This window comes from Lobosporangium transversale (assembly GCF_002105155.1).
Source record: "Lobosporangium transversale strain NRRL 3116 chromosome Unknown BCR41scaffold_41, whole genome shotgun sequence".
Lineage (NCBI taxonomy): Eukaryota > Fungi > Mortierellomycota > Mortierellomycetes > Mortierellales > Mortierellaceae > Lobosporangium > Lobosporangium transversale.
The window spans coordinates 216,851-355,680 of NW_019029019.1; the positions used below are offsets into that span (position 1 = coordinate 216,851).

General features: G+C 43.5%; 29 protein-coding genes across 29 annotated transcripts; 24 read left to right on the forward strand and 5 right to left on the reverse strand.

Moving 5' to 3' along the window:
- Positions 1-798: 798 nt before the first annotated feature.
- BCR41DRAFT_326454 (CrcB-like protein-domain-containing protein) lies at positions 799-2,736 on the reverse strand. Its single transcript, XM_022021618.1, has 3 exons — positions 1,970-2,736; positions 1,331-1,838; positions 799-1,243 (listed from the first exon to the last, which is right to left on the reverse strand). Exons 1-3 carry the CDS (start codon positions 2,552-2,554, stop codon positions 1,050-1,052), a joined length of 1,287 nt encoding a protein of 428 aa, XP_021878028.1. The 5' UTR covers positions 2,555-2,736; the 3' UTR covers positions 799-1,049.
- On the forward strand, positions 2,687-4,312 carry BCR41DRAFT_424781 (RmlC-like cupin domain-containing protein). Its single transcript, XM_022030487.1, has 2 exons — positions 2,687-2,753; positions 2,862-4,312. The coding sequence occupies exons 1-2, from the start codon at positions 2,703-2,705 to the stop codon at positions 4,263-4,265; spliced, it is 1,455 nt and encodes a 484-aa protein (XP_021878029.1). The 5' UTR covers positions 2,687-2,702; the 3' UTR covers positions 4,266-4,312.
- Positions 4,313-4,787: 475 nt separating this feature from the next.
- On the forward strand, positions 4,788-5,505 carry BCR41DRAFT_424782 (hypothetical protein; the record flags this gene model as incomplete). Its single annotated transcript, XM_022030488.1, has 2 exons — positions 4,788-4,856; positions 4,968-5,505. 2 exons carry the CDS (start codon positions 4,788-4,790, stop codon positions 5,358-5,360), a joined length of 462 nt encoding a protein of 153 aa, XP_021878030.1. The 3' UTR covers positions 5,361-5,505.
- Positions 5,506-7,816: 2,311 nt separating this feature from the next.
- On the forward strand, positions 7,817-8,446 carry BCR41DRAFT_360137 (hypothetical protein). The gene has a single exon (XM_022025311.1). It carries the CDS (start codon positions 7,882-7,884, stop codon positions 8,326-8,328), a length of 447 nt encoding a protein of 148 aa, XP_021878031.1. The 5' UTR covers positions 7,817-7,881; the 3' UTR covers positions 8,329-8,446.
- Positions 8,447-9,148: 702 nt separating this feature from the next.
- BCR41DRAFT_159975 (ubiquitin-conjugating enzyme/RWD-like protein) lies at positions 9,149-10,426 on the forward strand. Its single transcript, XM_022019647.1, has 3 exons — positions 9,149-9,326; positions 9,671-10,137; positions 10,267-10,426. The coding sequence occupies exons 1-3, from the start codon at positions 9,302-9,304 to the stop codon at positions 10,354-10,356; spliced, it is 582 nt and encodes a 193-aa protein (XP_021878032.1). The 5' UTR covers positions 9,149-9,301; the 3' UTR covers positions 10,357-10,426.
- An 830-nt stretch (positions 10,427-11,256) lies between these two features.
- Positions 11,257-11,696, reverse strand: BCR41DRAFT_360139 (hypothetical protein). Its single transcript, XM_022025312.1, has one exon. It carries the CDS (start codon positions 11,652-11,654, stop codon positions 11,313-11,315), a length of 342 nt encoding a protein of 113 aa, XP_021878033.1. The 5' UTR covers positions 11,655-11,696; the 3' UTR covers positions 11,257-11,312.
- A 1,319-nt stretch (positions 11,697-13,015) lies between these two features.
- On the reverse strand, positions 13,016-14,338 carry BCR41DRAFT_399671 (hypothetical protein; the record flags this gene model as incomplete). The annotated part of the gene is made up of 1 exon (XM_022029082.1): positions 13,016-14,338. One exon carries the CDS (start codon positions 14,336-14,338, stop codon positions 13,016-13,018), a length of 1,323 nt encoding a protein of 440 aa, XP_021878034.1.
- Positions 14,339-18,759: 4,421 nt separating this feature from the next.
- On the forward strand, positions 18,760-20,153 carry BCR41DRAFT_360141 (Thi4 family-domain-containing protein). The gene is made up of 3 exons (XM_022025313.1): positions 18,760-19,069; positions 19,216-19,776; positions 19,894-20,153. The coding sequence occupies exons 1-3, from the start codon at positions 18,845-18,847 to the stop codon at positions 19,945-19,947; spliced, it is 840 nt and encodes a 279-aa protein (XP_021878035.1). The 5' UTR covers positions 18,760-18,844; the 3' UTR covers positions 19,948-20,153.
- Positions 20,154-20,827: 674 nt separating this feature from the next.
- Positions 20,828-21,783, reverse strand: BCR41DRAFT_310837 (ubiquitin-conjugating enzyme E2; the record flags this gene model as incomplete). The annotated part of the gene is made up of 5 exons (XM_022021004.1): positions 20,828-20,902; positions 21,037-21,215; positions 21,318-21,436; positions 21,562-21,607; positions 21,732-21,783. 5 exons carry the CDS (start codon positions 21,781-21,783, stop codon positions 20,828-20,830), a joined length of 471 nt encoding a protein of 156 aa, XP_021878036.1.
- Positions 21,784-22,606: 823 nt separating this feature from the next.
- On the forward strand, positions 22,607-23,985 carry BCR41DRAFT_381848 (Alpha/Beta hydrolase protein; the record flags this gene model as incomplete). Its single annotated transcript, XM_022027328.1, has 3 exons — positions 22,607-23,057; positions 23,218-23,342; positions 23,507-23,985. Exons 1-3 carry the CDS (start codon positions 22,702-22,704, stop codon positions 23,983-23,985), a joined length of 960 nt encoding a protein of 319 aa, XP_021878037.1. The 5' UTR covers positions 22,607-22,701.
- A 4,670-nt stretch (positions 23,986-28,655) lies between these two features.
- BCR41DRAFT_424789 (hypothetical protein) lies at positions 28,656-29,472 on the forward strand (the record flags this gene model as incomplete). The annotated part of the gene is made up of 2 exons (XM_022030489.1): positions 28,656-29,012; positions 29,146-29,472. The coding sequence occupies exons 1-2, from the start codon at positions 28,698-28,700 to the stop codon at positions 29,470-29,472; spliced, it is 642 nt and encodes a 213-aa protein (XP_021878038.1). The 5' UTR covers positions 28,656-28,697.
- Positions 29,473-30,640: 1,168 nt separating this feature from the next.
- Positions 30,641-31,764, forward strand: BCR41DRAFT_424790 (hypothetical protein). Its single transcript, XM_022030490.1, has 2 exons — positions 30,641-30,812; positions 30,922-31,764. Exon 2 carries the CDS (start codon positions 30,922-30,924, stop codon positions 31,738-31,740), a length of 819 nt encoding a protein of 272 aa, XP_021878039.1. The 5' UTR covers positions 30,641-30,812; the 3' UTR covers positions 31,741-31,764.
- Positions 31,765-34,135: 2,371 nt separating this feature from the next.
- On the forward strand, positions 34,136-40,266 carry BCR41DRAFT_160047 (P-loop containing nucleoside triphosphate hydrolase protein). The gene is made up of 2 exons (XM_022019648.1): positions 34,136-34,229; positions 34,499-40,266. Exon 2 carries the CDS (start codon positions 34,533-34,535, stop codon positions 40,161-40,163), a length of 5,631 nt encoding a protein of 1,876 aa, XP_021878040.1. The 5' UTR covers positions 34,136-34,229; positions 34,499-34,532; the 3' UTR covers positions 40,164-40,266.
- Positions 40,267-49,477: 9,211 nt separating this feature from the next.
- Positions 49,478-50,559, forward strand: BCR41DRAFT_360161 (hypothetical protein; the record flags this gene model as incomplete). Its single annotated transcript, XM_022025314.1, has 3 exons — positions 49,478-49,606; positions 49,723-50,031; positions 50,065-50,559. Coding segments are annotated over 3 exons (933 nt in total), but the record flags the coding sequence as incomplete, so codon positions are not given.
- An 893-nt stretch (positions 50,560-51,452) lies between these two features.
- BCR41DRAFT_160103 (hypothetical protein) lies at positions 51,453-52,431 on the reverse strand. Its single transcript, XM_022019649.1, has 4 exons — positions 52,143-52,431; positions 51,957-52,049; positions 51,756-51,851; positions 51,453-51,627 (listed from the first exon to the last, which is right to left on the reverse strand). The coding sequence occupies exons 1-4, from the start codon at positions 52,277-52,279 to the stop codon at positions 51,570-51,572; spliced, it is 384 nt and encodes a 127-aa protein (XP_021878042.1). The 5' UTR covers positions 52,280-52,431; the 3' UTR covers positions 51,453-51,569.
- A 2,109-nt stretch (positions 52,432-54,540) lies between these two features.
- BCR41DRAFT_373622 (P-loop containing nucleoside triphosphate hydrolase protein) lies at positions 54,541-60,371 on the forward strand (the record flags this gene model as incomplete). Its single annotated transcript, XM_022026800.1, has 2 exons — positions 54,541-59,869; positions 60,214-60,371. 2 exons carry the CDS (start codon positions 54,541-54,543, stop codon positions 60,369-60,371), a joined length of 5,487 nt encoding a protein of 1,828 aa, XP_021878043.1.
- A 1,753-nt stretch (positions 60,372-62,124) lies between these two features.
- BCR41DRAFT_399686 (hypothetical protein) lies at positions 62,125-62,682 on the forward strand (the record flags this gene model as incomplete). The annotated part of the gene is made up of 2 exons (XM_022029083.1): positions 62,125-62,238; positions 62,356-62,682. The coding sequence occupies 2 exons, from the start codon at positions 62,125-62,127 to the stop codon at positions 62,680-62,682; spliced, it is 441 nt and encodes a 146-aa protein (XP_021878044.1).
- Positions 62,683-63,566: 884 nt separating this feature from the next.
- Positions 63,567-69,782, forward strand: BCR41DRAFT_360164 (P-loop containing nucleoside triphosphate hydrolase protein). The gene is made up of 2 exons (XM_022025315.1): positions 63,567-63,743; positions 64,013-69,782. Exon 2 carries the CDS (start codon positions 64,047-64,049, stop codon positions 69,678-69,680), a length of 5,634 nt encoding a protein of 1,877 aa, XP_021878045.1. The 5' UTR covers positions 63,567-63,743; positions 64,013-64,046; the 3' UTR covers positions 69,681-69,782.
- Positions 69,783-74,785: 5,003 nt separating this feature from the next.
- Positions 74,786-76,050, forward strand: BCR41DRAFT_360166 (hypothetical protein; the record flags this gene model as incomplete). The annotated part of the gene is made up of 4 exons (XM_022025316.1): positions 74,786-75,052; positions 75,116-75,356; positions 75,424-75,801; positions 75,834-76,050. The coding sequence occupies exons 1-4, from the start codon at positions 74,797-74,799 to the stop codon at positions 76,048-76,050; spliced, it is 1,092 nt and encodes a 363-aa protein (XP_021878046.1). The 5' UTR covers positions 74,786-74,796.
- An 8,266-nt stretch (positions 76,051-84,316) lies between these two features.
- BCR41DRAFT_160182 (P-loop containing nucleoside triphosphate hydrolase protein) lies at positions 84,317-87,502 on the forward strand. The gene has a single exon (XM_022019650.1). The coding sequence runs from the start codon at positions 84,356-84,358 to the stop codon at positions 87,410-87,412; it is 3,057 nt and encodes a 1,018-aa protein (XP_021878047.1). The 5' UTR covers positions 84,317-84,355; the 3' UTR covers positions 87,413-87,502.
- A 1,773-nt stretch (positions 87,503-89,275) lies between these two features.
- BCR41DRAFT_388899 (P-loop containing nucleoside triphosphate hydrolase protein) lies at positions 89,276-95,761 on the forward strand (the record flags this gene model as incomplete). Its single annotated transcript, XM_022028057.1, has 2 exons — positions 89,276-89,293; positions 90,041-95,761. The coding sequence occupies 2 exons, from the start codon at positions 89,276-89,278 to the stop codon at positions 95,759-95,761; spliced, it is 5,739 nt and encodes a 1,912-aa protein (XP_021878048.1).
- A 3,005-nt stretch (positions 95,762-98,766) lies between these two features.
- Positions 98,767-104,270, forward strand: BCR41DRAFT_388900 (P-loop containing nucleoside triphosphate hydrolase protein; the record flags this gene model as incomplete). The annotated part of the gene is made up of 2 exons (XM_022028058.1): positions 98,767-103,864; positions 104,134-104,270. 2 exons carry the CDS (start codon positions 98,767-98,769, stop codon positions 104,268-104,270), a joined length of 5,235 nt encoding a protein of 1,744 aa, XP_021878049.1.
- Positions 104,271-106,825: 2,555 nt separating this feature from the next.
- BCR41DRAFT_412315 (P-loop containing nucleoside triphosphate hydrolase protein) lies at positions 106,826-113,061 on the forward strand (the record flags this gene model as incomplete). Its single annotated transcript, XM_022029470.1, has 3 exons — positions 106,826-106,876; positions 107,133-112,677; positions 113,012-113,061. The coding sequence occupies exons 2-3, from the start codon at positions 107,133-107,135 to the stop codon at positions 113,059-113,061; spliced, it is 5,595 nt and encodes a 1,864-aa protein (XP_021878050.1). The 5' UTR covers positions 106,826-106,876.
- Positions 113,062-118,721: 5,660 nt separating this feature from the next.
- BCR41DRAFT_399696 (hypothetical protein) lies at positions 118,722-120,309 on the forward strand (the record flags this gene model as incomplete). The annotated part of the gene is made up of 4 exons (XM_022029084.1): positions 118,722-119,016; positions 119,452-119,671; positions 119,774-119,867; positions 119,956-120,309. The coding sequence occupies 4 exons, from the start codon at positions 118,722-118,724 to the stop codon at positions 120,307-120,309; spliced, it is 963 nt and encodes a 320-aa protein (XP_021878051.1).
- Positions 120,310-121,824: 1,515 nt separating this feature from the next.
- BCR41DRAFT_388902 (P-loop containing nucleoside triphosphate hydrolase protein) lies at positions 121,825-127,614 on the forward strand (the record flags this gene model as incomplete). The annotated part of the gene is made up of 2 exons (XM_022028059.1): positions 121,825-127,276; positions 127,589-127,614. The coding sequence occupies 2 exons, from the start codon at positions 121,825-121,827 to the stop codon at positions 127,612-127,614; spliced, it is 5,478 nt and encodes a 1,825-aa protein (XP_021878052.1).
- Positions 127,615-128,881: 1,267 nt separating this feature from the next.
- BCR41DRAFT_326469 (hypothetical protein) lies at positions 128,882-129,199 on the forward strand (the record flags this gene model as incomplete). The annotated part of the gene is made up of 1 exon (XM_022021619.1): positions 128,882-129,199. A coding segment is annotated over one exon (318 nt), but the record flags the coding sequence as incomplete, so codon positions are not given.
- Positions 129,200-131,174: 1,975 nt separating this feature from the next.
- BCR41DRAFT_360177 (hypothetical protein) lies at positions 131,175-132,630 on the forward strand. Its single transcript, XM_022025317.1, has one exon. The coding sequence runs from the start codon at positions 131,233-131,235 to the stop codon at positions 132,571-132,573; it is 1,341 nt and encodes a 446-aa protein (XP_021878054.1). The 5' UTR covers positions 131,175-131,232; the 3' UTR covers positions 132,574-132,630.
- Positions 132,631-134,165: 1,535 nt separating this feature from the next.
- On the forward strand, positions 134,166-134,480 carry BCR41DRAFT_283549 (zinc-binding domain-containing protein; the record flags this gene model as incomplete). The annotated part of the gene is made up of 1 exon (XM_022020256.1): positions 134,166-134,480. A coding segment is annotated over one exon (315 nt), but the record flags the coding sequence as incomplete, so codon positions are not given.
- Positions 134,481-135,758: 1,278 nt separating this feature from the next.
- Positions 135,759-137,514, forward strand: BCR41DRAFT_160254 (zinc-binding domain-domain-containing protein). The gene is made up of 2 exons (XM_022019651.1): positions 135,759-136,030; positions 136,137-137,514. Exon 2 carries the CDS (start codon positions 136,137-136,139, stop codon positions 137,445-137,447), a length of 1,311 nt encoding a protein of 436 aa, XP_021878056.1. The 5' UTR covers positions 135,759-136,030; the 3' UTR covers positions 137,448-137,514.
- Positions 137,515-138,830: the final 1,316 nt, after the last annotated feature.

Consider the following 138,830-nt stretch of genomic DNA (forward strand, 5'->3'; position numbering starts at 1 on the left):
GGATGCAATAGGCGCAAAAGATCCTTGTGAAGGAGTGGGCGAGTGAGGTGAGCTGAGGGATGTCATCAAGGACGAAGAGGATTGTAACGATTCTACAACGCCCTCTTTAGGACCTTCTAAGCTATCTCCTGTTGCATTATTACCGCTATTGTCGCTGCTAGAGGCAGTGGGAGTATCAGCAGCTCCAGAGGTGGTTGTTGTTAGACCTTTTTCCTGTAAGGTTGTGAGACCTGTGTTCAATCTCTCTTTAAAAGAAGAGAACATGATGGGCAATAGTGGTGAAAGGAGATCTTTCTAGTTGTATATCCTCAACACATAAGTAAAAACAAACAGATGAAAGCGACGCAGCAAAGAGGAGGAGAAAGTGAAAAGCAGGGCCACAACAAAGCCCGCCTTATTCTTTTTAGTACAAAAAGCTTTCGATGACTAACGCGTCCGGTGTATGTTAAGTGCTTTGGTGAAAGGAACTGAGTAGGAAGGCAGAGATATGTATGAGTGATAGAAATATGTAAAAGGATGCTTGCAGCGTTCTTTTCCTCTTGTGTCCGTTCCGTGTGTGAGTACAAGTGTGGAGAAGAATGTTGTGCTATTTTAAGACGAGTGCTCTGTGAAAGAAAAGAAAAGAAAAAAGCTGTTATACTACTATAGGTATATACAAGATGATGAAGAGACAAAAAAAAAAAAAAAAAAAAGATTTAAAAAGATGAAGAGAAATGAGATGAGCACATGAGAGTGGAGGATGCACATGGAAGGAATATCCATCTATATCCATGTTCATGAATAAGCAATGAATTTCAGGGGCTCTTCATTTCTGTATTGTGCTTACTCCCCCATTTTTGCTTACTGTCAACCACACCAATTGCACTTGTCTTATTATGATAGTATCAGCTGTCAATTGGGGACACATTCTAATTTTACATTGTCAAATTATCAGATTAACATCCTGGTTGGATGGATAAAGATGGAGCTCATTTTGGTCAAGACAAAATTGAGCTCTTGAGTATTGAACAATTGTTCAAGTTCTGTGTTACAAACTGTCTTTCCACTTCTCACATCGAACAAAGGCTGCGCGCATACACATGATCATCCATGTTCGTCGACGAGCGTGTCCATACAAAAGACCCTAGAACTATCAGCATCGCCAACTGTGCAGCCACGACGGATGATACTCCATAGATATAACTTGCTCGTCGTGACAATATCTTCAGCTCCAGTGCAAATGTCGAGATTGTCGTCAAGCAACCTAGAGGAAGGGAAAAAATGGAGGTTATAATCGATTTTCATTCTTAAAAAAAAAAAAAAAAAAAAAGGGTCCAATATTTTTACTTACCACAGAACCCATCCTGAAGTCCACTTAATACCTGACAAATCAGAGTACTCTTTCCTCCAACCCCAGATGAATGCTGCAAGCACACAAGAGCAGCTAATATGAGGGATCCAATGACGTTGGCTGCGAATGTGCCTACAGGAAACTGTTTCGTTCGAATGTTGAATCGTGAGAGGTACCATCGAAGGATCGCTCCGGGGGGCGCAAAGCAAATAGCAAAAACTACATGGCGCCATGAAGTCCACGATCCCTGAGGCATCAAGATAGTTACCAAGACCATGCCAATCCAGAGCAAAACACATGATCCAATGATGATAAAATCGAGTATAGTCCAGTGCAAAGGCGACTCTACAGGTTTTAATGGTTCTGGTTTATTCTGCATGCGGCTGCTATTATCACTGTTGTCAGTGGTGTCCTTTTGAAGGATAGCCTCCCCAAGATGCATACCCGACTGCAATCCAACCATGGAGAACGCCAATGTTACAACCAATTCCGTTAAAGCTGAAAGAACCTAATGTAACACACAATATCGTGTTTGCATTATCAGCAAAAGACATATACTATTGAAAAAAAAAAAAAAAAAAAAAAAAAAAAAAAGGAAGCATAGCCCTGCATGTTCTTTAAATCCAGGGCACTACTAACGTTCTGTAGCGGATGACGCTTGATCTTGGTCGGGTTAATCATTTCTACAAAGATCCCCAAACTCCATGAAGAGAACGTGGTAATGGACCCACAAAGTCCCGACGAGAGCCCCACATAGATAAATGGTCCTATCCAACGAGCCTTGTGAGTAATCCTTTTCGTGGCAAGGCCCTGATTGATCCATTCTCTTGTTGATACAAACAAGCCCATGAACATGCATCCGATAAACTGAGGCCATGCTAACGCGAACACTTGTTGTCCTGGAAAAGTCTCAATTGATACCAAACCCAGACGAATTAGAAGACCCAAGATGGAGAAAGGAATGATCAATGCAGGGGTCAAAATGGATATCCGCGGCGGTCGAAGTGTTAGTGGAGATGCGCCTGCAGCTGGTCTGTCTTCAATTGAAGCTGCTTCTATAACTGCTTCTTCACCCTCTATTGGTGAAGGTAACTCAGCGACTTCTTCAACCTCAAGAGATATAGAGCCTGCATCCGAGGCATGGATTGTTGATGCTGTTGTTATTGTTGTTGTTACGCCTAATTCATTCAGATGTGAATGGGATTGAGAATGCAACTCTGTCATATTTGTTAACAAAAAAAAACTTTTAATCCTAAATTGTTCGCATGGACAAAAACTTCCAAGAGCAGGCAGTTGTTAAGGGCTAATAAAACCCATTCACATGAATAGATCATTCCTGTTCATAATCCTCATCTTTCTTTATTTTGATGAAATGGCTGACCATGCACATGCACGAGGAATCAATCGAATTGTCCCAGCAAGAGTAATAAATCTTTTTTTTTTTATTAGCCCAATCTATGAGACATGCGAGCAATGCTCTAGGACTCAGTTAGCTCATCATGTCTATTTCGTATTCTTTGTACTAAAAAAGGGTGTTGCAGAGGGGGTGAACACAATGGTACAACGTTCCATAGGCGGCGAAGATTTACCAATACTAGATCCGTTCTTGACCTTGGACGAGTTTCGAATGTCTGACCCATCTACAACCAAAGGCAAGGGCAATAGAAATACTAGTTCAAAATTAGGAACCGAGACAGGCTTTCCAGACCATCCACATCGCGGTTTCGAAACAGTTACTTTGATGCTGAAGGGCCACTTCCAGCATGAGGACTTTGCAGGTCATAAAGGAAGAATTGGACCTGGCGATGTACAATGGATGACAGCAGGTCGTGGTATCGTCCATGCGGAAATGCCGTTGTTCTTGGACCAGGACGACATTGACATCGGCATCGGCATGCAAGTACAAGAGCAAGAGCTTACCAAAAAGACTAGAGCTAAGAAAGACTCTCGAGATATTTGGGGACTACAGCTTTGGGTAAATCTGCCAAAGGAACACAAACTATGTAAACCCCAGTATCAGGAACTCAAAGACGCATGGATACCACGTTGGTCTGGCCCAAGTGATACCAGGGATGGACGAGATGATGGTGTTGCCCATCAAAGTGTAGAGGTCCTCAAAGGAGATACCAATGATTCTTCATTTGACAGCAACCTGCCCACTAGAAGTTCCAAAACAGGTGTTAATTCTGTAAGCACTGATATTGAGGTCAAGGTTATTGCAGGAGAGTCACATGGCGTGAAGAGTAAGGTGTATACAAGAACACCCACACAGTACTTTGAAATCAAAATGAAGAGCAACCAAGAACTCATTGAGTGGATACCAGAGACACATGAAGGTTTTATTTATATTTTGCAGGGGCGAGGTTACTTTGGGATGGATATGGTTGAGGGACAGGCACAACAACTGCTCATACTATCCTCTGTAGATAGATCAAATGAGACAAGCCATAGGCCTAAGAAGGAAGAGAATTTGGTACACACACAGGACAATCTTCCTCTATCCTCTACCCTTGTCTCTAAGTTTGGCCACGATATATCAAAGGAGACGATATCCGTGCCCGACTCACAGCAACAGAGCGAACAATTCAATACCACAGCAACCGCATCCATAGTAAATCCCCAGCGGTCTTTCATCCAAATAACCACTAGGGATCAATCTCTACACATGGTATTGATTACAGGAGAACCTTGTCGTGAGCCTGTATTTCGACAGGGACCTTTTGTGATGACCTCACAAGAAGAGCTTGATAGAACGTTTAGAGATTATGAAGAAAAGAAACGAGGATTCGAAAGAGCCAAGGGGTGGGTCTCCAGTATCAGCCAGGGTACATTGGTGTCGGACTTTCCTAATGGATCTACTGCTGAGAATAAAGAGGGGCACCTAAAGAGCAAGAACAAGCAAGCAAGCAACAAAAAAAAGTTGCGACAAACATAGAAAACATTAACAATCTAGAAACGGCTACAACTAGTATGAATAATAACAACTCTATATGAATTCAGCGGAATAACTTTGATAGCAATTCTCGTCCATCATGGATGCAGTAACGTCTGGTTTAGCATCTTGTCGACGCCTTTTAACTCCGCGTAACTCTTTTTAGCATTTAAAAGAGTGCCTGAGTGCATTTTATAAAGATCAAGGCATAGGTAAGTTTGACAAAACGCCATTGCTGCCATCCAATGTTTTAAAGAAGCAAAGTGCGCTCAATTTACCGACAACATGGAGCATGCAGTGTCTCGTTCCGGATTTCCCTTTTTGACAGTTGTTGTATTCAATTGTCCAAAACACTGCATACATTTCGATAAAAGAGAGTCACGCAATACCTGGTTGAAAATACATAAAGGGCGTATTTCAGTTTGAAACCTCTAGGATAGGATGCTTTGCATCTCTAGGACAGGCGTTTATCTGTCTTTAAAAAAATTCCTGGGCTTGGATACTATTAGCAGTTTAGGCTCACTCATGGCTTGTTCATGGCTTTCACCAGACGGGCGGCATTTCAATTTCTTGACGCGTGGAGGAAATCATAGAGTCCGCTATTCTATCCATATATTTGACAATGATCTGAGACTTTCATAGTTGCTGTCAGTTCTATATAAATACCCTCCTACCTCTTGTATTTTTTTTCTCTCATCACCACAGCAATCGCTACAGTTACAGCTCCCGTCACTACAACCAACAACAACAACAACAATCATGCGTTTTTCTACCCTTGCTCTTGGTCTCGTCGCCTTCGTCGCCACTGCCCAGGCCGCTTGCAGCAACGCAAGTGCCAAACCTGATAGCGGAGATATCGCTCTGTACAACGGCAAAGACTGCAGTGGAACTTATACCAACGTGGGCGCCATGAATACTTGCAAGACCGGACTTGATTTTAAAGCCTGCTCTGCCATCACCAGGAAAGGTGTGACATGCGACATTTATAAGGCCAACAAGTGCTCTGGGGCTGCTATTACGATTGACTCTGCTGGATACCGCGGCTTCTGTGGTACTTTCAAGGATACCATTAATAGCGTCAGATGCCGTAGTGCATAAAAAAACAAAAAATATAGTATGTCTGCCCTACGCTACGAAGTGTAGTGACATTTAATAAAATATTGCCTACCATCACTGTGATACATCCAACATCAACGATACCACACGGCCAAAGACCTGTATGAATAGTGGACTCTCGGTTATCTTGGTACATCTTTGTTCCTTTTTTTTTTTTTTTTTTTTTTTTTTTTTTCGATAATAAAGTATACCATTTGGTAGTATTCATGGGTCAAAAAAGCTTGACGTTCACTAATAATGGATATGCAATCTATGACAGCCAGGATCATATGCAGTCGACTCTGCGTATATGAAGCCTCCACATGAGAAATAGTTCTTTATAAAAAGTAGTTTATCGGTCCCGAATTCGGGACTTGATGATAAAAGAAAATATTCTTTAAGAAAAACAATCCAAGGTAGACTGAAATCTGTTTCTGTATGTCTGATCCTGAAGTTGCCAGGGAAATGATATCATTCACTCCATCACATTTATAGCTTATGAGATATTGAAATCAGAGCGCAAAATAGCCTCATGATAAACTCTATTATTTATTAAGATATACAACGTTAAGGCTGACTTAGGTTTAATTTTTGCACAGCTTTAAACGTTATCTGTCATGGTGATTCGTGCGGGTCCAGAGGAAGCTACGCAGACAACGCTACGTTCACACCCAAACTTTGGAGTGCACCTCGAAGAGACTCCTAGTTTTATTCATAAAGTTAGGATATTGTACGACAAAATGACAGGGCCTTAATAAAAAAGACCCCCTGTGTGTAATGATTTAAGCTGGATACTATTTTTGGTTAAACTAAATCAATTATAGGTCTTTTACTTAACAAACAGCTGTAATTGACAACAGTCTATCAAAAAAAAGAATGGCAATGGGTTTCTTGATCTTCTTCACTCTTGTCTCAGAAAACATCTCAGACACCAGCATGTTGGGGATCAAAGAAGTTTACATGGGACTCCGCACGTGTTGGAAGGAGTCCTAATAATGAAACAGAGCGGATCTGATGCTAAAACAGTAAAAAACCTACTCTATTGCTGAAGCAGTGTTTTTCATATAGACCTTTAAAACCAAAAATCCGTGAAGCTTCATGAGGTACATGCGAGAAAAAGATGGAAGTGTGCTTTCATCATCAGGCGTACGCTGCTTCGGGATCAAGTCCATGCCCTTTCAGTACCGGCCTTCCATCTAGCCTATACTGGAAGCGAGAAAAAAAAAAAAAAAAAAAAAAAAAAGCGCGGTCCTTTATTTAGGCTCAGATCGCTGTGTCAAACACCACCGCGGACTCAATTGTTATTAGACTTGTACAATACATATGAGACATACGCCGCCCTAATACTCAATCCCCGCATCCAAGTTAGCTACCACAAATTATATAATCATACTCGTATTGAGTGAATCTGCGTGTTGACCGGCATGACTAGAATGAAAAGAAAGCAGGCTATGATAAAATAATGCGGCTCTTCAGAACGCTTCAAAACATGTTTTCAAACGATAGTTCCTAAGAAAGGGTAAGGTTGAGCTAATTCTGCAATCATTCAGTCCCTATCGGAGGCTTTGAATATTTCAGCACTCCAAATAAATATAAAAAAAATAAACACCAAGGGTATTATGGCTCGGGACCCTTCTACTGCTTAGCAGCCAAGGAGATTTTTATTGTAACATCTCTAAGAACAGATAGCTGGCCAGCTTCCGCCCACCTACTAGGAAGTATTGGATCATCCCACCTATATCTTATTTAAGCATCCTCATTGGTTTCTTCTCTTCTTCTCTTCATGACAGTTATAAAAAAAAAAAAAAGGAGGGCAAAACAATGAGAATAGGAAGATTTCAACTACGAATGCATGTGTAGATGAAGCAATTTTTTTTTGATCGCCTCCTACGTTCTCCACTGCCTGCCATGTTCAGTAGTAAACATGACAGGTAAATTACTATGAGACGGTGTTCACGAGATAGACTGTGCTGAGAGGAGGCGCGGATGTGGTTGCACAGACTTCACCCAGCCAGTTGTTTGTGCGTGTTTAATGGATTTGCTTTTTTAAAGGAATCCCACAACCTTTGAAAATTTCTTAAAATTGTGATCTCAATCAACCCCAGCCAATAGAGCCTCCCCCTTTCCTACGCCTCTCGTATCCCCTGAAGGAAAGTGAAACGTCTTTGGAATGGACACTCTCGCCTTCTACCCTTCAAAAGCCTAGGCCCAGCCAATTCAAGAACGGATCAAGCGTTAACCGGTTCTCTCTTTATATCTTTTCCTACATATATGACGGATAATTGTTATTATTGGGCGAAGCACTCAGTAATTGGTCCTTTGCTGCACAACTATCCGTGCCTGGAAAATAGTAACAAATACGCGAAAGGGAGAGAAAAAGGGACATATGGAAGGGTAAATGAAAAAAAAAGGTATAAAATGGCCAAGAATCTCTTCATCTGGAGTAGCATCAACTCTAACATCATCTACTTGCCGGCTCCTACAACAGCAATAACATCAATAAAAACCTTCAAATTTCTTCACTATGTACCGCATCCAAGTTTTAATCCTCGCCCTACTTGGCCTCGCTGTCTCTGTTCAAGCCTACTGCAAGAGAGCAGTCGGTATCCGTGTCATGACCAACAACAATTGCCGTGTTGCCTACTGTGGTCCAAGGACCTGCTACTACCAACCTTGTCATTACATTTGGATCTACCATGATGATGGATCTTACACCGGTGGCTTCCAGATCGCTGCTGCTGCCAACTTTAATGAGGGCAAGCAAGATCAGGTTTACGAATGGGCATTCTATGGAACCAAAGACGGCAAGGGTATGAGTGTCTTTGCTAATGGTTGCGGTGGCAATGGAGGTAACGGTGGTTTAGGAGGAATGGGTTGTGAAGGAAAGGCTGTCAGGAGAACCAACATTAGCCTCCCCGGAGTCAGCAAGGTCTACTATGATTGTGGACGGCTTCCTCCAGTCCCCAAGTAGAGGAACTAAGCGTCAAATCGAAGATGCTTTCCGATTGAATTGTGTAACATAATCTGAAGAAATGCGATGCAATGCAAATTCGAGGTTTATGTAATACCCTCTAACTTTTTCTAGTAAGAACAAATAAAAACCATTTTTTACTGAATAAGAAGATGATGGAGTGAAAGAGCTACAAGAAGAGGAGATGAAGTATACTATACTTCCAGGATGAAGTGTAAGGGAAATGAAGATGTATAAGTGGTGGCGGTTTGTCCTAACAATGAAATCCGTCAAACATCCAAAGGACGTTAGCTTGGAGAGACACGTGCTTAGTGTCTCACACAAAGCTTTATAGTTTTCTAAAAAAAAAAAAAAAAAAAAAAAAGGTACCTTTCCTGTTCATCATCCCACGCTCTTTCTCTCTGACTCATCAATCTTCTTCTCTCTCACTCTTTTCCACTCTTTTTCATCCTGCTCTTAATATATACCCAACACACCCTCTTCCATTGCATACCCGTAACATTTTCCGCCTCTAACAATGAGTCTCTTTCAAACGCGATCAAGGAACAACAGCTTTGCAACATCTCCTTCACATCAGCAACTGCAACCCATGACATTCTCGCAAAGCAATAACAATAATAGTAGTAATAGTCCTTCAGGATCATCATCACACCCCTCATTACTCCACGATGCTTCATCAGACCAACATCATAATCAACATGATTCGCACCCACCACAACAACATTTAAACACGACCTCAGGAACTAGACCAGCTACAGTCGCTCGCCCACAACTTTTTTCTGATTTTTTCCGTCGATACGAGCTAATGATTGAATTGTATGTGTAGCATACGCTTAATGATAGTAATGAGATAAAAATGATAAAAAAAAAAGGATTCTGGACTGACTCGCTCTGTTGCCAATTGCTTTTGCTTATTGACTGATTTAGCACTAACCTGAAGAACCCACACCATTGCCCATCTGGTCTTTATGTCATGCCTGCAGCTGATAACATGAATCGTATGTGTCCTCAGGTTTTTATAATCCTGTATCTTTTTTTTTTTTTTTTTTTTTTTTTTTTTTTTTTCGATTATTTGACCGAGGCACAGTTATACTATAGTTTACTCGGCTGACTGTTAGATTTGATCACGAAAGGAGGGAATTTCAATTGGATGTGATTTGCTGACCTCATTTATTCTTTTCTTTTGACGCTTGATTCTTTCCATCAATGCCCACGGGATTTTGGGACCGATTCAACATCTTGGAAAAACCCAACGCTTCAATATCGCTTTTTTTTTTTTTTTTTTTTTTTTTTTGAATATCATGGACATATAATTTCAACCGCATGATTTCTCTTCTGTCAGAATGGTTTGGCACGCTGTTCATTCATAAGGGCTACTATCGCAATGCAGTCTTCAAATTTCAGATGGTCATCCCTGCCGATTATCCCAACCGTCGACCAGTTGTACAATTCTTGAGTGACATGTGGCATCCACTGGTTGATCAGCAGGGATTTCTTGCACTACAATACCAGTTTCCTCAGTGGCGACCACACCGAGACTATTTGTTTCACGTCCTCCATTTCGTGAAGGCCATCTTCAAGAAATGCTTCCTCGATACGATTCAGGAGAAACAGGCGCTCAACAAAGAGGCATTCCGCATATATCGACAGGAAAACAAAATCTTTGGGAAGCTTGCACAACAGCGGGCGCAACTCTCGATCACAGACTCTAGTTTATACGACAACTTTCCTGCAAACAACCCCATCAAATTTACTTCACTCAGTGAGGAAGAGTTTAGTGATCTCAAACAAAAGATGATGAACAGTGTAGTAAGTCTTTTTTTTTTTCTTTTTTTTTTTTTTTTCGTAATACTGTTTTAATGATCATGATGCTCTGAGATGGCTTCTATGACCAGCAAATGCTAACTTTTTTTTCTAACCTAAAAACCATGACCCTAGTCTTCTATTGGAATTCCCTCGTCGTCATCGCTTGTAGCAGAGAACCACTCAATGCTGCTTGAATCACTTAAGACACGTGTAACTGACTGAATAAAGCAGTAAATGCCTTGTCGAATAAACATAAAACAAGGTTAAAAATTTTTTTTTTTTTTTTAAAAAAAAAAATCACAAACATCTTTATTTACCTTTGTTGTGGAAATATGCTTTCAAGAAAGACAGTGGACTATTAAAACTCTACTCTATTTCATCTAGCTCATAATATGCGAATACAGTGAAAACTCCATTGATTATTCCAACTTTTCAATGGGAACAAGCTGAAAAGCCTTAAAACAGATTAAAAAAAGAGAATTAAGATCTTGAAAGGGACATGACGTCGAAAAATGTTTGAACATTAATGCAGTGAGTGTCAACTGTTTTCTTGTAAAGCCAAGAAGACAAGACGAAGTGGATTTTACCAAGCAGACGAGAGTCTAAGGAACACTTGGTGAGCAAGCTATTCTTGATGATTGTGAATATCTAGGCCATACTCGACTAAGCTGAGTCATGTTGTGGTTCACTTCTTACAAGTGCCTCTTATGCTAAGCTATGTTTTTCCTCTGGAACCTAGGAGCTCTGCTTCTGTTTATATAGGTGTCTTCTACCAATAATCTATCTATGTCTTACTTTCCGTAAGTTTGCTTTAGCTCCAAGCTTGTGTATCATATATCCGCATATATAACTGGGTTCCTAGACTTTTGCCAACTCTTGACTCTTGATATTATACTGTTGCACATACATATATGGTGCCACTTACTCAAATGATAACATTAAGGATTAAAGCGATCAAATGAATACACACATACACAGAAGGTAAAAAAAAAAAAAAAAAAAAAAAAAAGAGGAGTGACTCCGTTTCTCTTTACAATCAAGATCAAGATCAAGCATGTTGAAATAGTGCATTTGCAATCGATTAGTCTTTAAGACTCCTACACGTCGTCACTGCCCTATTTTGTTTATTAACTATATGGGAATTATGCGCTCGTTCGTTTTCTTTCCTTTATTTCCTTTTAGGCTGCACGGCATCGAACACTTTGAATCGTTTCCGGACCTAGGCCGCAGAATTGGCGGTACCCGGAAGAGTCGATTGTAGTAACATAATCCCCACTGCATCCATCAGACTTGTAGATGTCGCAGGTCACACCTTTCCTGGTAATGGCAGAGCAGGCGTCAAATTCAGGCCAATCCTGGCAAGTGTCCATGGCGGCAACGTTAAGGTACCTTCCAACGCAGTTTCTACCACGGTACAGAGAAATATCACCGGTATCTGGAGGGGCACTTGGATGATGGCAATCGGCTTTGCCACTGGAAATAAAGGCAACGAGACCAAGAGCAAAGATAGAGTAACGCATGGCTGTTGATGTTGTTTGTAGCGATGGGGCTTTTGTAATAGTGATTGTTATCGTGATGAGAAGGGGATGCAGAGGGATTGGAAGGTATTTATACAGAAGCGACAGCAGCTATCAAGGGCACAGATCATTGACAAGTAGATAGAATCTCGGGCGTTATGACCGTCTTTCTCGCATTTAAAAATTGATCTGCTGCCTATTCAGCAATAGCTGTGACTGACTATGAATAACCTTGAACGCCCATGGTAAATAATGGATATGCTCGTAGAACTATGCGCAGCTATTGGCTCAGTAGCAGCCAACAGCAGCTAATGTCTGATGAAAACAATAGCCATGATTATGTAGCCTATATTCATTAAGGTTGGCCATGTTTTCTCAAGCCCATCATCTGGTTACTTCTCTTTGTATTGGCAGCATATCTTTGAGATGATGACCGGTCAAACTATCTCCTCTTGATGCACTGACTGCACGCCGTTCAGATAGAGTGCTTGTTGCCTTGCATCAAGACATCGATCTTTCCTCCTTATTATATCATCTCAATCCTTTTCGCCGCCTCCCTTTTTAAAGCAGTAATAAATGACACACCATTGCTGGTCTAATTGATATATTTCGTCAAATTCAAATTCAAATTCAAAAAAAAAAAAAAAAAAAAAAAAAAAAAACCACACCTAGGTCAGCGCCCTTATTCTTGATATGGATTTATGTGTGTTGGATTCATCTTTTTGCTTTACTTTTTTTTTTTTTTTTTTTTTTTTTTTTCAGGTCAAGGTGGGTTGAGTTTTTGCCTGGTGAATCATTTATACTGTAGTGGCAGCAAGCTTTATCCTCATCTATTTTACTTGTCTATTTATGCTGCTTGCTTGTTAGCGTGAGCTTGGTCTTATGTGTTGTATTGCCAGTCTTGACTTTTAAAACGCCACACTTTTTTATTTTTTTTAAACTACATCAATGAACAACTCACGCACTAGTAAGCCGACTCCCTTGATAACGGCCTTGCTTCTGAAAAGTATTTTTTTATTGAAATCATACAGTTGATAGGCTTGGGAGAGAGGAAGAGGAGGATATGAGAGCTCGTATATGACTGTTCTACGTGCCGCGCCATGAAGGAAATCGAACCAAAGGAATCTCGCCCTTTCCTTTCTCATTTCCCCTCTATGTCTCTTCCAAATGTACATTCTTGTATCCTTATCCTAGCAGAGTGGCACACAAAATGGGCTTTGCTTCGTGCGCAAGGCAGTTGATTGGTAAAAAAAAAAAAAAAAAAAAAAAAAAAAAATCACCAGTCGCGCTCAACAAAAACAATCTTTATTTGTGAGAAGATGAAGAAGAAAGGTCGAGTTTTGGTGAAGCCGCTTGGGAAGAACTCAGGAACGATGTGTTCTGTTCATCTCAGCTTTAAGCTTGGCAAAAACCTCGCGCTTCAGGGTGAGATAACTATGTCCGTTGGGAAACGAATGAGACAGATGCTTTTTCGCCTTGTCATAGTACCTTAAAGTCTTGTACATACAGAGATTGGATTTATAGGTAATATACTTGGGCTTTGTGTCCAAGAGGATGGAGTTACAGAAATGTACATTCTCTTTTGAAGCGACAAGCCTTTGGTACTTGAATACGTCCTTTGGATCGTAATCTTCCGGGCTCTTCACGGACTTTTTGAAGTAGACAGTTTCTGGAAAGAGGCGGAGCTCATCCCCAAACCACGATTCTCGGATGGTCATGTCCTTCATCGTGTTGCCCCACATGTACATGCGATTCGTGAGAACGACGGCGTATTTCGGAGACACAACATAGAAGTGCTGGAAAATGAGGCCGTTATCACCTTCGAACGTACCAAAGCAATTATTTGATAGGATGAATTCAGATCCTTCCTCCGCCTGCCATACGCATACGTAACTGTAAATCGTGTGAAAATAGTCTAAAAGCTCTAGGACATGAATAGGTCCTTTGTAAGACGATGAAATCCCGTAAGGGTTTCCTTGATCATGGGTTTTGTGGTATTCTTCAATAAATTCTTCATGAGAAGTCTTGATGATCCATTTGAGATTTTCGAACCACACGTCTTGAACCCTGTCAATGTTGTTATGGAGCATGTGTTTCCGAAGGGATAGTAGCGTCCTAGCATCGAATTTACACTCGTAATATTGATCCCTCCGGTGCTCGACCCTGTACGTCATGATGGCCAAGAACTTCTTGAACTCTGTCAGTTGTGTCCGTGTTAGGGTCAATTCTTCGCCTGACCGAATCTTATGAACAAATTGTGCAGAGGTAGACTCCAACTTGCCGAGAAGCTTTTCAAACTTCATACTATCTTCTTCTGCAATGTCCTTGTACATGTTCTGGATGCCGTATATTCTGCTAATGTCATTCAGTGTGATTGTTTCCTCCAATGTTCGATACACATTAATCGGAAAATCCTTGTCGGAAGCCTGCTTCTCGATCTCTTGGCCATCTTCTCTGTCACCCTTTCCGCCGTTTCTTATGTTACTCCCTATGCTTTTCTTCCTTCTGGTTTTCTTGTTGCCTCTCTTGTTAGTTCCTCCGACTGGGCCGTTTGTGGGAAAGGGCTCTTGTACAAAGCTGCCTGAAGCATTGGGTGAGAAAATGTAAGAAGGTCTTAACTGGAAATTATCTGAGAAGTTCTTTAAAATAAAGCGAGGTATATAGTGATGGAACTGGTTTTGAGACATAATGATTGCTTGAGTGTAGCCAAAAAAAAAAAAAAAAAAAAAAAAAAAAAGGTGTGAATAGTTGGAGGTTGCTATCTGGCCGTTGTTTGAATAGTAACAGATACGTTGGTGAGTAGGGGAGTGGTAGCCTTTGAGACTAATATAGAGTAGAGGGCGAAAAGGGAGAAGAAGAAGAGAGACAGCCAAGAAAGACGATATTATAGAAACATGCTTAAATGTGAACAATAGATGGCAACTCCACTCCATCAACGTGGGAAGACTGATGGCTATACTTCAGCACCTGTCGACGATGTTCTTACTCGTGATCATGTCTCTCCTAAGAGATTGCTCTGATATCCAGAGATCTACATTCATAATGTTATAAACGTTTATTTTTTTTTTTTTTGTGTTTTGCGAAGTAATTTTTGAGCATCGTTGAATAGGTACAGAGAGGATAGATGCTTACGCAAAAAAAAAGATTGTTTACTCTTGTTCCACACATTCGTATACTGAATAGATTTAGGGTGTTTTGAGTTACAGTATTGTGTCTATCATGGCGAAGCAAAAAAAAAAAAAAAAAAAAAAAAAAAAAGAATAAACAAATGCCTTCACTATCTTTCGCTTTTTTGTTCTGACCCTGAAAAAAAACTTATTGTTATTTTGCTTGGCAGAAACCTGATTCAGCTTATTGTTTCTTTGCTTGGCAGATTTGTTCCATTCAATTTATCATTTACGCACGAAACCATTTTTCAAATGTGGTCATATCTCTCTTTTTTTTTCTTTTTTTTTATTTTATTTTATTTTATTTTATTTTTTTTTATTTTTCAGATCTGGGCTATAACAAGAAGGCCTTGGAAGGCATATATTGAACCTCTTATTATTATTATTATTATTATTATTATTTTTTTTTTTTTTTTTTTTTTGCCGAGTCAGTCGGGAATCCATCGCGTGTCCGGCGGCTTTATTGAAGTAATTTTGGCCTTTGATTGGTTCACTTCTATGTTTTTTTTGGCACAGCAGTTGGAAAAAAACACGTCACCCCTGAAAATTGTGGAAATGGTTTCTATCGGGGTGCGTCGAAAAGGGCGAACTAAAAAGAAAGAACAAAAGAAAGTTAGGGGCAAAGACTGCAGATTATGCGTATGTGAAAAGTAAAGGATACAGAAAGGAAAGATAAAGAGTCAAGGGAAAACGGATGCCTTTACTATAAGCTCGGCTGAACGACCTGTGTTGCCGCGGTAAAAAAAAAGACTATGAACATTCTCATGCCCCTATCATGCTTTACTTGTACATTTACATGTATAAAACTCGTCAAGGCTTTTTTCTTTTCTCTTTTCTTCCTTTCATCACTGTCCATCTTTCATATCATCCAAAATACCATCATCCAACACCAAAATCCCAAAATTCCTACGACAGCGCTGAGTATTGACTTTTGATCCCCACTCGCCATAGACCTTGAGGTCTTTTTTTTTTTTTTTTTTGATACATCCATCTCATAACATATTATAAAATAACTTAACAACACATGTTCAAAACTATTTAACTGAGTATACAGTAAGTACCAGATGATCTAGAGGGATCCTTATTCTAAACTGGACTCAACAACTCCTATTTCCATCATTTTTCTGATTCTCTATATATTCGTTTTTATAAAACTCAGCGATATCCCATAGGATCAAGCCTTACACTGTAGTTTTCAAGGTGCCCATTACTTATAATACCAGTTTCTGTTGGACGACAAGAAAAGAACCTTGGTCTTTGTAAACAATACTTCTGTCTGCTGCGGCTTCATTTGATTATTCTTCGTGCACCGGTTTCAATTGATTACTCTTCCTGCGCCGACCTCAATTGATTACTCTTCCTGCGCCGACCTCAATTGATTACTCTTCCTGCGTCGGCCTCAATTGATTACTCTTCGTGTGCTGGTTTCAATTGATTACTCTTGCCGCTCTGGCTTCAATCGGTTATTCTTCGTGCGCTGACCTCAATTGATTACTCTTCCCGCGCCAGCCTCAATTGATTACTCTTCGTGTGCTGGTTTCAATTGATTACTCTTCCTGTGTCAGCCTCAATTGATTACTCTTCCTGTGCCGGCCTCAATTGATTACTCTTCCTGTGTTGGCCTCAATTGATTACTCTTCCTGTGTTGGCCTCAATTGATTACTCTTCGTGCGCCAGCTGAGCTGATAGAAAGCCACTGGCCGCTGGCCCAAGTGGTTGTGAATATGTTGGGAGGGAACGCAGTTGATTATGACAGGTGCAACAGACAAAAACAAGAGTATAGTGTTGAGACACTTCACAAGATACGCATCCGAGAATGGTATGCACCCTATCCTTATGGACTCAACGGGGGGTGGCAACGAGTAATACATGGGAGACATACTGGCTATCGACACTTCATGATGGTTAAGACATATAGCGATGATGAGCTCCTCGAATGTGAGGCTGCTCACCTTGCGCTAACGATAAAGCAAGAAATAGACTGGGGACTTCAGTCATGCTTTGAGGTTGATGAAAGTTCATGGACCTCTTTGCGCCAACTGAGGGGCAACGGGGCTGATATGCAAGGTCTAATGGGTCGGGGCGTGCCTATCGAGGCATAAACAGTGATTTACTCTAACGCTTTTTAGACAGCTGAACCCTGTATACGGGTATGCGACTGAGCAGCAGAAAGCTGTAAACGTCAGACTGGGCCTCCAGCGGCGTTGAAGCTGAGTTAGATATGCCAATCTATACTAGAAATATGGCATTTTTAATGGAGCTGTTGGCACAGTCGATAGTACTGTCGCAGGAGGAATGACCTAAGGAGGCATTCATGCGGTTTCGATTCAAGAAAGCGCTGGCAGTAAATGCATTCGTAAAGGCCTGTTTCCCGATAAGGCAAGTCTATGGCCAAAAATACAAATGGCTATAGCGCCTACCAAAGTATCAGCCATCCGCGGATGGCAGGTGCTTTCACCGAACCGCGTGGACGTGTTGTATGGAGTCCGTAGTGGATCCGTATAGCGCTTTTAAAAGGTGGTTTTTGATTCAAGGAAAAATTGTAGGGTGAGCTAGAGTAACTGTACCTAATGGAAGTTACTCTATTCTAAAACTAGTAGTAGAAGTCATACTGAGTCTTCCGGTGACTTTGAAGTTTTATAGAACTACCGACTTCTTAATAACCCGGAGATGATAAAATAAATATACAAGTAGAGTTTACCATTGCACAAAACAAGCTTTAATTGAATTTAAATCAAACTATGCTCTTCGGAAAAAAATAAAGTATGATGAATGTACGCGTACAAGGGTGGACTATGTCAAGCGCTATCCTTGTGTATCGTTCGGTCATTCTGAGGAATGATGGGTAGAGTATAAGACTGCAATACCGCAGCTCCTTCAGATATGTTATATGTTTGAGTGAAACAACAGTGCAATATAAAAGATGAGCGAAACAAGATCTTACATCCTTGCAGAAAAGAGACTCGCTGAGAGGGACACAAAAACATCATGTCCTGGACATCCTTGATAGAGGCCGAACATCGACAACACGCAACAAGGATGAGGAAAAGAGTCTGTTTTTGTTTTTGTTTTTGTTTTTGTTTTGTTTTGTGCAACTGTCATCGATGAATTTTTGGCTCCGAAGATCGGATTTGGTGGGGTGTATAAAAAATAAAAATCAAAGAGACAGCTCGGATTACATGCAAAGGATATTTATTGTACATGTATATACTTGTAGAAGGATTGGAATCTGTCAAGAGGCCGTATAGGTGATGAGCTGTCTTTATTGCCACTTTTATGGGCCCGACAGAAATGTATCCAAACTTCAGCAATTTCTGAAAAGGTACATATTCAAATATTTTCATACCATCCATCCATGGTGCGTCGCAGGACTGGCCAAGATCATCTCTCGCTGTACGGACGTGTATAATGAGTGATCCATCATGTTTTTTTTTATTATTTAAAAAGAAAAGGTTGTACAGGTAAGGGTCGCTAGAGATCATGAAGAGCAATGATACATGTCGTTCTCAATCTGGATCTCAAGGTTGCATGTGTCATGAAGGTTAATGATTGTAGATTCATTAACGGAAGCGCCACGTGGAGCAACAAATTTGGATATGAGTGCAGATGATTGATATTCCGAGTCATAATCAGGACTAATGATGGGCGCCGGATGGGACATGCATGCATGTATGACAAACAAGCGGTTGTATTAATCTTGCCCGCATGCTGGTGGTCATTCTTTAGTTCTATTGCATGGATATGCTTTGTTGGGAGACATGACTCCTTTGTATGATATCTAATGGAAAGGAGGGATCCGTGAGAAACGTGAGAAATTATTATCAACAACATCTTGTCACTGCCTGGTCATCATTATTCATCACATCTTTCTCTCGTCCACTCACTATAAAAACTTTTCATTTCTCTTCTTTCTCTTCCTCTTCCTTCTTTTTCTTTCTCACCTCTCCCTCCATCATACAGCCTTTCCACACACTCAACTACACACATTTCACTCTTCTCTATCTTAACTCTTCTTTCAGTTTCAAGATGGCTCTTTCGAACGGTAACTACACCAACGGCTCCACCGCCACTACATCGACTGCCCAAGCTAATGCCATCAACCTGGTTGGTGTTCCTCAATATGATCTCAATAACCTGCACTTCAACCCGATCAAGGAATCCGATGTCAGTCGTGAGATGACCCGTCGCTACATGACTGATATGCTCGAGCACGCCGAGACTGATGTCGTTGTCATTGGTGCTGGATCAGCTGTACGAAATTCACTCTTGTTTTTTGAGTTAATTATCCTTTTGTTTTGTTTTCTTGTTTGTCAGATTCATTAGATTTCCCATTCTCACGCTCGATTTTTTTTTTTTTTTTTTTCTCCCTCTTTTGCTGCATTTTTTGTGGCTTATAGGGACTGAGCTGTGCATGGGAGCTCAGCAAGAATCCCAACGTTAGGGTCACAGTGATTGAGCAAAGCGTCTCACCTGGCGGTGGTGCCTGGTTGGGAGGGCAGTTGTTCTCGGCCATGATTGTCCGCAAGCCTGGTCATCATTTCTTGGCCGAGGTTGGTGTGCCATTTGATGACTGCAATGAGAACTATGTGGTGGTCAAGCATGCTGCCTTGTTCACGTCCACGATCCTTAGCAAGTTGCTCATGCGTCCCAATGTCAAGCTCTTCAACGCTCTTGCAGCTGAGGACTTGATCGTCAAGAATGGTCGTGTTTCCGGTGTCGTCACCAACTGGACCCTTGTGACCCTTCATCACGACACCCAGTCCTGCATGGATCCTAACGTCATCGAGGCAAAGGTCGTAGTCTCGTCCACAGGCCATGATGGCCCCATGGGTGCATCGGGTGTGAAGCGTCTCCAGAAGATCGGGTTGATTAAGAATGTACCCGGCATGATTGCTTTGGACATGAACGCTGCTGAAGATGGCATTGTCGCCAACACTCGCGAGGTCGTTCCTGGCATGGTAAGTCCTTTTGTTTTCTCTTCTACCTAGTCCACATTCATTTTATATACCCTTTTCCATCTATTGACTGTATCCATGAATTTTTTTTTTTTTTTTTTTTTTTTTTTTCCCTTCTAGGTTATTACGGGCATGGAAGTCGCCGAGCTCGACGGTTGCCCTCGTATGGTATGATATCCAATCACTCTATATCGGTCCAAGTGATATCTATCACACTCTAGCATTTTTTTTTTTACTGGGTTTAAAGAAAATGGCCTGAGGGGTATGATTTGGGATACTCGTTACTAATAATGATTAACGGGAGGACACATTTTGTTGTCCTCTTTGCCTATATTGTTTTGTCCTTTTGCTACTTTGTCAATAGGGTCCCACTTTCGGTGCTATGATGCTCTCGGGACAGAAGGCCGCCCACTGCGCCTTGAAGTCCCTTGGACTTGCGAATGTTCTCAAGGCTTAAAAAAAAAAAATGAAAAAAAAAAGCCAATCAAAGCGGATAAGAGTATTCTTTTCCTATTAGGTCTGGCAAGCCTTTTTTTTTTTTTTCTTTTTGACCACTTTATCTCTTTTTTCTTTTCTTTTCTTTTGTGCTTTTTGAACTTTTTTTTTTTTTTTTTCTTCTACCGAGATGCGAAAAGATACATCAACACCAGGGGTCCTTGATCTTCCTACTTTGTAGGTTGTATGATGTGGAGAAAAAAAGTTTTTTTTTATCTACTCTACGACATTCTTTTGACAGAACTGCGGAGTCAGTTTGAAGATCTTGGTGAGAAATACCCTTTGAACCTGATAATTGGAAGAAAGAAGGAAAACGTTTTTTTTTTCTTGATTTCAATTCAACACGATAATGCGTGCGGCTAGGGAGTGTGTTGTCTTTTCTGCATCTCGACACTTTTTTTTTCTTTTCCTCAATAAAAAATATTTTCTTCTAAAAAAAAAAAAAAAAAAAAAAAAACCTCGATTGGTCATGACATGCATGAAGACATTGATATAATAAAAGATGACCGATTGTTGATTAATGGTTATCATCATTGTTGAATAAAATAAAGACGCTAGTCTAAAGTCCCAATGTTTTACGAACAGTATCTCTGACGATCTCATCAAACTGTTCCCTATTTGAACGCCACACTTTCTATTTAAAATATAAAGAAAAAAAAGTAATCAACCTTCATGTCATTTTACAAAGAAAAGGCTTTTTCTTTTTTTTTTTTTTTTTTTTTTCCCTTTATCCCCTTTCATCATGGTAAAAAGTAAAAAAGCACTTACGCATGCTTCGATGTTTGCACCACTCTCGTCGTTGGGTTCAGCCAACATGCTCAAAACTGACAAGAGGATTTTTTCAACACTCTGAACAGGGCTCCATCTTTCTGAGCTGGACTCGTACATATTAGGATCATCACCTGGAGCGTGTAAAATAGAAATGCAGACAGTTCCATCCTGATAAACTGTTTGTAAAAAAAAAAAAAAAAAAAAAAAGAGTTCTTGATCATTATGCTTTTCGTTTTGTTCGGTTTCTTTCCTTTTTGTTTTCTCCTGCGTGGACTTACTGTTGGGATGAAACATTTCACAAGTGAATTTCATTGTAGGAGGTGAAAGTGGATAGTCCTTTGGGAAGGTCAATGTCGCAGGGAAAATGCCTCCTTCATATGGTGTATCCTTGGGGCCTCTTTTATTATTTTTTTTCATTTATAAAAAAAAAAAAAAAAAAAAAAAAAGATATGAGTATTCTGATCAAATATTATAGATGTATATGAATCTGCCTCCTTCCACTTCCTTGTCCTCAGTACTTACTCGATCAGTGCTTCCCACTCAAAGAAATTGTCCTCAGAGATTGGGCCTACAAGTATCAAAAGAAAGTAAAAAAAAAAAAAGAAAGCCACGCATTGTCAGATGATTTCCATCCGACTTTTCCTTGTAATTCATATCGAGTCTTCCATGTACAATCAACATTTTGACATTACCAGAAGTGATACCCTCTGGTGCATTCAATGTCAGCTCCCTGTACTCAGTCATGAGCCTCTTGAGAGCAGTTGATCCCATTGTCTTGTACATTGCGTATGTGTGTTGCTATCTGAATGTGATAATCCCTTTTTTTTTTTTTTTTTTCCTTGGAGTATAAGTGTTGTGTAATTGATGTAATTGCAGTCGCAGCTGTCGATTGTTGCTTTGAATGATTGAATGATTGAATTTTAGAATGATGAACTTTGTTCCTTTTCCCCCTCACTGTCAATTAAAAATTGATCTCGTGACTTTGATCGCGATCTTATCGCTTAGAATTAGGTTTTGGATAGCAAAGACGACAAAGGAAGTCTTACGCTCATTATCCGTACCAGCGACCCTTTCCTGTCCCGCCCGGCCACCCAAGGAGCATACGATTCTTAGCGGTCGAAAAAGAAAGATGTAGTACCAGATCAGCCAGCAGAGAGAATTTAAAAAAAAAAAAAAAAAAAAAAAGTTTATTTTTAGTTTAAGGGTAGTTCTGTAGCTCGAGATTTATTAAAGAGAAAGATTACACAGGAAAGGGTCGCTGGACTATGAAGGATAATGTTACTATCCGAGGCTTGAGGATCTACTCTTGGTAGGATGGTGACATCCTGGATCGGTATGACTGTTTAGAGATATACATTGATAGGGACACTAGGCTGGAGATCAATTGCAGGGACCGAAAGTATTATGGGGGTGAAATGTGGATCATATACATGTATACATATATATATATATATGCCTTGCATCAAGTAGGATCCCACATGGATCTAAAAAGTTCATGTCTATTTGGAGCTAGCGCATGTCATGGCCCATGACTTTTTTTTTTTTTTTTTTTTTATTTTTCCCACGACGACCCCTGAGAAACCATTTTCTCTCATCACCAATCAAGACCCATCACTTTTGCATCCTTTTCATCACCAGTCCGCTAGTTCATCATTACTCACCATGCCTGAATCACAAGCTCTCTACCCAAAGATTGAAACCTTTGACACTGGATTCCTCAAGGTCTCAGACCTCCACACCATCTATTATGAGCAGTCTGGCAACCCTGAGGGCAAGCCTGTGATTTATCTTCATGGTGGACCTGGTGGCGGAACTTCTGCTCACGACCGCCGCTACTTTGACCCAGCTGTGTACCGCATCATTCTCTTGGATCAGCGCGGTGCTGGAAAGTCAACCCCTACAGCCTCATTGGAAGATAATACTACATGGGCCCTGGTGGATGACATTGAGAAGCTTCGTGAACATCTCAAAATTGACAAATGGGTCGTCTTTGGCGGTTCCTGGGGCAGTACTCTCAGGTATATCATTACACACTACAACAAACACAACGGCAAATAACAAGCAACACTATAAACCAGTTTGTTTGAAATTGGAAGGAAAGAAGAAAAAAAAAAAAAAAAAAAAAGAAAAAGACAACCAATCTAATATATATACGATATGCTTTCATTTTCCATTTAGCTTGGTGTATGCTCAAGAACACCCAGATCGTGTCAAAGCTTTGATCTTGCGTGGTATCTTTATGCTTCGTCAATCCGAACTTCGATGGTTCTATGAGCACGGTGGTGCCTCTAACATTTTCCCTGGTAAGTTTCTATTTTTCTTTTCTTTTTCTTTTTCTTTTTTTTTTTTTTTTTTTTTTTTTTTTTTTCCTTATAATGTTCTCTGGTACAATCTACTCAACACTCGACTGAATTACTCTAAATTCTTCTATTGCATTCCAAAAAAAAAAAAAAAAAAAAAAAAAAAGATGCATGGGATGAATATGTCAAGCCAATTCCGGAGGATGAGCGTGGCAACATGATCAACGCCTATCACAAGCGTTTGACTGGTTCAGATGAAGAGGAACGCGTTCGTTGTGCAAAGGCTTGGTCTACTTGGGAATGCTCTACCTCCAAGTTGTATGTGGATCCAGTAGAGGTCGCTAAAGCTTCGGAGGACATTTGGGCCTTGGCCTTTGCAAGGATTGAGTGCCATTACTTCTATAACAAGGGCTTCTTCAAGACAGATGCTCATATCTTGGAGAATATTGACAAGATTCGTCATATCCCTGCAACGATTGTCCAGGGTCGCTACGACGTAGTTTGCCCAGCCACTTCTGCTTGGGATTTGCATAAGGCTTGGCCAGAGGCTCAGTTTGAATTCATGGCGGATGCTGGTCATAGTGCAAAGGAGCTCGCAACCACTGCACGACTCGTCAAGGCTGCAGATGAGTACAAGACTTTGTAAAAAAAAAAAAAAAAAAAAAAAAAAACTATATTATCCATATTATATATAGAACATTGGAGATCCTCCATTTGTGCAAATAGACAATTGTAGTTGACTATTTTATATAAGCACAGTTTCAATAAGAAATATATATATATATATATCTCAGTCCCAAACTCTTACTTATATATGCACCTCTTTTTTTTTTTGTCAAAGTATTTGTAATATACCTGCTCCGTTGCCAACTACACAAGAGGTTCATATTCAAATGAAGACGAGCTATTAGCTGTCGTCCCTGAAGGATCCGTCTTCTTTACGACCTCTCAAAAGCACCTTCGCTCGTTAGTAAGAAATACGTGTCATTTCGTGTTGATATTGACAAAGTCACTCGATGACACACTCTTCCAGTACTTTGTTCGCTCGTCTGTGTTGTTTAATGATCTGGAAGTGCTACAATGGACGCACTATCCTCATTATCAGAGTAGCCATGGGACATTTGTGTGACGACTTTTATTCCTTCTGACCGAGAAAACTTCAAAATAAAAATAAATAAAATCTAGCGTTCGCTCTGATCTACTCTCTATCTAGTAACGAGTGAAAAGAAAAGGGAGGTGTGGGAGGGACATCTGTCCCATGGCTACTCTGATAATGAGGATAGTGCGTCCTTTGTAGCACTTCCAGATCATTATCCTCGGAGCCATGGTCCATATGTGACTTCAGAGCGAACCAAAAACCGATGTCGTCAAATTTGAATGGGTTTTGCGGGAAACACGGTAGTGTTTGTTGAAAACCTTGTCAGACGACCATTTCCCTTGAACCATGATATCTTCTGTTGATACGCCAGCGATGGCTGCCAAGGTTGATCCTATAGCGCGTGGCTTTGGAGGAGGCCGTTTCGACGGACGATTTGGAATCCGACGTGTGATTTCATTCATAAAAGTGCCTATGGTACTGACCCTAAGGACTTTGGACTTGTCTTTCACAAAACGCATAAGAGGATTGAGTTTATAATCCTGATCTTTGTGGTGCTCGATTTCGAGAGGTGTGTCCGCTATCCGTCTGGTGTATTCTGTATAGGCCTCGACTGAGCAAATTTTCTTGTCGTTAGGGTGTCTACCCACGAAGATCGACTTTATGATGCGCTGCCCATTGCGCCGTTCCTTAGGGAAGACTATGGTAAGGAGAAGAGCCTTTTCATTGATCTCTGACTTTGACACATCAATGCAACCGATATCATCTGGCCGGAGAAACGCACAAACGCCTAAGAGCCAGCAGAGCTTGCGAGAGAGCTTAGGCATATCAAGATCCACATTGTCCTCCATGCGGAAGTATGAAAGGATGGGTGAAATGTCGAGTGCGGATACGTGCTCCATTTGAAATACGCCAGTACTTTTCATTGCTGCCAGGAGATCGCTTGCGCTTCCGACGGTTGGTAGGACTGCTTCCCGAGGATCGGAATTGGTGGTGCTACTGCCATCTCCTTGATGGTTGGGAACCATATTGCACTCGGCCACCATGGGGCTATTACTGTTGCTGTCAGCTTCTGGGTCTGTATCCCCTCCAAGATTATTGATAGAAGATTCCACGGGGGCAAATGTAAAGGTTGCCCATCTTTGTCCAGTTGTGTTGAAGGGCGTCTATCTTCAGAGCATCTGGATGGAATTTCCATGAGACAAATGTCGGTAGCTGTTTGTTCTGTGCCGACGCAAATAGGTCCACCTGATGTGGGCCCATTAGTGCTCCAGTTGTTGAAAGAATGGGCGACTGATCCTCCATTCCAATTGCGATATCATGCGTCGTGACGGTGCATCCGCTGGGTTGAATGCAGATGGGATGTATGTCGTCCGTAGTCGAGTCCCCGTTGCTAGGCAGTGACGCCATAACATGTCCGCTAGTGTCATTAATTCCGGAGACCTCGTCCCTCCGAACCTGTTGATGTGTGCAATCGTCGTCGTGTTGTCGCATATGATGTTGATCATCTTGCCCTGTGTTATTGGTAGTCGAACAGCTCGAAGAACTGTCTGTAGTTCCTTCCAGTTGATGTGGTGGCCTTTCTCTTGAGGAGTCCATTTGCCACTCCATGTTTGATTGTTGATCACGATCCCCCATCCGGTGTCCGATGCATCCGTGTATATGTCCATTTGTGTCTGTTGTTGAATCCATGACAGACCATTCCATGACGTCAGTTGCTCCTTCCACCAATGAAGGTTCTCCTTGGCTGGTTCCGTGAGGGTGACCATGTCCGACCAAGAAGCTCCCTTGGCTTTTAGTGCTGTGTTCTTGAGTTGAAGCAGATTTCGTGTCATGAATCGCGCTGGGAACACTGCCATAGATGTTACCATTGCCTTCCCGACGAACGAAGAAAGTTCCCTTAAAGAAGTGGCGCCTTTTCGTAGCAGCTTTCCCGCCTCGCGTCGTATGCCCCTGACTTTGGATTTCGGAACTGTGACAGTCATATCTCTGGAGTTGATGGTGAAGCCTAAATGGTCTATCCCCTGTGACGGGGTCAACGTAGATTTGGCTTCCTTGATGAGGAATCCTAGCGCTGCCAACTTGTCTTGCACTAGTTGAGTGAACTGGATTGATTGCTCTTTGTTCTTGGCTAGGATTATCAAATCGTCTAGGTACGCTGATATGCGAATCCCTCGTCGTCGTGCCCATTTGAGGAAAGGCTTGAGAACCTTGGTGAACACTAGCGGAGAGAGTGAGAGACCGAAGGGAAGTGTACGGAATTGAAATTTCCGGTTCTTCTATTGGAACTGTAGATAATGACGATATATAATCTGGATGGATTAGTACATGAAGAAATGCATCTGATAGGTCGATGCTTGTCATAAAGTCGTTCTTTTGTAACATTGCGCATACTGTCGTCATCGCTTCCGTTCCACAAACGGCCACCGATATCCAGTTCAACAGCGTACCAAGCTCGAGTAGCAGCGGAGGAAGAGAAGGCGATCGATCAAGAGGTTGTCGCACTCTTAGCCAAAAGAGCAATAGAGGTCGCTTCAGGTCCTGGTTTCAAGAGCCGCATATTCACTATCCCCAAGAAAACCGGGGACAATCGTCCAGTCTTAAATCTAAGACCATTGAATGCCTACGTCTCAGAGCGGCACTTCAAAATGGGATCTTGAATCCCTCGGAGACGACCGACTTGACCCATTCGTTGTCGGTTATGAGAGCCCATGCTTCCCGGTAAATCTGTAAACGGCCACCTACTGCTGGCCTGCAGCCTGTGGCTGACTTGTCTGGTTGGATTGAGGGGTTTGGTAGCCTCGGCCTCGGCCTCGTCCTCCTGGTGTATGTCCGATGTCTTGTCGGGTTAGTAGCCTGACGAACACTCTTTGCCAATTTGCTGGCTTCAATGAAGTCTGAAGTTGAGACAATTGGTGGATCAACTGTGTCCTTGGTGAGTGAAATTTTGTGCGCTTGGTAAACAAGGTCCTCTCTGTCGCTTGACATTTGCTGTGCCCAGATGTGCGATATGTTCACGCATTGTCTGTGCGAGCTGTAAACACGCTTGTGCGACCGCAGGGTCAACTTCGTAGGAAAACATTTCCGTGGCAAATTGATCAAGTGGTCTTGTAAGGTTTGCCAATCGTGATTGATAGCGTGAGATTGTTTTGTCCATGGAACTGTGGTGAGAGGAAGAGTCGGGCCAGTCAATGAGTGCCGATTTGGGTGCAGAATAGGTTTGGGTTGTGTTTTTGGCAGAGGGTCAAGCTTGTCGCTCTTTTTGGTTAGTCCTTTTTCAATTATAAGGATTTTGTTAAGTAAACCATTTATATTTGAAAGAGTCTAGCCAAAAAGAGCGACAAGCTTGACCCTCTGGTTTTTGGCAAAAGACTGCATCTCTTTAGCCATTTCTGTTGCATATGTAAGATCGTCTGCACGGTTTCCAGATTTATGTTTGAAAAAATCTTTCCCGTCCATTGCTGGGTAGTGGACGAGAATGGAGTCGTCAGGTGTAATTTCGTAAGCTGGTTCTTTTGGAACCAAGTAGGGGTTTGATCGACTGGATTCAGAGCTAGTCGAGAGAGCCTCAAGCCGGCTGGTGAGTGTAGCCAGCTGGCTCTGGAGAGAGTGTATAATTGGATCAGAAGTGTCATACTCGTTCATTTGGAACTTCAATACGCTGGATGTGTTCCGGAGCGCACGCTAGAGTTTATTTATTTTATTTTTAGTTTTCTCGGTCAGATGGAATGAAAGAGGTCACACAAATGGACCATGGCTACGAGGATAATGAATCGATGTTCATTATTCATCTCCTTTGAAACCATGAAGTAAATGTCTTCTATATAGAGATAGCAGATACATGTGACAACTCAATGATGCGTTACTGCCATCGGGCATGAAATCCAGCAAGGAAATCAAGTTAAACTGAGGATACATGTACATACCGAAACAAAGAATTGCCAAGAGTTACTACTAGCATGTTTCTTGGAATAGACAGGCATATTACCAAGAACGGGTACATCATGTGTAGATTGTGGGGAGTTTTTTTTTTAAAAAAAAAAAAAAAAAAAAAAAAACTTCGGGTGAGCAAAGATTTTGTTACTCCACATGTGGGACACACATGGCAAACAAATCATGGTGTAATAACGCTACTGTCGGTATTTATTGAGAACGTCATGTCAGAACAACTTTAATTTTTTTTTTTTTTTTTTTTTTTCATTCCTTCATTCTACTTTCATTACAAAACACTTTTACATTTATTTTTTTTTATTTTTTTCACAATGTTTGCAAAGGCTGCTTGCATTTCTCTTCATACCCTTGCGGCCATTCTCTCGTTTCGACCACCTGCTTCTTCTAACACCAAGGAAAAAGAAGACAAGGTCAAGGATGAAGGTCTGTTCTCAACGGTCATACTTCGAGGAATGCAGTTTGGGCAGTCTGCAGCCGTGATAGTCACCGCTATTTATATCCTTTTGATGCATCGAGGTATCATTCCAGGTACACTCAAACCCTGGCAAGCCTTGACAACCGCCACTGGTGTAACAGGGTATCTGCTCAGAGCATGGTCCTTCCGAACCTTGGATCGATTCTTTACTGTAAGTGTTATACATCCGTCCTTTCCCCCCCTTTTTTTTTTTTTTTTTTTTTTTTTTTTTTTTCACAACGTTACTTTGAACTGACCTATTTTTTTTTTTTTGTTTGTTTTACTTTGCCACCAAATATGAATAGTATTCACTAACTATCCGATCGGGCCATCGTCTAGTTCAAGATGGTCCTTACCGATGGCTCCTTCATCCTTCCTATACCGGATTGATACTTTCAGGACTAGTTTATATTTTCTCGGTTGCTAATGAAGGAATTTGGTCATATGTAATCAAACCATTGCTACCGATCCCGATCCCAGGCTCATTATTGGTAGCAATTGGGGCGATGATCGGTACTGGGCTAATATGGTTCAGAGTTAAAGGTGAAGAAATAATGCTGGAGCAACATTTTGGACCCGAATGGACAAAGTATGCTGCTACGCGATGGCGCTTCCTTCCCTTTATTCTCTAGCCATGAAAAAGCAAAATATACATATACAAGTACAAAGTCTCTAGAAATAAAATTCTGTATAGATTTTTTTCTCTCTATCTCCACTTTTAATAAAATGGACTATATTATAAAAAAAAAAAAAAAAAAAAAAGCGAAAAGTGGGGGAAAGTGGGGGGGGGGGGTGGATTAAGGATCAGGATTGATGAACTATACTTATCACAGAGCGCGTAGCCAGATTAATCAATATTTACTCTCTGTCCGCCATAAAATAGCCTGGCATCGTCCTCAGTGCAATCGGCTGCGGCGGTTTTTTTCTTCTTTCCCCTGGCGTTTTATTCTGAACCATGCTGCTTCTACAGAATTCGTATAAACAAGCAATTGCAACCAAACACGGGATCTGGGACTGTGGTGACATGTATATCTAATGCAGCAGTAGACATTTTGTTGAGGAACAGAAAATAAAACATAACACTATCATATATGTATATAAATGTGAGGAAGTATGGCACAGTGCTATTCCGATAGTGATTTAACAAATATCAACTAGCATTTACAACGCGATGAACATTGATGATAAAAGGATAAATAGATTATACACCCATGTCTACTGCTATTTACTTACCAAGCTCCTCTTGTATTTAGGATTGGTTAATTAAGTAATTTTTTTTAAAAAAAAAAAAGAAACGTTGAGTAACAATTGTTTGTACTTATTTATTCCTTGATCTTTACCGGTTACAGGGATAAATTATGTAGAGGGAAAAAAGGTACAGGGATCATCCCTCGCTATTTCTCATCAGATCAATATACATGTACTTGGAGATGAAAGGATCGGGCTCTTACAGATTGTCCTCTGAAAAAAAAAAAAAAAAAAAAAAAAAAAAACAATCCCTCTTGCCTTCGCCAAGGCATGCATTATGCAAATCGTTGAATGTGTGTTCTACATGTATATACAGTCCTAATATATATAATATATATATATATATAACAACAATGCACCAAAAAGTAGAAAGGGTTTCAGATGGCTATGCCATGTCTGTGCAATGTCAGATATACACAGGTGCTGTGTTTGCTGTGTTTGCTGTGTTTGCTTATATTCAAGTGCTCTGCTTACGAAAAACTTAATCTGGACATTTGTTGCTTCGCCAATTTTTTATTCCTTGAGACAGCTTTGAGCCTATATATAATCTGGTATACAATGATATATTTCATAATTATATATTTCTGTCACTTCCATCACCTTACTCCCTCATCTCTTTTGCCTTGCCCTCTATTGTTCATCCGGGATCAGGATAATTATCCTCACACTTGCACCAATTCACATCCAGCACAAAGAACTCCAGTAGTAACTTCGGTTTCAAAAAGTAAACAGCTCATATCAATCATGATCTGGTTCGTTGGTCAATCTTGGTTCTTTTCGTAACTCACATACAATAAAAAAAAATAAAAAAAAAAAACCTCATATATTATTAGATGGACCCTTCTTCTTGGCCTGACGAACCTAATCGTTCCAAAATCGGGTCGTTTTACAGCTTGCTCTTGACCCAAGAAAGACATGAAATTAACCGTTTCCCCTTACAGGACTATCCTACGTGGGCAAGGCGAGTGGTCCATGCTGAACGCAAACGATACAAAGACAAAGGAACAGATAAACCAACAAAAGCTGACAGGAAAATGGTCCTGGATTTTGGTGAAGGGATTAGTTCACAACTATCACAACCAAATGATAACCAACAAGCATCAGTTGATAGTAATCAGCAGCCATCCGTCAAAGAGAAAAAGAAAAAGAAAAAGAAAAAGAAAAAAGAGAAAGGGCCAGGTCAGGGGGAATATGATGCTGAATACCTTCATACTCACGTTGCTGATGAAGCAGCATACCCTATCGTCTACAGTAAAAACTGTAGGCAGTCCCACGAAAGAACTATGAAATCCTGGGGACACTTCATCTGCAAAACAGAGGAGTGCGAGGAGAACGAATGGAAATCAGCCATCATTGCCTGCCATCTGATTTTTTCTAGGTCCAACATTTCCTACAAGGTTACACTTCATGCCCAGAAGTGCAGGCAATGCGAACGCTATGCAGAACCTATTGTGGACCCAGAAGCCTATGCTAGACAGGTGGTTCATGTTTTGGACTTGTGGATGCATCTTAGAGAAAGGGAAGAGCCCACTGGATCTGGTGTCCATACCAGAGGCCCTCATGATATTGCTCGCTGCCATGGATGCGAAGTAGGTCAGTGCCCATATTCGGCAGGGGAGTTAGGGGCTCGACCATCTAGACAATTTCTTTAGTATAAACTACCCTGAGAATTGAATAAAATATTAAGAAAAGGAAAGACCATTACACTGTTAATTGGGAATGAAAATGATCAGCCTTCTCTAGGACTTATTCAGGGCCCTCAAGCAGCCTTCATTACCGCTTTAGGCACCAATATATCTCTCCTCGTTCCACTTTGTCATGTCTCCTCACCATGTGGAGAGAGAGGGAAAATAATAAAGCAAACTTCCAAGACTGGAAATATTGTTTGGCATCACAGTAAATTGAGTTTTGACAGAAATTGATATATATACTTGATGCGCAATCAACGCACCATTGATATTTCAATCAATCTTACTCTTTTATTCCTCAGTGGATACTACAGATATATTGTGCCTAGTTCAAATATTTTCTAGTAGTGTTGCTGCATTATTTCTATAACAAATGTCCAAGGCTATCAATCCTCTATGGAGATAACAGCAGCGAATATAATGGACCAAAGGATGAGTCGTGGCATGCTTCAAAAGGTACGCTTATTGAATGAAATTTGTATCTTTGAAATATTTTAAATGCCGCCTCGATTATCCGAAAAGAAAGCGAGGACACACTATTTCAGTCACCAGAGATAACCGCAGTATTATGTCGATACAGTTGTTTTTGTTGAAAGATCTGTTGGTGCTCAGAGAGCACATCTAATCTACCTATGGGCAAAACTATATACAATCACATGCACCTTGATGCATGCGGTCGTCTGCGTGGATTGTTAAGCGTATTTATATTTCTTGTTTTATATTTATCCTGTTGTACATGTACCGTCTTCAAATTATGCGCATATACACTCCGCATTTACTCCCAACACTAGAAATTCATCCAAGTCAAAATGTTGCCAGCCACTTTCCGAATAGCCAATGAATAGTTTGCGGATTCATTGGATATGGTGCTGGTAGAGAGCTAGGAACATACTAGTCCATCCTAACCGACAAGTGCTTTGGTGTGTTCGGGTGTTTACTTCCCGAAATATATCATTCTCTTAAACCGTCTTTACATGGGGACCTTATGAAGGACGTAGGTCTCCAGAAGTCGTGCTTTGGAGCAGGCTCCATACCAACCCAGGTGCCATATATACGAAGAAGCTATGGGTGATCCGAAAGGGTTTACTCCAACAGACATGGTAAAATACCCAAGGGCTGCTGCTCTAAAAGAGAAGGTGTATCTCTGCAACAGCATCCTCTTGTATGCAAGCCCCAAGTATAGCATACAGGCCCAATTTACCCAAGTATAGGTCCTTAATGCACTGCGGCAAGACTAAGGAAGATCTGTTTACCTGAAGCACAAAGTGTTGACCAATCTTACGGCAGAGATGAACAGAATATATTGCTCCTAGGCTCTCCAGAAAGACCTTTACTTCTTCCACTTCTCCTCATAAACAAAGATTGTAGTTGTTAAGTACAGTTTGGTGAAAATAAAGCAATGGGCCTCTTAGCCAGCGCTAATAAGGAGCCGATATTGAAGCTTGGGGGAGGATGAGTATAGGAATGAGGAGGGTTAGAATATGGCGACATTTTTATTTGGTTCTCATTTTTAATTTTATTTCTAGCGCATCTCATCTTGAAGGATGCGACTTCTGTATGATGACCAACTCGATACAATAGCAGTTATTCTGTTAAGAAGAAAGGAAGAAGACATGAAAAGACAGCTATCTGTGTGGACCAACTATAGATGGGGGGTAGAAGAAGAAAGAAGTCTATGAAAGTCCTCGATGGGCAGGGGTGCGGTGCGCCAGATAATAATGCAATATTCTGAAGAGCTTTAACAGCTTCAACCAGTATTTACCACACAATGAGCACTGGGTTTAAAAGAACACATGTTTAGCGGTATTTACTTATACCAGCCCCTCCTTGTGTAGAGGATGTGTTGGCGGAACAATGTTTGGTTGTCGATCAATGCTTTGTGTGACATGAGCCATATGATAGAAAATGTTTATATTTATTCTTTGATGAATGGTCAATTGATGGGATTAACTATTGTAGAGGAGAGGAGAATGGGTGTGGGAACATCATATAAGACCGTCCCTCGTCCCAACAATTATTATCGGATCAATATCCTCAGTAATAAAAATCGGGCTCTTGCTGATTATCCCCCGAAAAAAACGCATCAAAAAGTAGAAAGGGTTTCAAAAAGCAGATTTGGTGTGGAAAAAAGGCTTACATGTACACTGCTATGTTTGCTTGTTATGCAGGTGCTGTGCTCAGAAATGTGCATTTTTTACTTCGCCATTTTTTCTTTGGACCAATATAACTAAGGATTTTCCGCTGTTACTTCCATCATCTCGCTTGCTCAGCTCTTCTGGCCTGTTCTCTGTTCTTCATACTGAATCAAGACAATCATCCTTACACTTGCATCAATTCGCATCCTTTTTCAATTGCTTCCTCCATTACTCATCGATCATCGTGACTGTTTTTTAAAAACACGCGTTTATTTTATTTGCGCCACTGAACCTGGAATTAGTTTGACATACGTTAAGGTAATGGTGATAGCAAATAGTCATTTGAGATGTGGGGCGGGTGTAGAGGTGTTGGCGACCCAGGGTTAATCATTTTTACATTGGACATTGTGTGCGATGTAAGTCGATCTGGGTTCTAACTGGCGCACACTTTTTCTATGTCGACCTTGCTTTAAAAGCGGCTCAACTTTATTTCGATTTATGGCACAAAATATGATGTTCGATGATGTACTGTTATTAACCATTTCTTTCTTTTCTCTCTTTTTTTTTTGGGGATAAAAACCAAATAGAAAAAAAGAACCTCCGAGGTCTTGCGCGTTTTCGATGGATTTACTATACGACACCCAAAAGTTGCGAATTTTACATGAGAAGGACCAGAAGATCAACTTGAGGAAAGGCACGATAGACACATTTGAAGAATATGGGTATGAATCTGTTGACCTGTATACCGAAAGGCTAGTAGACATGTGCTCGTACGAATTTCAGATCGAAGCAGCAAAGGCGCTGTTTGGCAAGATTCCAGACGACCACGATATCCGCCAACTCAAACGCGTAAAAAATAACGCCGTTCGGGGTCCCATCGATGACGAACTGAATGAAGATGATGGAAAACCAAATGGAGACAGTGGCGAGGTTGACGGGCCTGACGCAGAGGACTGGGTTCTTACCGGGGAGCCGGAGATGTACAACTATAAAGACATTGTCATAGCTGCAATCACTAAGAGTTTTGGCGACGAGACAGACCCCGAGCGGTACATCGGTTACGTGAGCCATATTTCCAAGATCCCACAAAGCGGCCTCCGTAGATATTTTTTTACATTTGACGCGCAAATATCTTCTTCCCAAGATATTGACGTGTTAATGTGGACGATTGGAAACCTTACATCCTACGAGCGTGTTGTGAATAGCCTTTCCGATAAGGATGCGATGAGGTCGATACCAAAGCTATTTTTAAAAGCTCCTGTGACAGACATTAGCCCCCTTACAGACGATACTGTAGACATTCCAGATGGTGTGCCCGAGTCGATGAATCAATCGCAAAAAGTTGCGATATCAAGGGCAATCCAGGAAGATGGGGACAAGGTGGTGCTGATCCAGGGTCCTCCTGGATGCGGTAAATCGACGACTATCGCTGAAATGATCCATTTACTTACCTCTCATGACCGAGGTAACACAGGAATGCAGGTTCTGGCGTGTGCACAGACGAACGTTGCTGTGGCGGATCTTGCGTTTAAGTATGTTACCACTAAAAAGCCTGCCAATTTTAAGTGTGTTATGGATATGAGGCCACCCAAGATAACCGATAGCCGCAAGAGAGCTGTGCTTGAGCCATTTACAATTACCGCCCGATATCACCAAGTTGTCAATGCTGTGTTGCATACCATCATACGCGTCTTTGGGCGTACCCCCACCGCGTGTCACGGGAGCACGACAAGAAATGAAGTTAGGAGTATTGTGGCCTCCGATTTCAGGAAGTGTATGGAAAGTGGTTTAATCAAGCTACTGCCTCCGAAAGCCTGTAAGCTTCTTATGTCTATGGAGGCTGCGATCAGCGATTCTGCGCTGCCGTCTACCGATTTGACTCAGGTGAAACGTCTTGTTTCAGGAATGCGCAACGAACTAGAGCTCTTTTTTGAACCCGTCGAGCTTGAGTCGTTGCTCGAACTTTGCAGTGTTGATCAGCATACCGGCTCGTCGCCACGCTCTAAAACCATACCTATTTACGGGTGGGTGAAGCAAGCTCTTCTCGACGAAGCGTCTGTCGTATTTTGCACGATTAATATTGGGATATCGTTGACTTTTAAGAGACGCCTGGAAAGACTAGCGTATATCGTTGTCGATGAGGCAGCGCAGGCGCTAGAGCCAGATGTGGCTGCACTAATGTGTGTTGATTCGTACTTTCGCCGCCTAATTTTGGTTGGAGACCCAAAGCAGCTTCGAGGATATTGTGCGTCCAACCGAGGCAAGCGCGAGATGATGGACCGCAGCCTCATGGAGCGCCTCCAGACATACCGGCTGTGCCATTCTACACTCCTCGATGTGCAATATCGCATGCATCAAGACATCTGCAATTTCGTGTCTCGAACCTTCTACGATAACAGATTGACCTCCGATGCGTCGATTCAAAGCAGGAGAGCTGTTACAGCACTAGCACCTATTATGCACGTTATGTTCCTGGGATCTCAGATGGCACAATCGACAATCACGACAACGAGCGTGGTGAATATCGACGAGGCTAGATACATTGTTGCCCATGTATTCAAGGTGTTATTGCAATCCAGGCAGAATCAAGTCCTCTTGACTAATACTGTGACTAAGTCAATCTCTTATGCTGCCGTGACGAAAAACACAGAAAAGGTAGAGACGCGACAGCCTGTAGAGGTCGCCAAGATCACTATCGGGATCATATGTATCTACAAGGCACAGGCCAACGTTATACGCTGTCTAGTCGAGAAGTCTCAAAACGCCTATAAAGGATTTGGAGCCGAAATAGTAGTTAACACCATAGATTCGTTTCAGGGGCAGGAGTGCGACATTATCTATGTAGCGCTTACAAGGACTACACAAATTAACACTTTTATGGACAATGCTAATCGCGTTAACGTCGCAATTTCGAGAGCTCGGCACCATCTGATTGTAGTGGGAGATGCAAAACTTTCGCTGGCAGCCAAACAAGACGCCCCATCATCCTACTGGCATAGCCTGTGTATGGGCAGAAGATCCATGGTTATCGAACCAAAGTACATCAGGAGCATGCCTCAATACGATGGGCCGGAACGCGTTACTGTTATGAAGGCTGCGGTAATACAAGCAGCGCCGGCCACAATCAAAGAGATCATAGCTAAGGGACTGGCTGCCACAACTCCCATTTGGACTATCCACTACGAGAGACTCACGATAGACCCGAAAACCCCGCAAGGGATCCATATACTCGAATATGTCGTGCAAGCACTAGCCAGTGGAGATTTTGACACGGGAAATGGCGGTAGGACAACAAGACCCTTATTCGGTAAAAAACAAAAAGGGGCATCCCTGTTTTTCGTTACCACAGTGTGTGGGGTAGTGTGCCTTGCGTGGACCGTGAGAGTGCACGGGCAGCGCCAGGCCATTGAGCTTCTTGGCATCGGAGACAAAACATTCGTTGAAAAGACGGCCTGGCCGTTGCTCCGTCGCGACATCGAAGGGCAACCGGAATGGAAACTCTTTGCGTCTATGAGCCTGTGGTCGTCTGGTATAAGCGTAGACCTCTCCAAGGATATGCCAAAAAGTACGTCGTTGCTCTATGTGCCCGCAGATATAGAAATTCCTGTCGACGACGCCTTGGCGGATGTACCAGAGAATGGGCACCTTCTGATCGACCACGACCACATTAAAGCCATGTCCTTTATGAGATCCAGCCCCACTATGGTCCTTGGAGGTGGGGGTACTGGCAAGACGGAGTGCATGCTGGATATGATTGAGCAGCAACTGGACATGGATACAGACCTTGGCAACGTGCAGCTCTATTTGGGAGCGACTGATTCGTTAGCCAACTGGTCGTCGATGAGACTATTAAAACGGGAGAACATAACGGAGCAAGGCTTTAAGATGGTATCGTTCACCAGTCTCCCATCTCTACTCTCAAAGCTCTACATGTCGAATAGCACCATACGCGGGAAGCTCTTTGTGGATCGGGATATCTTTAGATCCGAATATATGGATGCCATGCCTGCAATGGTCCGCAGTATTGGCGCCGATGAGCTCTACGACGCTATCCACGCGCGCATGGATATAGAGACAGAGAACGGCATTAGTTCTCTTAGGCCAGAGTACAAGACAGCACACAAGGTCTATGAATTGGTCAAGACATCGCGCGGTCACTTCGACGCTTACGACCTTCACGCACTCGTCGAGCAAGACCCGCAACGATTAGTGGCTATGGCATCGAAGATCGCACGCATCTACTTAGATGAGGTCCAAGATATATCATGGACAATGTGGTCTGTAATCGAGGTAATGCTGTCTGCACGCACCTCGAGCGTGGTGTGTGCTGGTGATTTCACACAGCGACTTACACCAGGGATTTCGGTCAATGGTATAAAAAGCCTCATCTATAAACACCTCCCCAAGAGTATGGAGACCATTAGATTCAAGACAAATTATCGATCGGACCCCAGCATTATATCACTCGCAAACCGTATCCAATCGTACACCCACATGAGAGAACACGCAATGGAACCATCTCTCTACCCTCAGGAAAGCAGCAACTCCGTGACACTGGTAGAGATACAGGACATCGAGCATGAAAATGTAGCCGATGTGTTGCGCTATATCGGAGTTCCGTCCAACAACTATAGAGCTGCGATCGTCACATCGTCGTCATGGGCACATCGGCTTCGTGAGACTTTGGGTAAATCTCACAATGTCTTTAGTGCTTACGAATGCAAGGGTCTCGAGTTCGACCTTGTTGTGTGTTGGGACCTCTTCAACCCAAGCATGGATGTAAAAACATCGACTCTAAGGCGTAACATGGGGGCTGCCACCTTAGATAAGGGCAATATTGAGGAAGACGAAAACTTTGAGATATACTTGAACCATCTCTACGTAACCGTTACAAGGGCACGCAAGCACCTTATAATGGTCGTTCCATCATGCGATAGATCTAGCATTATGGTCAAGGCACTTGGGATTAGCGATATGGTCCATTACAGTGAGGTTCGGGAGCGTGGACCTCTGCCTGAAATTATCATTCCAATAGACGAGCTCAGCGTGTCTGACGATCTAAGAATGGCGATTGTGATGAGAGAAAGAGGATTACTCCAGCAGGCTCTCAACGTCTTTGAGCAGTACGGCGACGCTGCACAAGCAGGGTTTACGAGAGCTCTAATCCATCGAAATGAACACAGGCTTCGCGGGGAAGACCACGAGATCCAGCTTTGTATTTCTGAGTGTTACGGTGTAATCGAGGTATTGCAACAGTCGACGGATAGTGTTCTCAAAATCGAGGATGTAAAGCTATTCCTTACCCAGGCACTGGTCGCTGATAAGCAGTATGCTGAAGCATGTCTGCTTTACAAGGAATTGGAGATGGAAGATGAACTGGTCGCGTGTCTAATCGAGGCAGTTGAATCAAAGTCTGGAGATGTGGTGCGGCTACGCTACTTAATATCCGAAAAAGCTGTAGCTATCTGGGAGCATTTCAAGGACAACAAGAGATATGCAAGATTTGTTGTTGCGTTAATGCTTGTGTTTAAATCTTCGACTGTAGACCTAATCCAGTCGATGATCACGCACATTCCATCCAAAGCAGGGCTCACTATGCTGCACAACTCCCTGATAGAGGCCGATAAAAGCGTATCCCCCATATGGGAAGTATTCCGAAGAAGAAAGTGGCTGCAGGTGGGGTCTGGATCGGAAGAGTCGGAGGAACTGACATTCTTAGAATGGAGCTCATTGCGGCGCCTCGATGGCCAACACTCCAACGAAGACTTGGTTTACATTATTTCTACTGGTTGCTTGCCAGAATCTCAGTCGTCAATAGCCTGTCTGTTTGTTGGGCCTAGAAACAACAAGACTACAAAAACCTTGTCGCTCAATATCCAATCGGGTGCTATGCTAAAGGCGTGTCGGTCGCTGGAAATACCTTTGAAGCATGTTTCAACGAAGATGAGAGAGCTCTCCTGCCCCCTGACAGATTTTATGGCACTCCATTCCCAAATAAGTGGGGAAGAATCAAGAATGTACCTGCTTGCTGAGGCGTACAAGACGCATAAGCTCAAGATGAGGGGTAGCGAGCACCAACTCACTCTCTTTAGATGGTGTGCTAAGATGAGTGGAGGTACGAACATCATCGATATGATCTGTACCATGCTTAAGGAGGACAGAGATATGTTGCTTGCCATCTACAGCCCAGATAACACCCTAAACGTAACACAGAAAGCACTACTTCAGGTGCTGAACGAGAGGGATATATAGGTACGCTAGCTTAGACTTGTCCGACTGCAGATCCATCGAGAATCAACTATCATAAGTGATCCACATCTTCTTAAAATAAACCACTCTGATTTCTCCTCTCCCTGATTTGATATGAAATGTGGCCTTGTGTTAGCTTCAAGTTCTGTTTTTCCAATATGCCAAATATAGTTATTTGGAGCAGTAGAATCCTGTTACTTTGTCTAAGATCATAAAGGTAGGGCTTTTTATTTAGTCCAACACACCATTTGCTCGGTGGTTCATGCGTAGTGGTAGCCAAAATGTTGGTATCATCTATTTCTATTACTTGAGGCCATAGAGACCGTAAATAGCTTCAGATCTAGTTACGTAACTACAATCACATCATAAGCCTAACCATTGGCCTGATAGAGTTTTTTTTTATGTATTTTAGTCTACATTACACTATTCATCACGGAGTGGCAGCCCGGATCGGAAATTCATCTAACTAGAAATCATAACCTGAAAGGGAACTAAAGCTCTACTTCTCAAGCCCCGTTTCGAACATCCACAACCTCTCCCCTCTACTTTTACCCTTTTCTTACAAAACCATAGTGCCGCTCAAGCCCACAAGCATATACCTTCCGGAAATAACTAATCTTGATAGTGAGTTGTCTCAACCATTTATACATAATATGGTTGATGGGCTCTTTCGAGCATCGTTTATGAGCCTGCTCTGTGTGCTCTCTAAAAAAATAGAAAAAAAAGGAGTGCGTTGATAGAAATGAACTAGACGGGCGACCCGTGGCTTCGCTCACGGTCGCTCCAGTCTAGCCTTTGCCTCGTGAGGCTCATTTACCCTCGTTGGGGTTCCAACACAAAATTGAACGTTTTTGACACAAAGGTTTCTTTTTTATTTATTAGGTATTAAAGTCTTTTTTTTTATTGACATTTTGTTGTTCTTCAAACAAAAGAGTTTCAGTGTCGGCTCGCTTTTTCAATAGATCATATAAACCGGCATGGAAACGAAAATTTTGGGCAGCCCACGGGGCGGTAGCATCGGTGCCTCTCGGCGTGCTTACTGTTTCTTCAAGTGAAAGCGAATGAACAGAGAGTTGGTCTTCCCGATCTGATTGATGGGCGGGGCGTGTAGGAGAGAGTCGAGAGTGAAGGGGAGAGCGAGAGCGAGAGCGAGGAGGATGTGGGGATTTTTGGCGTGGGGAAGATGGCTTTAGGAGGGTTTGGCAAGGGGAAGATGGCTGTAAAGGACTCTGGTGGGAGGAAGAAGAATGCGTGGGAGATAGGTTCCTGGGGGGGGGGTCTGGCGGCGTCGCTTGCTTTGATCGTCGTGTTGTTCCTGGTCATCGTCGTCCCAATTAAGCGAACGCTTTTGAGATTGGGGAATTGTATCAAGGCTATCATCATCACATGACTGATTGAAAAAAAAAAAAAAAAAAAAAAATTATTATTTTGTCTAGTCTTCACGTACAACCATATGACTATGATAGAGGCCTTTACCTGGGAAGCAGGAGGGAATTGGTCGATTGAGGAGGATGAGGGCGAAAGTATTGTCTGAAAGAACGATACCAAATTCTCCTTGGTGTTAGTCAATTATAACTCTGATTCTCTGTTGATACCCAAGACTCAAAGTTTAATAGAAACTTACTTCACTGGTATTTGGGGTCAATAGAGGTGCTTTTATAGAGACCGTCTGACGACCTTGAGAAGTCTTGGTGATGGTGGAGGTAGAAGACATAATGTATGAATGTACGTGTGTGAGAGCGAATGAGGAGTGTGTGTGAACTTTTTTTTTTGTGTGTGTGTGAATTTTTGAAAAGAAAAAAAAAAAAAAGAGGAAAAGATGGAAGAATCTAAATTTTCAATTACAAAAACTGGTATCACGGTCAGATGTATATACAAAGACACGTTTACTATACAGAGATGTACAAATACACTTCTACTAAAATACAGAGACGCTAATTTACACTGATCATACAACATGTACACTAATTTACACTGGTCTTACAGCTATATATACGATAAATAACATTTCGGCCGAGTCGCGATGATGGATACAGAGAGAGCAAGGGTAGTAAGAGCTGGAGATATAGATATCGTGGGGACAGCAAGGCATAGGCACAGTAGGAACAACAGAGACAGGGATAGTAGAGGGGCGGCAGGGACTGAAGATGTCAGCGACTTTTTTTTTTTTTTTTTTTTTTTCAATCTTGAAGGACTTCTTGGTACACAATATTTCGCGTGTATTTACAAAGATCCCTTGAATCACCTTTGATAAGTACCTTCAAATGCTTGGGGTCTGTACAGCGAGAAAGAGCCACATAGAGCTGGCCATGACTAAAAACAGACCGTGGGAGGGAGGTATATGCCAACATTCTGAAGAGTTTGTCCCTGAGCCTTATTGATGGTCATGGCGAAGGCAGGTTTCAAAGGGAAATGGCGCCGCTGGAATATGACTGGAGACGATCTATCATCAGTTGCATTGATATTGATTCGAGGGATGTAATGGATCGCTCCTTTGAATATTCCCGTCATTACTTCAGCTTCGATGACTTTGTTTCCAAGTTTATGCACAATGAGACGCGTACCGTTACAGAGACCTTCCTTTGGGCTCAGGTTCCTTATGCGAATGATGGGCTGACCGATCTTTAATTGCAGTATACTGGGAGGGATTCCGGGAGGATTTAAAGAATTAAGAAATTCCACAGTGTATGTTGCTGCTGCTACTGGGTCGTCAATATCAGGGATGGAATCTTGCCCATGATAGACCTTTGGAATGGTATGACTTGAAAATATCTCTGTTGCCCAAGCATTTCGCAGAGCGTAGGCCATGTATATATGTGTTTCTCTACATTATTATTTTAGAAAACTAACACGATATGCAATGGTCCTCTTGACTTGATTATAGTCATGTTTCTTAGCACTCATGGCACAAGTTAGATTTGTCTGTAAGGGAAGAGGAGCTAAAGTGGAGAAGGAAGGTTTCTTATAGAAAAAAAGCGCGTTCCATATGAAATATCAAACATTTCACAGGAGCATTGTCATTGTCATTGCACAGACCATGTTTCTCTATGAAAATTAATTTGTTAAAAAATAAATCTCTTTGTTTTCTAACTGTCATGTTTCTGTCATATATTTTTATCATGCCACATGAATGTATCGACACTTGAAGGAATTCATGTTTGAGGTTAAAGCATATGATATGATCAAGGCTTATAGGTAGTGTTTGAAGGAGCTCAATTGTTGTTTTATTATTATTACTATTATTATTATTATTATTATTATATAAAATAAAATTCTTATTATCATTTTTATGCATCAATGGTTCAATGGCTGATGGTAGAAGCAGGCCATGATTGAAGGCTGATTATTTTTTTTTTTCAATGCATCATGATTGAGATGATTGAGATGATTGAGATGATTGAGATCTGGTTGGTTATTATTTGTAATGTAAAGCCCAAAGTTGCGCTCTCATGATGATCGCTCATAATCATGATTGAGGTCACATGATGATTGGGTCACATGATTGAGGTCCGATGATTGAAGTATGTATGCTCATTTCCTGAAAGGCACATGAAAATGGAATGACATGAAATGAAAATGGAATGACATGAAATGAAATGAAATGAAATGGAATGGAATGGAATTTATTTTAGATTTATGGACGGACGTATCATAGAGCAAGAATTATGAAACTATGAAATGAAATATATCATATAATAGAGCAAGATCTATGAAATAGAGTCCTCGCCAAAAAGTCATAAACTGGATATATTTTACAATACTCAATTTGAATTAAAAATTTGAAAAATAAAAATTTACGTACGAAGACAAAAATGCATATATTTTTTGAATAGAAGGAATGAATTAGATGCATGGCCACCAAACCAATTCAATCTTCGTTTTTAATTAGAAATATTAGAATTTGCGAGAAATGGGCAACATCATTCTCAATCTCATTCTCGATCTCATCCTCATTGTCAACCTACTTTATTCGCAATCTTCAGATAGTAAAATGTCTTTCCCTTTTGATATCAATAACCTACTCTCATACAACGATCTTGGTGGTTGGTATAGCGAAGGAAATATCGACCAAATGATTTCAGGCACACCCTTCACTCCGCCTCGAAGATCGCCACAACTGCCCACTGAAGCCGATCTCTCCCCTATTAGGTCTCCTACCGAATATCAATGGATTACTCCTCCCAGAAACGAGCCAAGGAGTTCTACCTCATTAGAGCAATTCGGTGAGCGTCCCAATACCCTCGATTTAAATCCATTCTTGTCAGACAAACAAACTGGAGAGAGAAAAAAGGCATTTACACGCAGTAAAGCGTCCGTTACTAAAGACGAATACGCGATAATAGCTCATACATATAATGCTATAATGAATGCGCCACCAGCAGTCCAAGACTGGTTTAAGAAGACAGACAACAGAGCAATGGACCTTTCGATTCTGATGGGTGTAGGGAGAAACACTTGTGTGGCAGCAATTAAATATGCACAAACAGGCATCGTCGAAATGACAGGGCGAGGAAGAACTGGACGCCCTAAAAAAGAAGCGGACAAGGATTTAAACTCGAAGGTGCTGAATATCATAGTTGAATCAAACAAGAGCGGGACTCCTAATTCTGCGGGTTTAATTGCAAACCAACTGAAAGAAGACTTTGAAATCGACAGATCAGCAAGATCAATCACTCGCGACCTCCGTAAAATGGGACTGTATTGGGGCAAAGGGATCCGACAGAACTTTTTGCACGACTCCAAGGAGAATATTGCCTTCCGAGCTACTTACCTGAAGCGCCGTCTTAAGAATTTAAAACTAGTAGACGGCAGTTGGGTGCCTAGGACTCCAGAGGTCTTCTTGGACGAGTCTTACTGCCACATTGACCATGCTGCAGCAAGACGTTGGGTGCAAAGTGGCGGTGGTGTCATTAACGATGCAGGAAGGAAATCAATCATGGTTATATTTGCAGCCTTCATTGTATATTATGATGAAGCTGCTAAAAAGGTTGAAGGCAAATTCGTTAATGATAGCGTGTATGTTTGGCCATCAAAGGGACCAAAGCCTCAATCAAAAAAAGGCCAAGAGCAGGAGGCTGAACTGTGGGATGACGTACCTGAGGAGATCAGGAATGCAGGGGTCGTGGCAACAGATCACGATTATCATGGAAACTTCAACGCTAGTTTGTTCGATAGTATCTTTAAGCGACTTTGTGAGAATCTCAATAAGATGGGACTTGGCCCTTGTAAAATCCATCTTGATGGCGCTTCATATCACTTTCACAAGAAAAACAGGGAACCAACCAAGAGCGACACTGTGAAAACTATCAAAGAGTGGCTCACGGGCAAGGAGATTGTTATTCCAACAAGGGAAAATGGAAAAGCACTGAACAAAAACGAGCTTATGGAATTGGTTAACGCTCTTCCTGATGAGTCGTATTTCTCTATCAGTAAAATAGCCCAGGAGAATGGTGGACATGAAATCCTCAAGACTCCACCCTACCATTGCGAGCTACAACCTATTGAGAAGATCTGGGCAGTTGTGAAAAACATAATTGCCTCGAGAGCAATGGTGACAATGACATCCATCTTGCTGAAAAAAGGCTACTAAGCTTGTTTTCCCAGATTCCGTGTAAAGTCTTTTACTCTGTATGGAAGAAGTCTGTGAAAATTGGCATGAGATACTATAACGAGAGGAGTCATGCACAGGAAGAAATAGTCGAAGAGGTTTATCAAGAGGTTTTTGATGAAAACGAGCCTATTGTGGACCTTAGTGACACTTTCAAAGTCGACAATAGTGAGTGGGATGCAGAACTCATTAGAGTACTAAATCAAGAGCGAGCTGAAGCTGTTACCCTAGGCCCTGAGATAGTGGATCTTACGCTAGATGCTGGAAGCATGTTTAATGTGATAGAGGATAGCGAGTCTGAGGACGAGCCTCTTATCAATCGAAAACGCTCTCGTAAAAATTAAAATTTTGAGTTTGTACGTATTTTTCCTGCGTCTAAAAGTGGAAGTATTCTATTCAATTTAAAAGCCTGAAAAATATATCCAGTTTATGACTTTTTGGCGAGGACTCTATATCATATAATAGAGCAAAGATCTATGAAACGAGTTATTACGATAAGGGAGAAACCATTTCGACTTTAGTATATAGATAAAGAGATTTGAAGGAATATGGCTTTCAACTCATCTCTCTCTTTCACACACGCCTTGTCACGTATAACACAGCCTTTTAGCTCTCCTATTACATACGACCATTGCCATAAAGGAAGGTCTTTTTTTTTTTTTTTTTTTTTTTTTTTTTTTTAAAAGTCACATTTTGTCTGCCATGAATGCTTTGATACCGACCGAGGCGGCAGGCATGGGCAGCACGCAACTCGGCGCTTCGAAGCGAGGATAGATTGCTTATCACCGCCAGAATTCCAGAGAGAACCGAAGACGATATCAAGGCCTATGTCGATACTCAGAGTTGTCGTCGAGTATTCTTAAATGACTTTTTCAGCATTGTTCACAGAGATGTTGAGAACTGCTGTGGCAATTGTGATCCCAAAATGCAGGAGCGTCCACCACTACTGGAGACCAGAGATGGTTGACGCAGAATCCAGCAGAGCGACTAACCGACATAGGGCCTGGGAGGTGGCAGCAGGAAAATAGGTACAAGAAACTACTGCATGGAGAGACAGTGCGTTCAACAACGAGTTCAGGGGCCAATACTCATTATTTGACGAAGATATTGTCATGAAGAATGACATGGCCGAGCTTGCTATCAAGGGTGCTGGCATTGTGGTGCCAGAGCCGATTCTCTCTGCTATCCGTTGTCAGTTTCCTAAAATTGAATACCCACCAGCTCTGTGCAAAATTATAATAGCTTTGAACAGAGCCATCATTTCGACAAGGTAGCGAAAAAGTGGTCGTTTATCACCCGAGGAAGAAGATTCCTAATCACTACAATGGCTAATTAAGCACTAGAACCAGGCTCGGCCCTTTGGTTGTTTGACGGCAAAGTATGTGTAGCCACTTCAGCGCTTTTGAATCTACTATTAGAGAATCTTCCAGTGCAAGCTCAGCTTTAAATGCCATCACTATAAGGACTACTGTATCTCTCAGAATTACCATTGCATTCCCCGGAGTCACAGGAGCCACCGCTGGCTTATGAGACGTTACCCCAAAGGGTAGAGCTGCGTCGTCGGGCTGTGCAAAAATGTAGGGATATGGCTGCGGAAGGAGTGAAAGAGGCCTTATGGTAGTGGAAAAAGTGAAGCTGCGAAGCCAACATCTCTCTAATAGTTTGGAAGAGAATGAAGCATTGCGGACAGGGGAAAAACCTTTTGCACAAGGGCCACTGGAGTGCTGACTGTTCTCATTCAGGTAAAGAACCCTCCACAACGCTTACCACTAGTAGCACATAGATTATTAAAGCTTCCTTCTTTTGCACAAGAACCGTTGGGGCACTGGCTGTTCTCGTTCAGTCTTTTGTATTGTGTTGTTATTTATTTGCGTTCAAGAAGCATTTTGTCTATCTGTCGCTGGGAATGACTTCACAAACCACCAAAAAGGCCAAGTTTCTCTATTCAATTAGCCCTAAATTTCCCAACAGTGTTAATCCTGAGAAAAAAAAGGGTGTGTTGCAATGCGCTTGCCATACATGATGTTGTTGTCGAAGTTGAACCGCGTTTGACGGAACAAATTGTTACGAAGATCTTCCCCAGCACCCTTTTTGGATCATATGTGCGGCTGAGTGTGAGGTCCGGAAAAGGGGTTATCGCTATCATCGCCAGCGCATTCCATAGGTTCATCCCAATCATCAGCTGGCTGACACTATTAAATCATTGGTAGACGATATTGAACAGCCTGTTTTCTGGAAGAGCCACGTTTACATCGGCATGTGGACCATCAGCCACAGAACGCCCACTCTCTTCAAAAGGAGAAAGAGAAGGGATAGGAAAAGGTTAAGGGCACCGCAAAATAGAGTTCGCGCCATCACTAGGAGACGCCGGCAATATTGTTTCTAAGGGGGCTGACTGCAAGCCAAGCGCACTCGACTCATAAAAAACTTTCATACTTTGACTGAGCTACGATGCTTGGGCAAAGTCCTTGGATGGTATGAACCCCATCAAGGTGGTTCCAAAAATGCCCCATCGAGAGGCTGTTGGTGTACCAGTCTTGGATCTGGCAGAGGTAGTGGCAAAGCTGGGCTACGGCCGGGAACGAACGACTGTTGGGTTGAAGTAGGAGTGGCAACAGCTGTTCACCGACAGATAAATCAGTGTTTTTTTTTTTTTTTTTTTTTTTTTTTTTTTTTGGATTTAAGCTCATGTCAGCTTTGAAAAAGAAAAGGGGAAGAGGAAAAGGGACCTGCATAGCCTTTGGCATAGGCTCCGAAAAGCCGGTGCGGTATCTTTCCATACGCCTGCACCTGATGGTTAGACCAGTGTCCATATTCGGCGGAAGAGTTAGGTGTAGAGCCATCTAAACAATTTCTTTAGTATAAACTGCCCTGGGAACTGAATAAAATATTAAGGAATGGCCATTACACTGCTGATTGGGAACAAAAATGATCAGCATGCTCTAGGACTTATTTAATAGCCTCACTAGCTCTTATAAACACTTTAGACACCAACGTACCTCTCTCCGCTTCACTTTGTCACGTCTCCTCACCATGTGGAGAGGAAAAGGAAATAATATTGTGAACTTCCAGGACCGGAAATATTGTTTGACATCACAGTAAAGCGAGCTTTGATAGAGGGTGATATACTTGATGCGTAGCCAACGCACTATTGCCATCTCGATCAACCTTACTCTTTTCTTCCTCAGTGGGTGCTATAGGGTAAATAGTGACCATATTGTGCCTAGTCCAATTTATTTGCAGTACTACTACTGCATTATTCCGCCATAAATGTCTAAGGCTATCAATCCTCTATGGAGATTTAAATGACACACATAACGGACCTAAGAGTGAATCGTGGCATGCTGCAAAAGGTGTGCGTATTTTAGGTCTATGAATGGATTTGTATCTTTGAAATATGTTTAATACCACCTCTATTATCTGAAAAGAGAGCGAAGGCACACTATTTCAGTCGCCTGTGCTACCGCAGCACTATGTCGATATTTGTTCCTGGTGAAGAGTCTTTTGGTATTAAGAGAGTCCACCTAATCTACGGTCAAGGTTGCATACAACCACATGCATCTTGATGCAGGTAGTTGCTTGCGTGCATTGTAAGGCGTATTTTATCTTGCCATCCTGTTGTAACGCCTTCAAATTATGTGCATATATTCTGAACACTAGAAGTTCATCCCAGTGTTGCCGGCCGCTTTTCGATTAAGCAATGGGTAGTATGCGAGCAATTGCCTCAGGTAACTTCACAGAAGTGCCTTTTTCAAAAGGCCCAGTGGGAAGCAAGGGAAATAGTGGGGGGGATAGCGTGGGAAGCAGCAGGAAAGGTAACAGAAGAAAAAGCAGTGGGGTCAGCAAAAGAGATAGCAGAGAAGGCGATAGAGAAGACGGTCATGAAGCCAAGGAGCAAATCCTAATATTGATTCCCTATTAATGTGTATTGAGCGTTGGAGAAAACAATCGCAGAGCGACGTTAGCAGAGTGTATGGTCTTCAGAACATGTATCAGGACATTGCTGAAGTCGATAGTATGAGGTTTGAGAAGGAGCTTGCCAAGTTGGAGTGCACCTCTGCGACGTTCATTCATAAGATCCGATCTGGCGAAGAACTACTGCTGACACGGACTCAACTAGCAGACTTCAAGAGGTTCCTAGCCATCATGACATACAGGAGCGAGCGCCGGAGGGAACAGTATTACGAGTGTCGATTTGATATTATGACACTTCTATCGATTCGAAAACACATGTCCCAAAACAATATTGACAGAGTTCAAGACGTATGGTTCGAGAATCTCAAATGAATCATCAAGACCCCTCACGACGAAATCATTAAGGAGAGCTCAGCTATCGATCCGAAAGGCGTCAAGACTCCCATGGATACTATGTTTGCTTTGAGCAAATATAAAGGACCTATTTACGTTGCAGAACTTATGGACTATTATAACTTAGTGTGCAACTACGTGTGTGTCTGGCAAGCGGAAGAAGGGCCTGAATTTATCCTAACCGACAAGTGCTCTGTTGGGTTCGAAGGTGAGGATGCTATCCACTTCCAAAGCTTCTATGTTGTGTCTCCGAAATATATGGTCGTTCTTGTGAACCGTCTTTACATGTGGGACCTTATGAAGACCGTGGGTCTCCGGAAGTCGTGGTCTGGAGGCGAGCTCCATGCCAATCCAGTTGTCATTAATACGAAAAAGCTTGTGAGAGGTGCGAAAGACTTCACTCCGACAGACGTGTTCAAATTCAAAAGGATTGTCGCCCCAAAAGAGAAGGTATATCTCGGCAGCAGCTCATTTTGGGTGGAGGTACATAACATAAAAGTCCTATATCTCCATTAACAGGTCCTTAAGATGCTGCGATAAGGCTAAGGAATCTTTATATACTAACAAATTTGATTGCCGTTTCATGAAGCGCGAAACATTAGGATATGGCGACATTATATTTTATGTATTTTTAATTCCAATGCATCTTATCCTGAAGGACGCAGCTCCTACACTATGGTTAACCCGATGTAATAACAGTCTCCTGCTGAGAAGAAAGAACGGAAACATAAAAAGGCAACTATCTGTGTGGACCAATAATAGATGGAGGATGGAGGAAGAAAGAAGTCTGTAAAAGTCTTCGAGAAAAGGGATGTGCCAGAGATAACACAATAATATTTGGAGAGTTTTGACAACGTCAACAGCATTTACAGTGGACATTGGTGTTTAAAGAACACATGTTTAGTGCTATTTTACTATACCAACCCCTGCTTGTGTAGAGGATCTGTTTGCCAAGCAACCAAAAAATAAGCGGAACGATGTTTGGTTGTTGATCAATGCTTTGAGGCATGAACCACATGATAGACAGTGTTTATATTATACGAGCCGGAGACGGTGGCGAAGCCACGGTCGGCTCTTGCCTCGTTAGAAAATTTAATGCTTAGCCTCGTAAGACAACAAAAAGAAACATTGCCTACAGCAGCAAAAGGTTTATATTTTGACATAGGAATGAAGACAATAAACTCACGTAGGCCTTTGGCCTTTTACTACTGTAAAAATTATGTGTAAACTGCATGTTTTTTTTATTACAAAACTAAAATACAAAGCTAAAATACAGAACTAAAATACAGTAGATAAAACGCAATAAAGTAGAATACAAAATATACAAAATATACACAATAAAATACAGACGAAACTACAATCAAGAGGGAGAATATCTGGTAATCACAACATTTGATAGATTAACGGCGGCGAGGAGGTAACGCAGTAAATGGCAATCAAAAGACAACGTGGCTATAAAGCATCTTTGAAGACAATGTTCCGTGTGTATGTTCCTAGCCCTCATTAAGGGGACTCAAGATAGCGCGCTCAATGAGCATCTCAGGAAGGAGTCTAGCATTTTCGATATCCGGAAATATAGTACGAAAAAATTAAAAAAATTAAAAAAATAAAAAATAAAAAATAAAAAATAAAAAATAAAAAAAAAAAAGGAAATAAAGAGTGAACAAAATGTAGCTCACCTTCGCCTTTGTGTGGGTCTCTCATTTTCGATATCAAGGTCATGGTCAAAGCTTCGCTCGCGCACTGCTCCATGATTGGCTTCATTTTGGATATGGCTGCTAAATCAATGGATCAATGGACAGTAATAATCCGTTATAAAGTCAAATCGATGGCGAGGAAGAGTATGATTATATGAAATATTTAAAGTACGTAGAGCCCACCTTTCAGCACTCGGATATGTACTTCGATTATGTCCTGGGCGATTGCAAGTGCTACACATATGCGGCCTTTGAGGCTGGCTAACAATATTTGCCCTTATATATATATGATGAGAATAAAATAATAGAGGGTTAAATAAATAAAATAAAAAACAAAATAAAATAAAGATTAAATAATAACTTCTTTACCCTCTCGTGGGACCAATAACCTGCTCCAGGTGTGAAGCGGAGGGAAGGTTTGTGCGAAGCTCAACACGCTCTGTTTTTTGAGGGCAGAGCCGCCTATCATGCTTTTCACTGTTGCACAGACTACAGGTGCGGACCATGTGTTTATGAAATCTAGGTGCTGAGAGAAAAATTCAAATTGACAATATTGTAATTGTATTGGGTGAAAAAGACAGAAAAGGCCTTTGGCAGCGCTGCCTGCCTACTATATCCTCTACCACATTATCGATGGATAAGTTTTGACACTTTTATTTTATTTCACCGCCAGAAATAAAAACTGGTCAAAATGAGAATGATTTTCATTTTGACCAGTCTTTATGGATTCTCCTACAGAAAACAGAGCTCTGGCGACGTTTATTGACGATCATTTATTTTTTCCGCCCTCCACAGCTTTATATTCAGAGGCTCTACATCAAACAACAGCTCCGAAGAACATCTGGGGCAATTGATGGGTGCAGCTTCATAGTGCACATACGCTTCATTCATCTTCTCTGAAGATTGTGATTGATAAACTGGTGGCGGAGGAGTTGCGGGGGCTGGCTGCTCTAGAGAAGGACAAATACACTTATATTGAGAAGAGCAGCCGATGTTCAAGCATTCCCTGCAGCCAATCTCAGCTGCAATCCCAGTTTTTCTTGCCTTTCTTTCTTCAAGTTTTCTTTCCTCCTCTTCACTCTCACTCTTTTTCTCTTCTTTCTCCTCTTGTTCGAGTAAAGCAAGCAGGGTGTATTCGTCGATGGAGCTGTAGAACCCATCATACAACTCTTTACTGCCTGTTGGCTTTGTATTAGTTCCTCTTCAGCGTCTATGGGTCGTTCTTTGATATGTTGCACAGCCCGCCGAGCTCGTCGTGCTTGGATAATATGTTGTACACCCGATGGATTTGGTGAAGTTGTGGAACGTGTAGAACGTGTGGAGTTTGTGGAGCGTGCGGAGCGTGCGGAGCGTGTGGCAACCATTTCAAAAAATCAAATTAAAATTTAGGTTCAGAGGTGAGAGATTGAGGAAGCCAATTATCAAAGAAGCTTCATGATACATGTACATGCTTTTTTTTTTTTTTTTTTTTTGTTTCATCGTTTATTTTTGTTTCTCTTTTGTTTCATCGTATCTCGTCTTTTTAAAGTCACCTTTTTTGGCTGTCACATAATTTTTTGTAATATTTTAATATAAGAGATAATATTTTAATATAAGAGAAGAAATATAAGAGAAGAGAAGAAGAGAAGAGATAAGAGAAGAGATAAGAGAAGAGATAAGAGAAGAGATAAGAGAAGAGATAAGAGAAGAGATAAGAGAAGAGATATTTTAATATAAGAGATACCTCCAATACTGTACATTTAGACTCCCGTGTGTTTTTTAATACTGATGCACCCGTTCATCTTTCAAAACTCCGAACAATCGCAGGGCTAAAGTGAATAGAAAAATGGGTTCACAGTATATAATTCTTTGATGAATGGTCAATTGATGGGATTAACTATTGTAGAGGGAGGAGAATGGGTGCGGGAACATCATATAGGACCGTCCCTCGTCCCAACAATTATTATCAGGTCAATCTTCTTAGTGATGAAAGAATCGGGCTCTTGCTGATTATCCCCCGAAAAAAACGCACCAAAAAGTAGAAAGGGTTTCAAAAAGCAGATTTGGTGTGGAAAAAAGGCTTACGTGGACACTGCTCAGAAATAAGGATATTTCGCTGTTACTTCCATCATGCTCACTCAGCTCTTCTGCCTTTTTCTCTGTTCTTCATACGGAATCAGGACAATCATCCCTACACTTGCATTCACATCCTTTTTTTCAATTGCTTCCTCCATTACCTCTTCGAACCCATCAATCATTGTGACTGTTTTTGAAAACACGCGTTTATTTTATTTGCGCCACTGAACTTGGAATTAGTTTGACATACGTTAAGGTAATGCAGATAGTCATTTGAGAGCATAGAGGTGCTGGCGGCTTGGGGTTCATCGTTCTTACATTCGATATTGTGCGCGATGTGAGCTGACTTGGGCTCTAAACACATTTAAGACCGGCGTACTTTACTGGCGCACGCTTTTTCTTTGCCGACCTTGCTTTAAAAGCGGTGCTCAGCTTTTATTTCGATTTGTGGCACAGAATATGAAGATATTCGATGATATACTGTTATTAACCATTTCTTTCTTTTCTCTCTTTTTTTTTAGAGGATAAAACCAAATAGAAAAAAGAATCCTCCGAGATCTCACGCATTTCGATGGATTTACTATACGACACCCAAAAGTTGCAAGCTTTACTGAAGAAGGACCAGGATATCAACTTGAGGAATGGCAAGGTGGACACCTTTAAGAGGGATGGATACCAGTCTGTTAGTCTGTACACCAAAAGGCTTGTAGAAATGTGTTCGTACGAATTTCAGATCGAAGCAGCAAAGGCGCTGTTTGGCAAGATTCCAGACGACCGCAAGCACTGCCGTCTCGAACGCGTAAAAAATAAAGCCTATCGAGGCTTCACCGATGGCGAATTAAATGAAGACGATGGGGAACTTAATGAAGACAGTGACGATGGGGAACTTAATGAAGATAGTGGCGATGCTGACAGACCTAACGTAGAGGGCTGGATCCTTGTTGAAGAGCCAGAGATATACAACCACAACGACATTGTCGTAGCTGTAATCACTAAGAGCTTTGGCGATGAAACAGGCTCCAAGCGATACATCGGCTGCTTGGAGCACATCTACAGGGACTGGCAAACTGGATCGAATGAATATACTTTTACATTTGACGCGAAAATATCATCTTCCAAGGAAATTGACGTGCTGATGTGGACGATTGGGAACCTTACAACCTACGAGCGTATTATGAATAGTCTCTCTAATGTGGATAAGATGAGCTGCATACCAAAGGTGCTTCTGAGAGGCCCTGCAACAGGCATTAGCTCCCTTATAGACGATACTCAACACACACAAACTGATGTACCCGAGTCGATGAACACAGCGCAGAAGGTTGCGATAACAAGGGCAACCCAGGGAGGCCCGCAGGATGTGGTGCTGGTTCAGGGCCCTCCTGGATGTGGTAAATCGACGGTAATCGTCGAAATGGTGCGTTTACTCACCCCCCGTGTCCAGTCTAGCGCGAGAGTGCAGGTCCTGGTGTGTGCACAGACGAATGTTGCTGTGGTGGATCTTGCCTACAAGTATATCACCACTAACGAGCCTAAAAGCAAGTTTGAGTATGTTATGGTTATGAGACCACCCAAGATCATCGATAGCCACAAGAGAACAGTGCTCGAGCCATTTACAGTTACCGCTCGATATCACCAAGTTGTCAATGCTGTGTTGCACACCATCATACGCGTCTTTGGGTACACCCCCTTCGCATGTCATGGGAGCTCGGCAAGAGATGAAGTTAAGAGTATTGTAGCCACCGATTTCACGAGCTTTGTGGAAAGTGGTTTAATCAAGCTACTGCCTATGCGCGCCCGCGAATTCCTTTCTGGGCTGCCGTCTGCCGATTCGGCCCAGATGAAGCCTCTGATTTTTGGAATGCGCAACGAACTAGGGCCCTTTTTTAGGCGCGTTGACTTCAAATCATTGCTCGAACTGTGCGGTACTGGCCAGGGTACTGACATTCCACGCTCTAAACCCTTACCCATTTATGGATGGCTGAAACAAGCTCTTCTTCGTGCAGCTTCGGTCGCGTTTTGCACAATTAATGTTGGGATATCGGCGACTTTTTGGGGAACCATGACCAACCTAAAGTATATCGTTGTCGACGAGGCAGCGCAGGCACTAGAGCCGGATGTGACTGCACTAATGTGCGTTGATTCGAGCTTTAGTCGCCTAATTTTGGTTGGAGATCCAATGCAGCTCCCAGGATATTGTACATCCAACCAAGGCAAGCGTGAGATGATGGACCGCAGCCTCATGGAGCGTCTCCAGACATACCGGCTGTGCCATTCGACACTCCTCGATGTACAGTATCGCATGCATCAAGACATCTGTGCTTTCGTGTCCCGAACCTTCTACGATAACAGATTGACCTCCGACAAATCGATCCACGACAGGAACCCTGTTACAACACTACCAGCAGTTATGCACGTTATGTTCCTGGGATCCCAGGCAAGCCAGTCGAGAATCACGACAACGAGCGTGGTGAATATCGACGAGGCTAGATACATTGTTGCCCATGTATTCAGTGTGCTGTTGTCGTCCAGGCAAAAGCAAGCTCCTTTGACTAATCCTGTGACTAAATCAAGCACGTTTGATAAGATGGCGGTGACACTTCCGCAAAAGGTAGAGGCGCGACAGCCTGCAGAGGCCCCCACGACCACCATTGGGATCATATGTATCTACAAGCCGCAAGCCAACGTTATACAGTATCTAGTCGACAGAATGCTGTCCCAAGGAGCCTATAAAGGACTTGGATTTAACATAGTCGTTAACACTATAGATTCATTCCAGGGGCAGGAGTGCGACATTATCTATGTGGCACTTACAAGAACTACACAAGTTAACGATTTTATGGGCGATCCTAACCGTGTTAACGTCGCAATTTCGAGAGCTCGGCATCATCTAATTGTAGTGGGAGACGTGAGTCTTTCGCTAACAGACAAACAAGGCGCATCATTATCTTACTGGCATAGCCTGTGTGTGGACAAGAGCTCAATGATTATCGAACAAAAGTACATCAAGAACGTACCTCCGTACGAAGGACCAGAGAGTGTTACTACTATGAGGACTGCGGCAATGCCAGCAGCGCCGGCCACAATCAAAAAGCTCATAGCTAGGGGACTGAATGCCACAACTTCTATTTGGACCATCCACTACGAGAGACTTATGATAGACCCGAAAACTCCGCAAGGAATCCATATACTCGAATATGTCGTGCAAGCACTAGCCAGTGGAGATTTTGACACGGGCAATGGTGGTAGAACAACAAGGCCTTTATTCCGCAGCAAACAAAAGGGGGCAGCTCTATTTTTCGTTACCAGAGTGTGTGATAAAGTGTGCCTTGCGTGGACCGTGATAGTGCACAGGCAGCGTCAGGCCATTGAACTCTTTGGCATTGGAGACAAAACATTCGTCGAGAAGAAGGTTTGGCCATCGCTCCGTCGCGACAACGAAAGACAACCGGAATGGGAGCTCTCTGCGTCTATGAGCCTGTGGTCGTCCGGTACAAGCGTAGACCTCTCCAAGGATATGCCAAAAAGTACGTCGCTGCTCTATGTACCCGCAGATATAGATCCTCCTGCCACCGATGTATTGGCAGATGTATCAGAAAATGGTCGTATGATCGATCACGGCCATATTAAAGCCATGGCGTCCATGAGGTCCAGACCCATTATGATCCTTGGAGGTGGGGGTACTGGCAAGACGGAGTGCATGTTGGGTATGATCGAGCAGCAACTGGACATGGATGCAGACTTTGACAACATGCAGCTTTATTTAGGAGCAACAGATTCGTTAGCCAACTGGTCGTCAATGAGGCTATTAAAACGGGAGAGTATAACGGAACAGGGCTTTAAGATGGTATCGTTCACCAGTCTTCCATCTCTACTCACAAAGCTCTACATACACGGGAAGCTTTTTGTGGATCGAGACGTCTTTAGGTCCGAATACATGGATGCCATGCCTGCAATGGTCCGCAGTATTGGCGCCGATGAGCTCTACGATGCTATCCTCGCACGCATGGATATAGAGGCACAAAACAGTACTAGGTCTAGGTTCCTTAGGTCAGAGCACAAGACAGCGCACAAGGTGTACAAATCGATCAAAGCATTGCGTGGCCACATCGACGCTTACGACCTTCACGCATTCGTTAAGCGAGACCCGCAACGAGTAGTGGCCATGGCATCGAAGATTGCACGCATCTACTTAGATGAGGTCCAGGATATATCGTGGACAATGTGGTCCGTAATTGAGATAATGCTGTCTGCAGGCACCTCAAGCGTGGTGTGTGCTGGTGATTTTACACAACGACTTACACCAGGGATTCCGGTTAATGGCATAAAGACGCTTATTTATAAACACATCCCAAAGAGTATGAAAACCATTGGATTTAAGAAAAATTATCGATCGGACCCTAGCATTATATCGCTCGCCAATCGTATTCAATCGTACACACGCATGAGGGAACATGCAATGGAACCGTCCCTCTACCCTCAGGAAAGCAGCAACTCCGTGAGACTGGTAGAGATACAGGACATTAAGCATGAAAATGTAGCCGATGTGTTGCGCTATATCGGAGTACCATCCAACAACTACAAAGCTGCGATCATCACATCGTCGTCATGGGCACATCGGCTTCGTGAGTCTTTGGGTAAATCTCACAATGTCTTTAGTGCTTACGAATGCAAGGGCCTCGAGTTCGACCTTGTTGTGTGTTGGGATCTCTTCAACCCAAGCATGGATGTAAAAACATCGACTCTAAGGCGTAACATGGGGACTGCCGCGTTGGATAGAGGCAATATTGAGGGAGATGAGAACTTCGAGATATACTTGAACCACCTTTACGTAACCGTTACAAGGGCACGCAAGCATCTTATAATGGTCGTCCCATCGTGTGATAGAACCAGTATTATGATCAGGGCACTCGGGATTAACGATGTCGTCCATTACAGCGAGGTCCAGGAGCGTGGGCCTCTGCCTGAAATCACCCTTCTAGTTGACGAGCTCAGCGTGTCTGACGACGATCTAAGAATGGCGATTGTAATGAGAGAGAGAGGATTGCTCCAGCAGGCCCTCAACGTCTTTGAGCAGCACGGCAACGCCGCACAAGCAGGATTTACGAGAGCTCTAATCCACCGAAAAGAGCACAGGCTTCGCGGGGAAGATCGGGAGATCCAGCTTTGTATTTCTGAGTGTTACGGTGTAATCGAGGTATTGCAACAGTCGACGGATAGTGTTCTCAAAATCGAGGATGTAAAGATATTCCTTACCCAGGCACTGGTCGCTGATAAGCAGTATGCTGAAGCATGTCTGCTTTACAAGGAATTGGAGATGGAAGATGAGCTGGTCGCGTGTCTAATCGAGGCAGTCGAATCAAAGTCTGGAGATGTGGTGCGGCTGCGAGATCTAATACGCGAAAAAGCTATAGATATCTCAGAGCATTTCAAGGACAACAAGAGATACGCAAAATTTGTTGTTGCGTTAATGCTTGTATTTAAATCCTCGTCTGTAGATATAGTTCAGTCGATGATCACGCACATTCCATTCAAGACAGGCCTTACTATGATGCATAACTCCCTGGTAGAAGTCAATGAAAGCATATACCCTATATGGGAAGTATTCCGAAGAAGGAAGTCGCTGCAGTCAAAAGAACTGACATTCTTAGAATGGAGCTTATTGCGACGCCTGGATGGCCAATACGCCAACGAAGACTTGGTTTACATTACATCTACTGGTTGCTTGTCAGAATCCCAGTCGCCGATGGCGTGTCTATTCGTCGGGCCTAGAAACAACAAGACTACAAATACCTTATCGCTTCATATCCAATCGGGTGCTATGCTAAAGTCGTGTCGATCGCTGGAAGTGCCCTTGAGGCATGCGGCAACGAAGATGAGAGAACTCTCGTGCCCTCTGACAGATTTTATGGCACTCCATTACCAACTAAGCGGAGAAGAGGCAATGTACCTGCTTGTCGAGGCGTACAAGATGCATAAGCTGGAGATGAGGGGTAGCGAGCATCAACTCGCGCTCTTTAGATGGTGTGCTAAGATGTGTGGAGGTATGAACATCATCGAGATGATCTGCACCACGCTTAGGGAGGATAAAGGGATGCTGACCGCCATCTACAATCCAGGCAACACTTCAAACGCAACACAGAAAGCACTCCTTCGTGTGTTAGACGAGAGAGATTTATAGGTACGTTAGGCTAGGTTTATCTGATTTCGGATCCATCGAGCATTATATATCATAGGTGATCCACATCCTTTTAAAATAAAACACTTTGATTTTATCTTGACCATGGTTTGGTATTTGGTATAAATGTGGCATTGTGAAGATCTCGAGTTTTATTTCAAGTTTCTTTTTTTTTTTTTTTTTTTTTTTTTTTTTTTCAACATGCTGAAGATGTGTTGTCTGCTAGAGATTTGGTTATTTTGGGCTGTAGAATTCTATTACGTTGCCTAAGATCATATGCGTGGGATTTTTTGTTTGGCCATTTGTTATTTGCTCTGCGGCTCGTGCGTAGCGGTAGCCGAAATAGCGGCATCATCTATTTCTATTAAAGTCGCAGGGATTGTAAAGCCTTCAAACCCAGCTTGATAGTTTTTTTATTCTTTTGAATAAATAGGCTTTTATCCTTCCAAAAATGACTAGAACTCAACGATGGGTCCCCTCAGCCCTTGATACATAATGTAAAAGACATCAATGAAGGGTTTTCTCAGCCCTTGATGCATAGAATAAGCAGAGCTTAATGCCAATGACAGATTTCTTCAACCATTCATATATGTACATGATATATTTGATGATACTCAAAGCCGTAATATATCTCTGTAAAATGCCTGGGGGACCATCACTTTTGAGGAGCTGTGGGATTTCATTCACATTTGTTTTTTAATTTAGAAACATTACCTGTGTCCCGCGATAGACTTGATTTTATACATTTATTATTTAGTGCTTTTTTTAGTCTACACTACACTAATATCATCGCCATGAAGTGCCAGCACGGATCGAAAATTCATCTGACGAGATATCGTAATCTTAAAGAGACCCAAAACCATACTCCTCGAGCCCCATTTCGAACGTCAACAACCCCTCCCCTCTACTTTTACCCTTCCCTTACAAAACATGATGCCGTTCAAGGCCACGGGCATACATCTTCCGGAAATAACCAATCTTGATAGTGGCTTGTTTCAACCATTTATTGTTGGAAAATTAAGGGGTAGGAATGATAGGAGATTTTGAGTCGTTTTGATGGTTTATGAAGCCGGCCACTTCCAGCTACAGATAAATGAAATAACTCTCTTAGACAATAAAAGAACAACACTACTCGAAGACTGAACGAGAACAGTCAGTACTCAAATAGCTCTTGTGTAAAAGAAGAAACAAAGAGCCAGATTTTCCTGAGCTGTTGCTCGTTAAGTAGTTGGTGGCGAACCCTCTCCACGTGACTAAAACTAAAACCAACAATATGGTCGATGGGCTCTTTCGATCATCGTTTATGAGCCTGCTCCGTCTGTGCCCTCCAAAAAGAAAAAAGAGAAAAAAAAGGGGGTTTGAAGGAATATGGCTGTTAACTCAACCCTTTCACACATGCCCTATCACAAATAATTCAGTCTGCTGGCTCTCCTATTACATAAGACCATTGCCATGAAGGATCGTAATACCAAGATTTTACTAGGTCAACATTTTTTTTTAAAGTCACATAAACTGCAGAGAAATATATTTTTTTGTTTCTCATGAATGCTTTGATACCGACCGAGGCGGCAGGCATGGGTAGCACGTAACCCGGCGCTTCGAGGCAAGGGTAGATTGCTTACCACCACCAGAGTTCCAGAGAAGACCTGAGACGATATCAAGGCCTATATCGATACTCAGAGTTGCCGTCGAGTATTCTTAAATGACTTTTTCGGCAATATTCACAGAGATAGCAGAGAAGGCGATAAAGAAGGCGGTCATAAAACCAAGGAGCAAAATCCCATCAGTGATTTCCCTATTTATATGCCCTATTAATGTGTATCGAGCGTTGGAGAAAACAATCGCAAAGAGCGACGTTAGCAGAGTGTATGGTCTTCAGAACATGTATCAGGACATTGCTGAAGTGGATGACAATATGAGGTTTGAGAGGGAGCTTGCCGGGTTTGAGTGCACCTTTGCGGACGTTTATTCATAAGATCCGATTTGGCAGAGAACTACTGCTGACGTGGACTCAACTAGTAGATTTCAAGAGGTTCCTAGCCATCATGACATACAGGAGCGAGCGCCGGAGGGAACAGTATTACGAGTGTCGATTTGACACTTCTATCGATTCGAAAACACATGTCCCAAAACAATATTGACAGAGTTCAAGACGTATGGTTCGAGAATCTCAAATGGATCATCAAGACCCCTTACGACGAAATCATTAAGGAGAGCTCAGCTATCGAGCCAAAAGTATCAAGACTCCCATGGATACTATGTTTGCTTTGAGCAAATATAAAGGACCTATTCATGTCCCAGAACTTATAGGCTATTACCACCTAGTGTGGAACTACGTGTTTGTTTGGCAAGTGGAAGAAGACTCTAACTGACAAGTGCTTTGGTGCGTTCGAAGATGAGAATGCTATTCACTTCCACAACTTCTATGTTGTGTCTCCGAAATATATAGTCATCCTTGTGAACTGTCTTTACATGTGGGACCTTATAAAGACCGTGGGTCTCCGGAAGTCGTGGTCTGGAGGCGAGCTTCATGCCAATTCAGTTGTCATCTATACAAAAAAGTCTATGAGAGGCGCGGAAGACTTTACTCCAACAGACGTATTCAAATACAAAAGGATTGTCGTCCCAAAAGAGAAGGTATATCTCGGCAACAGTATCATTTTGGGTGGAGGTACATAACATACAAGTTCAATATCTCCATATACAAATCCTTAAGATATTACGATAAGGCTAAGGGATCTTTATATACTCACAAATTTGATTGCCGTTACATAAAGCGCGAAGTATTAGAATATGACGACATTTTATTTTATGTATTTTTATTTCCAATGCATCTTATCCTGATGGGTGCGGCTCCTACACTATGGCTAGCTCGATGTAATAACAGTTCCTGCTGAGAAGAAAGAACGAAAACATAAAAAGGCAACTATCTGTGTGGATCAATAATGGATGGAGGATGGAGGAAGAAAGTAGTCTGTGTAAGTCTTTGAGGAAAGGGGTGTGCCAGAAGATAACACAATAATATTTATAGGGTTTTGACAACGTCAACACCATTTACAGTGGACATTGGTGTTTAAAGAACACATGTTTAGTGCTATTTTACTATACCAACCCCTGCTTGTGTAGAGGATGTGTTTGCCAAGTAACCAAAAAATAAGCGGAGCGATGTTTGGTTGCTTTGAGGCATAAACCAAACAATAGATACTGTCATGTTTATTCTTCGATCTTTATCAACTGCTGGGATAAACTATTGTAGAGGGAGAATGGGTACAGAACATCATGTAAGACCGTTCCTTGTCCAAATAATCATCGGATCAATCTCCTTGGTGATGAAAGAGGGCTCTTGCTGATTATCCTCCGAAAGGAAAAAAAAAACATCAAGAAGTAGAAAGGATTTCCACAAACAGATTTGGTATGGAAAAAATGCTAACGTGTACGTTCCTGCGTTTGCTTGTATTCAGGTGCTATACTTTGAAATGTGCTATTTTTTTCTTTGAGCCAAGGATATGTTTTATTATATCTTTGATGCCTCTATCACCTCGCTCACTCAGCTCTTTTGTCTTTTCTCTGTTCTTCATACGGAATCAGGACAATCATCCCTACACTTGCATCGATTCACATTCTTTTTTCAATTGCTTCCTCCATTACTTCTTTGAACCATCAGTCATTGTGACTGTTTTTGAAGACGCGTTTATTTTATTTGCGCCACTGAACTTGGAATTAGTTTGACAAACGTTAAGGTAATGGTGATAGCAAATAGTCATTTGAGATGTGGGGTGAGTGTAGAGGTGTTGGCGACCCAGGGTTAATCATTTTTACATTGGACATTGTGTGCGATGTAAGTCGACCTGGGTTCTAACTGGCGCACACTTTTTCTATGTCGACCTTGCTTTAAAAGCGGCTCAACTTTATTTCGATTTATGGCACAAAATATGATGTTCGATGATGTACTGTTATTAACCATTTCTTTCTTTTCTCTCTCTTTTTTTTGGGGATAAAAACCAAATAGAAAAAAAGAACCTCCGAGGTCTTGTGCGTTTTCAATGGATTTACTATACGACACCCAAAAGTTGCGAGCTTTACTTGAGAAGGACCAGAAGATCAACTTGAGGAAAGGCACGGTAGACACGTTTAAAGAAAATGGGTATGAATCCGTTGACCTGTATACCAAAAGACTAGTAGACATGTGCTCGTACGAATTTCAGATCGAAGCAGCAAAGGCACTGTTTGGCAAGATTCCAGACGACCACGATATCCGCCAACTCAGACGCGTAAAAAATAACGCCTTTCGGGGTCCCACCGATGACGAACTGAATGAAGATGATGGAAAACCAAATGGAGACAGTGGCGAGGTTGACGGGCCTGACGCAGAGGACTGGGTTCTTACCGGGGAGCCGGAGATGTACAACTATAAAGACATTGTCATAGCTGCAATCACTAAGAGTTTTGGCGACGAGACAGACCCCGAGCGGTACATCGGTTACGTGAGCCATATTTCCAAGATCCCACAAAGCGGCCTCCGTAGATATTTTTTTACATTTGACGCGCAAATATCTTCTTCCCAAGATATTGACGTGTTAATGTGGACGATTGGAAACCTTACATCCTACGAGCGTGTTGTGAATAGCCTTTCCGATAAGGATGCGATGAGGTCGATACCAAAGCTATTTTTAAAAGCTCCTGTGACAGACATTAGCCCCCTTACAGACGATACTGTAGACATTCCAGATGGTGTGCCCGAGTCGATGAATCAATCGCAAAAAGTTGCGATATCAAGGGCAATCCAGGAAGATGGGGACAAGGTGGTGCTGATCCAGGGTCCTCCTGGATGCGGTAAATCGACGACTATCGCTGAAATGATCCATTTACTTACCTCTCATGACCGAGGTAACACAGGAATGCAGGTTCTGGCGTGTGCACAGACGAACGTTGCTGTGGCGGATCTTGCGTTTAAGTATGTTACCACTAAAAAGCCTGCCAATTTTAAGTGTGTTATGGATATGAGGCCACCCAAGATAACCGATAGCCGCAAGAGAGCTGTGCTTGAGCCATTTACAATTACCGCCCGATATCACCAAGTTGTCAATGCTGTGTTGCATACCATCATACGCGTCTTTGGGCGTACCCCCACCGCGTGTCACGGGAGCACGACAAGAAATGAAGTTAGGAGTATTGTGGCCTCCGATTTCAGGAAGTGTATGGAAAGTGGTTTAATCAAGCTACTGCCTCCGAAAGCCTGTAAGCTTCTTATGTCTATGGAGGCTGCGATCAGCGATTCTGCGCTGCCGTCTACCGATTTGACTCAGGTGAAACGTCTTGTTTCAGGAATGCGCAACGAACTAGAGCTCTTTTTTGAACCCGTCGAGCTTGAGTCGTTGCTCGAACTTTGCAGTGTTGATCAGCATACCGGCTCGTCGCCACGCTCTAAAACCATACCTATTTACGGGTGGGTGAAGCAAGCTCTTCTCGACGAAGCGTCTGTCGTATTTTGCACGATTAATATTGGGATATCGTTGACTTTTAAGAGACGCCTGGAAAGACTAGCGTATATCGTTGTCGATGAGGCAGCGCAGGCGCTAGAGCCAGATGTGGCTGCACTAATGTGTGTTGATTCGTACTTTCGCCGCCTAATTTTGGTTGGAGACCCAAAGCAGCTTCGAGGATATTGTGCGTCCAACCGAGGCAAGCGCGAGATGATGGACCGCAGCCTCATGGAGCGCCTCCAGACATACCGGCTGTGCCATTCTACACTCCTCGATGTGCAATATCGCATGCATCAAGACATCTGCAATTTCGTGTCTCGAACCTTCTACGATAACAGATTGACCTCCGATGCGTCGATTCAAAGCAGGAGAGCTGTTACAGCACTAGCACCTATTATGCACGTTATGTTCCTGGGATCTCAGATGGCACAATCGACAATCACGACAACGAGCGTGGTGAATATCGACGAGGCTAGATACATTGTTGCCCATGTATTCAAGGTGTTATTGCAATCCAGGCAGAATCAAGTCCTCTTGACTAATACTGTGACTAAGTCAATCTCTTATGCTGCCGTGACGAAAAACACAGAAAAGGTAGAGACGCGACAGCCTGTAGAGGTCGCCAAGATCACTATCGGGATCATATGTATCTACAAGGCACAGGCCAACGTTATACGCTGTCTAGTCGAGAAGTCTCAAAACGCCTATAAAGGATTTGGAGCCGAAATAGTAGTTAACACCATAGATTCGTTTCAGGGGCAGGAGTGCGACATTATCTATGTAGCGCTTACAAGGACTACACAAATTAACACTTTTATGGACAATGCTAATCGCGTTAACGTCGCAATTTCGAGAGCTCGGCACCATCTGATTGTAGTGGGAGATGCAAAACTTTCGCTGGCAGCCAAACAAGACGCCCCATCATCCTACTGGCATAGCCTGTGTATGGGCAGAAGATCCATGGTTATCGAACCAAAGTACATCAGGAGCATGCCTCAATACGATGGGCCGGAACGCGTTACTGTTATGAAGGCTGCGGTAATACAAGCAGCGCCGGCCACAATCAAAGAGATCATAGCTAAGGGACTGGCTGCCACAACTCCCATTTGGACTATCCACTACGAGAGACTCACGATAGACCCGAAAACCCCGCAAGGGATCCATATACTCGAATATGTCGTGCAAGCACTAGCCAGTGGAGATTTTGACACGGGAAATGGCGGTAGGACAACAAGACCCTTATTCGGTAAAAAACAAAAAGGGGCATCCCTGTTTTTCGTTACCACAGTGTGTGGGGTAGTGTGCCTTGCGTGGACCGTGAGAGTGCACGGGCAGCGCCAGGCCATTGAGCTTCTTGGCATCGGAGACAAAACATTCGTTGAAAAGACGGCCTGGCCGTTGCTCCGTCGCGACATCGAAGGGCAACCGGAATGGAAACTCTTTGCGTCTATGAGCCTGTGGTCGTCTGGTATAAGCGTAGACCTCTCCAAGGATATGCCAAAAAGTACGTCGTTGCTCTATGTGCCCGCAGATATAGAAATTCCTGTCGACGACGCCTTGGCGGATGTACCAGAGAATGGGCACCTTCTGATCGACCACGACCACATTAAAGCCATGTCCTTTATGAGATCCAGCCCCACTATGGTCCTTGGAGGTGGGGGTACTGGCAAGACGGAGTGCATGCTGGATATGATTGAGCAGCAACTGGACATGGATACAGACCTTGGCAACGTGCAGCTCTATTTGGGAGCGACTGATTCGTTAGCCAACTGGTCGTCGATGAGACTATTAAAACGGGAGAACATAACGGAGCAAGGCTTTAAGATGGTATCGTTCACCAGTCTCCCATCTCTACTCTCAAAGCTCTACATGTCGAATAGCACCATACGCGGGAAGCTCTTTGTGGATCGGGATATCTTTAGATCCGAATATATGGATGCCATGCCTGCAATGGTCCGCAGTATTGGCGCCGATGAGCTCTACGACGCTATCCACGCGCGCATGGATATAGAGACAGAGAACGGCATTAGTTCTCTTAGGCCAGAGTACAAGACAGCACACAAGGTCTATGAACTGGTCAAAGCGTCGCGTGGCCACATCGACGCTTACGACCTTCACGCACTCGTCGAGCAAGACCCGCAACGATTAGTGGCCATGGCATCGAAGATTGCACGCATCTACTTAGATGAGGTCCAAGATATATCATGGACAATGTGGTCTGTAATCGAGGTAATGCTGTCTGCACGCACCTCGAGCGTGGTGTGTGCTGGTGATTTCACACAGCGACTTACACCAGGGATTTCGGTCAATGGTATAAAAAGCCTCATCTATAAACACCTCCCCAAGAGTATGGAGACCATTAGATTCAAGACAAATTATCGATCGGACCCCAACATTATATCACTCGCAAACCGTATCCAATCGTACACCCACATGAGAGAACACGCAATGGAACCATCTCTCTACCCTCAGGAAAGCAGCAACTCCGTGACACTGGTAGAGATACAGGACATCGAGCATGAAAACGTAGCCGATGATGTGTTGCACTATATCGGAGTTCCGTCCAACAACTATAGAGCTGCGATCGTCACATCGTCGTCATGGGCATATCGGCTTCGTGAGACTTTGGGTAAATCTCACAATGTCTTTAGTGCTTACGAGTGTAAGGGTCTCGAGTTCGACCTTGTTGTGTGTTGGGATCTCTTCAACCCAAGCATGGATGTAAAAACATCGACTCTAAGGCGTAACATGGGGGCTGCCACCTTAGATAAGGGCAATATTGAGGAAGACGAAAACTTTGAGATATACTTGAACCATCTCTACGTAACCGTTACAAGGGCACGCAAGCACCTTATAATGGTCGTTCCATCATGCGATAGATCTAGCATTATGGTCAAGGCACTTGGGATTAGCGATATGGTCCATTACAGTGAGGTTCGGGAGCGTGGACCTCTGCCTGAAATTATCATTCCAATAGACGAGCTCAGCGTGTCTGACGATCTAAGAATGGCGATTGTGATGAGAGAAAGAGGATTGCTCCAGCAGGCCCTCAACGTCTTTGAGCAGTACGGCGACGCTGCACAAGCAGGATTTACGAGAGCTCTAATTCATCGAAATGAACACAGGCTTCGCGGGGAAGACCACGAGATCCAGCTTTGTATTTCTGAGTGTTACGGTGTAATCGAGGTATTGCAACAGTCGACGGATAGTGTTCTCAAAATCGAGGATGTAAAGCTATTCCTTACCCAGGCACTGGTCGCTGATAAGCAGTATGCTGAAGCATGTCTGCTTTACAAGGAGTTGGAGATGGAAGACGAACTGGTCGCGTGTCTAATCGAGGCAGTCGAATCAAAGTCTGGAGATGTGGTGCGGCTACGATACCTAATATCCGAAAAAGCTGTAGCTATCTGGGAGCATTTCAAGGACAACAAGAGATATGCAAGATTTGTTGTTGCGTTAATGCTTGTGTTTAAATCTTCGACTGTAGACCTAATCCAGTCGATGATCACGCACATTCCATCCAAAGCAGGGCTCACTATGCTGCACAACTCCCTGATAGAGGCCGATAAAAGCGTATCCCCCATATGGGAAGTATTCCGAAGAAGAAAGTGGCTGCAGGTGGGGTCTGGATCGGAAGAGTCGGAGGAACTGACATTCTTAGAATGGAGCTCATTGCGGCGCCTCGATGGCCAACACTCCAACGAAGACTTGGTTTACATTATTTCTACTGGTTGCTTGCCAGAATCTCAGTCGTCAATAGCCTGTCTGTTTGTTGGGCCTAGAAACAACAAGACTACAAAAACCTTGTCGCTCAATATCCAATCGGGTGCTATGCTAAAGGCGTGTCGGTCGCTGGAAATACCTTTGAAGCATGTTTCAACGAAGATGAGAGAGCTCTCCTGCCCTCTGACAGATTTTATGGCACTCCATTCCCAAATAAGTGGGGAAGAATCAAGAATGTACCTGCTTGCTGAGGCGTACAAGACGCATAAGCTCAAGATGAGGGGTAGCGAGCACCAACTCACTCTCTTTAAATGGTGTGCTAAGATGAGTGGAGGTACGAACATCATCGATATGATCTGTACCATGCTTAAGGAGGACAGAGATATGTTGCTTGGCATCTACAGCCCAGATAACACTATAAACGTAACACAGAAAGTACTACTTCAGGTGCTGAATGAGAGGGATATATAGGTACGCTAGTTTAGACTTGTCCGACTGCAGATCCATCGAGCATCAAGTATCATAAGTGATCCACATTTTCTTAAAATAAACCACTCTGATTTCTCCTCTCCCTGATTTGATATGAAATGTGGCCTTGTGTTAGCTTCAAGCTCTGTTTTTCCAATATGCCAAATATATGTTATCTATTAGGGATTTAGTTATTTGGAGCAGTAGAATCCTGTTGCTTTGTCTAAGATCATAAAGGTAGGGCTTTTTGTTTGATCCAACACACCATTTGCTCGGTGGTTCATGCGTAGTGGTAGCCGAAATGTTGGTATCATCTATTTCTATTACTTGAGGCCATAGAGACCGTAAATGGCTTCAGAGCTAGTTACGTAACTACAATCACATCATAAGCCTAATCATTGGCCTGATAAAGTTTTTTTTATGTATTTTAGTCTACACTACACTATTCTACTAATATCATCACGGAGTGGCAGCCTGGATCGAAAATCATCTAACTGGAAATCATAACCTGAAAGGGAACTAAAGCTCTACTTCTCAAGCCCCGTTTCGAACATCCACAACCTCTCCCCTCTACTTTTACCCTTTTCTTACAAAATCATAGTGCCGCTCAAGCCCATAAGCATATACCTTCCGGAAATAACTAATTTTGATAGTGAGTTGTCTCAACCATTTATACATAATATGGTTGATGGGCTCTTTCGAGCATCGTTTATGAGCCTGATCTGTGTGCTCTCTAAAAAAATAGAAAAAAAAGGAGTGCGTTGATAGAAATGAATAAAGAGATTTGAAGGAATATGGCTTTCAACTCATCTCTCTCTTTCACACACGCCTTGTCACGTATAACACAGCCTTTTAGCTCTCCTATTACATACGACCATTGCCATAAAGGAAGGTCTTTTTTTTTTTTTTTTTTTTTTTTTTTAAAAGTCACATTTTGTCTGCCATGAATGCTTTGATACCGACCGAGGCGGCAGGCATGGGCAGCACGCAACTCGGCGCTTCGAAGCGAGGATAGATTGCTTATCACCGCCAGAATTCCAGAGAGAACCGAAGACGATATCAAGGCCTATGTCGATAGTCAGAGTAGTCGTCGAGTATTCTTAAATGGCTTTTTCAGCAATGTTCACAGAGATGTTGAGAACTGCTGTGGCAATTGTGATCCCGAAATGCAGGAGCGTCCACCACTACTGGAGACCAGAGATGGTTGACGCAGAATCCAGCAGAGCGACTAACCGACATAGGGCCTAGGAGGTGGCAGCAGGAAAATAGGTACAAGAAATTACTGCATGGAGAAACAGTGCGTTCAACAGCGACTTCAGTGGCCAATACTCATTATTTGACGAAGATATTGTCATGAAGAACGACATGGCCGAGCTTGCTATCAAGGGCGCTGGCATTGTGGTGCCAGAGCTGATTCTCTCTGCTATCCGTTGTCAGTTTCCTAAAATTGAATACCCACCAGCTCTGCGCAAAATTATAATAGCTTTGAACAGAGTCATCATTTCGACAAGGTAGCGAAAAAGTGGTCGTTTATCACTCGAGGAAGAAGATTCCTAATCACTACAATGGCTATGAAGCACTAGAACCAGGCTCGGCCCTTTGGTTGTTTGACGACAAAGGATGTGCAGCCACTTCAGCGCTTTTGAATCTACTATTAGAGAATCTTCCAGTGCAAGCTCAGCTTTAAATGCCATCACTATAAGGACTACTGTATCTCTCAGAATTATAGTGCGTTCCACCTAGTCGCAAAAATAAACCTTATTTTTTAATGGGACCAGATTTCAGTCCATTCACTCTTACAGGCGAAACATACTCCATGAACTACTCTGAAGACTATTATATAAAAGAATTGTGAGGAAAGCCAAAAGGGATTAGACGGGTTCTTATAGAAAGGAAACTTTGGAGAAAGGATCTTAAGATGATATGTGCGAGCTGCAAGGTTCGTGATTATTCTAATAATCAAAGCTCATGTTGTTGTACACGCATTTTGGAGCTACAGAGGATTTTATGGCGCAGCGATCATTTCTAGAGGAGATTGCAGACAAACATGAGCAGCAAATCATTTTCTATCCAAAGTACCACTGCGAATTGAACTTCATCGAGATGTTCTGGGGTGCAAGCAAGCGCTATACTAGAGCAAACTGTGACTATACTTTCAAGGGACTGCAAGAAACAATACCAGCGGCATTGGCTTCTGTAACTATACTCAGTATTCGAAAGTACGCAAGGAGGAGTTTTCGATACATGGACGCATATAGGAAGGGTTTGTCTGGCCACGTTGCCGAGCTGCAAGTGAATCCCATAGGCGTATTCCAGCCAATTGGGATTTGAGGACAGAATAGACTACCCTTAATATCGTTATGATGTCATCTCAATTAAAGTTTCAGCCAATCATAATTTAAGATTTTTTGGTGCAATTTTTCCCTCTCATAGAGAATTGGCAAACGAACAACATTACGATGAGTTTTCTTGTCTGGCTCTCATGGAGAGTGAGGGCATACATTTCCCCCGTGGTCCATTATTTTTCACAAAAAAAGTGCGTGACTAAGTGGAAGACACTGTACCATTGCATTCGGAGTCACAGGAGCCACCGCTGGCTTATGAGACGTTACCCCAAAGGGTAGAGCTGCGTCGTCGGGCTGTGCAAAAATGTAAGGATATGGCTGCGGAATGAGTGGAAAGAGGCCTTATGGTAGTGAAAAAAGTGAAGCTGCGAAGCCAACATCTCTCTAATAGTTTGGAAGAGAATGAAGCATTGCGGACAGGGGAAAAACCTTTTGCACAAGGGCCACTGGAGTGCTGACTGTTCTCATTCAGGTAAAGAACCCTCCACAACGCTTACCACTAGTAGCACATAGATTATTAAAGCTTCCTTCTTTTGCACAAGAACCGTTGGGGCACTGGCTGTTCTCGTTCAGTCTTTTGTATTGTGTTGTTATTTATTTGCGTTCAAGAAGCATTTTGTCTATCTGTCGCTGGGAATGACTTCACAAACCACCAAAAAGGCCAAGTTTCTCTATTCAATTAGCCCTAAATTTCCCAACAGTGTTAATCCTGAGAAAAAAAAGGGTGTGTTGCAATGCGCTTGCCATACATGATGTTGTTGTCGAAGTTGAACCGCGTTTGACGGAACAAATTGTTACGAAGATCTTCCCCAGCACCCTTTTTGGATCATATGTGCGGCTGAGTGTGAGGTCCGGAAAAGGGGTTATCGCTATCATCGCCAGCGCATTCCATAGGTTCATCCCAATCATCAGCTGGCTGACACTATTAAATCATTGGTAGACGATATTGAACAGCCTGTTTTCTGGAAGAGCCACGTTTACATCGGCATGTGGACCATCAGCCACAGAACGCCCACTCTCTTCAAAAGGAGAAAGAGAAGGGATAGGAAAAGGTTAAGGGCACCGCAAAATAGAGTTCGCGCCATCACTAGGAGACGCCGGCAATATTGTTTCTAAGGGGGCTGACTGCAAGCCAAGCGCACTCGACTCATAAAAAACTTTCATACTTTGACTGAGCTACGATGCTTGGGCAAAGTCCTTGGATGGTATGAACCCCATCAAGGTGGTTCCAAAAATGCCCCATCGAGAGGCTGTTGGTGTACCAGTCTTGGATCTGGCAGAGGTAGTGGCAAAGCTGGGCTACGGCCGGGAACGAACGACTGTTGGGTTGAAGTAGGAGTGGCAACAGCTGTTCACCGACAGATAAATCAGTGTTTTTTTTTTTTTTTTTTTTTTTTTTTTTTTTTGGATTTAAGCTCATGTCAGCTTTGAAAAAGAAAAGGGGAAGAGGAAAAGGGACCTGCATAGCCTTTGGCATAGGCTCCGAAAAGCCGGTGCGGTATCTTTCCATACGCCTGCACCTGATGGTTAGACCAGTGTCCATATTCGGCGGAAGAGTTAGGTGTAGAGCCATCTAAACAATTTCTTTAGTATAAACTGCCCTGGGAACTGAATAAAATATTAAGGAATGGCCATTACACTGCTGATTGGGAACAAAAATGATCAGCATGCTCTAGGACTTATTTAATAGCCTCACTAGCTCTTATAAACACTTTAGACACCAACGTACCTCTCTCCGCTTCACTTTGTCACGTCTCCTCACCATGTGGAGAGGAAAAGGAAATAATATTGTGAACTTCCAGGACCAGAAATATTGTTTGACATCACAGTAAAGCGAGCTTTGATAGAGGGTGATGTACTTGATACGTAGCCGACGCACTATTGCTATCTCAATCACCCTTACTCTTTTCTTCCTCAGTGGGTGCTATAGGGTAAATAGTAACCATACTGTGCCTAGTCCAATTTATTTGCAGCACTACTACTGTATTATTTCCGCCATAAATGTCTAAGGCTATCAATCCTCTGTGGAGATTTAAATGACGCACATGACGGATCTAAGAGTGAACCATGGCATGCTGCAAAAGGTGTGCTTATTTTAGGTCTATGAATGGGATTTGTATCTTTGAAATATGTTTAATACCGCCTCTATTATCTGAAAAGAGAGCGAAGGCACACTATTTCAGTCGCCTGTGCTACCGCAGCACTATGTCGATATTTGTTCTTAGTGAAGAGTCTTTTGGCATTAAGAGAGTCCACCTAAGGTGTGGTCAAGATTGCATACAACCACATGCATCTTGACGCAGGTAGTTGCTTGCGTGGATTGTAAGGCGTATTTTATCTTGGCATCCTGTTGTAACGCCTTCAAATTATGTGCATATATTCTGAATACTAGAAGTTCATCCAAGTCTTGCCGGCCGCTTTTCGACTAGGTATTGGGTGGTAAGCGAGCACATTGGATGAAATGTTGCTAAGTGACTAGAAACATATTATTAGGGAATATTTATAATTACCACTGTGTGACTCGAACATAGGACTTTTTATTCTTGAGTGCGCCCTGGAGGAGGAGTGTTGTCATCAGGTAGGACGGCGGAGAGCTTGAGCTTTGGAAATAAATCATATCAAATGTTCTCCACATCATAGAGTCTACTAATAACTTTCAAACGTGTATAAAAAGCCCACCATTTCTTTCATCTCCCAGATTACTTATCCATACATCTACTCCATTCGATAACCAAGTAAAAGTAACATTACTTTATCTGTTTGTTGTCATCATTATGTCTCAAGATCAGTTCCATCACTATATACCACGCTTCATATTGAAGAGCTTCTCTGATTACCTCCAACTGAAACCTTCAAGTATTTTCTCACCAAATGCCTCAGGCAACTTCACAGAAGAGGCTTTTTCAAAAGGCCCAGTGGGGAGCAAGGGAAATAGTGGGGGGGATAGCGTGGGAAGCAACAGGAAAGGTAACAGAAGGAAAAGCAGTGGGGTCAGCAAAAGAGATAGCAGAGAAGGCGATAGAGAAGGCGGTCATGAAACCAAGGAGCAAATCCTAATATTGATTCCCTATTAATGTGTATTGAGCGTTGGAGAAAACAATCGCCAGAGCGACACTAGCAGAGTGTATGGTCTTCAGAACATGTATCAGGACATTGCTGAAGTGGATGATAATATGAGGTTTGAGAGGGAGCTCGCCAAGTTGGAGTGCACCTCTGCGACGTTTATTCATAAGATCCGATCTGGCGAAGAACTACTGCTGAGGTGGACTCAACTAGCAGACTTCAAGAGGTTCCTAGCTATCATGACATACAGGAGCGAGCGCCGGAGGGAACAGTATTACGAGTGTCGATTTGACACTTCTATCGATTCGAAAACACATGTCCCAAAACAATATTGACAGAGTTCAAGACGTATGGTTCGAGAATCTCAAATGGATCATCAAGACCCCTTACGACGAAATCATTAAGGAGAGCTCAGCTATCGATCCGAAAGGCGTCAAGACTCCCATGGATACTATGTTTGCTTTGAGCAAATATAAAGGACCTATTTACGTTGCAGAACTTATGGACTATTATAACTTAGTGTGCAACTACGTGTGTGTCTGGCAAGCGGAAGAAGGGCCTGAATTTATCCTAACCGACAAGTGCTCTGTTGGGTTCGAAGGTGAGGATGCTATCCACTTCCACAGCTTCTATGTTGTGTCTCCGAAATATATGGTCGTTCTTGTGAACCGTCTTTACATGTGGGACCTTATGAAGACCACGGGTCTCCGGAAGTCGTGATTTTGGGGCAGGCTCCATACCAGCCCAGGTGCCATATATACGAAAAGGCTATGGGTGATCCGAAAGGCTTTACTCCAATAGACATGTTAAAATACTCAAGCGTTGCTGTTTTAAAAGAGAAGGTGTATCTCTGCAACAGTATCCTCTTGGATGCAAGCCCCAAGTGCATAGCATACAGACCCAATGTACCCAAGTATAGGTCCTTGAGTTACTATGGCAAGACTAAAGAAGATCTGTTTACCTGAAGCGCGAAGTGTTGACCAATCTTACGGCAGAGATGAACAGAATATATTGCTCCTAGGTTCTCCTGAAAGACCCTTCTAGGATATTGTACTTCTTCCACTTCTCCTCATAAACAAAGATTATAGTTGTTAAGTACAGCTTGGTGAAAATAAAGCAATGGACTTCTTAGCCAGCACTAATAAGGAGCCGATATGGAAGCTTGGAGGAGGATGAGTATAGGAATGAGGATGGCGACATTTTTATTTGGTTCTCATTTTTAATTTTATTTCTAGCGCATCCCATCTTGAAGGATGCGACTTCTGTATGATGACCAACTCGATACAATAGCAGTTATTCTGTTAAGAAGAAAGAAAGAAGACATGAAAAGACAGCTATCTGTGTGGACCAACTATGAATGGAGGGTAAAAGAGGAAAGAAGTCTATGAAAGTCCTCGATGGGCAGGGGTGCGCCAGATAATAATATGGTAATATTCTGGAGAGCTTTAACAGCTTCAACCAGTATTTACCATACAATGGGCGCTGGTCTTAAAAGAACACATGTTTAGCGGTATTTACTTATACCAGTCCCTCCTTGTGTAGAGGATGTGTTGGCGGAACAATGGTCTACTGAATGGTCTACGAAGGACGACCTATTCACATTGTCATAGGTACCATGGACGTATGTGTGTGTCACCTTTCTTCATTGAAAATCCGACGAGAAATAAAGAAAAATAAACTAAATAAAAAGATCCCTCTGCCCTGCAACTCTGATCTACATCTACTTCTCGAGCCAAAAAGGGGTGGTGTGGGTGGGACATACGTCCATGGTACCTATGACAATGTGAATAGGTCGTCCTTCGTAGACCATTCAGTAGACCATTGTCTACGGTACCATGTCCGTATGTGGCTCCAGAGGGATCGCCAAAGAGAACTAAACTAAAACAAAACTAAAACTAAAAGAAAACTGAACGAAATGAACAACTAACTAAAGAAAATCTAGCCTAGAGTGCTCATGGACATGTTGTTGGAGGTGGCACTCGACAAACGGTAGTGCTTCTCGAAGACTTTCGGGGACGACCAATTCCCCTGCACCATGATATCAGCCACTGGTACGCCTGCTATAGCCGCGAGCGTAGAACCTAAGGCTCGGAGCTTAGGAGCTTTCTTGTCTCCTAAATCCATCAGCGAAGAAATCCTACTCATGTGGGAGCCAATAGTAGTCGCACGCGCCGGCTGGGTGTGGTCTTTCACAAATCTAATCAAAGGTACAATGCTTCTTGTTGGGTCCTTCGGATGAGGAGAGGTAGTGGAAGGACAAGACAGCCTGTCCAGGTAAGCGGTGTATGCGTCGACAGGGCATAGCTTCTTGTCAAAGTGAGAACCAATGGTCACATGCTTAATGATACGTTGCCCATCACTCTTCTCTTTTGGGAAAACAACAACAAGCTGAAGCTTCCCTAACACAATCTTGGAGAGACTGACATCTACACATCTGATGTCGTCTGGTCTCATGAAGCCACAGACGCCTAAGAGCCAACACAGCTTCCATGTAAGCTCCTCAAAAGGCAACTCCATATTTGCTGATGACTGCCGAAAATGGTCCAAAACAGGTGTGATGTCAAAGTGACCAGACCTGGACTCAACGACACCTTCTTGCTTTCCAGCCTTGAGGAACTGGCGGTAGTATTCATCTGATCGTACTCTCTCTGGGTCACGAAATAGGGCGAGGACAGCCGACTTCATGGTCATCAGCGTGGACCACTTCAAATTGCGAGCGACCCGCACGTAGTGTAGCCAGTTCACTACTGGGATCGCGGGGTTAATCCCTTGTTCGAACGAGCCCTCTTTCAGCCAAGTGACGAATTCAGCTTGATGCTTTTCGTACTCTCGCTTGGTGCTCTTGGATCCTTTGTGAGCACAGATAAACTCAGTCACCGCTGGCGAGAGGCCATCTATGAGCATCCTCGTCCTCTTACTCTCCACGCGGTAAGGCCCCAGTGTGGAATCGGTAAAGGGGGTTGGGTCGCCATTGCCTGTATCTTCGGGAACCAAATCGCCGATGGCCAAAATGGAGTAATTATGGTCGCTTCCAGGCCTTCCTGGTCTAGCTTCTGCAGGATCCTTGGAAGTAAGTTCCATGGAGGACAGATGTAAAGGTTGCCCAAGTGGCTCCACTTGTGTCTCAGCGCATCGAAGTCCACTGCCAAAGGATGAGGTTTCCATGTCATGAACTGAGGAAGCTGGTTGTTGCTGGGCGATGCAAAGAGGTCTATCCGATGAGGCCCCCACTGCTGGTCTAGACGACGGAAAAATGACGGGTCCAGCCTCCATTCGAGCTGCGCTTGCATCCGGCGTGATGGTGCATCTGCTGGATTGAATACTGAAGGTACATATGTGGTCCTGAGTCTTGTGCCTGTTGCTAGACAATGCTTCCATATTTTGTCCGCCAGGTCCATCAGAGGTTGTGAACGAGTTCCGCCGAACCGGTTGATGTAAGCGATGGTGGTTGTGTTGTCGATTACTAGGTTGAGCATCCTCCCTTGTGTTTGCGGTAGAGTGACTGCGTAGTACACGGTTAGTAACTCTTTTAAATTGATGTGTTGGTGGCGTATGTTTGGTGGCCATAGCCCTGTCCAAGTGCGCTGCCCTATGACGATCCCCCAGCCTTGGTCGGAGGCGTCTGTGTACACGTCCATCTGAGTTGGCGACTGAATCCATGACGTCCCGTTCCACTCCTTGAGTTGGTGTGTCCACCAATCCAGATCGGCTCGAGCTCTGTCGTCCAGTGAGATCGTCGCTTCCCAAGATGACCCCTGATGGCTGAGCGCTCTGTTCTTCAATGCCAGAAGATGCCGCGTCATTAGACGAGCTGGAAATACTGCTGCTGTCGTCGCCATGGCTTTCCCTATGAACGTAGCCAAGTTGCGAACCGTCGTCCATCCCTTGCTGAGCATCTTCGCTGCTTCTCGCCGTATGTCCCTGACCTTGGACTTCGGTACCGAGAGGGTCATGTCGGTGGTGTTGATGGTGAAACCCAGATGATCTAGACATTTCGTTGGCATCAGAGAGGATTTCTCCTTGTTGATGAGGAATCCAAGAGACTTGAGTTTGTCCAGGACAAGATTCGTGTGCTCTTCTGCTTGGGCTTTGGAGCTGGCCATGATCAACAGATCGTCGATGTAAGCTGTCAGCCGTATTCCTCGACGCCTCGCCCATCTCAACACCGGGCGTAGGACCTTCGTGAAGACTAACGGCGACAGTGACATCCCGAAAGGTAGAGTGCGAAACTGATACAGCTGACCCTTCCACTGAAACTGAAGGTAAGGACGAAAATGTGGATGAATCAGCACATGAAGGAAAGCATCTTTGAGATCGATGCTCGTCAAATAATCGTTCTTCTGAAGGGTATTGCATACTACCTGAATCGTCTCCATCTTGAACGAGTCTGTGATGATAAATTGATTGAGAGGACGTAGGTTGAGGACAGGCCGGAGGTCCCCTGTCTTCTTGGGGATAGTAAACAAACGACTCTGGAAACCAGGTCCCGAAGCGTGCTCTATGGCTTTTTTGGCCAGAAGTGCGATCACTTCGTTCTCTATCGCCAGTGTCTCCTCCTTGGATAGATGCGGGGAAAGGGCTCTTGATGTGTGTGTTATTGGAGGTTGTCTGTGGAAGGGAATCTGAAAACCGTTTCCAATCACGGAGCGGACCCACCTGTCGTCCGTGAGGAGCCTCCAAGCCCTCGAGTAGAGGTGCAGACGGCCCCCTACTGGCTCTTGTTGGCGCTGCCGCGTCCCCGTCCACGGCTGCCTCTGTAAAAATACTGTCCCTGCTGGTTGTTATGCATGGGCTCTCCATACCCGTAAGTGAGCTGAGGAGGTGTGGCTTGTTGTGCTTGATGATGATTCGCTGGTGAATAAGGTTGCGATTGTGATGGAAATTGCTGGAACTGTTGCTGCTGGTGGGGGTACATGTTAAAGTAAATACCCCTGCTGCGAGAACCGGAATTGCGACCGGATCCTCTGTTTTGCAAAGCTGTCTTGCGAGGCTTGCTGGCCTCCTGGTACTCCTCAGCAGCTTTAATTCGGGCTGCAATATCATCTTTAGTGATAGTTGCAGTCTTTTCATGATCAGGGGCTGGCTTGAGACCCTTTGCGTACACAAAATTATCCATGCGCAGATCGGTGATTTGGCGTGCTGTAACGGCCAGATGAGATCGCATGACATGCCCAAAATCTGCGACGATCTGCCGTAATGCAGGATCGTGCACTTTGTGAAAGTATTCTGCCAGGAATTCGTCCAAGGGTCGCGTAGCGTGGGCCTGACGTTCCTGTAGTTGGGATAACCACTTGTCCACTCGTTGAAAAGAAGTGGTCTCCTGAGGCCAAGGCAACTCAAGAGAGGGCGCTTTGTACTGCTGATCTGGGTTCTTGGGATAGAGGACGTACTCGGTGAGGATGTTATCGTCGCCAGAGTTGTCCGGGGGACGGAAGAAATGAGAGCCGTCAAGGGAAGGTACAGCCGCTTTGAGGGTATCAGAGAGGACAAGTATCTTGGCCTGTGGGCGATCAATGGTGATGGGGGAAGGGGAAGAGGAGGAAGGGTTGGCCTGCGTAAGGGCAGCCACCTGCTGACGAAGAGTGTTGATTTCATGAAGGAGTGCATTATGAGTGTTGTCGGTAGAATTGTCGCTCATTGGAACGAATAGATAATAGTCTGCAACGGATGAGTTCCAGGAGCGACGAGAAGAAAGATGTAGATCAGAGTTGCAGGGCAGAGGGATCTTTTTATTTAGTTTATTTTTCTTTATTTCTCGTCGGATTTTCAATGAAGAAAGGTGACACACACATACGGACATGGTACCGTAGACAATGTTTGGTTGTTGATCAATGCTTTGTGTGACATGAACCACATGATAGACAATGTTTATATTAATTCTTTGATGAATGGTCAATTGATGGGATTAACTATTGTAGAGGGGAGGAGAATGGGTGTGGGAACATCATATAAGACCGTCCCTCGTCCCAACAATTATTATCAGATCAATATCCTCAGTAATAAAAACCGGGCTCTTGCTGATTATCCCCCGAAAAAATGCATCAAAAAGTAGAAAGGGTGATTTGGTGTGGAAAAAAGGCTTACATGTATGTACACTGCTATGTTTGCTTGTTATGCAGGTGCTGTGCTCAGAAATGTGCATTTTTTACTTCGCCATTTTTTCTTTGGACCAATATAACTAAGGATTTTCCGCTGTTACTTCCATCATCTCGCTTGCTCAGCTCTTCTGGCCTGTTCTCTGTTCTTCATACTGAATCAAGACAATCATCCTTACACTTGCATCAATTCGCATCCTTTTTCAATTGCTTCCTCCATTACTCATCGATCATCGTGACTGTTTTTTAAAAACACGCGTTTATTTTATTTGCGCCACTGAACCTGGAATTAGTTTGACATACGTTAAGGTAATGGTGATAGCAAATAGTCATTTGAGATGTGGGGCGGGTGTAGAGGCGTTGGCGGCTTGGGGGCCCATCATTCTTACATTCGATATTGCGCGCGATGTAAGCTGATCTCGGTTCTAAACACGTTTATGACCGGCGTGCTTAACCGGCGCACACTTTTTCTATGCCGACCTTGCTTAAAAGTGGTGCCCAGCTTTTATTTCGATTTATGTCACAGTATGAAAACACTCGATAATGTAATGTTATTAACCTTTTTTTTTTTTTTTTTTTTTAATGGATTAAAACCGAACAGAAAAAAAGAACCTCCGGGGTCTTGCACGTTTCGATGGATTTACTATATGACACCCAAAAGTTGCGAATTTTACTTGAGAAGGACCAGAAGATCAACTTGGGAAAAGGCAAGGTGGACACCTTTAAGAGGGATGGATATCAGTCTGTTAGTCTGTACACCAAAAGGCTTATAGAAATGTGTTCGTACGAATTTCAGATCGAAGCAGCAAAGGCACTGTTTGGGAAGCTTTCAGACGACTACAAGGAGTGCCGTCTCCAACGCTTAAAAAATAAAACCTTTAGCGATTTCGCCGATGGCGAATTAAATGAAGACGATGGCGAACTAAATAGAGGCAGTAACGATATCGACGGATCTAGCGCAGAGAAATGGGTTCTATACGGAGAACCAGAGATGTACAGCTACAACGACATTGTCGTAGCTATAGCCACTAAGAGCTTTGGCGATGAGACAGTCTCTGTGCGATACATAGGCTGCTTGGGCCGCATTTCCAGGGTCCCGCAAACCAGCTTGCGTAAATACATTTTTACATTCAACGCTCAAATATCTCCTTCCAAGGAAATTGATGTACTGATGTGGACGGTTGGAAACCTTACGTCCTACAAGCGTGTTGTGGATAGCCTTTCCAACCAGGATGCAATGAAGTCGATACCAAAACTGTTTTTGAGAGCTCCTGCGACAGATATTAACCCCCTTACGGACGGTACTACAGATATTCAAGATGGTGTGCCTGAGCGGATGAACCTAGCGCAGAAAGTGGCGATATCAAGGGCAATCCAGAAAGATGGGGATGATGTGGTGCTGGTCCAGGGCCCTCCTGGATGCGGTAAATCGACGATGATCGTTGAAATGGTGCGCTTGCTTACATCTCATGGCCGAGGTAACGCGGGAATGCAGGTTCTGGTGTGTGCACAGACGAACGTTGCTGTGGCAGACCTTGCGTATAAGTATGTTACCCATAATGAATTTAAAGGCAAGTTTGACTGCGTTATGGATATGAGACCACCCAAGATCGCCGATAGACACAAGAGAGACACTCTCGAGCCATTTACGGTTACCGCCCGATATCACCAAGTTGTCAATGCTGTGTTGCACGTCATCATACGCGACTTTGAGCACATCCCCACCACATGTCACGGGAGCACGACAAGGGAGAGAGTTATGAATATTGTGGCCAGCGATTTCAATGCGTGTGTAGAAAGTGGCTTACTCATGTTGCTGTCTGGGAGAGCCACTCTTCTTATGTCCATAAAGACTGCCGATTTGACCCGAATGAAACGCCTGATTTTAGGAATGCGTAACGAATTAGAACCTTTTTTTAAACCTGACGACCTCAGTTTGTTACTCGAACAGTGCAGTGCAGGCCAGTATACCGACACATCACGCCCCGAATCCTTTCCCATTTATGGATGGGTAAGACAAGCTCTCCTTAGCGCAGCAACTGTCATATTTTGCACAATTAATGTTGGGATATCGGTGACTTCTAAGAAATTCTTGGGCAATCTAGCGTATATTGTTGTCGACGAAGCAGCGCAGGCACTGGAGCCGGATGTGACTGCACTAATGTGTATTGATTCGTGCTTTCGACGTCTAATTTTGGTTGGAGATCCACAGCAGCTCCCAGGGTATTGTGCATCCAACCGAGGCAAGCAGCAGATGATGGACCGCAGCCTCATGGAGCGTCTTGAGGAATACCAGCTGTGCCATTTTACACTCCTTGATGTGCAGTATCGCATGCATCAAAGTATTTGTGATTTCGTGTCTCGAACCTTCTATAAGGACAGGCTGACTTCTCACGAGACAATCCACAGCAGAAGTCCCATTACAACACTATCACCGGTTATGCACGTTATGTTCCTAGGATCTCGGACGAGTCAGTCGACAATCACGACAACGAGTGTGGTGAATATCGAGGAGGCTAGGTACATTGTTGCCCATGTATTCAACGTACTGTTGCCATCCAGACAGAAGCAAACCCCTTCGGCTAAACCTGTTACTGAATCAACCCCTTATGCTACCGTGGCGAAAAACACAGAAAAAACAAAGACGCGACAGCCTATAGAGGCCGCCACTATCTCCGTCGGGATTATATGTATCTACAAGGCACAGGCCAACGTTATACGCTATCTAGTCGACAAGTTCAAGAAACTTCATAATGTATCTGGTATTGATATACTTGTTAACACTATAGATTCCTTCCAGGGGCAGGAGCGCGATGTTATCTATGTGGCACTTACAAGAACTACACAAATCAACACTTTTATGGACAATGCTAATCGCGTTAATGTCGCAATTTCGAGAGCTCGACATCATATAATTGTAGTAGGAGATGAGAAGCTCTCGCTGACAAGCGAAAAAGACGCCTCATCATCCTACTGGCATAGCCTGTGTGTTGGTAGGAGCTCGATGGTTGTCGACCCAAACTACTTGAAGGACGTGCCTCAGTATGATGGGCCAGAACACGTTACTCATACCAAGGCTGAGGAAATACCAGTAACGCCGGCTGCAATTAAGAAGCTCATAGCTAAGGGGCTGGCTGCCACAACTCCCATTTGGGCTATCCACTACGAGAGGCTCATGGTGGACTCGAAAATTCCGCAAGGAATCCATATACTCGAATATGTCGTGCAAACACTGGCCAGTGGAGACTTTGACGCGGGGAAGGGCGGTAGCACAACTAGGCCTTTATTCCGCAAACAAAAGGGGACAGCCCTGTTCTTCGTTACTACGGTGTGTGGGACAGTGTATCTTGCATGGACTGTGAAAGTGTACGGGCAGTGCCAGGCCATCGAACTCCTTGGCATCGGAGGCAAAACATTCGTCGAGAAGAGGGTCTGGCCGTTGCTCCGTCGCGACATCGAAGAGCAACCAGAATGGAAGCTCCCTGCGTCTATGAGTCTGTGGTCATCTGGAGCTAGCGTTGACCTCTCTAAGGATATGCCGGAGGATACGTCATTGCTCTATGTGCCCGCAGATATAGATGTTCCTGCCAACGATGCACTGGTGGATGTGTCAGAAAATGCACATCTTTTGATAGACCAGAGCCACATTAAAGCCATGTCATTTATGAGGTCCAGGCCCACTATGGTCCTTGGGGGCGGGGGTACTGGCAAGACGGAGTGCATGCTGGATATGATCGAGCAGCAGCTGGACACAGGTACAGGCTTTGACAACATGCAGCTTTATGTGGGAGCAACAGATTCTTTAGCCAACTGGTCCTCAATGAGGCTACTAAAACGAGAGACCATAACGGAAGAGGGCTTTAGGATGGTATCGTTCACCAGTCTTCCATCTCTACTCGCTAAGCTCTACATGTCGAATAACACCATACGCGGGAGGCTCTTTGTGGATCGTAACATCTTTAGGTCCGAATACATGGATGTCATGCCGAAAATGGTCCGCAGTATTGGCGCCGATGAGCTCTACGATGCTATTCACGCGCACATGGATATAGAGGCAGAGGGCGGTGTTAGCTCTCTTAGGCCAGAGTACAAGAAAGCGCGTAAGGTCTACGAATCGGTTAAAGCATCGCGTGGCCACATCGATGCTTACGATCTTCACACACTCGTCAAGCAAGACCCGCAGCGATTAGTGGCTATGGCATCGAAGATCGCACGCATCTACTTAGATGAGGTCCAAGATATATCATGGACAATGTGGTCCGTAATCGAGATAATGCTGTCTGCACGCACCTCGAGCGTGGTGTGTGCTGGTGATTTCACACAGCGACTTACACCAGGGATCTCGATCAATGGCATAAAGACGCTTATCTATAAGCACCTCCCCAAGAGTATGGAGATTGTTAGATATAAGATCAATTATCGATCGGACCCCAGCATTATATCGCTCGCAAACCGTATCCAATCGTACACCCACATGAGAGAACACGCAATGGAACCGTCTCCCTATACTCAGGAAACTAGCAACTCCGTGACACTGGTAGAGATACAGGACATCGAGCATGAAAATGTAGCCGATGTGTTGCGCTATATCGGAGTACCGTCCAACAACTATAGAGCTGCGATCGTCACCACGTCGTCATGGGCACACCGGCTTCGTGAGACTTTGGGTAAATCCCACAATGTCTTTAGTGCTTACGAGTGTAAGGGTCTCGAGTTCGACCTTGTTGTGTGTTGGGATCTTTTCAACCCAAGCATGGGTATAAAAGCGCCAATCCTAAAGCGTAGCATTGAGGCAGCCGCGTTGAATAAGGGCAATATTGACGAATACGAGAACTTCGAGATATACTTAAACCACCTCTACATAACCGTTACAAGGGCACGCAAGCATCTTATAATGGTCGTTCCACCGTGCGAGAGATCCAGCATTATGATCAAGGCGCTCGGGATTGACGATATCGTTTATTACAGTGAGGTTCGGGAGCGTGGGCCTCTGCCTGAAATTACCATCCCAATAGACGAGCTCAGCGCGCCTGACGACCTAAGAATGGCGATCGTGATGAGAGAGAGAGGATTGCTCCAGCAGGCCCTCAACGTCTTTGAGCAGAATGGCGACGCTGTACAAGCAGGGTTTACAAGAGCTCTAATCCACCGAAAGCAGCACAGGCTTCGTGGGGAGCATCGCGAGATCCAGCTTTGTATATCTGAGTGTTACGGCGTAATCGAGGCATTAAAACAGTCGACGGATAGCGTTCTCAAAATCGAGGATGTAAAGTTACTCCTTGCCCAGGCACTGGTCGTTGATAAGCAGTATGCTGAAGCTTGTTTGCTTTACGAAGACCTGGAGATGGAAGATGAACTGGTCGCGTGTCTAATCGAGGCAGTCGAATCAAAGTCTGGAGATGTAATGCGGATACGATACCTAATACCTGAAAAAGCTGTAGCTATCTGGGAGCATTTCAAGGACAACAATAGATACGCAAGATTCGTTGTTGCATTGATGCTTGCGTTTGAACCTCCATCTGTAGACCTAGTTCAGTCGATGATCTCGCACATTCCATCCAAGGCAGGGCTTATTATGATGCATAACTCCCTGGTAGAGGTCGATGAAAGCGTATTCCCCACATGGGACGTATTCCGAAAGAGGAAATTGTCGCAGATGGGATCCGGGTCGGAAGAGTCGGAACTGACATTCTTAGAATGGAGCTTATTGCGACGTCTCGATGGTCAACACTCCAACGAAGACTTGGTTTACATTATTTCTACTGGTTGCTTGCCAAAATTCCAGTCGTCAATGGCTTGTCTGTTCGTTGGGCCTAGAAACAGCAAGACTACAGAACTCCTGTCGCTCCATATCCAATCGGGTGCTATGCTAAAGGCGTATCGCTCGCTGGAAATGCCTTTGAAGCATGTTGCAACGAAGATGCGAGAACTCTCGTGCCCTCTGACAGATTTTATGGCACTCCATTCCCAAATACCGAGTGAAGAAGAGTCAAGGGTGCACCTGCTTGCCGAGGCGTACAAGACGCATATGCTCAAGATGAGAGGTAGCGAGCATCAACTCACGCTCTTTAGATGGTGCGCTAAGATGAGTGGAGGTATGAACATTATCGAGATGATCTGCACCATGCTTAAGGAGGACAAACAGATGCTGCTCGGCATCTACAGTCCAGATAACACTGTAAACGCAACACAGAGAGCGTTGCTTCGTGTATTAAGCGAGAGGTATTTATAGGTACGCTAGCTTAGGCCTATCCGATTGCAGACCCATCGAGCATTAAATATTATACGTAGGTGATCCAAACCCATTAAAATAAAATACTCCAATTTCTCTTCTCCCTAGATTGGTATGAAATGTGACCCTGTGTTAGTTTCAGGTTCTATTTTTCCATTATCCATCGAGCCAGGACCATATATGTGTTATCTTCTTTTATTGCCTAATTTAGCGAACTTTTCAGAAAACTACCCTTAAATAAAAGAAATAAACTATATAAATCTGCTCTGCTACCAAGTTGGATCTGCATCTTCTTGATAGTGAGCCAGGAAAAAATAGTAAAACTAAAGACAAAAGGGTGAGTATAGGGTGGGACATATATGGTCCTGGGATAATAAGCTTAAGTCGTCATGTTATTCGACTTGGCCAGCTAATATGCCGAACATATGCTATCTGCCTGAGATTTGTAGAGCCCTGTTACGTTGTCTAAGGTCATATGCGTGGGATTTTTTGTTGACCCGACACACCATTGCTATTTACTCGGTGTCTCGTGCGCAGTGGCAGCCAAAATAACGATATCAATCTCTTCTTCTCTCTTATATTTTCTCTCTTCTCTTCTTCTCTCTTCTCTCTTCTATTAAAATATTACAAAAAATTACGTGACAGCCAAAAAAGGTGACTATAAAAAGGCGAAGTGACTGGCGGGATACGATGATACAAAAAAAAAAAAAAAAAAAAAAGAACGCGTAACATGAAGCTTCGATAATTAGCTTCCTCAATTTACTAAGCTTTCATTTTATCATTTCTTGAAATGGCTGCCATACGCTTTGCATCCTCCACAAGCTTTAAACGTTCCACAACCTTACCTACAGTGGATTCCAATATTGTCCAAATGTTTTATTCTTTCAAAGGGAAACTATAAGTGTTCAACAGTGAGCAGCGCTTGTGCCCTTGGATTCTAAATGGGAACAGTCCCAAAAAATATTGACAGAGTTCAAAGCGTGTGGTTCGAGAACCTCAAATGAATCATCAAGACCTTCACGAAGAAATCATTAAGGGAGGCTCAAAAATTGATTTAAAAAATACCCTGGCCCCCATGAATTATAAGTTTACTTTGAGCAAATATAAAGGACCTATTCACGTCCCAGAAATTAGGAGGCGAACTCCATGCCAATCCAGCTGTCATCTATACGAAAAAGCTTATGAGAGGCGCGGAAGACTTTACTCCAACAGACGTGTTCAAATACAAAAGGATTGTCGTCCCAAAAGAGAAGGTATATCTCGGCGGCAGTTTCATTTTGGGTGGAGGTACATAACATACATGTACAGGTCCTTGAGATACTACGATAAGACTAAGGAATCTTTATATACTCACAAATTTGGTTGCCGTTTCATGAAGCGCGAAGTATTAGAATATGACGACATTTTATTTTATGTATTTTTATTTCCAATGCATCTTATCCTGATGGGTGCGGCTCCTACACTATGGCTAGCTCGATGTAATAACAGTTCCTGCTGAGAAGAAAGAACGAAAACATAAAAAGGCAACTATCTGTGTGGATCAATAATGGATGGAGGATGGAGGAAGAAAGTAGTCTGTGTAAGTCTTTGAGGAAAGGGATGTGCCAGAAGCTAGCACAATAATATTTGTAGGGTTTTGACAACGTCAACACCATTTACAGTGGACATTGGTGTTAAAGAACACATGTTTAGTGCTATTTTACTATACCAACCCCTGCTTGTGTAGAGGATGTGTTTGCCAAGTAATCAAAAAATAAGCGGAGCGATGTTTGGTTGCTTTGAGGCATAAACCAAACAATAGATACTGTCATATTTATCCTTCGATCTTTATCCACTGCTGGGATAAACTATTGTAGAGGGAGAATGGGTACAGAACATCATGTAAGACCGTTCCTTGTCCAAATAATCATCGGATCAATCTCCTTGGTGATGAAAGAGGGCTCTTGCTGATTATCCCCCGAAAGGAAAAAAAAACATCAAGAAGTAGAAAGGATTTCCACAAACAGATTTGATATGGAAAAAATGCTAACGTGTACATTCCTGCGTTTGCTTGTATTCAGGTGCTATACTTTGAAATGTGCTATTTTTTTCTTTGAGCCAAGGATATATTGATATATTCTATTATATCTTTGATGTCTCTATCGCCTCGCTCACTCAGCTTTTCTGTCTTTTTCTCTGTACTTCATACGGAATCAGGACAATCATCCCTACACTTGCATCGATTCACATTCTTTTTTCAATTGCTTCCTCCATTACTTCTTTGAACCATCAGTCATTGTGACTGTTTTTGAAGACGCGTTTATTTTATTTGCGCCACTGAACTTGGAATTAGTTTGACATACGTTAAGGTAATGGTGATAGCAGATAGTCATTTGAGGAGAGAGGCGAGTGTAGAGGTGTTGGCGGCTTGGAGCTCTCCGCTCTTACATTTGATACTGTGTACAATTTAAGCTAACCTGGGTTCTAAACACATTTAAGACCGGGCACTTAACTGGCGTGCACTTTCTCTATACCGACCTTGTTGTAAAAGCGGTGCTCAGCTTTTATTTCGATTTATGGTGCGGAGTATGAAAATACTCGATGGTGTTCTGCTGCTAACCATTTCTATCCTTTCTTTCTTTTTTTTAGATGATCAAAACCGAACAGAAAAAGGAGTCTTCCGAGGTCTTGCGCGTTTCGATGAAGTTACTGTACGACACCCGGGAGTTGCGAACTAAATTTGAGGAGGATGAAAAAATCAAATGGAGGGAAGACAGAGCGGACACGTTTAAGGAGGATGGATATGACTCTGTTAGTATATACACCAAAAGGCTAATAGACATGTATGAATACGAATTTCAGATCAAAGCAGCTAGGGCGCTGTTTGGCAAGACTCCAGATGACCGTAAGCCCTGTAACCTCAGACGCGTAAATAATAACGCCTTTCGAGATTCCGCTGATGCTGAACTAAATGGAGATGACGACGAATTAAATGAAGATGAAGGCGAATTAAAGGGAGACGATGGCGAATTAAATGGAGGCAGTGGTGGTACTGGCAGACTCAGCACAGAGGACTGGGTCCTTATCGGAGAGCCGGAAATGTACAATTACAACGACGTAGTCGTAGCTGTTATTACTAAGAGCTTTGGCGATGAAACAGGCTCCAAGAGATACATCGGCTTCTTGAGCCACATTGCCAGGATCCCGCAAAGCAGCTTGTGGCAATACATTTTTACATTCAACGCACAAATATCTTCTTTACGAAACATTAAGGTACTGATGTGGGCGATTGATAATCTTAAGTCCTATAAGCGTGTTGTGAGGAGCCTTTCCGATGAGGTTGCGATGAAGTCAATACCAGAACTGTTCTTGAAAGGCCCTGTGACAGACACTAGACCTTTTACGGACAATACTGTAGACATTCAAGATGATGTACTCGAGTCGATGAACCAATCGCAAAAGGTTGCGATATCAAGAGCAACTCAGGAAGATGGGGACAAGGTGGTGCTGATTCAGGGCCCTCCTGGATGTGGCAAATCGACAGTAATCGCTGAAATTGTGCGTTTACTTATCTCCCATGGCCAAGATAACGCGAGACCGCAGGTCCTGGCGTGTGCACAGTCGAATGTTGCTATAGCGGACCTTGCGTATAAGTACGTTACCACCAAAAAGCCTAAAAACAAGTTTGAGTGTATCATGGTTATGAGGCCACCCAAGATTACTGATAGCCGCAAGAGAGCTGTGCTTGAACCATTTACAATTACCACCCGATATCACCAATTTGTCAATGCTGTGTTGCACACCATCATACGCGCTTTTGAGCGTACCCCCACCGCGTGTCACGGGAGCACGACAAGAAATGAAGTTAAGAGTATTGTGGCCGCCGATTTCAATGCGTGTGTGGAGAGTGGTTTAATCGAGCTACTGTCTCAGGAAGCCTGCGCCCTCCTTATGTTTACGGAGGGTGCGATCAGCGAATATGAGCTGCCATCTACCGATTTGACCCAGGTGAAGTCCCTTGTTTTAGGAATGCGCAACGAACTTAAGCTCTTTTTTGAACCCGTCGACCTCAAGTCGTTGCTCGAACTTTGCAGTGTTAGTCAGCATACCGGCACATCGCCACTCTCTAAACCCATATCTATTTATGGGTGGGTTAAGCGAGCTCTCCTCGGCGCAGCGTCTGTTGTATTTTGCACGATTAATATTGGGATATCGTTGACTTATAATAAACGCCTGGAAAGATTAGAGTATATCGTTGTCGATGAGGCAGGACAGGCACTAGAGCCAGATGTGGCTGCACTAATGCGCGTTGGTTCGTGCTTTCGCCGCCTAATTTTGGTTGGAGACCCAAAACAGCTCCCAGGATATTGCGCATCCAACCGAGGCAAGCGCGAGATGATGGACCGCAGCCTCATGGAGCGTCTCCAGACATACCGACTGTGCCATTTTACACTTCTCAACGTACAATACCGCATGCATCAAGACATCTGTGCTTTCATATCTCAAGCCTTCTACGATGACGAGCTGACCTCGGACGAATCAATCCACAGCAGGAGCCCCGTTACAACACTACCAGCAATTATGTCCGTTATGTTTCTGGGATCCCGGACGTGCCAATCAAAAATCACGAAAACGAGTGTGGTGAATATCGACGAGGCTAGGTACATTGTTGCCCATGTATTCAACGTGCTGCTGTTGAACAGAAAGAAGTCAACCCCTTCGTGCAATCCTGTTTCTGAATCAGTACCCTATGCTGAAATGGCGAAAAGCCCACAAAAGGCAAGGGTGCGGCAACCTGCAGTAGCCGCCACGATATCCATTGGAATTATATGTATCTACAAGGCACAAGCCAGCGTTATACGTTATCTAATCGACAAGATGCTACCCCAAAAAAGATCTGGATTCAATATAGTCGTTAGCACCATAGATTCATTCCAGGGACAGGAGTGCGACGTTATCTATGTGGCGCTTACAAGAACTACACAAATTAACGATTTTATGTGCGATCCTAACCGTATTAACGTCGCAATTTCGAGAGCTCGACATCACTTTATTGTAGTGAGGGATGTAAATCTTTCACTGACAGGCAAACAGGACGCCTCACTATCCTACTGGCACAGCCTGTGTGTGGACAGGGAACCCGTGATTATCGATCCGGACTACATGAGGAGCGTACCGCTGTACGATGGGCCGGAACGCGTAACTGGTACCAAGGCTAAGGAAATACCAGCAACACCGTCCACAATTTTAAAGCTCATAGCTAAGGGCCTGGTTACCACAACCCCCGTTTGGACCATCCGTTACGAGAGACTCATGATAGGCCCGAAAATCCCACAAGGGATCCATATGCTCGAATATGTTGTGCAAGCGCTGGCCAGTGGAGACTTTGACGCGGGAGATGGCGGTAGAACAACTAGACCTTTATTCCGCAAACAAAAAGGAGCATCTCTGTTCTTCATTACCTCGGTGTGTGATACAGTGTGCCTTGCGTGGACCGTGGTGGTGCGCGGACACCGCCAGGCCATTGAACTACTTGGCATTGGAGACAAAACATTCGTCGAGAAAATGGTCTGGCCGCTGCTCCGTCGCGACATCGAAGAGCAACCAGAATGGAAGCTCTCTGCGTCTATGAGTCTGTGGTCGTCTGGTATAAGCGTAGACCTCTCCAAGGATATGTCAAAAAGTACCTCGTTGCTCTATGTGCCCGCAGATGTAGATGTCCCTGCCGCTGATGTATTGGCGGATGTACCAGAAAATGTACATCTTTTGAACGATCACAACCACATTGAAGCTATGCCCTTTATGAGATCTAGACCCACTATGATCCTTGGAGGTGGGGGTACTGGCAAGACGGAGTGTATGCTGGATATGATTGAGCAGCAACTGGGTATGGATGCAGACTATGACAACATGCAGCTCTATTTAGGAGCAACAGATTCGTTAGCCAACTGGTCATCGATGAGACTGTTAAAACGGGAGAGCATAACGGAAGAGAGCTTTAGGTTGGTATCGTTCACCAGTCTTCCATCTCTACTTGCAAAGCTCTACATGTCGAATAGCGCCATACGCGGAAAGCTCTTTGTGGACCGGTACATCTTTAGGTCCGAATACATGGATGCCATGCCTGCAATGGTCCGCAGCATTGGCGCCGATGAGCTCTACGATGCCATCCACGCGCGCATCGATATAGAGGCACAAAACAGAACTAGGTTCCTTAGGTCAGAGCACAAGACAGCGCACAAGGTGTACAAATCGATCAAAGCATTGCATGGCCATATCGATGCTTACGATCTTCACGCACTCGTCAAACGAGACCCGCAACGATTAGTGGCTATGGCGTCGAAGATAGCACGCATCTACTTAGATGAGGTCCAAGATATATCATGGACAATGTGGTCCGTAATCGAGATAATGCTGTCTGCACGCACCTCGAGCGTGGTGTGTGCTGGTGATTTCACACAGCGACTTACACCAGGGATCTCGATCAATGGCATAAAGACGCTTATCTATAAGCACCTCCCCAAGAGTATGGAGATTGTTAGATATAAGATCAATTATCGATCGGACCCCAGCATTATATCGCTCGCAAACCGTATCCAATCGTACACCCACATGAGAGAACACGCAATGGAACCGTCTCCCTATACTCAGGAAACTAGCAACTCCGTGACACTGGTAGAGATACAGGACATCGAGCATGAAAATGTAGCCGATGTGTTGCGCTATATCGGAGTACCATCCAACAACTACAGAGCTGCGATCGTCACATCGTCGTCATGGGCACACCGGCTTCGTGAGTCTTTGGGTAAATCTCACAATGTCTTTAGTGCTTACGAGTGTAAGGGTCTCGAGTTCGACCTTGTTGTGTGTTGGGATCTCTTCAACCCAAGCATGGGTGTAAAAACATCGACTCTAAGGCATAACATGGGAGCTGCCACCTTAGATAAGGGTAATATTGAGGAAGACGAGAACTTTGAGATATACTTAAACCATCTCTACGTAACCGTTACAAGGGCACGCAAGCATCTTATAATGGTCGTTCCACCGTGCGAGAGATCCAGCATTATCATCAAGGCGCTCGGAATAAGCGATATCATTCATTACAATGAGCTTCAGGAGTGTGGACCTCTGCCTGAAATCACCCTTCTAGTTGACGAGCTCAGTGTGTCTGACGAACTAAGAATGGCGATCGTGATGAGAGAGAGGGGATTGCTCCATCAGGCCCTCAACGTCTTTGAACAGTACGGCGACGCTGCACAAGCAGGGTTTACAAGAGCTCTAATTCACCGAAAAGAGCACAGGCTTCGCGGGGAAGATCACGAGATCCAGCTTTGTATTGCTGAGTGTTACGGAGTGATCGAGGAATTGCACCAGTCGACAGAGAGTGTTCTCAAAATCGAGGATGTAAAGCTATTCCTTGCCCAGGCACTGGTCGCTGATAAGCAGTATGCTGAAGCTTGTTTGCTTTACGAAGACCTGGAGATGGAAGATGAACTGGTCGCGTGTCTAATCGAGGCAGTCGAATCAAAGTCTGGAGATGTAATGCGGATACGATACCTAATACCCGAAAAAGCTGTAGCTATATGGGAGCATTTCAAGGACAACAATAGATACGCAAGATTCGTTGTTGCATTGATGCTTGCGTTTGAACCTCCATCTGTAGACCTAGTTCAGTCGATGATCTCGCACATTCCATCCAAGGCAGGGCTTATTATGATGCATAACTCTCTGGTAGAGGCCAATAAAAGTGTATCTCCCATATGGGAAGTATTCCGAAGAAGAAAGTCGCTGCAGATTGGGCCCGGGTCAGGAAAGTTGGGGGAACTGACATTTTTAGAATGGAGTTCATTGCGACGCCTTGATGGCCGGCACGCTAACAAAGACTTGGGTTACATTATGTCTGCTCATTGCTTGCCAAAATATCAGTCGTCAATGGCATGTCTGTTTGTTGGGCCTAGAAACAGCAAGACCACCGACATCTTGTCACTCCATATCCAATCGGGTGCTATACTAAAGGCGTGTCGATCGCTGGAAGTGCCTTTGAAGCATGTGGCAATGAAGATGACTGAACTCTCGTGCTCCCTTTCAGATTTTATGGCACTCCATTCCCAAATACCGAGTGAAGAAGAGTCAAGGATGCACCTGCTTGCCGAGGCGTACAAGATGCATAAGCTGGAGATGAGGGGTAGCGAGCATCAGCTCGCACTCTTTAGATGGTGTGATAAGATGAGCCGGGGTGCGGACATTATCGGGATTATCTGTACCATGCTTAGGGAGGATAAACAGATGCTGCTCGGCAGCTACAGACCAGGTAACACTGCAAACGCAACACAGAAAGCACTGCTTCGTGTGTTAAGCGAGAGGCGCTAGCTTAGGCAGATCCACAAGCATAAATATCACAAGTGATCCACATCCTCTTAGAATAAAATATTTTGATTCCTTTTCCCCATGGTTTGGTACAAATGTAACATTGTGAAGGTTTCGAGTTTTTATCTCAAGTTTCTTTTTTTTTTTTTCAACATGCTGGAGATGTGCTATCTGCTAGAGATTTGGCTATTTTGAGGTGTAGAATTCTGTTATGTTGCCTTAGAGTATATGCATAGGTTTATTTGTTTGGCCGACACACCATTTGCTATTTGCTCTGTGGTTCGTGCGCAGCGGTAGCCGAAATGGCGGTATCATCCATTTTTGTTAAAGTTGTAGGGGCTATAAAAGGCTTCAGATCCAGCTGCATAGCTACAAAGTCGTAGCACGAGTCTAACTATAGGCCTGATAATTTTATTTTTTGCACTTTTATCCTTCCCTTACAAAAATATAATCGCCAAAGATGATTTTATTGAAATATGTGCGCAACAGTGTGCAGATACTACTGCCGTCTAATTATTTTCTGTGTCATTTTCTACAGTCCTTTTTTTTTTTTTTTTTTTTTTTTTTGATCAAAAAATAACGATCAGAGCTCAATGGCGGGCTTCCTCAGCCCTTAAATCACCGTGTAACCAGGCCTCAACGGTGAATTCCTTTAGTATTTGACACATGATGTAATCGGTTGGTTCCCCAAAAAGCTGTTCTAGGCCTCAAACGTATACTCTCCGGAAATAACCAGATCTTAATGGTAGGTTGTTTAAATCATTACTACACGGTATGATTGATGAACTCCTTCGAATAGTATTCGCGAGCCTACTCTGCCTGTGCACTTAAAAAAAAAAAAAAAAAAAAAAAAAAAAGAAAAGATATGAGTGTGTTCTAAGAAATGAATATAAGGAATTCGGAGGAGTATGGCTTTCAACTCACCCTTTCGTACACGCATTGTCATACATAACTCAGTCTTATAGCTTTCTTATCACATAAGGCCATTGCCATGAAAGACCGACCTTTTGACAAAAAGTTGAGTTCTGAGGGAGGCCCTCTCCATACTTCCTGCCCTCTCCCTACCTGCCCATCTCCGGCTATGAGAGCGGAAAAAGTAGGTATTTGAGATATTCACTCTGCCTTCGTAAAGGAAGTCAATCAAGGAAAGGATGAAGTTGTTCTGCCATTCCATACTGCCCCCGGGCGACAGAAACAAGAAGATAACAGTCTTTTCTACGGCTATTTGCTTCTCTTTCAGCTATTTTTGAGTATTCTTCGTCCCCCACCTTCGCTGTTTTTCGAAGCCATCTGTTCTGCACTTAGGCGCGCATACTGTCAAATCACTTGAGTTGACTTTAGCGTTTGTCTTTTATTAATGAATAGGATCTACGAGGATGCATATTTGATGGTAATCTTCGCTTGCTGATTAATAGGCACTGGGACTCTTTTTCTTAAGGCCTTGCATTGATTTATGACGAGAAAATCTATCCCTTACTAATTGAATCCTTAAAAATAGGTGTATGAATGAAGCCTGTTATCCATCTGGTTTCGAATAGAAGGATGCGTTGAATGTTTTCTTCTAGTAGAATACTATGTCTTTGAATAGGACTGACGTGCTTAAGGATCAGTGGATCAATGCAATATTTGTATAGGACTTTACCACTTAGCTCGTATTGTTGTGTGTACATTTATTGCTTGCAAAGATTCAATCTGAGGTGAGTGCCTTTAAGTGTCGGCACCCGACAAGGTGAATAAACTTCACGAGACAAAGCACTAAACTGATGTGATTGTGAACGAAGCCACAGATAGCCCGTCTAGTTATATTTTATTTTTATTTTCGACACATCTCATCCTGAAGAATGCGGCTTCTGCATTATCATCAACTCGATGCAATAGCAGCTATCCTGTTGAGAAGAAAGAAGACGTAAAAAAGACAGCTATCTATGTAGACCGACAACGAATGGAGGATAGAAGTAGATAGAAGATTGCAAAAGTCTTTGATGAGAAAAGATGTGCCAGGAAATAACACAATAATATTCTGTAGAGCTTCAACAACATCAACTAGCACTCACGATATAACCAAAGCCAGAAGTGATATTTAAAGTACACATGTTTAATGCTATTTACTTTACCAACTCCTTGTATAGAGGATGAACCAACCAAAAAATAAGCGGGGTAATGTTGAGTAAACAGTTTCTGGTCAATGCTTTGAAACATGAACCACACAATAGATACTGTCATGTTTATTCTTCGATCTTTATCAGCTGCTGGGATAAACTATTGTAGAGGGAGAATGGGTACAGAACATCATGTAAGACCGTTCCTTGTCCAAATAATCATCGGATCAATCTCCTTGGTGATGAAAGAGGGCTCTTGCTGATTATCCCCCGAAAGGAAAAAAAAACATCAAGAAGTAGAAAGGATTTCCACAAACAGATTTGATATGGAAAAAATGCTAACGTGTACGTTCCTGCGTTTGCTTGTATTCAGGTGCTATACTTTGAAATGTGCTATTTTTTTCTTTGAGCCAAGGATATATTCTATTATATCTTTGATGTCTCTATCGCCTCGCTCACTCAGCTTTTCTGTCTTTTTCTCTGTACTTCATACGGAATCAGGACAATCATCCCTACACTTGCATCGATTCACATTCTTTTTTCAATTGCTTCCTCCATTACTTCTTCGAACCATCAGTCATTGTGACTGTTTTTGAAGACGCGTTTATTTTATTTGCGCCACTGAACTTGGAATTAGTTTGACATACGTTAAGGTAATGGTGATAGCAGATAGTCATTTGAGAGCATAGGGGTTCATCATTCTTACATTCGATATTGTGCGCGATGTGAGCTGACTTGGGCTCTAAACACATTTAAGACCGGCGTACTTTACTGGCGCACGCTTTTTCTTTGCCGACCTTGTTATAAAAGCGGTGCTCAGCTTTTATTTTGATTTGTGCCACAGAATATGAAGATATTCGATGATATACTGTTATTAACCATTTCTTTCTTTTTTTTCTTTTCTTTTAGATGACCAAAACTGAAAAGAAAGAGGAGTCTTCCGAGGTCTTACGCGTTTCGATGGATTTACTATACGACACCCAAAAGTTGCAAGCTTTACTGGAGAAGGACCAGAAAATCAACTTGGGGAAAGGCAAGGTGGACACCTTTAAGAGGGATGGATACCAGTCTGTTAGTCTGTACACCAAAAGACTTATAGACATGTATACATACGAATTTCAGATCGAAGCAGCAAAGGCGCTGTTTGGCAAGATTCCAGACGACTGCAAGCTCTGTAACCTCAGTCGCGTTAAAAATAACGCCTTTCGAGCCTTCACTGATGTCGAACTGAATGAAGACGATGGTGAGTTATATGGAGACGATGGCGAACTAAGTGGAGGCAATGGTGAATTAAATGGAGGCAGTGGTGGTGCTGACATACCCGGCGCAGAGGAGTGGGTCCTTATCGGAGAGCCAGAAATGTACAATTACAACGACGTAGTCGCAGCTGTTGGCACTAAGAGCTTTGGCGATGAAGCAGGCTCCAAGCGATACATCGGCTGCTTGAGCCACATTTCCAGAATCCCGCAAAGCAACTTGCGGCAATACATTTTTACATTCAACGCGCAAATATCTTCTTTACGAAACATTAAGGTACTGATGTGGGCGATTGATAATCTCACGTCCTATAAGCGCGTCGTGGGAAGCCTTTCCAATGAGGATGCGATGAAGTCAATACCGGAACTGTTCATGAAAGGCCCTGTGACAGACACTAGACCCTTTACGGAGAATACTGTAGACATCCAGGATGACGTGCTCGAGTCGATGAACCAATCGCAAAGAGTTGCGATATCAAGAGCAATTCAGGAAGATGGGGGCAAGGTGGTGTTGATTCAGGGCCCTCCTGGATGTGGTAAATCGACGGTGATCGCCGAAATTGTGCGTTTACTTATCCCCCATGGCCAAGATAGCGCGAGAACACAGGTCCTGGCGTGTGCACAGTCGAATGTTGCTGTGGTAGATCTTGCATATAAGTATGTTACCATTAAAAAACCTAAGGACAATTTTGAGTGTGTCATGGATATGAGGCCATCCAAGATCACCGATAGCCACAAGAGAGCTGTGCTCGAGCCATTTACAATTACCACCCGATATCATCAAGTTGTCAATGCTGTGTTGCATACCATCATACGCGTCTTTGGGCGTACCCCCACCGCGTGTCACGGGAGCACGACAAAGGATGGAGTTAAGAATATTGTGGCCGCCGATTTCAATGCATGTGTGGAAAGTGGCTTAATTGAACTACTTCCTCCGAGAGCCCACACTCTCCTTATGTTTACGGAGGTCACGCTCAGCGATTCTGAGCTGCCGTCTACCGATTTGGCCCAGGTGAAGTCCCTTGTTTTAGGAATGCGCAACGAACTAGAGCTCTTTTTTGAGCCCGTTGACCTCAAGTCGTTGCTCGAACTTTGCAGCGTTAATCAGCATACCGGCACATCGCCACGCTCTAAACCCATATCTATTTATGGGTGGGTGAAGCAAGCTCTCCTTAACACAGCGTCTGTTGTATTTTGCACGATTAATATCGGGATATCGTTGACTTATAATAGACGCTTGGACAGTCTAGCGTATATCGTTGTCGATGAGGCAGGACAGGCACTAGAGCCAGATGTGGCTGCACTAATGTGTGTTGATTCGTACTTTCGTCGCCTTATCTTGGTTGGAGACCCAAAGCAGCTCCCAGGATATTGCGCATCCAACCGAGGCAAGCGCGAGATGATGGACCGCAGTCTTATGGAGCGTCTCCAGACATACCGACTGTGCCATTTTACACTTCTCAATGTACAATACCGCATGCATCAAGACATCTGTGCATTCATATCTCAAACCTTCTACGATAACGAGTTGACCTCCGACGAATCAATCCACAACAGGAGCCCTGTTACAACACTACCAGCAATTATGCCCGTTATGTTTCTGGGGTCCCGGACGAGCCAGTCGAAAATCACGAAAACGAGTGTGGTGAATATCGACGAGGCTAGGTACATTGTTGCCCATGTATTCAACGTGCTGCTGTTGAACAGAAAGAAGCCAACCCCTTCGGGCAATCCTGCGTCTGAATCAGTATCTTATGCTGACATGGCGAAACTCCCACAAAAGACAAGGGTGCGACAACCCGCAGTGGCTGCCACGCTATCCATTGGAATTATATGTATCTACAAGGCACAGGCCAGCGTTATACGTTATCTAATCGACAAGATGCTACCCCAAAAAAGATCTGGATTCAATATAATCGTTAACACCATAGATTCGTTCCAGGGACAGGAGTGTGACGTTATCTATGTGGCACTTACAAGAACTACACAGATTAACGATTTTATGCGCGATCCTAACCGTGTTAACGTCGCAATTTCGAGAGCTCGACACCACCTAATTGTAGTGGGGGATGCAAATCTTTCGCTGACAGGCGAACAAGACGTCTCGCCATCCTACTGGCATAGCCTGTGTGTGGACAGGGAACCCGTGATTATTGGTCCAGACTACATGAGGAACGTACCGCTGTATGATGGGCCGGAACTCATAGCTAGTGCCAAAGCTAAGGAAATACCAGCAACACCGGCCATAATTAAAAAGCTCATAGCTAAAGGCCTGGCTACTACAACCCCCATTTGGACCATCCGCTACGAGAGGCTCATGATAGGCCCGAAAATCCCGCAAGGAAGCCATATACTCGAATATGTCGTGCAAACACTAGCTTGTGGAGACTTTGACGCGGGAGATGGCGGTAGAACAACTAGACCTTTATTCCGCAAACAAAAAGGAGCATCCCTGCTCTTCGTTACCTCGGTGTGTGATACAGTGTGTCTTGCGTGGACCGTGGTGGTGCACGGGCACCGCCAGGCCATTGAGCTTCTTGGCATCGGAGACAAAACATTCATCGAGAAGAAGGTCTGGCCGCTGCTCCGCCACGACATCAAAGAGCAACCAGAATGGAAGCTCTCTGCGTCTATGAGTCTGTGGTCGTCTGGTATAAGCGTAGACCTCTCCAAGGATATGCCAAAAAGTACGTCGTTGCTCTATGTACCCGTAGATGTAGATGTTCCTGCCGCTGACTTATTGGCGGATGTACCAGAGAATGGACACCTTTTGACCGATCACAGCCACGTTAAAGCCATGTCCTTTATGAGGTCCAGACCCATTATGATCCTTGGAGGTGGGGGTACTGGCAAGACGGAGTGCATGTTGGATATGATCGAGCAGCAACTGGATATGGATACAGACTATGACAACATGCAGCTCTATTTGGGAGCGACAGATTCGTTAGCCAACTGGTCGTCGGTGAGGCTATTAAAGCGAGAGAGTATAACAGAACAGGGCTTTAAGATGGTATCGTTCACCAGTCTTCCATCTCTACTCACAAAGCTATACATGTCAAACAGCAGCATACGCGGGAAGCTCTTTGTAGACCGGTACATCTTTAGATCTGAATATATGGATGCCATGCCTGCAATGGTCCGCAGTATTGGCGCCGATGAGCTCTACGATGCTATCCTCGCACGCATGGATATAGAGGCACACAACAGTACTAGGTTCCTTAGGTCAGAGCACAAGACAGCGCACAAGGTGTACAAATCGATCAAAGCATCGCGTGGCGACATCGACGCTTACGACCTTCACGCACTCGTTAAGCGAGACCCGCAACGAGTAGTGGCTATGGCGTCGAAGATAGCACGCATCTACCTAGATGAGGTCCAGGATATATCGTGGACAATGTGGTCTGTAATCGAGATAATGCTGTCTGCAGGCGCCTCAAGCGTGGTGTGTGCTGGTGATTTCACACAGCGACTTACACCAGGGATTTCGGTTAATGGCATAAAGACGCTTATCTATAAACACCTCCCAAAGAGTATGGAGACCATAAAGTTTAAGACAAATTATCGATCAGACCCTAGCATTATATCGCTCGCCAATCGTATTCAATCGTACACACGCATGAGGGAACATGCAATGAAACCGTCCCTCTACCCTCAGGAAAGCAGCAACTCCGTGGCACTGGTAGAGATACAGGACATCGAGCATGAAAATGTAGCCGATGTGTTGCGCTATATCGGAGTACCATCCAACAACTACAGAGCCGCGATTGTCACATCGTCGTCATGGGCACATCGGCTTCGTGAGACTTTGGGTAAATCTCACAATGTCTTTAGTGCTTACGAATGCAAGGGTCTCGAGTTCGACCTTGTTGTGTGTTGGGATCTATTCAACCCAAGCATGGATGTAAAAACATCGACTCTAAGGCGTAACATGGGAACTGCCGCGTTGGATAGAGGCAATATTGAGGGAGATGAGAACTTCGAGATATACTTGAACCACCTCTACGTAACCGTTACAAGGGCACGCAAGCATCTTATAATGGTCGTCCCACCGTGTGATAGAACCAGTATTATGATCAGGGCACTCGGGATTAACGATGTCGTCCATTACAGCGAGGTCCAGGAGCGTGGACCTCTGCCTGAAATCACCCTTCTAGTTGACGAGCTCAGTGTGTCTGACGATCTAAGAATGGCGATTGTAATGAGAGAGAGAGGATTGCTCCAGCAGGCCCTCAACGTCTTTGAGCAGAATGGCGACGCTGCACAAGCAGGGTTTACAAGAGCTCTAATCCATCGAAAAGAGCACAGGCTTCGCGGGGAAGATCACAAGATCCAGCTTTGTATTTCTGAGTGTTACGGAGTGATCGAGGCATTGCAGCAGTTGGCGGGCAGTGTTCTCAAAATCGAGGATGTAAAGCTATTCCTTGCCCAGGCACTGGTCGCTGATAAACAGTATACCAGAGCATGTTTTCTCTACAAGGAATTGGAGATGAAAGATGAACTGGTCACATGCCTGATCGAGGCAGTCGAATCAAAGTCTGAAGATGTAGCGCAGCTACGAGGCCTAGTATCCGATCAAGCTGTAGCTATATGGGAGCATTTCAAGGACAACAATAGATACGCAAGATTTGTTATTGCGTTAATGCTGATATTCAAATCTTCGCCTGTAGATATAGTCCAGTCGATGCTCTCGCACATTCCATCCAAGACAGGGCTTATTATGATGCATAACTCTTTGGCAAAGGCCAATATAAGTATATTCCCCGTATGGGAAGTATTCCGAAGAAGGAAGTCGCTGCAGATCTGGTCTGAATCGCAAGAGCCGGAGGAACTGACATTTTTAGAATGGAGCTCATTACGACGCCTCGATAGCCAACACTCCAACGAAGATTTGGTTTTCATTACGTCTGCTAGCTGCTTCCCAGAATCCCAACCACCAATGGCATGCCTGTTCGTTGGGCCTAGAAACAACAAGACTACAAACACCTTGTCGCTTCATATCCAATCGGGTGCTATGCTAAAGGCGTGTCGATCATTGGAAGTGCCCATGAGGCACGTGGCAACGAGGATGAGAGAGCTCTCGTGCCCTCTGGTAGATTTTATGACACTCCATTCCCAAATACTGAGCGAAGAAGAGTCAAGGATGCACCTGCTTGCTGAGGCGTATAGGGCACATAAGCACGAGATGAGAGGTAGCGAGCATCAGCTCGCACTCTTTAGATGGTGTGCTAAGATGAGCGGGGGTACGGACATTATCGAGGTTATCTGCATCATGCTTAGGGAGGACAAACAGATGCTGCTCGGCATCTACAGCCCAGATAACACTATAAACGCAACACAGAAAGCACTGCTTCGTGTGTTAAGCGAGAGGTGTTTTTAGGTACGCTAGCTTAGGCTTGTCCCATCAAGCATAAATATCACGAGTGGTCCACATCCCCTTAGAATAAAATATCTCGATTTCCTTTTCCCCATGGTTTGGTATAAATGTAGTATTGTGAAGGTTTCGAGTTTATATTTCAACTTTCTTTTTTTTTTTCAACATGTTGGAGATGTGTTATCTGCTAGAGATTCGGTTATTTTAAGGTGTAGAATTCTGTGATGTTGTCTTAGAATATGTGCATAGGTTTATTTGTTTGGCCGACACACTATTTGCTATTTGCTCTGTGGTTCGTTCGCAGCGGCAGCCGAAATGGCGGTATCATCCATTTTTGTTAAAGTTGTAGGGGCTATAAAAGGCCTTAGATCCAGCTGCATAGCTACAAAGTCGTAGCGCGAGTCTCACTATAGGCTTGACAGTTTTATTTTTTGCACTTTTACCCTTCCCTTACAAAAATATAATCGCCAAAGATGATTTTATTGAAATATGTGCACAACAGTGTGTAGATACCAATGCCCTCTAATTATTTTTTTTGATAAAAAATAACGATTAGAGCTTAATGGTGGGCTTCCTCAAGCCTTAATTCATTGCATAACCAACCCTCAACGGTGAATTTCTTTAGTATTTGACACATGATGTAATCGGTTGGTTCCCCAAAAAGCTGTTCTAGGTCTCAAGCGTATACTTTCCGGAAATAACCAGATCTTAATGGTGGGTTGCTTCAGCCATTACTACACAGTATGGTTGATGAACTCCTTCGAATAGTATTCACGAGCCTGCTCTGCCTGTGCACTTAAAAAAAAAAAAAAAAAAAAAAAGAAAAGAAAAGAAAAGATGTGAGTGTATTGTCAGAAATTAATATTAGGAATTCGGAGGAATATGGCTTTCAACTCACCCCTTTCGCACACGCCTTGTCATATATAACTCAGTCTTCTAGTTTTTATGTTACATAAGGTCATTTCCACGAAATGCCGACCTTTTGGCAAAAAGTTGAGCTCTGAGGGGGCCCTCTCCATACCTCCTGCCCTCCCCTACCTGCCCCATCTCCGGTTATGAGAGCGGAAAAAGTAGGTATATGAAATATTCGCTCCGCCTTCGTAAAGAAAGTCAAGCAAGAAAAGGATGAAGTTGTTCTGCCATTCCATGCTGCCTCCGGGTGACAGAAAACAAGAAGACAACAGTCTTTTCTACGGTTATTTGCTTCACTTTCAGCTACCTTTGAGTATTCTTCGTTCCCTACCTTCGCTATTCTTTCGAAGCCATCCGTTCTGTACTTAGGTGTGCATACTGCCAAATCACTCGATTTGACTTTAGCGTTTGTCTTTTATTAATGAATGAGATCTACGAGGATGTGTATTTGATAGTAATCTTCGCTTGTAGATTAATAGGCACTAGGTTCTTTTTCTTAAGGCCTTGCGTTGAATTATGATGAGAAAATCTATCCCTTACTAATTGGATTCTCAACCTACAGCGTATCTAAGTTGCTCTGCTTAAAAATAAGTATATGAATCAAGCCTTTTATCTATCTGGTTTCGATTAGAAGGATGCGTTGAATGTTGTCTTCTAGTAGAATATTATGTCTTTGAATAGGAGATAGAAGATTGCAAAGGTCTTTGATGGAAAAGGATATACCAAGAAATAACACAATAATATTCTGTAGCGCTTCAGCAACACCAATCAGCACTTACCATACAACCGGAATCGATATTTAAAGTACACATGTGTAATGCTATTTACTTTACCAACTCCTTGTACGGAGAATGAACTGGTTAAGTAACCAAAAAATAAGCGGGGTAATGTTGAGTAAACAGTTTCTGGTCAATGCTTTGAAACATGAACCACACAATAGATACTGTCATGTTTATTCTTCGATCTTTATCAGCTGCTGGGATAAACTATTGTAGAGGGAGAATGGGTACAGAACATCATGTAAGACCGTTCCTTGTCCAAATAATCATCGGATCAATCTCCTTGGTGATGAAAGAGGGCTCTTGCTGATTATCCCCCGAAAGGAAAAAAAAACATCAAGAAGTAGAAAGGATTTCCACAAACAGATTTGATATGGAAAAAATGCTAACGTGTACGTTCCTGCGTTTGCTTGTATTCAGGTGCTATACTTTGAAATGTGCTATTTTTTTCTTTGAGCCAAGGATATATTCTATTATATCTTTGATGTCTCTATCGCCTCGCTCACTCAGCTTTTCTGTCTTTTTCTCTGTACTTCATACGGAATCAGGACAATCATCCCTACACTTGCATCGATTCACATTCTTTTTTCAATTGCTTCCTCCATTACTTCTTCGAACCCATCAATCATTGTGACTGTTTTTGAAGACGCGTTTATTTTATTTGCGCCACTGAACTTGGAATTAGTTTGACATACGTTAAGGTAATGGTGATAGCAGATAGTCATTTGAGAGCATAGGGGTTCATCATTCTTACATTCGATATTGTGCGCGATGTGAGCTGACTTGGGCTCTAAACACATTTAAGACCGGCGTACTTTACTGGCGCACGCTTTTTCTTTGCCGACCTTGTTATAAAAGCGGTGCTCAGCTTTTATTTTGATTTGTGCCACAGAATATGAAGATATTCGATGATATACTGTTATTAACCATTTCTTTCTTTTTTTTCTTTTCTTTTAGATGACCAAAACTGAAAAGAAAGAGGAGTCTTCCGAGGTCTTACGCGTTTCGATGGATTTACTATACGACACCCAAAAGTTGCAAGCTTTACTGGAGAAGGACCAGAAAATCAACTTGGGGAAAGGCAAGGTGGACACCTTTAAGAGGGATGGATACCAGTCTGTTAGTCTGTACACCAAAAGACTTATAGACATGTATGAATACGAATTTCAGATCGAAGCAGCAAAGGCGCTGTTTGGCAAGATTCCAGACGACCGCAAGCACTGCCGTCTCGAACGCGTAAAAAATAAAGCCTATCGAGACTTCACCGATGGCGAATTAAATGAAGACGTTGGGGAACTTAATGAAGACAGTGACGTTGGGGAACTTAATGAAGATAGTGGCGATGCTGACAGACCTAACGTAGGGGGCTGGATCCTTGTTGAAGAGCCAGAGATATACAACCACAACGACATTGTCGTTGCTGTAATCACTAAGAATTTTGGCGATTGGGAAGACTCCGAGCGATACATCGGCTGCTTGGAGCACATCTATAGGGACTTGCAAACTGGATCGAATGAATATACTTTTACATTTGACGCGCAAATATCATCTTCCAAGGAAATTGACGTGCTGATGTGGACGATTGGGAACCTTACAGCCTACGAGCGTATTATGAATAGTCTATCTAATGTGGATAAGATGAGCTCGATACCAAAGGTGTTTCTGAGAGGCCCTGCAACAGGCATTAGCCCCCTTATAGACGATACTCCACACAGACGAGCTGATGTACCCGAGTCGATGAACACAGCGCAGAAGGTTGCGATATCAAGGGCAACCCAGGGAGGCCCGGAGGATGTGGTGCTGGTTCAGGGCCCTCCTGGATGTGGTAAATCGACGGTAATCGTCGAAATGGTGCGTTTACTCACCCCCCGTGTCCAGTATAGTGCGAGAGTGCAGGTCCTGGTGTGTGCACAGACGAATGTTGCTGTGGTGGATCTTGCCTACAAGTATATCACCACTAACAAGCCTAAAAGCAAGTTTGAGTATGTTATGGTTATGAGGCCACCCAAGATCATCGATAGCCACAAGAGAGCAGTGCTCGAGCCATTTACAGTTACCGCTCGATATCACCAAGTTGTCAATGCTGTGTTGCACACCATCATACGCGTCTTTGGGTACACCCCCATCGCATGTCATGGGAGCTCGGCAAGAGATAAAGTTAAGAGTATTGTAGCCACCGATTTTAAGAGGTTTGTGGAAAGTGGTTTAATCAAGCTACTGCCTATGCGCGCCCGCGAATTCCTTTCTGGGCTGCCGTCTGCCGATTCGGCCCAGATGAAGCCTCTGATTTTTGGAATGCGCAACGAACTAGGGCCCTTTTTTAGGCGCGATGACTTCAAATCATTGCTCGAACTGTGCAGTACTGGCCAGGGTACTGACATTCCACGCTCTAAACCCTTACCCATTTATGGATGGCTGAAACAAGCTCTTCTTCGTGCAGCTTCGGTCGCGTTTTGCACAATTAATGTTGGGATATCGGTGACTTTTTGGGGAGCCATGACCAACCTAACGTATATCATTGTCGATGAGGCAGCGCAGGCACTAGAGCCGGATGTGACTGCATTAATGTGCGTTGATTCGAGCTTTCGTCGCCTAATTTTGGTTGGAGATCCAATGCAGCTCCCAGGATATTGTACATCCAACCAAGGCAAGCGTGACATGATGGACCGCAGCCTCATGGAGCGTCTCCAGACATACCAATTGTGCCATTCGACACTCCTCGATGTACAGTATCGCATGCATCAAGACATCTGTGCTTTCGTGTCCCGAACCTTCTACGATAACAGATTGACCTCCGACAAATCGATCCACGACAGGAACCCTGTTACAACACTACCAGCAGTTATGCACGTTATGTTCCTGGGATCCCAGGCAAGCCAGTCGAGAATCACGACAACGAGCGTGGTGAATATCGACGAGGCTAGATACATTGTTGCCCATGTATTCAGTGTGCTGTTGTCGTCCAGGCAAAAGCAAGCTCCTTTGACTAATCCTGTGACTAAATCAATCACATTCGCTAAGATGGCGGCGACACTTCCGCAAAAGGTAGAGGCGCGACAACCTGCAGAGGCCCCCACGACCACCATTGGGATCATATGTATCTACAAGCCGCAAGCCAACGTTATACAGTATCTAGTCGACAGAATGCTGTCCCAAGGAGCCTATAAAGGACTTGGATTTAACATAGTCGTTAATACTATAGATTCATTCCAGGGGCAGGAGTGCGACATTATCTATGTGGCACTTACAAGAACTAACAAAATCAACGCTTTTATGTGCGATCCTAACCGTGTTAACGTCGCAATTTCGAGAGCTCGGCATCATCTAATTATAGTGGGAGACGCGAGTCTTTCGCTAACAGACAAAAAAGACGCATCATCATCTTACTGGCATAAGCTGTTTGTGGACAAGAGCTCAATGATTATCGAACAAAAGCACATCAAGAACGTACCTCCGTACGAAGGACCAGAGAGTGTTACTACTATGAGGACCGCGGCAATGCCAGCAGCGCCGATCACAATCAAAAAGCTCATAGCTAGGGGACTGGATGCCACAACTCCTATTTGGACCATCCACTACGAGAGACTTATGATAGACCCGAAAACTCCGCAAGGAATCCATATACTCGAATATGTCGTGCAAACACTGGCTAGTGGAGATTTTGACACGGGCAATGGTGGTAGAACAACAAGGCCTTTATTCCGCAAACAAAAGGGGGCAGCTCTATTTTTCGTTACCACAGTGTGTGATAAAGTGTGCCTTGCGTGGACCGTGATAGTGCACAAGCAGCGTCAGGCCATTGAACTCCTTGGCATTGGAGACAAAACATTCGTCGAGAAGAAGGTTTGGCCATCGCTCCGTCGCGACAACGAAAGGCAACCGGAATGGGTGCTCTCTGCGTCTATGAATTTGTGGTCGTCCGGTATAAGCGTAGACCTCTCCAAGGATATGCCAAAAAGTACGTCGCTGCTCTATGTACCCGCAGATATAGATCCTCCTGCCACCGATGTATTGGCAGATGTACCAGAAAATGGTCGTATGATCGATCACGACCATATTAAAGCCATGGCGTTCATGAGATCCAGGCCCACTATGATTCTTGGAGGTGGGGGTACTGGCAAGACGGAGTGCATGTTGGGTATGATCGAGCAGCAACTGGACATGGATACAGACTATGACAACATGCAGCTCTATTTGGGAGCAACAGATTCGTTAGCCAACTGGTCGTCAATGAGGCTATTAAAATGGGAGAGTATAACGGAACAGGGCTTTAAGATGGTATCGTTCACCAGTCTTCCGTCTCTACTTGCAAAGCTCTTCATGTCGAGCAGCACCATACACGGGAAGCTTTTTGTGGATCGAGATGTCTTTAGGTCCGAATACATGGATGCCATGCCTGCAATGGTCCGCAGTATTGGCGCCGATGAGCTCTATGATGCTATCCTCGCACGCATGGATGTAGAGACACAGAGCAGTATTAGTTCTCTTAGGCCAGAGTACAAGACAGCGCACAAGGTCTATGAATCGGTCAAAGCGTCGCGTGGCCACATCGACGCTTACGACCTTCACGCACTCGTTAAGCGAGACCCGCAACGATTAGTGGCTATGGCGTCGAAGATTGCACGCATCTACTTAGATGAGGTCCAGGATATATCGTGGACAATGTGGTCCGTAATCGACATAATGCTGTCTGCAGGTACCTCAAGCGTGGTGTGTGCTGGCGATTTTACACAACGACTTACACCAGGGATTTCAGTCAATGGCATAAAGACGCTTATCTATAAACACCTCCCAAAGAGTATGGAGACCATAAAGTTTAAGACAAATTATCGATCAGACCCTAGCATTATATCGCTCGCCAATCGTATTCAATCGTACACACGAATGAGGGAACACGCAATGGAACCGTCCCTCTACCCTCAGGAAAGCAGCAACTCCGTGGCACTGGTAGAGATACAGGACATCGAGCATGAAAATGTAGCCGATGTGTTGCGCTATATCGGAGTACCATCCAACAACTACAGAGCCGCGATTGTCACATCGTCGTCATGGGCACATCGGCTTCGTGAGACTTTGGGTAAATCTCACAATGTCTTTAGTGCTTACGAATGCAAGGGTCTCGAGTTCGACCTTGTTGTGTGTTGGGATCTTTTCAACCCAAGCATGGGTGTAAAAACATCGATTCTAAGGCATAACATGGGAGCTACCACCTTAGATAAAGGTAATATTGAGGAAGACGAGAACTTCGAGATATACTTAAATCATCTCTACGTAACCGTTACAAGGGCACGCAAGCATCTTATAATGGTCGTTCCATCGTGTGAAAGAACCAGTATTATGACCAAGGCACTCGGGATTAGCGATATCATTCATTACAGCGATGTCCAGGAGCGTGGACCTCTGCCTGAAATTATCATTCCAATAGATGAGCTCAGCGTGTCTGACGATCTAAGAATGGCGATTGTAATGAGAGAGAGAGGTTTGCTTCAGCAGGCCCTCAATGTCTTTGAGCAGCACGGCGACGCCGCACAAGCAGGATTTACGAGAGCTCTAATCCATCGAAATGAGCACAGGCTTCGCGGGGAAGATCGCGAGATCCAGCTTTGTATTGCTGAGTGTTACGATGTAATCGAGGCATTGCAGCAGTCGACGGACAGTGTTCTCAAAATCGAGGATGTAAAGCTATTCCTTGCCCAGGCACTGGTCGCTGATAAGCAGTATGCTGAAGCCTGTTTGTTTTACGAAGACCTGGAGATGGAAGATGAACTGGTCGCGTGCCTAATCGAGGCAGTCGAATCAAAGTCTGAAGATGTAGCGCAGCTACAAGACCTTGTATCCGATCAAGCTGTAGCTATATGGGAGCATTTCAAGGACAACAATAGATACGCAAGATTTGTTATTGCGTTAATGCTGATATTCAAATCTTCGCCTGTAGATATAGTCCAGTCGATGCTCTCGCACATTCCATCCAAGACAGGGCTTATTATGATGCATAACTCCCTGGTAGAGGCCAATAAAAGTGTATCTCCCATATGGGAAGTATCCCGAAGAAGAAAGTCGCTGCAGATGGAATCTGGTTTGGAAGAGTCAAAAGAACTGACATTCTTAGAATGGAGCTTATTGCGACGCCTGGATGGCCAACACTCCAACGAAGACTTGGTTTACATTACATCTACTGGTTGCTTGTCAGAATCCCAGTCGCCGATGGCGTGTCTATTCGTCGGGGCTAGAAACAACAAGACTACAAAAACCTTGTCGCTTCATATCCAATCGGGTGCTATGCTAAAGTCGTGTCGATCGCTGGAAGTGCCCTTGAGGCATGCGGCAACGAAGATGAGAGAACTCTCGTGCTTTCTGTCCGATTTTATGGCACTCCATTCCCAACTAAGAGGAGAAGAGGCAATGTACCTGCTTGTCGAGGCGTACAAGACGCATAAGCTGGAGATGAGGGGTAGCGAGCATCAACTCGCGCTCTTTAGATGGTGTGCTAAGATGTGTGGAGGTATGAACATCATCGAGATGATCTGCACCACGCTTAGGGAGGATAAAGAGATGCTGACCGCCATCTACAATCCAGGCAACACTTCAAACGCAACACAGAAAGCACTCCTTCGTGTGTTAGACGAGAGAGATTTATAGGCACGTTAGGCTAGGTTTATCTGATTTCGGATCCATCGAGCATTATATATCATAGGTGATCCACATCCTTTTAAAATAAAACACTTTGATTTTATCTTGACCATGGTTTGGTATTTGTTATAAATGTGGCATTGTGATCTCGAGTTTTTATTTCAAGTGTCTTTTTTTTTTTTTTTTTTTTTTTCAACATGCTGAAGATGTGTTGTCTGGTAGAGATTTGGTTATTTTGGGTTATTACGTTGCCTAAGATCATATGCGTGGGATTTTTTGTTTGGCCGACACACCATTTGCTATTTGCTCTGCGGCTCGTGCATAGTGGTAGCCGAAATAGCGGCATCATCTATTTCTATTAAAGTCGCAGGGATTGTAAAGCCTTCAAACCCAGCTTGATAGTTTTTTTATTCTTTTGAATAAATAGGCTTTTATCCTTCCAAAAATGACTAGAACTCAACGATGGGTCCCCTCAGCCCTTGATACATAATGTAAAAGACATCAATGAAGGGTTTTCTCAGCCCTTGATGCATAGAATAAGCAGAGCTTAATGCCAATGACAGATTTCTTCAACCATTCATATATGTACATGATATATTTGATGATACTCAAAGCCGTAATATATCTCTGTAAAATGCCTGGGGGACCATCACTTTTGAGGAGCTGTGGGATTTCATTCACATTTGTTTTTTAATTTAGAAACATTACCTGTGTCCCGCGATAGACTTGAGATTTTATACATTTATTATTTAGTGCTTTTTTTAGTCTACACTACACTTTTACATTTCTACTAATATCATCGCCATGAAGTGCCAGCACGGATCGAAAATTCATCTGACGAGATATCGTAATCTTAAAGAGACCCAAAACCATACTCCTTGAGCCCCATTTCGAACGTCAACAACCCCTCCCTTCTACTTTTACCCTTCCCTTACAAAAACATGATGCCGTTCAAGGCCACGGGCATACATCTTCCGGAAATAACCAATCTTGATAGTGGCTTGCTTCAACCATTATCCTCGTAGCCATGGTCCATATGTGTGTGACCTCTTTTTATTCCTTCTGACCGAGAAAAAACTAAAAATAAAATAAATAAAATCTAGCGTTCGCTCTGATCTACTCTCTATCTTCTTTTTTCTCGCTCAGGAACACATCCAGCGTATTGAAGTTCCAAATGAGCGAGTATGACACTTCTGATCCAATTATACACTCTCTCCAGAGCCAGCTGGCTACACTCACCAGCCGGCTTGAAGCTCTCTCGACTAGCTCTGAATCCAGTCGATCGAACCCCTACTTGGTTCCAAAAGAACCAGCTTACGAAATTACACCTGACGACTCCATTCTCGTCCACTACCCAGCAATGGACGGGAAAGATTTTTTCAAACATAAATCTGGAAACCGTGCAGACGATCTTGCATATGCAACAGAAATGGCTAAAGAGATGCAGTCTTTTGCCAAAAACACAACCCAAACCTATTCTGCACCCAAATCGGCACTCATTGACTGGCCCGACTCTTCCTCTCACCACAGTTCCATGGACAAAACAATCTCACGCTATCAATCACGATTGGCAAACCTTACAAGACCACTTGATCAATTTGCCACGGAAATGTTTTCCTACGAAGTTGACCCTGCGGTCGCACAAGCGTGTTTACAGCTCGCACAGACAATGCGTGAACATATTGCACACCTTGCACAGCAAATGTCAAGCGACAGGGAGGACCTTGTTTACCAAGCGCACAAAATTTCAGTCACCAAGGACACAGTTGATCCACCAATTGTCTCTACTTCAGACTTCATTGAAGCCAGCAAATTGGCAAAGAGTGTTCGTCAGGCTACTAACCCGACAAGACAACGGGCGTACAACAGGAGGACTCAAAACCGGAGTTTCTTTAGTGCAAATACTTACAGACCCACTTCTAATTCTAGCCAATCTCATCCATCGGGTCAAACTCAGACCGCCCACTATCAAAATGACAATGATTCTTTTTTTGGGCGAGGCCAAAATCCAAGGAGAGGGGGACGAGGCCGAGGCCGAGGCTACCAAACCCCTCAATCCAACCAGACAAGTCAGGCACAGACTGCAGGCCAGCAGTAGGTGGCCGTTTACAGATTTACAGAGAAGCATGGGCTCTCATAACCGACAACGAATGGGTCAAGTCGGTCGTCTCCGAGGGATTCAAAATCCCTTTCCACAAACGGCCACCGATATCCAGTTCAACAGCGTACCAAGCTCGAGTAGCAGCGGAGGAAGAGAAGGCGATCGATCAAGAGGTAATCGCACTCTTAGCCAAAAGAGCAATAGAGGTCGCTTCGGGCCCTGGTTTCAAGAGCCGAATATTCACTATCCCCAAGAAAACCGGGGACATTCGTCCAGTCTTAAATCTAAGACCGTTGAATGCCTACGTCTCAGAGCGGCACTTCAAAATGGAGACGATGACGACAGTATGCGCAATGTTACAGAAGAACGACTTTATGACAAGCATCGACCTATCAGACGCATTTCTTCACGTACTAATCCATCCAGATTATCGTCATTATCTACAGTTCCAATGGAAGAACCGGAAATTTCAATTCCGTACACTTCCCTTCGGGCTCTCACTCTCTCCGCTAGTGTTCACCAAAGTTCTCAAGCCTTTCCTCAAATGGGCACGACGACGAGGAATTCGCATATCAGCGTACCTAGACGATTTGATAATCCTAGCCAAGAACAAAGAACAATCAATCCAGTTCACTCAACTAGTGCAAGACAAGTTGGCAGCGCTAGGATTCCTCATCAAGGAAGCCAAGTCTACGTTGATCCCGTCACAGAAAATAGACCATTTAGGTTTCACCATCAACTCCCGGGATATGACTGTCACAGTTCCGAAATCCAAAGTCAGGGACATACGGCGCGAGGCAGGAAAGCTACTACGAAAAGGCGCCACTTCTTTAAGGGAACTTTCTTCGTTCGTCGGGAAAGCAATGGCAACATCTATGGCAGTGTTCCCAGCGCGATTCATGACACGGAATCTGCTTCACCTCAAGAACACAGCACTAAAAGCCAAGGGAGCTTCTTGGTCGGACACGGTCACCCTCACGGAACCAGCCAAGGAGAACCTTCAATGGTGGAAGGAGCAATTGACGTCATGGAATGGTCTGTCATGGATTCAACAACAGACACAAATGGACATATACACGGATGCATCGGACACCGGATGGGGGATCGTGATCAACAATCAAACATGGAGTGGCAAATGGACTCCACAAGAGAAAGACCACCACATCAACTGGAAGGAACTACAGACAGTTCTTCGAGCTGTTCAACTACCAATAACACAGGGCAAAATGATCAACATCATATGCGACAACACGACGACGATTGCACACATCAACAGGTTCGGAGGGACGAGGTCTCCGGAACTAATGAGACTAGCGGACACGTTATGGCGTCACTGCCTAGCAACGGGGACTCGACTTCGGACGACATACATCCCATCTGCATTCAACCCAGCGGATGCACCGTCACGGCGAATGATATCGCAATTGGAATGGAGGATCAGTCGCCCATTCTTTCAACAACTGGAACACCAATGGGGGCCACATCAGGTGGACCTATTTGCGTCGGCACAGAACAAACAGCTACCGACATTTGTCTCATGGAAATTCCATCCAGATGCTCTGAAGATAGACGCCCTTCAACACAACTGGACAGAGATGGGCAACCTTTACATTTGCCCCCCATGGAATCTTCTATCAATCATCTTGGAGAGGATACAGACCCAGAAACTGACAGCAACAATAATAACCCCATGGTGGCCGAGTGCAATATGGTTCCCAACCATCAAGGAGATGGCAGTAGCACCACCAATCCCGATCCCTCGGGAAGCAGTCCTACCAGCCGTCGGAAGCGCAAGCGATCTCCTCAGCAAGAATCCACTCTGGTCATTGACAGCATGGAGAATAAGAGGCGACGTAAAGATCTAGATGCAGGACTCTCACCATCCGCTATCACTCTACTAGATTCAGCAGGTGCCAACAGCAAAACACGTCGACAATATCTGCCAACTCAAGAGGCTTTCGCAGTATGGGCTCAACAAGAAGGCTTCGACCCTAGTACGCCAAATGCAATTGCTGTAGTTAACTATTTATGCCATGCGCGGATTATCTATTCTTGGAGTAGGAATACCACTCTTAACAAAAAATCAGCCATCTTAAAGCTTTACGACGACACATCCGTGATCACAGGCAATATCTACTTTCAGCGGTTCATGGCAGCAATGAAAAGTACTGGCGTATTTCAAATGGAGCACGTATCCGCACTCGACATTTCACCCATCCTTTCATACTTCCGCATGGAGGACAATGTGGATCTTGATATGCCTAAGCTCTCTCGCAAGCTCTGCTGGCTCTTAGGCGTTTGTGCGTTTCTCCGGCCAGATGATATCGGTTGCATCGATGTGTCAAAGTCAGAGACCAATGAAAAGGGTCTTCTCCTTACCATAGTCTTCCCTAAGGAGCGACGCGATGGGCAGCGCATCATAAAGTCGATCTTCGTAGGTAGACACCCTAACGACAAGAAAATTTGCCCAGTCGAGGCCTATACAGAATACACCAGACGGATAGCGGACACACCTCTCGAAATCGAGCACCACAAAGATCAGGATTATAAATTCAATCCTCTTATGCGCTTTGTGAAAGACAAGTCTAAAGTCCTTAGGGTCAGTACCATAGGCACTTTTATGAATGAAATCACACGTCGAATTCCAAATCTTCCGTCGAAACGACCTCCTCCAAAGCCACGCGCTATAGGATCAACCTTGGCAGCCATCGCTGGCGTATCAACCCAAGATATCATGGTTCAAGGGAATTGGTCGTCTGACAAGGTTTTCAACAAACACTACCGTGTTTCCCGCAAAACCAATTCAAATTTGACGACGTCTGTTTTTGGTTCGCTCTGAAGTCACATATGGACCATGGCTACGAGGATAATGATCTGGAAGTGCTACAAAGGACGCACTATCCTCATTATCAGAGTAGCCATGGGACATATGTCCCTCCCACACCTCCCTTTTCTTTTCACTCGTTACTAGATAGAGAGTAGATCAGAGCGAACGCTAGATTTTATTTATTTTATTTTTAGTTTTTTCTCGGTCAGAAGGAATAAAAAGAGGTCACACACATATGTCCCATGGCTACTCTGATAATGAGGATAGTGCGTCCTTTGTAGCACTTCCAGATCATTGTTGTAAAATTTAGGGGCAGATGCGGTAGGAGATTTAGGTCGTTTTGGTGGATTGTGAAGCCGGTCACTTCCAGCTGCAGATAGATAAAATAATTCTAACACAATAAAAAGAACACACACACTACTCAAAGACTGAACGAGAACAGTCAGTACTCAAATGGCTCTTGTGTAAAAGAACAAGGAGCCAGATTTTCCTGAGCTGTTGCTCGTTAAATAGTTGTTGGCAAACCCTCTCCACGTGACTAAAACTAAAACCAACAATATGGTCGATGGGCTCTTTCGATCATCGTTTATGAGCCTGCTCCGTCTGTGCCCTCCAAAAAGAGAAAAGAGAAAAAAAGGGGATTTGAAGGAATATGGCTGTTAACTCAACCCTTTCATACATGCCCTATCACAAATAACTCAGTCTTCTGGCTCTCCTATTACATAAGACCATTGCCATGAAGGATCGTAATACCGAGATTTTACTAGATCAACATTTTTTTTTTTTAAAGTTGCATAAACTGCAGAGAAAAATTTTTTTTGTTTCTGATGAATGCTTTGATACCGACCGAGGCGGCAGGCATGGGTAGCACGTAACCCGGCGCTTTGAGGCAAGGGTAGATTGCTTACCACCACCAGAGTTCCAGAGAAGACCTGAGACGATATCAAAGCCTATATCGATATTCAGAGGCGCCGTCGAGTATTCTTAAATGACTTTTTCGGCAATATTCACAGAGATGTTGAGAACTGCTGTGACAGTTGTAATCCCGAAACGCATGAGCCTCCACCGCCATTGGAGACCGGAGATGGCTGGCGCAGAATTCAGCAGAGCGACTAATCGAGATAGATCCTGGGGGGCGGTGGCCGGAAAACATCATATGGTACAAGAAATTACTGCTTGGAGAAATAGTGCGTTCAAGAACAACTTCAGTGGCCAATACCCATTATTTGACGAAGATATTGTCATGATGGACGGCATAGTTAAGCTTGCTAGCAAGAGCTCTGGTATTTTGACGCCAGAGCCGATTCTCTCTGCTATCCGTTGCCAGTTCCCTAAACTTGAATAACCACCAGCTCTGTAAAAATTATAATAGCAACCTTACTTTATCTGTTTGTCGCCTCACTATGTCTCAAGGCCATTTTCACCACTATATACCACGCTTCATGTAGGAGAGCTTCTCCCAACTGAAGTCTTCAAGCATTTCCCACCAAATACCTTAGGTGGCTTCACACAAGAGCCTTTTTAAAAGGCCCAGTGGAGAGCAAGGGAAATAGTGGAGGGGCTAGCGTGGGAAGCAGCAGGAAAGACAGCGGAAGGAAAAGCAGTGGGACCAGCAAAAGAGATAGCAGAGAAGGCGATAAAGAAGGCGGTCATGAAACCAAGGAGCAAAATCCCATCAGTGATTTCCCTATTTATATGCCCTATTTATGTGTATCGAGCATTGAAGAAAACAATCGCACAGAGTGGCGTTAGCAGAGTGTATGATCTTCAGAACATATATCGAGATATTGCTGCAGTTGATAGTATGGGGTTTGAGAGGGAGCTTGCCGAATCCGAGTACACCTCTGCGACGTTCATTCATAAGATCCGACCTGGCGGAGAACTACTGCTGACGCGGACTCAACTAGCAGACTTCAAGAGGTTCTTAGCCATCATGATGTACAGGAGCGAGTGCCGGAGGAAATAGTATTACGAGTGTCGATTTGATATTATGACACTTCTATCGATTCGAAAACACATGTCCCAAAACAATATTGACAGAGTTCAAGACGTATGGTTCGAGAATCTCAAATGGATCATCAAGACCCCTCACGACGAAATCATTAAGGAGAGCTCAGCTATCGATCCGAAAGGCGTCAAGACTCCCATGGATACTATGTTTGCTTTGAGCAAATATAAAGGACCTATTCACGTTGCGGAACTTATGGACTATTATAACTTAGTGTGGAACTACGTGTGTGTTTGGCAAGTGGAAGAAGACTCTAACTGACAAGTGCTTTGGTGCGTTCGAAGATGAGAATGCTATTCACTTCCACAACTTCCATGTTGTGTCTCCGAAATATATGGTCATCCTTGTGAACTGTCTTTACATGTGGGACCTTATGAAGACCGTGGGTCTCCGGAAGCCGTGGTCTGGAGGCGAGCTCCATGCCAATCCAGTTGTCATCTATACGAAAAAGCCTATGAGAGGCGCGGAAGACTTTACTCCAACAGACGTGTTCAAATACAAAAGGATTGTCGTCCCAAAAGAGAAGGTATATCTCGGCGGCAGTTTCATTTTGGGTGGAGGTACATAACATACATGTACAGGTCCTTGAGATACTACGATAAGACTAAGGAATCTTTATATACTCACAAATTTGGTTGCCGTTTCATGAAGCGCGAAGTATTAGAATATGACGACATTTTATTTTATGTATTTTTATTTCCAATGCATCTTATCCTGATGGGTGCGGCTCCTACACTATGGCTAGCTCGATGTAATAACAGTTCCTGCTGAGAAGAAAGAACGAAAACATAAAAAGGCAACTATCTGTGTGGATCAATAATGGATGGAGGATGGAGGAAGAAAGTAGTCTGTGTAAGTCTTTGAGGAAAGGGATGTGCCAGAAGCTAGCACAATAATATTTGTAGGGTTTTGACAACGTCAACACCATTTACAGTGGACATTGGTGTTAAAGAACACATGTTTAGTGCTATTTTACTATACCAACCCCTGCTTGTGTAGAGGATGTGTTTGCCAAGTAATCAAAAAATAAGCGGAGCGATGTTTGGTTGCTTTGAGGCATAAACCAAACAATAGATACTGTCATATTTATCCTTCGATCTTTATCCACTGCTGGGATAAACTATTGTAGAGGGAGAATGGGTACAGAACATCATGAAAGAGTTCTTTGTCCAAATAATCATCGGATCAATCTCCTTGGTGATGAAAGAGGGCTCTTGCTGATTATCCCCCGAAAGGAAAAAAAAACATCAAGAAGTAGAAAGGATTTCCACAAACAGATTTGATATGGAAAAAATGCTAACGTGTACGTTCCTGCGTTTGCTTGTATTCAGGTGCTATACTTTGAAATGTGCTATTTTTTTCTTTGAGCCAAGGATATATTCTATTATATCTTTGATGTCTCTATCGCCTCGCTCACTCAGCTTTTCTGTCTTTTTCTCTGTACTTCATACGGAATCAGGACAATCATCCCTACACTTGCATCGATTCACATTCTTTTTTCAATTGCTTCCTCCATTACTTCTTCGAACCCATCAATCATTGTGACTGTTTTTGAAGACGCGTTTATTTTATTTGCGCCACTGAACTTGGAATTAGTTTGACATACGTTAAGGTAATGGTGATAGCAGATAGTCATTTGAGGAGAGAGGCGAGTGTAGAGGTGTTGGCGGCTTGGAGCTCTCCACTCTTACATTTGATATTGTGTGCAATGTAAGCTAACCTGGGTTCTAAACACATTTAAGACCGGGCACTTAACTGGCGTGCACTTTCTCTATACCGACCTTGTTATAAAAGCGGTGCTCAGCTTTTATTCCGATTTATGGTGCAGAGTATGGAACTACTCGATGGTGTTCTGTTATTAACCATTTCTTTCTTTTTTTTCTTTTCTTTAGAAAATCAAACCAAATAGAAAAAAGAATCCTCCGAGATCTTGTGCGTTTCGATGAAGTTACTGTACGACACCCAAAAGTTACGAACTTCGCTTAACAAGGACGAGAAGGCTAAACGGGAAAGAGGCAAGATGGACACGTTTAAGAAAGATGGATATGAGTCTGTTAGCCTATACACCAAAAGGCTAATAGACATGTATAAATACGAATTTGGGATCAAAGCAGCAAAGGCGCTGTTTGGCAAGATTCCAGACGACTACAAGCTCTGTGATCTCAGACGTGTAAGGAATAAAAACTTTCGAGATTCCGCCGACAAGGGGTTAAATGAAGACGATAGCGAGCTTAATGAAGACGATAACAAGCTAAATGAAGACGGTGGCGAGCTGAATGAAGGCGATGGCGGATTGAATGGAGAAGATGACGAAGTAAATGGGGATAGTGAAGACGTTGACAAATCTAGTGCAGAGGATTGGATTTTTATTGGAGATGCAGAGATGTACAACCGCAACGACATTGTCGTAGCTGTAATCACTAAGAGCTTTGGCGATGAAACAGGCTCCAAGCGATACATCGGCTGCTTGAGTCACATTTTCAGGATCCCGCAAAGCAGATTGTGTCAATACATTCTCACATTCAACGCGCAAATATCCCCTTCCCAGAATATTAAGGTACTGATGTGGACGATTGAAAACCTTACGTCCTACAAGCGTGTTGTGAAAAGTCTTTCCGATGGGGATGCGATGAGGTCGATACCAGAGCTGTTCTTGAAAGGCCCTATGACAGACGCTAGCCCCCTTACAGACGATACTATAGATATTCAAGATGGTGTGCCCGAGTCGATGAACCCAATGCAGAAAATCGCGATATCAAGAGCAATCCAGGAGGATGGGGACAAGGTGGTACTGATTCAAGGCCCTCCTGGATGTGGTAAATCGACGGTGATCGCCGAAATAATCCATTTGCTTACCACCCATGACCGAGGTAACGCGGGGATGCGAGTCCTGGCGTGCGCACAGACGAACGTTGCTGTGGTAGATCTTGCATATAAGTATGTTACCACTAAAAAACCTAAGGACAAGTTTGCATGTGTTATGGATATGAAGCTACCCAAGATCACCGATAGCCGCAAGAGAGTCGTGCTCGAGCCATTTACAATTATCGCTCGATATCATCAAGTTGTCAATGCTGTGTTGCATACCGTCATACGCGTCTTTGGGCGTACCCCCACTGCGTGTCACGGGAGCACGACAAAGGATGGAGTTAAGAATATTGTGGCCGCCGATTTCAATGCGTGTGTGGAAAGTGGTTTAATCGAACTACTGCCTCAGAGAGTTCGCACTCTTCTGATGTTTACGCAGGCCGCGATAGGCGGCTCTACGCTGCCGCCTGACGCTTTGGCCCGGATGAAGCGCTTTGTTTCAGGAATGCGCAACGAACTTAAGCTCTTTTTTGAACCCATCGAGCTCGAGTCGTTGCTCGAACTTTGCAGTGTTAGTCAGCATACAGGCTCGTCGGCACGCCCTACACCTATACCTATTTACGAATGGGTGAAGCAAGCCCTCCTTGACGCAGCGTCTGTTGTATTTTGCACGATTAATATTGGGATATCGTTGACTTATAATAGACGCTTGGACAGTCTAGCGTATATCGTTGTCGATGAGGCAGGACAGGCACTAGAGCCAGATGTGGCTGCACTAATGTGTGTTGATTCATGCTTTCGTCGCCTTATCTTGGTTGGTGACCCAAAGCAGCTCCCAGGATATTGCGCATCCAACCGAGGCAAGCGCGAGATGATGGACCGCAGCCTCATGGAGCGTCTCCAGACATACCGACTGTGCCATTCTACACTTCTCGATGTACAATACCGCATGCACCAAGACATCTGTGCTTTTGTGTCCCGAACCTTTTACGATAACAGATTGACCTCCGACAAATCTATCCATAACAGGAGCCCTGTTACAGCACTACCAGCAGTTATGCACATTATGTTTAGGGGGTCTCAGGCGAGCCAGTCAAAAATCACGAAAACGAGTGTAGTGAATATCGATGAGGCTAGATACATTGTCGCCCATGTAATCAACGTGCTGTTGCCGTCCAGACGGAAGCAAGCCTCTTCAGCCAAGCCCGTGACTAAACCTGAGTCTGGATCAACATCTTATGCTGACATGGCGGCGAAACTCCCGCAAAAGATAGAGGCGCGACAACCTGCAGAAGCCGCCACGGTCTCTATTGGAATCATATGCATTTACAAACCACAAGCCAACGTTATACAATACCTTGTCGACAAGGCACTGCCCCAAAAATTATCTGAGTTCAATATAGTCGTTAAAACCATAGATTCATTCCAGGGGCAGGAGTGCGACGTTATCTATGTGGCGCTTACAAGAACTAACAAAATCAACGCTTTTATGGTCAATGCTAATCGCGTTAACGTGGCAATTTCGAGAGCTCGACACCACCTAATTGTAGTGGGAGATGCAAATCTTTCGCTGACAGGCAAACAAGGCGCCTCCTTATCATCCTACTGGCATAAGCTGTGTGTGGGCAGGAGATCCATGGTTATCGAACGAAAGCACATGAAGAACGTACCTCTGTACGAAGGACCTGAACACGTTGCTGCTATGAAGGCTGTGGCAATGCCAGTAACACCGACCACAGTCAAAGAGATCATAGCTAAGGCATTGGCTGCCACAACTCCTATTTGGGCCATTCATTATGAGAGGCTCAAGGTAGACCCGGAAATCCCGCAAGGAATCCATATACTCGAATATGTTGTGCAAGCGCTGGCTAGTGGGGACTTTGACGCGGGAGATGGCGGTAGAACAACTAGACCTTTATTCCGCAAACAAAAAGGAGCATCCCTGTTCTTCGTTACCTCGGTGTGTGATACAGTGTGCCTTGCGTGGACCGTGGTGGTGCACGGGCACCGCCAGGCCATTGAGCTTCTTGGCATCGGAGACAAAACATTCATCGAGAAGAAGGTCTGGCCGCTGCTCCGCCACGACATCAAAGAGCAACCAGAATGGAAGCTCTCTGCGTCTATGAGTCTGTGGTCGTCTGGTATAAGCGTAGACCTCTCCAAGGATATGCCAAAAAGTACGTCGTTGCTCTATGTGCCTGCAGATGTAGATGTTCCTGCCGCTGACTTATTGGCGGATGTACCAGAAAATGCACATCTTTTGAACGATCGCGACCATACTAAGCTCATGGCGTCCATGAGGTCCAGACCCATTATGATTCTTGGAGGTGGGGGTACTGGCAAGACGGAGTGTATGCTGGATATGATCGAGCAGCAACTGGACATGGATACAGACTATGACAACATGCAGCTTTATTTGGGAGCAACAGATTCGTTAGCCAACTGGTCGTCGGTGAGGCTACTAAAACGGAAGAGTATAACGGAACAGGGCTTTAGGATGGTATCGTTCACCAGTCTTCCATCTCTACTCACAAAGCTCTACATGTCGAGTAGCGCCATACGCGGGAGGCTCTTTGTGGATCGTAACGTATTTAGATCTGAATATATGGATGCCATGCCTGCAATGGTCCGCAGTATTGGCGCCGATGAGCTCTACGATACTATCCTCGCACGCATGGATATAGAGGCACACAACAGTACTAGGTTCCTTAGGTCAGAGCACAAGACAGCGCACAAGGTGTACAAATCGATCAAAGCATCGCGTGGCCATATCGATGCTTACGATCTTCACGCACTTGTCAAACGAGACCCGCAACGATTAGTGGCTATGGCATCGAAGATAGCACGCATCTACTTAGATGAGGTCCAAGATATATCATGGACAATGTGGTCCGTAATCGAGATAATGCTCTCTGCACGCACCTCGAGCGTGGTGTGTGCTGGTGATTTTACACAGCGACTTACACCAGGGATTTCAGTCAATGGCATAAAGACGCTTATCTATAAACACCTCCCCAAGAGTATGGAGACCATTAGATTTAAGACAAATTATCGATCGGACCCTAACATTATATCGCTCGCAAACCGTATCCAATCGTACACCCACATGAGAGAACACGCAATGGAACCGTCTCTCTATTCTAAGGAAAGCAGCAACTCCGTGACACTGGTAGAGATACAGGACATCGAGCATGAAAATGTAGCCGATGTGTTGCGCTATATCGGAGTACCATCCAACAACTACAGAGCTGCGATCGTCACATCGTCGTCATGGGCACATCGGCTTCGTGAGACTTTGGGTAAATCTCACAATGTCTTTAGTGCTTACGAATGCAAGGGTCTCGAGTTCGACCTTGTTGTGTGTTGGGATCTCTTCAACCCAAGCATGGGTGTAAAAACGTCGACTTTAAGGCATAACATGGGAGCTTCCACCTTAGATAAGGGTAATATTGAGGAAGACGAGAACTTTGAGATATACTTGAACCACCTCTACGTAACCGTTACAAGGGCACGCAAGCATCTTATAGTGGTCGTCCCACCGTGTGATAGAACCAGTATTATGATCAGGGCACTCGGGATTAACGATGTCGTCCATTACAGCGAGGTCCAGGAGCGTGGACCTCTGCCTGAAATTATCATTCCAATAGATGAGCTCAGTGTGTCTGACGATCTAAGAATGGCGATTGTAATGAGAGAGAGAGGCTTGCTTCAGCAGGCCCTCAACGTCTTTGAGCAGAATGGCGACGCTGCACAAGCAGGGTTTACAAGAGCTCTAATCCACCGAAAAGAGCACAGGCTTCGCGGGGAAGATCACGAGATCCAGCTTTGTATTTCTGAGTGTTACGGAGTGATCGAGGAATTGCACCAGTCGACAGAGAGTGTTCTCAAAATCGAGGATGTAAAGCTATTCCTTGCCCAGGCACTGGTCGCTGATAAGCAGTATGCTGAAGCCTGTTTGCTTTACGAAGACCTGGAGATGGAAGATGAACTGGTCGCGTGCCTAATCGAGGCAGTCGAATCAAAGTCTGAAGATGTAGCGCAGCTACAAGACCTTGTATCCGATCAAGCTGTAGCTATATGGGAGCATTTCAAGGACAACAATAGATACGCAAGATTTGTTATTGCGTTAATGCTGATATTCAAATCTTCGCCTGTAGATATAGTCCAGTCGATGCTCTCGCACATTCCATCCAAGACAGGGCTTATTATGATGCATAACTCCCTGGTAGAGGCCAATAAAAGCGTATCTCCCATATGGGAAGTATTCCGAAGAAGAAAGTCGCTGCAGATTGGCCCCGGGTCAGAAGAGTCGGAGGAACTGACATTTTTAGAATGGAGCTCATTGCGACGCCTCGATGGCCGGCACGCTAACAAAGACTTGGGTTACATTATGTCTGCTCATTGCTTGCCAAACTATCAGTCGTTAATGGCATGTCTGTTTGTTGGGCCTAGAAACAACATGACCACCGACATCTTGTCACTCCATATCCAATCGGGTGCTATGCTAAAGGTGTGTCGATCGCTGGAAGTGCCTTTGAAGCATGTGGCAATGAAGATGAGCGAACTCTCGTGCCCCCTCCCAGATTTTATGACACTTCATTCCCAAATAAGCGAAGAAGAGTCAAGGATGCACCTGCTTGCCGAGGCGTACAAGATGCATAAGCTCAAGATGAGGGGTAGCGAGCATCAACTCACGCTCTTTAGATGGTGTGCAAAGATGAGTGGGGGTACGGATATTATCGAGATGATCTGCGCCGTGCTTAGAGAAGACAAAGAGATGTTGCTCGGCATTTACATTCCAGGAAACACTGCAAACGCAACACAGAAAGCACTACTTCGTCTGTTACACGAGAGGTGACCACAGGTGCGCTGGGTTAGGCTTATCTGGCCGTAGACCTATCCAGTATTAAATATCTTAAGTGATTTACATCGTTTTAAAATAAAACACTCTGATTCTCCCTTCTCCCTGGTATATTATGAAATGTGGGCTTACGAATGTTTCGAGTTCTTTTATTTTTTTTTTTTATTTTTTAATGAAGCCTGCTATCTATCTGGTTTCGAATAGAAGGATGCGTTGAATGTTGTCTTCTAGTGAAATATTATGTCTTTGAATAGGAGATAGAAGATTGCGAAAGTCTTTGATGGGAAAGGATGTGCCAGGGAATAACACGATAATATTCTGTAGAGCTTCAACAACATCAGCCAGCACTTACGATATAACCAGAACCAGAATTGATGTTTAAAGTACACATGTTTAATGCTATTTACTCTACCAACTCCTTGTATATAAGATGAACTGGTTAAGTAACCAAAAAAAAAAAATAAGCTCTGTCAATTGCTGGGGCTGGGACAAACTGCTGCTGAGGAGATCGTCTCTCGCCCTTATTTCTCATTTTCCATGGGGGCTCTAGCTGACTATCTCCCGAAAAAATAAAAATAAATAGTAGAAGGGGTTTCAGTTTGTTATATATGCTTGTAAGCGTTTCATGTTTTGCTTGTGTGATACTCGAAGCAAGTAGACAGGAGTGGAAAAAAGGCTTAAATACACACTGCTGTGCTTAGAAATGTGGGTATTTATTACTTCGCCAATTTTTTTAAGAGACAGCTTTGAGCCTATATAACCTAGGATATTTTTCTCTATACCCTCGCTTCTCCCATTACCCCACCTGCTCATCTCTTCTGGATTGTTTTTTGTTTCTTCATACGGAACCAAAATAACCATTCCTGCACTTGCACCAATCCATATCCAACACAAGAAACTTCAGTAGTTACTTCAATTTCAAAAAGTAAACAGCTCATATCAAGCATGATCCGGTTCATTGATAAACTCGGTTCTTTTCATACTCACACGCAAAAAAAAATAAAATAAATCCCGCTTTTGTTAGATGGATCCTACACTTTTACCTGACCCAGCTTCTCGTTCCGGAATTGGGTCATTTTACAGCTGGCTCTTAAACCAAAAAAGATATGACATCAACCGTTTGGCGATGCAAGACTATCCTACATGGGCAAAACGAGTGGTTCATGCTGAACGCAAGCGATACAAAGACAAAGGAACAGATAGACCAACAAAAGCTGATAAAAAAAAAGTTCTGGATTTCGGTGAAGGAGTTGGCTCACAATCGCCACAACCAAACGATAATCAGCAAGGGTCAGTTGATAGTAGTCAGCAGCCGCCCACAGAACTGGAAGAGGAAAAGAAAAAAGAGAAAGGGCCAGGTCAAGGGGAATATGATGCTGAATACCTTCATATGCATGTTGCGGAGAAAGCAACATACGATATCATCTATGATAAAAACCTTCCCAGGCATACTAGGCCGTACCGTTTACAGAACTTCTGGGGACACTTTGTCTGTAAAACAGAGGAATGCGAGGAAAAAGAATGGATATCAGCCATCATCGCCAGTCGCCTGGTTTTTTCCAGGTCCGATAATTCCTACAAGGTCATACTTCATGCTCAGAAGTGCAGACAATGCGAACGCTATGCCAAACCTATTGTGGATCCGGAGGCCTATGCTCAGCGGGTGGTCTTTGTTTTGGACTTGTGGCTGGGCCTTAGAGAAAGGATAGAGTCCACTGAATCTGGACTCAAAACCAGGGGTCCTCATGATATCAATCGCTGCCATGGATGCGCGGTAGGCGAGTGTAAAAATGCACTAGAGGAGTGAAGGACTTATCTTTGTCATACAATAGCTCTGGTATTAACAGATACGAGAATTAAATAAAATAATAAAAGATGAAAATGAAAACATATTCTAGAACTCTAAGTATCCTCAAGTTGCCTTCAATAGATATTAGACACCAATATGTCTCTCCTCAGTTCGTTTGTCACCTCTCCTCTTCATTATAAAGGTAGGTTAAACTGCTTGTAATTGAATTAAAAGTAACCATGAGAGACTGCTTTATTGTATAACAATCATTGCTTCTTCCTTCTTCCTTCTTCCTTTACTTTATGACATAGAATATGAAGATGTTCGATGATGCACCTGTCATTAACCATTTTTTTACTTTTTTTTAGAGGATCAGAACCATGGTGAGAAATGCGAATCCCAGGAGCAGTTATTTTCACCAGTACATCAAAGCCCAAAGATCTTTTTTCACCTTTGAACTTGATTAATATATGTTTTAGTGATGGAGCATGTATGATTTATACCCTGATACAAAAGATGTTTTTTTTTTGGCAAATACATCGGTTCACATGGCGAAAACCATTGATCTCAAGAGCCAAAAAGTAAAACCCGAGAACCTGATGCAAGGACAGAATTCTGTGCCGCCTTCTGCCTAAATGAGACTTCATTGGTTACACCAGCAATTTTGATATCGCTTTTGAAGGCGAGGAATAGTTGGATTCGAGATTTTAAGGGCTGCGGCTCCGATACATGGAGTTCTGCTGCTTCTCGGGCACCAGTAGTTCCAAGAAGGGCTTTTACCGAGTGGATGGAACAGGTGATTATTGACTATACTCTACCTATTTCAAGTATTTGTAGCAATTTCTTCATTTACCATTCCCAATCTTTGCCCCAGCATCCGCAGCTCGCCCCTTCTCATTCTGATGTGCTCTCGTCATCGGTGGTAGAGTCATCAGAAATGCTTACTACTGAGTCATCATCGCCCAGTACCAATATATCCCGTTGCCAGAATGGTAAGAGCGAGTCATCATACTCTACTCCAAAGAACTTGAACAAGTAGCAGAAGTGACTTGAAGGCCGGATCAAAGCACAGTGAGTAGAGGGCTCAATCAATCTAAGGTGATAGGATTCAGCGAGGCGTTGTATTTCATTATGTTGAGGCTGTCAATCTTTATGACGGTTACGACGCCGCTATTGGCGGATCTTAGCCTGAGTCATGCTGCGCCGCAAAGGATGCGCTTATTTTTCGGGTCTACGAGCAGAGTCTGCGCCTCCAAAATGTATTAAGAGCAACATCTATATCTGAAGAGAGAGCGAACACATACTACTCCAACAACCCAGGATGATCGTAATATCATGTCGATACTTGTTTTTGGGATTTCTGATGTTCAGAGAACGCATCGAACCTTTGGTCAAAACTTTATACAACCACATTGATGCAGATGATTGTTTGCACGGGTTGTTAGGCTTTTAGGCATGTTTCATCCTGTCATCCTGCTGTACCACCTTCAAATTATGCGCATATGTGCATACACATTTGACATTTTAAAATTAATCGGATATTCAAGGAATTGTTCAAGTATTTACCGAGTAAGGCATTGAAGGAGAAGGATAAATGTATCATATGGTAGTACATCAAGTATAGCAATGCCAACACAAACATAATAAAGAGTGTTCGTAAGCAGTGCTGTGCTGGATTGCAATAACACTGAATATGTTGTGTGCACCCTGTGATCTTGTGGAACCAAATTGTTCATCTTATTTATGCCATTAATGCATTTGAAGAGCTGCATTGCCAAGAGTAAGGAAATCACAGAGCCTGAGTTTTGTAGAAATGTATCATGTTGATACTTTGGCAATGGTCTAATGACTATTACATTGAAACCTTAAACATCAATGTATAAAGGCAAAGAACAGCTGTGTGAAATATTTATGGGACTCAAAATTGTATAAAGGGCCTATCATTTCTCTCAACTTCAAAACTAATTACCCATACACCTATTCCATTCGATAATTAAGTAAAAGCCATCTTACTTCATCTGTTTGTCGCCATTATGTCTCAAGATCAGTTCCATCACTATATACCACGCTTCATATTGAAGAGCTTCTCTGATAACTTCCAACTGAAACCTTCAAGTATTTTCTCACCAAATGCCTCAGGTAACTTCACAGAAGTGCCTTTTTCAAAAGGGCCAGTGGGGAGCAAGGGAAATAGTGGAGGGGATAGCGTGGGAAGCAACAGGAAAGGTAACAGAAGGAAAAGCAGTGGGATCAACAAAAGAGATAGCAGAGAAGGCGATAAAGAAGGCGGTCATGAAGCCAAGGAGCAAAATCCTATTATTGATTTTCCTATTTATGTGTATCGAGCGCTGGAGAAAACAATCGCACAGAGCGACGTTAGCAGAGTGTATGGTCTTCAGAACATGTACCAGGACATTGCTGAAGTCGATAGTATGAGGTTTGAGAAGGAGCTCGCCAAGTTGGAATGCACCTCTGCGACGTTCATTCATAAGATCCGATCTGGCGAAGAACTACTGTTGACGCGGACTCAACTAGCAGACTTCAAGAGGTTCCTAGCCATCATGACATACAGGAGTGAGTGCCGAAGGGAACAGTATTACGAGTGTCGATTTGATATTATGACACTTCTATCGATTCGAAAACACATGTCCCAAAACAATATTGACAGAGTTCAAGACGTATGGTTCGAGAATCTCAAATGGATCATCAAGACCCCTCACGACGAAATCATTAAGGAGAGCTCAGCTCTCGATCCGAAAGGCGTCAAGACTCCCATGGATACTATGTTTGCTTTGAGCAAATATAAAGGACCTATTCACGTTGCAGAACTTATGGACTATTATAACTTAGTGTGCAACTACGTGTGTGTCTGGCAAGCGGAAGAAGGGTCTGAATTTATCCTAACCGACAAGTGCTTTGGTGCGTTCGAAGGTGACATGGGTGTATGCTTCCACAACTTCTATGTTGTGTCGCCGAAATATGTCGTCGTTCTTGTGAACCGTCTTTACATGTGGGACCTTATGAAGACCACGGGTCTCCGGAAGTCGTGGTTTGGGGATGAGCTCCATGCCAATCCAGATGTTATCTATACGAAAAAGCCTATGAGAGGTGCGGAAGACTTTACTCCAACAGACGTGTTCAAATACAAAAGGATTGTTGTCCCAAAAGAGAAAGTGTATCTCTGTAACAGCATCCTTTTGGATGCTAGTCCCAAGTATATAACATACAAGTCCGATATCTCCATGTACAGATCTTTAAGATACTACGACAAAACTAAGGAAGATCTGTTCACCTTCAAATATGGTTACCATGTCCTAAAGCGCGAAGTATTAGCTAATCTCAAGGCAAAGGTGAATAGAACACATTGCTCCTAGGCCCTTCTCGAAGGACTTTTCTAAGACATTACATTTTTTCCTCCTCTCCTCATAAACAAAGGTTGTAGTTGTTGAAAACAGCTTGGTGAAAATAAAATAATAGGCCTTTCAGCCATTGCTAAAAAAGAACCAGTACCAAAGTTTAGGAGAGGGTCAATTAAGTTATAGAGTCAGTTTTTTTTTTTTTTAGTGTTTCTTCCTGAATGGTACAGCTTTGCAGCGTGGGCCAACTTCAGAACAACTTCGAGATCATCAGGTTCCTCTGCATTCCTTTAGTGAAATTTGGCCTGTCGCCATCAAGCATTCCCTTTGATATTTATCCGAGGTTAACCATTCATTTCTGTAAGTCAGTGACTATGGTGATAAGTATATTAGGCGCTACAATAGATATTCTCTTAAGAGAGCAAGAAAACGTAAAATATGGTCACATATATGAGCCTACAACTAATAGAGGATAGAAGAAAAGAAAAGACTACAAGAGTCCCAGATGGGTAGCGCAGTGCCAGACAGTGCCACTTCTCTCGTATTGAGGAACAGTTGATTAAATAAAAAGCGAAACAATGTCAGGTAAACAGTTGTCGACCATTGCTTAATGTCATACAAAACACCAGTAGATGGAATAAACAAGGTGATTGGCACAAAATAGGAGGAAAGGCCCAGGCTCTACTTTTTATCCCCCGAAAAAATACAAGCTGCTATCTCACCACATGCATACAGGTTGTGTTCTAATGTCCTTATTTAATAAACACACCAACACTAAGATGGCTCCAAGCAAAAAATCTAAGCACGGAAATGGGTTTAAATACACACAGATGCTGTGCTTGTTTGTTTGTATATGCCAAAGTAATCAAGGTGCTGTAGCACTTGAAAATGTGGGCTTTTCTTGCTTCGCCAAATCTTATTTTTTTACAGATGACTTTTGACCCTATAAAAACCTGCTACATGTAACTTGTTATATCCCTGTCGCCCCTTTCATCTCGCTCCCTTCATTTCTTTAGCTTGTTCTCTATTCTTCATACGGGGTCAGGGGATCATCACCACACTTACATCGATACACATTCAACACAAGGCACGTCAACAACTACTTCGATTTCTAAAAGTAAGCAGCCCACATCAAACACAGACCCTGTTCATCGATCAAAGTCAGCTCTTTCAGTACTCACAAGTAAAAAAAAAAAAAAAAAAAAAAAAAAAAGGATACCCTCTTATATTAGATGAATCCCGCGAATTTGCCAGCCCAAGCTAATCGCACCAGAATTGGTTCGTTTTACAGCAGGGTCTGGAGGCTAGTTGACTTAGATGACTTATTGGAGCAAGACTATCCAACCTGGGCAGGAAATGTGATCCGAGCAGAACGCAATCGACGCATACATATGGGAACAGAACCGCCAACAAATTTTGAAAGAGTTTTAATCCTGGATTTCGCTGAAGAGCTCACTAATGATTTATTCGAACCAGGTGATAACCAACCGGAACAGGCAGAGTTTGATGGTGAATATCTTCATACGCACGTTGCTGCTGTAGCATCATACGACATCGTCTATAATAATACTCTTTGTAGGAATGATAAAAAGCTTTCCAAAGCAAACAAAAATGTCAAGGGGCGTTTCGTCTGCGGAACTGAGAGATGCGGGAACCGTGAATGGGAGTCATCTGTTATCGCCACCAACCTGAGGTTTTCTAAGGTTGGCAACTCCTACAAGGCCACGCTTCATGCCCAGCAGTGCAATCGATGCGAAAAATATGCAGAGCCTATTGTTGAGGTGGAAACCTATGTTGAACGGGTAGTCTACATGTTGGACCTATGGATGGGTGTTAGAGAAAGGGAGAAGCCCTCTGAAACGAATAGAAGAGCCAGACGTCCTCATGATAGGTCTCGCTGCCATGGCTGTAAAGTAGGCGAGTGCCCAAATGTAACAAGAGGAAGGAGGAGGAGGTCATGATAGACCTTGGTTCCTTAGTTGAGGGGAAAATTTAAAAAAAAATTCCCTATTGCTACTCCTATGGAGCATAACACGCAGAGGCCAGTAATGAAACAGTTGCAAATCAGCCTCTTATCAAAGTAACATTAGAATGAGCAGTTGATCCACTATCTTCTGATTGCAAGCCAGGACAAGTCAGAGAGTGTAAATATCAGGCTTTATTATCATTATTATCATTATTATCATTATCATTATTATCATTATTATCATTATCATTATTATCATTATTATTTTTTAACCGCCTCCTTTAACAATGAAATGAAAATAAAGGTTTGTTAGGAGGGCAAAGGACAATGCTTTTTTTTTTTTTTTAAGCATCAGCATTGACCTCTGTCAGCCAGCAGTAACGCTGCCTGAAGTTCAGTATTTCCGAGTATGCGCTCCGTTGAAGATATACTCCAACCAGAAAGACACTTGTCAATATGAAAAATCGTAAACAACTGGATAAGATTTTTAAATGATTGCAGCTGAGTTACATGGAGCTTTGCCACTTTCCGGGCATCAGTTCTTATAAAAAAAATAAATATTACTACTGAGTGGATGCCAAGAGATAATTGACGATTATATTGAATCTGCATTGTAAGTGTCTTATTTGTTACTAGAAGAAAGAGAAAGGCGAGGGATCATGCTTTATTCGAAGGATTTAGATGGAGTGGCAAAAACGACTTGGAACCACTATAACGCACAATTAGCGAGCGACTCTGTTTGTCAGAGCAGAATTGGGCTCTTGCTTTATATCCCCGAATAATACAAGATTTATTTTGACAAACAATTTGTCGAACGAATGTTTAGATTACTGTCCTTGTTAATACTCATCAAAATTAGAAAGGATCGCAGCAGGCTGTGCTTGTGAAGTTCTGTCCAATTACAGCGCTTTGACTAGGCCTATAAATGAAGAATCACGTGTTGAATTGTAATCAAGACACAAACCTAAATTTGGGCCACTTAGACTAAGTTCCAACCGGGGACCAAGAAATCGCTGCAGATTGGATTGCACAAAGAGTCAACTGTGATGTTCATGTTTGTTATTTAATAATTGTTGCATCTTTGTTTGTGATGCTAACAGGAGCGTGAAAGCCTCGGATAGAATATGGAATACTAAGACGACAAAGGACGTCTTTACGTCCATTATCCGAGCCAGCAACCCTCTTGTCCCGCCACACCCACCCTCATCTTCTACGAGCTTTAATAAAAGATTGATTACACAGGAGAGGGTTGCTAGCATAGGAAGGATAATGAACATTCAAAGATGCTGTGCTCAAAAATGTGGGCTCCCATTTCCTCGCCATTTTAATTTTTGCACGAATGACTTCTGAACCTATAAAAACCGATCGCTTCCTTCATCTTGCTTTCTCTTCTCTTTTGGTTTGTTTTTTATCCTCTATACGAAGTCCAGAACAACCATCTTCTCCCACACAAACATCAGAACAAATCCAACACAAGGAATCCCCAGTAGCTACGTCGGTTTCAAAAATGTAAATAGCTCATATCAGACATTATCTAGTTCATCGATCAAAACCAGCTTTTTTCGTACTCACACGCAAAAAAAAAAAAAAAAAAAAACACTTTCACTTATATTAGATGAACCCCACGAATTTACCTGAGCAAGCCTCCCGTTCCATAATTGGTTCATTTTACAGCAAGGTCTGGAGGGTAAACAGGCATGACTTGAATCATTTGTCGGTGAAGAAATATCCGACTTGGGCAAGACGAGTGATCCATGCTGAACGCAGTCGACGCAAGAACAATGAAACAGATGAACCAACAGCCGCTGAAAAGAAAATAGTTCTGGATTTCGGTGAAGGAATCAGTGTGCAACTGTTCCAACCAAGTGGCAATCAACAAGAGCCAGCCAATATCCAGCAACCTCAGCCAAGCGAGAAGCAACAAGAGCCAGTCGATATCCAGCAGCCACAGCCAAGTGAAAATCAACAAGGGTCAGTTAATAATCAGCAATCCCAACCAAGTGAGAAGCCAGAAGGACCAGTTAATGATCGGCAACCCCTGACAAGTGAGAAGCAACAAGGAGCAGTTAATAATCAGCAAACTCAGCCAAGAAAGAAGAAAAGAGGATCAGTTAAGAAGCAGCAATCCCAACCAAGTGGGAAGCAACAGGGACCAGACAATAATCAGCAATCTCAACCAAATGAGAAACAACAAGGATCAGTTAAGAACCAGCGACCCCAACCAAGTGGGAAGCAACAAGGATCAGTTAATAATCAACAATCCCAACCAAGTGAGAAGCAGAAAGGATCGATCAATAATCGGCAACCTCAGCTAGGGAAGCAACAAGGATCAGTTAATAAGCAGCAATCCCAACCAAGTGATAATCAACAAGAACCAGTCAATGATCAGCAACTGTCCATCGAACGGGAAAAGGAGGAGTTTGATGGTAAATATCTTCATACACATGTTGCAAATGAAGCATCATATTATATCGCCTACGACGAAACTCTCTGCAGGGATGATATCAGGATTTTATGCAAAAAAAAAGATATAAAAAATATACCCGTGTGGGGACACTTTGTCTGCAAAACAAAGAAGTGCAAGGGACGTGAATGGAAGTCATCTGTTATCGCCACCAACCTGAGGTTTTCTAAGCTTGGCAAATCCTACAAGGCCACGCTTCATGCCCAGCAGTGCAGTCGATGCGGAAATTATGCAGAGCCTATTGTTGAGGTGGAAAACTATGTTGAACGGGTAATCTCCAGATTGGACCGGTGGATGGGTGTTAAAAGACATACAGGAGACAAAGAAGAGAGAAAAAAATCCAAACGTCCTCATGATATGTCTCGATGTCATGGATGCAAAGTAAGAGAATGTCCATACAATGGGGAAGAGGAGGAAGACGAGCGTCCAGAGATATTTTTCAGATTTTTAAATTCGAAATAACATCCTCCGTTTTGACAGAAAGAAACCTTTACAAATAATTCTTTTCAAATTGAATTTTTAAAAATATGTTAGTCGCGACTTTTAGGCAAAAAAAAAAAAAAAATCCAGATGACTCTAATGCACATTAGCCAGCCCGCGATGAAGCAATGGCTGATTGGATGATGCTCAATTATAAAACTAATCACCTGTCAAAACGACAGAATGGAATGATCTACGTGCATTTCAATTGTGTACCATGACAGGAATTTTTTTAAAATTTGTTCCTTGAAGAGCACTAACTTGGAAAACAATGATAAATTTAAAAGCGTTTTGATTAAAATGGTGAAAATCCTCTTCTCTTCACCCATTAAATCTTTACCTTTGTGGTGAGATGAGTATTTGGAGGAGCGTGTTGGTTCAAAGGATACTATGGTCATGGTCCAACTCACCAACATCTTCATAAGAGCTGGTACCCAGGAGGTGGCAGAGGTCCATGACAGGTGCCCCTTCTGTCTCATTAAGGCCCTTACGACGAAGTCAAGTCAAGAGGGTAGCGTTCTGGTTTCAAGTGCTAGATACCACTCTCTCCGGGGCCTTAGTGTTTAACGTAGGACTGTTTTGACATCACTCACACTCTGGCTCTGACTGGCTGTGGAGTCCTTTCCCTTTTTCTCTTCTCTCTCTTTTTTTCCTTTTTTTACTCTCACTCTACGTTAACTATTTTGTATTCTGGCTTAAGCGAAACAAACTGCCTCAAACTGCCTCCCAAACTCCTCAAGTACAATTGTCCCATCAAAAGTAACAGGAACGGGAATGATTACCAACAAGAAAAGAATTACCTATTCAATAACAGGACGGTCCTCAGCGGGAGCAGAGTGGAGTCGCCTGATTGATTAGTGATTGAAAGAGATACCTGATCGCTTGATTAGAACTTGGTATATGACCCATGTTTGTGGTCTGGCAAAGCAGTGTTGGACACCATGGACGGTCTTTGTCTCTTAAGGCACTATCTATTGTTCAACTCACTGCACTCGCTCCAACGTCAAACCTGACCTCCAAGTGTTATATATGGCCGTGCAAAGTATATAACACATGTCTACGCTGATAGACTTGATATCAGTGCTCCCGCTTTCTAAATCCGCTTAGATAACTAATAGAAATGAAAATGAAAGACTTGGGAGGAGGTAACGGTTAGTACCTTTTTTTTTTTTTTTTCTTTACTTTGAGCTTTTTATTCGTCTTTTCCTTACTTTCCCTTCCTCGATTTTTGTTTGCTTGTTTTTCAAGCATTGGCATTGACTTCTGTTATCCAGTATTAGTTCCATTGTAGGGATGTGTGTTGAAGCTGCTTTTTCTCTATCCCACTTCTTTCTCTTTTTTCTTTTAGAGACAAACGTTTTTTCT

Coding starts and splice junctions, on each gene's coding strand:
- BCR41DRAFT_326454 (XM_022021618.1), bottom strand. CDS start 2,554: ATGACAGAGTTGCATTCTCAATCCCATTCACATCTGAATGAATTAGGC. Junction 1,839..1,969: donor AGCGTCATCCGCTACAGAAC/GTTAGTAGTGCC, acceptor GTGTTACATTAG/GTTCTTTCAGCTTTAACGGA. Junction 1,244..1,330: donor ACTTCAGGATGGGTTCTGTG/GTAAGTAAAAAT, acceptor CCCTTCCTCTAG/GTTGCTTGACGACAATCTCG.
- BCR41DRAFT_424781 (XM_022030487.1), top strand. CDS start 2,703: ATGGCTGACCATGCACATGCACGAGGAATCAATCGAATTGTCCCAGCA. Junction 2,754..2,861: donor ATCGAATTGTCCCAGCAAGA/GTAATAAATCTT, acceptor GTACTAAAAAAG/GGTGTTGCAGAGGGGGTGAA.
- BCR41DRAFT_360137 (XM_022025311.1), top strand. CDS start 7,882: ATGTACCGCATCCAAGTTTTAATCCTCGCCCTACTTGGCCTCGCTGTC.
- BCR41DRAFT_159975 (XM_022019647.1), top strand. CDS start 9,302: ATGCCTGCAGCTGATAACATGAATC. Junction 9,327..9,670: donor TGCAGCTGATAACATGAATC/GTATGTGTCCTC, acceptor CTCTTCTGTCAG/AATGGTTTGGCACGCTGTTC. Junction 10,138..10,266: donor AAAAGATGATGAACAGTGTA/GTAAGTCTTTTT, acceptor CCATGACCCTAG/TCTTCTATTGGAATTCCCTC.
- BCR41DRAFT_360139 (XM_022025312.1), bottom strand. CDS start 11,654: ATGCGTTACTCTATCTTTGCTCTTGGTCTCGTTGCCTTTATTTCCAGT.
- BCR41DRAFT_360141 (XM_022025313.1), top strand. CDS start 18,845: ATGGCTCTTTCGAACGGTAACTACACCAACGGCTCCACCGCCACTACA. Junction 19,070..19,215: donor TCATTGGTGCTGGATCAGCT/GTACGAAATTCA, acceptor TGTGGCTTATAG/GGACTGAGCTGTGCATGGGA. Junction 19,777..19,893: donor GCGAGGTCGTTCCTGGCATG/GTAAGTCCTTTT, acceptor TTTCCCTTCTAG/GTTATTACGGGCATGGAAGT.
- BCR41DRAFT_424790 (XM_022030490.1), top strand. CDS start 30,922: ATGGACCCTTCTTCTTGGCCTGACGAACCTAATCGTTCCAAAATCGGG.
- BCR41DRAFT_160047 (XM_022019648.1), top strand. CDS start 34,533: ATGGATTTACTATACGACACCCAAAAGTTGCGAATTTTACATGAGAAG.
- BCR41DRAFT_160103 (XM_022019649.1), bottom strand. CDS start 52,279: ATGGTCCGCACCTGTAGTCTGTGCAACAGTGAAAAGCATGATAGGCGG. Junction 52,050..52,142: donor GTTATTGGTCCCACGAGAGG/GTAAAGAAGTTA, acceptor TATATATATAAG/GGCAAATATTGTTAGCCAGC. Junction 51,628..51,755: donor AGACCCACACAAAGGCGAAG/GTGAGCTACATT, acceptor CGAAAATGCTAG/ACTCCTTCCTGAGATGCTCA.
- BCR41DRAFT_360164 (XM_022025315.1), top strand. CDS start 64,047: ATGGATTTACTATACGACACCCAAAAGTTGCGAGCTTTACTTGAGAAG.
- BCR41DRAFT_160182 (XM_022019650.1), top strand. CDS start 84,356: ATGGTGGACTCGAAAATTCCGCAAGGAATCCATATACTCGAATATGTC.
- BCR41DRAFT_360177 (XM_022025317.1), top strand. CDS start 131,233: ATGTCTCAAGATCAGTTCCATCACTATATACCACGCTTCATATTGAAG.
- BCR41DRAFT_160254 (XM_022019651.1), top strand. CDS start 136,137: ATGAACCCCACGAATTTACCTGAGCAAGCCTCCCGTTCCATAATTGGT.